This window comes from Saimiri boliviensis, chromosome 12, assembly GCF_048565385.1.
Source record: "Saimiri boliviensis isolate mSaiBol1 chromosome 12, mSaiBol1.pri, whole genome shotgun sequence".
Lineage (NCBI taxonomy): Eukaryota > Metazoa > Chordata > Mammalia > Primates > Cebidae > Saimiri > Saimiri boliviensis.
Genome location: NC_133460.1, coordinates 64,730,760 through 64,874,560, shown reverse-complemented (window position 1 = coordinate 64,874,560; position 143,801 = coordinate 64,730,760). Strand labels below are relative to the sequence as shown.

The 143,801-nt window shown below is 45.0% G+C and overlaps 2 protein-coding genes, 1 long non-coding RNA gene, 5 other non-coding genes and 3 pseudogenes across 8 annotated transcripts; 7 read left to right on the top strand and 4 right to left on the bottom strand.

Moving 5' to 3' along the window:
• Positions 1-39,218: 39,218 nt before the first annotated feature.
• Positions 39,219-39,989, bottom strand: LOC120366088 (uncharacterized; annotated as a pseudogene).
• An 11,129-nt stretch (positions 39,990-51,118) lies between these two features.
• Positions 51,119-52,076, top strand: LOC141580612 (ribonucleoside-diphosphate reductase subunit M2 pseudogene; annotated as a pseudogene).
• An 8,770-nt stretch (positions 52,077-60,846) lies between these two features.
• LOC141580609 (uncharacterized) lies at positions 60,847-65,574 on the bottom strand. The gene is made up of 3 exons (XM_074382499.1): positions 65,038-65,574; positions 64,322-64,372; positions 60,847-63,785 (listed from the first exon to the last, which is right to left on the bottom strand). The coding sequence occupies exon 3, from the start codon at positions 63,198-63,200 to the stop codon at positions 61,485-61,487; it is 1,716 nt and encodes a 571-aa protein (XP_074238600.1). The 5' UTR covers positions 63,201-63,785; positions 64,322-64,372; positions 65,038-65,574; the 3' UTR covers positions 60,847-61,484.
• Positions 65,575-66,435: 861 nt separating this feature from the next.
• LOC141580747 (U4 spliceosomal RNA) lies at positions 66,436-66,576 on the top strand. The gene has a single exon (XR_012513040.1). It is a non-coding gene; the product is annotated as a U4 spliceosomal RNA (small nuclear RNA).
• Positions 66,577-69,953: 3,377 nt separating this feature from the next.
• LOC141580726 (uncharacterized) lies at positions 69,954-72,513 on the bottom strand. The gene is made up of 3 exons (XR_012513016.1): positions 72,485-72,513; positions 71,810-72,033; positions 69,954-70,013 (listed from the first exon to the last, which is right to left on the bottom strand). It is a non-coding gene; the product is annotated as an uncharacterized LOC141580726 (long non-coding RNA).
• On the top strand, positions 70,443-70,583 carry LOC141580746 (U4 spliceosomal RNA). The gene has a single exon (XR_012513039.1). It is a non-coding gene; the product is annotated as a U4 spliceosomal RNA (small nuclear RNA).
• Positions 72,514-73,702: 1,189 nt separating the features above from the next.
• Positions 73,703-103,225, bottom strand: LOC141580608 (uncharacterized). Its single transcript, XM_074382498.1, has 9 exons — positions 103,020-103,225; positions 97,993-98,263; positions 86,345-86,455; positions 83,019-83,766; positions 81,298-81,367; positions 78,227-78,320; positions 75,991-76,095; positions 75,222-75,431; positions 73,703-74,040 (listed from the first exon to the last, which is right to left on the bottom strand). The coding sequence occupies exons 4-9, from the start codon at positions 83,027-83,029 to the stop codon at positions 73,877-73,879; spliced, it is 654 nt and encodes a 217-aa protein (XP_074238599.1). The 5' UTR covers positions 83,030-83,766; positions 86,345-86,455; positions 97,993-98,263; positions 103,020-103,225; the 3' UTR covers positions 73,703-73,876.
• A 1,030-nt stretch (positions 103,226-104,255) lies between these two features.
• LOC141580515 (uncharacterized) lies at positions 104,256-105,645 on the top strand (annotated as a pseudogene).
• A 15,412-nt stretch (positions 105,646-121,057) lies between these two features.
• Positions 121,058-121,129, top strand: TRNAQ-CUG (transfer RNA glutamine (anticodon CUG)). Its single transcript has one exon. It is a non-coding gene; the product is annotated as a tRNA-Gln (tRNA).
• Positions 121,130-128,155: 7,026 nt separating this feature from the next.
• Positions 128,156-128,325, top strand: LOC120363093 (U1 spliceosomal RNA). Its single transcript, XR_005578792.2, has one exon. It is a non-coding gene; the product is annotated as a U1 spliceosomal RNA (small nuclear RNA).
• Positions 128,326-129,019: 694 nt separating this feature from the next.
• LOC120363094 (small Cajal body-specific RNA 23) lies at positions 129,020-129,106 on the top strand. Its single transcript, XR_005578793.2, has one exon.
• Positions 129,107-143,801: the final 14,695 nt, after the last annotated feature.

The window sequence follows — 143,801 nt, the reverse complement described above, 5'->3', positions numbered from 1 at the left end:
TTGTGTCCCTGCAAAAGGACATGAACTATTCCCTTTTTATGTCTGCATAGCATTCCATGGTGTATATGTGCCACATTTTCCTTGTCCAGTCTATCATTGATGGGCATTTGGGTTGGTTCCAGATCTTTGCTATTGTAAACAGGGCTGCAATGAACATATGTGTCCATGTGTCTTTATAATAGAACAATTACTAATCCTTTGGGTATGTACCCAGTAATGGGATTGCTGGGTCAAATGGTGTTTCTATTTCTTGGTCCTTGAGGAATTGCCACACTGTCTTGCACAATGGATGAACTAATTTACACTCCCACCAGAAGTGTAAAAGTGTTCCTATTTCTCCACATCCTCTCCAACATCTGTTGTCTCCAGATTTTTTTAATGATCACCATTCGAACTGGGGTGTGATAGTATCTCAATGTAGTTTTGATTTCATTTCTCTAATGACCAGTGATGATGAGTATTTTTTCTTTTCTTTTCCTTTAATTTATTTTTTTTATTGCATTTTAGGTTTTGTGGTACATGTGAAGAACATGTAAGATTGTTGCATAGGTACACACATGGCAGTGTGATTTGCTGCCTTCCTCCCCATCACCTATATCTGGCATTTCTCATCATGCTATTTCTCCCCAACTCCCCACCCCTCACTGTCCCTCTTCCATTTCCCCCCGATAGATCCCAGTGTGTGGTGCTCCCCTCCCTGTGTCCATGTGTTCTCATTGTTCAACACCCGCCTATGAGTGAGAACATGTGCTGTTTGATTTTCTGCTCTAATGTCAGTTTGCTGAGAATGATAGTTTCCAGGTTCATTCATGTCCCTACAAAGGACACGAACTCATCATTTTTGATGGCTGCATAATATTTCATGATGTATATGTGCCACATTTTCCTTGTCCAGTCTATTATAGATGGGCATTTGGGTTGGTTCCAAGTCTTTGCTATTGTAAACAGTGCTGCAGTAAACATTCGTGTGCCTGTGTCCTTATAGTAGAATGATTTATAATCCTTTGGATATATACCCAGTAATGAGATTGCTGGGTCAAATGGAATTTCTATTTCTAGGTCCTTGAGGAATCACCACACTGTTTTCCACAATGGTTGAACTAATTTACACTCCCACCAATAATGTAAAAGTGTTCTTATTTCTCCACATCCTCTCTAGCATCTGTTGTCTTCAGATTATTTAATGATCACCATTCACAATGCAGTTTTGATTTGTATTTCTCTTATGACCAGTGATGATGAGCATTTTTTTATATGTTTGTTGGCCTCATGTATGTCTTCTTTTTAAAGTAGCTGTTCATATCTTTTGCCCACTTTTGAATGGGCTTGTTTTTTTCTTGTAAATCTGTTTTAGTTCTTTGTAAATTCTGGATATCAGCCCTTTGTCAGATGAGTAAACTACAAACATTTTTTCCCATTTTGTTGGTTGCCGATTCACTCTACTGACTGTTTCTTTTGCCGTGCAGAAGCTGTGGAGTTTGATTAGGTCCCATTTGTCTATTTTGGCTTTTGTTGCCAATGCTTTTGGTGTTTTGGTCATGAAGTCCTTGCCTACACCTATGTCCTGAATGGGCCTAGATTTTCTTCTACAGTTTTTATGCTGTTAGGTCTTATGTTTAAGTCTTTAAGCCATCTGGAGTTAATTTTAGTGTAAGATGTCAGGAACAGGCCCAGTTTCTGCTTTCTGCACACTGCTAGCCAGTTTTCCCAACACCATTTATTAAACAGGGAATCTCTATTTTGGTGCCAGTCCCATGCTGTTTTGATTACTGTAGCCTTGTAGTATAGTTTGCAGTCTGGTAGTGTGATGCCTCCCGCTTTATTCTTTTTGCTTAGAATTGACTTGGCTATGCGGGCTCTCTTTTGGTTCTATATGAAGTTTAAGGGTTTTTTTCCCAGTTCTCTGAAGAAGGTCATTGGTAGCTTGATGGGGATAGCGTTGAATCTGTAAATTACTTTGGGAAGTATGGCCGTTTTCACGATATTGATTCTTCCTAACCATGAACATGGAATGTTTCTCCATCTGTTTGTGTCCTCTCTTATTTTGTTGAGCAGAGGTTTGTAGTTCTCCTTGAAGAGGTCCTTTACGTTCCTTGTTAGTTGTGTTCCTAGGTATTTTATTCTCTTTGTGGCAATTGTGAATGGCAGTTCATTCTCGATTTGGCTCTCTTTAAGTCTGTTATTGGTGTATAGGAATGCTTGTGATTTTTGCACATTGATTTTATATCCTGAGACTTTGCTGAAGTTGCTTATCAGTTTAAAGAGATTTTAGGCTGAGACAATGGGGTCTTCTAGATATACAATTATGCTTTCTGCAAATAGAGACAATTTGACTTCTTCCTTTCCTATTTGAATACCCTTTATTTCTTTTTTTGCCTGATTGCTCTGGCTAGAACTTCCAGTACTATACTGAATAGGAATGGTGAGAGAGGGCATCCTTGTCTAGTGTCAGATTTCAAAGAAAATGCTTCCAGTTTTTGCCCATTCAGTATATTGGCTGTTGGTTTGTAGTAAATGGCTTTTATAATTTTGAGATATATTCCATCAATACCTAGTTTATTGAGGGTTTTTAGCATAAAAGGCTGTTGAATTTTTTCAAAGGCCTTCTCTGTATCAATTGAGATAATCATGTGGTTTTTGTCTTTGGTTCTGTTTATGTGGTGAATTACGATTATAGACTTGTGTATGTTGAACCAGCCTTGCATCCCTGGAATGAATCCTACTTGATCATGGTGGATAAGCTTTTTGATGTGCTGTTGCAATTGGCTTGCCAGTATTTTATTGAAGTTTTTTGCATCTATGTTCATCATGGATATTGGCCTGAAGTTTTCTTTTCTTGTTGAGTCTCTGCTGGGCTTTGGTATCAGGATGATGTTGGTCTCCTAAAATGATTTGGGAAGGATTCCCTCTTTTTGGGTTATTTGGAATAGTTTCAGAAGGAATGGTACCAGCTCCTCTTTGATGTCTGGAAGAATTTCGCTGTGAACCTGTCTGGACTTGGGCTTTTTTTGGGGATGGTAAGCTCTTAATTGATGCCTCAACTTCAGCACTTGTTATTGGTCTATTCATGGTTTTGACTTCTTCCTGGTTTAGGAAGAAGTTTAAGGATTTTTATCCATTTTTCTTCCAGGTTTACTAGTTTATGTGCATAGAGTTTTTTGTAATAATCTCTGATGATTGCTTGAATTTCTGTGGAATCTGTGGTGATACTCCTTTTATCATTTTTCATTGCATCAATTTGGTTGTTTTCTCTTTTCTTTTTTATTAATCTGACTAGTGGTCTGTGTATTTTGTTGATCTCTTTGAAAAACCAGCTCCTGGATTTCTTGATTTCTTGACGGTGTTTTTGTGTCTCTATCTCTTTTAGTTCTGCTCTGATCTTAGTTATTTCTTTTTTTTTTTCTTTTTCTTTTTTTTTTTTTTGAGATGGAGTTTCGCTCTTGTTACCCAGGCTGGAGTGCAATGGCGCGATCTCGGCTCACCGCAACCTCCGCCTCCTGGGTTCAAGCAATTCTCCTGCCTCAGCCTCCTGAGTAGCTGGGATTACAGGCAAGCGCCACCATGCCCAGCTACTTTTTTGTATCTTTAGTAGAGATGGGGTTTCACCATGTTGACCAGGATGGTCTCGATCTCTCGACCTCGTGATCCACCCGCCTCGGCCTCCCAAAGTGCTGGGATTACAGGCTTGAGCCACCGCACCCAGCGATCTTAGTTATTTCTTGTCTTCTCCTAGGTTTTGAGTTTTTTGATCTTGCTCCTTGAGCTCTTTCAATTTTGATGATAGGGTGTCAATTTTAGATCTCTCCTTGCTTCTTATGCGGGCACTTATTGCTATATATTTTTCTCTAGAGACTGTTTTAAATATGTCCCAGAGATTCTGGTATGTTGTGTCTTTGTCCTCGTTGGTTTCAAAGAACATCTTTATTTCTCCCTTCATTTCATTGTTTATCCAGTCAACATTCACGAGCAAGTTGTTCAGTTTCCATGAAGCTGTGCGGTTCTGAGTTAGTTTTTGAATTCGGAGTTCTATTTTGATTGCACTGTGGTCTGAGAGACTGTTTGTCATGATTTCCATTCTTTTGCATTTGCTGAGGAGTTATTTACTTCCAATTATGTGGTCAATTTTAGAGTAGGTGTGATGTGGTGCTGAGAAGAATGTATATTCTGTGGATTTGGGGTGGAGAGTTCTGTAAATGTCTATTAGGTTTGCTTGGTCCAGGTCTGAGTTCAAGTCTTGGATATCCTTGTTAATTTTCTGTCAGGTTGATCTGTCTAATATTGATAATGGGGTGTTAAAGTCTCTCACTATTATTGTGTGGGAGTCTAAATCACTTTGTAAGTCATTAAGAGCTTGCCGTATGTATCTTGGTGCTCTTGTATGGGTGCGTATATATTTCGGATTGTTAGCTCTTCTTGTTGCATTGATCCTTTTACCATTATGTAATGTCCTTCTTTGTCTCTTTTGATCTTTGTTGCTTTAAAGTCTATTTTATCAGAGATGAGAATTGCAACTCCTGCTTTTTTTTTTTTTTCTCTCCATTTTCTTGGTAAATCTTCCTCCATTCCTTTATTTTGAGCCTTTGTGTATCCTTGCATGTGAGATGGGTTTCCTGGATACAGCACACCAATGGGTTTTGGCTTTTTATCCATTTTGCCAGTCTGTGTCTTTTGATTGAGGTATTTAGTCCATTTACATGTAGGGTTAATATTGTCATTTGTGAATTTGATACTGCCATTTTAATGCCAGCTGGCTGGTTTGCCTGTTAGTTGACGCAGATTCTTCATTGTGTTGATGCTCTTTACCATTTGGTATGTTTTTGGAGTGGCTGGTACTGGTTGTTTCTTTCTATATTTAGAGCTGCTTTCAGGAGCTCTTGTAAAGCAGGCCTGGTGGTGACAAAATCTCTGAGTACTTGCTTGTTTGCAAAGGATTTTATTTTTCCTTCACTTATGAAGCTTAGTTTGGCTGGATAGGAAATTCTGGTTTGAAAGTTCTTTTCTTTAAGGATGTTGAATATTGGCCCCCACTCTCTTCTGGCTTGTAGGGTTTCTGCTGAGAGACCTGCTGTGAGTCTGATGGGCTTCCCTTTATGTGTAACTGGACCTTTTTCTCTGGCTGCCCTTAGCATTTTCTCCTTCATTTCAACCCTGGTGAATCTGACGATTATATGCCTTGGTGTTGCTCTTCTTGAGGAATAGCTTTGTGCTGTTCTCTGTATTTCCTGGACTTGAATATTGGCCTGCCTTGCTAGGTTGGGGAAGTTTTCCTGAATAATATCCTGAAGAGTATTTTCCAGCTTGGATTCATTCTCTTTGTCTCATTCAGGTACACCTGTCAAATGTAGATTCGGTCTTTTCAGATAATCCCACATTTCGTAGACACTTTGTTCATTTCTTTTTATCCATTTTTCTCTAATTATGCCTTCTCCTTTTATTTAATTGAATTGATCTTCGATCTCTGATATCCTTTCTTCTGCTTGGTCAATTCAGCTGTTGAAACTTGTGCATGCTTTGTGAAGTTCTCGTGTTGTGTTTTTCAGCTCCATCAATTCACTTATATTCCTTTCTAAGTTGTCCCTTCTCATTAGCATTTCTTCCAATCTTTTTTCAACGTTCTTAGTTTCTTTGCATTGGGTTAGAACATGCTCTTTTAGCTCATGGAAATTTCTTACTACCCACATTCTGAAGCCTGATTCTGTCATTTCATCACACTCATTCTCCATCTAGCCTTGTTCCCTTGCTGGTGAGAAGTTGTGATCCCTTGGAGGAGAGGTGTTCTGGTTTCGGGTGTTTTCATCCTTTTTGTGCTGGTTTCTTCCCATCTTTATGTATTTATCTACCTGTCGTCTTTGTAGTTGCTGACTTTCAGTTTGGGTCTCTGAGTTGATGTTCTGTTTGTTGATGATGAAATTATTTCTGTTTCTTAGTTTTCCTTCTAAGAGTCTGGCCCCTCTGCTGTAAGACTGCTGAGGTCCACTCCAGGCTCTGCTTGCCTGGGGATCACCTGCAACAGCTGCAGAACAGTAAGGGTTGCTACCAGTTTCTTCTGCTGCTATCTTTGTTCCAGAAGGATACTCACCAAATGTCAGTCTGATTTCTCCTTTATGAGGTGACTCTTTGGATATACAGAGGTCAGGGAGCTACTTGAGGGGATAGTCTGTCCTTTATAGGAGCTCAAGTTGCTGAGCTGTGAGCTCTGTTGTTCATTCAGAGCTGCTGGGCAGGTACGTTTAGGTCTGCTGCAGCAGAACTCAAAAACTGCTTTTTGTTCCCAGGTGCTCTGTCCCAGGGAGTTAGGGCTTTATTTATGAGTTTTTGTTGTGCTGCTGCCTTTTTTTTCAGGGCTGCCCTGCCCAGCAAGGAGGCAGCCTAGTCACTGTCCACCTGCAGAGGCTTTTCTGAGCTGCTGTGGTCTCTGCCCAGCTGCCGTGTGAACTTCTCTGCAGTCCTGTTTATATGGGTGTAGTTAGAACTGCCTCCACAATGGTGGCCCACCTCTGCATTGGTAGACTCTCTCTGTAATGGCACGTTGCCTTGGCAATGGCAGGCAGCCTCAGCAATGGTGGGTTGCCTTGGCAATGGCAGGCTGCCTCAGTAATGGCAGACTACCTTCGTAGTGGTGGAGTGCCTCGGTAATGGCGTACACCCCTCCCCCACAGATCTGGACCATCCCGGGTTCAGCTGTGCTTGCTGTGAAACTCTAAATCTGGAGAATTTTTAATTCCTGTTCTTTTGTCGGGGTGGGACCAGCCAAGCCTGATCACCTGGCTCCCTGCTTCAGAGTTTTTTTTTTTTTTTTTTTTGTAGTTGAACAGTCGACTTTCTCCCAGGTGTTCCAGTCGCCTGTTGCAAAGGCGCCGGGATCTGTGTGATTTGCCGTGCAGTGACTCACTGTGCCAGCTTAAACAGTGGCACTGAGATTCGTGGTGCTTTCTTTGCCCAGGAATCTCCTGGCCTGGCTCCCTGTTCAGTTCCCTTTTTAATCAGATGAATGGGCGATTTCCCTGGGCTCCAATCGCCAGCTAAAAGGGCACATGGACCTGTGTATTTTGTATGAAGAACCGCCACGCCGGGGCCCCGACAAAGCAGCTGTGCGGGGCAAAGCAGTCATGTGGGGCAAAGCAGCTGCACCGACCAAAACAGCCATGCTGGTGAGCTGTGGGGCTCCTCTGTCTGGGAATCTCCTGGCCTGTGGGCAATAAAAATGCAGTGTCCACTCACCACTCACCCTCTGTGCTTTCACTAGGAGCTGCAATCCTGAGCTGTTCCTAAATGGCCATTTTGAATCTTCCCCTGATGAGCATTTTTTCATATGTTTCTTGGCCACATAAATGTCTTCTTCTGAAAAGTGTCAGTTCATATTCTTTGCCCACTTTTTGATGGAGTTGTTTGTTTTTTGCTTGTAAATCTGTTTTAGTTACTTGTAGATTCTGGATATTTGCCCTTTGTCAAATGGGTAGCTTGAAAAAATTTTTTGCATTCTGTTGGTTGACAGTTCACTCTGATGATTGTTTCTTTTGCTGTGAAGAAGCTCTTAAGTTTAATTAAATCCCATTTGTCAGTTTTGACCTTTTTTTTTTTGCCATTGCTTTTGGTGTTTCGTTCATGAAACACCTAGGTCCTGAATGGTATTGCCTAGATTTTCCTCTAGGGTTTTTATGGTGTTAGGTTTTGTGTTAAAACTTTTAATTAATCTGGAGTTAATTTTTGTATAAGGTATAAGGAAGGGATCCAGTTTCAGATTTCTGTACATGGCTAGCCAGTTTTCTCAACACCATTTATTAAACAGGGAATTCTTTCCTCATTGCTTGTTTTTATCAGGTTTGTCAGAGATCAGTTGGTTGTAGATGTGTGGCATTACTTTTGAGGCATTTGTTCTGTTCCATTGGTCTATATCTCTGTTTTGGTACCAGTACCATGCTGTTTTGATTACTGTAGCCTTTTAGCATAGTTTGAAGTCAGGTAGCATGATGCCTTCAGCTTTGTTCTTTTTGCTTACAATTGCCTTGGCTACGTGGGCTCTTTTTTGGTTCCATATAAAGTATAGGGTGTTTTTTTTCCCCAGTTCTGTGAAGAAGGTCAATGGTAGCTTGATGGGGATAGCATTGAATCTATAAATTACTTTGGGCAGTTTGGCCATTTTCATAGTATTGATTCTTCCTAACCATGAGCATGGAATGTTTTCCCATCTGTTTGTGTCCTCTCTTATTTCCTTGAGCAGTAGTTTCTAGTTCTCCTTGAAGAGGTCCTTCATTACCTTCATTAATTCATGTCCTTCATGTATTCATGTGAATTCATTCCCATATTCATGTATTCACATCCTTCATGTATTTTATTCCTATGTAATTTTATTTCCTATGTATTTTATTCTCTTTGTAGTAATTGTGAATGGGAGTTATCTCATGATTTTTCTCTCTGTCTGTTATTGGCATATAGAAATTCTTGTGATTTTTGCACATTGGTTTTGTATCCTGAGACTTTGTGGAAGTTGCTTATCAGTTTCAGGAGATTTTGGGCTGAGATGATGAGGTCTTCTAAATATACAATCATATCACCTGCAAATAGAGACAATTTGACTTCTGCTTTTCCGAATTGAATACATTTTATTTCTTTTTCTTGCCTGATTGCTCTGGCTAGAACTTCCAGTACTATGTTGACTAGAAATGGTGAAAGAGGGCACCCTTGTCTAGTGCCAATTTTCAAAGGAATGCTTTCAGTTTTTGTCCATTTAGTATAATATTGGCTGTGGGTTTTTCATAAACGGCTTTTATTATTTTGAGATATGTTCCATCGATACCTAGTTAGTTGAGTTTTTAGCATAAAGGGCTGTTGAATTTTGTCAAAGATCTTCTCTGCATCTATTGAGATGATCATGTGGTTTTTGTCTTTGGTTCAGTTCATGTGATGGATTACATTTATATATTTGTGTATGTTGAACCAGACTTGTATCCCTGGGATGAGACCTACTTGATCATGATGGATAAACATTTGGTTTGCCAGTATTTTATTGAAGATTTTTGCATCAATGTTAATCATGGATATTGGCTTGAAATTTTCTTTTTTAGTTAACTCTCTGCCAGGTTTTGGTATCCAGATGATATTTATCTCATTAAATGACTTAGAAGGGGTTCCCTCTTTTTGTATTGTTTGGAATAGTTTCAGAAGGAATGGTACCAGCCTCTCTTTGTATGTCTGGTAGAATTTGGCTGTGAACCCATCTGGACCTGGACTTTTTTTGGCTGGTAGGTTATTAATTGCTGCTTCAACTTCAGACCTTGTTATTGGTCTGTCAGTGTTTCAACTTCTTGGTTTAGTATTGGAGGGGTGTAAGCATCCAGGAATTTAACGATTTCTTCTAGATTTACTGGTTTATGTGCATAGAGTTGTTTGTGGTAATCTCTGTTGGTAGTTTTTATTTCTGAAAAGTTGGTGGTGATATCCCCTTTATCATTTTTTATTGCATCTATTCTTTTCTTTTTTATGAATCTGACTAGTGGTCTATCTATTTTGTCGATCTTTTCAAAAACCACCTCCTGGATTTATTGATTTTTTGAAGGACGTTTTATGTGTCTATCTCCTTCAGTTCTTCACTGATCTTCGTTATTTCTTGTCTTCTTATAGCTTTTGAATTTTTTGATATCATTCCTCTAGCTCTTTTCATTGTGATGATAGGGTGTTGATTTTAGATCTTTTCTCACTTCTTACGTGGGTATTTAGTGCTATAAATTTCCCTGTAGACACTGCTTTAAATGTGTCCCAGAGATTCTGGTACATTGTGTCTTCATTCTCATTGGTTCAGAAGAACATCTTTATTTCTGCCTTTATTTCATGATTTATCCAGTAGTTACTCAGGAACAGATTGTTCAGTTTCCATGTAGTTGTGTGGTTTTGAGTGAGTTTATTAATCTTGAATTCTAATTTGATTGCACTGTAGTCTGAGAGACTGTTCATTATGATATCTGTGTTTTTGTATTTGTTGAGGTTGATTTACTTTCAATTATGTGGTCAATTTTAGAGTAAGTGTGATGTGGCACTGAGAAGAATACTCTGAAGAAGAATTCTGTGTATTCTGTAGATTTGGGGTGGAGAGTTCTGTGGACATCTATTAGGTCCACTTGGTCCAGATCTGAATTCAAGTCCTGGATATTCTCATTAATTTTCTGTCTTACTGATATGTCTAGTATTGACAGTGAAGTGTTAAAGTCTCCCATTATTATTGTGTGGGAGTCTAAGTCTCTTTTTAGGTTAGTTCTCTCCCATTATTATCGTGTGGGAGTCTAAGTCTCTTTTTAGGTTGTTAAGAACTTGCTTTATGTATCTGGGTTCTCCTATGTTAGATGCATATATATTTAGGATAGTTAATCTTCTTGTTGCATTGATCCTTTTACCATTATGTAATGCCCTTCTTTGTCTCTTTTGATTTTTGTTGGTTTAAAGTCCGTTTTATCAGAGACTAGGATTGCAAACCCTGCTTGTTTTTGCTCTACATTCGCTTGATAAATTTTCTTCTATCCGTTTATTTTGAGTCTGTGTGTCTTTTCAAATGAGATGGGTCTTCTGAATAGAACAGACTGATGGGTCTTGACTTTTTATTCAATTAGTCAGTCTATGTCTTTTGATTGGGGAATTTAGCCTATTTACATTTAAGGTTAATATTGTTATATGTGAACTTGATCCTGTCATTTTGATACTAGCTGGTGGTTTTAACCATTAGTTGACTCAATTTCTTCATTATGTCAATGATGTTTATGATTTGCTATATTTTTGTAGGGGCTAGTACTGGTTGTTCCTTTCCATGGTTAGTACTTCCTTCAGGAGCTCTTGTAAGGCAGGCCTGGTGGTGATGCAATTTCTCAACAATTGCTTGTCTGTAAAGGATTTTAGTTTTCATTCACTTATGAAGCTTAGTTTGGCTGGATATAAAATTCTGGGTTGCACATTCTTTTTTTTTAAAGATGTTGAATATTGACCCCACTCTCTTCTGGCTTGTAGAATTTCTGCTGAGAGATCCACTGTGAGTCTGATGGGCTTCCCTTTGTGGGTAACCCGACCTTTCTCTCTGGCTGCCTCTAGCATTTTTTTCTTCATTTCAACCCTGGTGAGTCTGGTGATTATTTGCCTTGGGGTTGCTCTTCCTGAGGAATATCTTTGTGGTGTTCTCTGTATTTCCTGGATTTAAATGTTGGCATGCTTTTTTAGGTTGGGGAAGTTTTCCTGGATAATATTCTGAAGAGTGTTTTCCAGCTTTGATTCATTCTCCCCATCACATTTAGGTAAACTAATCAAACATAGATTAGGTCTTTTCACATAATCCCAGATTTTTTGGAGGCTTTTTGAATTTCTTTTCATTCTTTTCTTCTTCAATCTTGCCTTCTAGTTTTATTTTATTGAATTAATCTTCAATCTCTGATATTCTTTCTTCTGCTTGTTCAATAGGCTATTGAAACTTGTGTATGCTTCATGAAGTTCTCGTGCTGTGTTTTTCAGCTTCATCAAGTTGCTTATGTTCTTCTCTAAGCTGGTTATTCTCGTCAGCATTTCAACTAATCTTTTTTGGGGTTTCTTAATTTCTTTACATTGGGTTAGAATATGTACCTTTAGCTCAGAGAAGTTTGTTGTTATCCACCTTCCAAAGCCTGCTTGTGTCAGTTTATTGAACTCGTTCTCCATTCAATTTTGTTTTCTCTCTGGGTGAGAAGTTGTAATCCCTTGGAGGAGGATACTTTTTTTTGTTTTTGGTGATTTCATCCTTTTTGGGCTGGTTTCTTCCCATCTTCCTGGATTTATCTACAATCTTTGACGTAGATGAGTTTCGGATGTGGTCTCTGAGTGGATGTACTCTCTGTTGATATTGAAATGATTTCCTTCTTTTTCTAATTTTCTTTCTAACACTCAGACTCCTCTGCTGCAGGACTACTGGAGGTCCACTCCAGACCCTGCTTACCTGGGAATCACATGGAGGGGGGGGTTCTGCAGAACAGGAAGAATTGCTGCTTGTTCCCTTCTCTGGTATCTTCATGCCAGAAGGGTACCCGCCAGATGTCAGCCAGAGCTCTCTTGTATGAGGTGTCTCTTTCGATATATGGAGTTCGGGGAGCTGCTTGAAGAGGCAGTGTGTCCCTTTTCACAGCTCAAGTGCTGTGCTGGGAGCTCTGTTGCTCCTTTCAGAGCTGCTGGGCAGGGATGTTTAAGTGTGCTGTAGCAGAACTCACAACTGCTGTTTTTCCTGCTGCACTCACAGGTGCTCTGTCTCAGGAAGGTAGGGCTTCATTTATAAGTCCCTGGTGCTGCTGCCTTTTTTCAGAGATGCTCCGCCCAGCAAGGAAGGAATCTAGTGACAGTCTGCCAGCAGAGGCATTGCTGAGCTTCTGTGGCCTCCACCCAGCTGCTGTGTAAACTGCCTTGCAATTTTGTTTACACAGGCAAAGTTAGAACTGCCTTGGTAGCGGGGAACTTCCTTGGTAATGGCAAACTGCCTTGGTAATGGCTGGACTGCCTCAGTGATCATGGATGCCCTTCCCCTCACTGAGCTCCACCATCCTGGGTGGAGCTCACACTGTTGTGCTGGCTGTGAAATGTGGGTTTCAGTTTGCTGGTCTTTGTAGGGTGAGACCCACAGAGCCGGATCACTTGGCTCCTTGTCTTCAGCCCTTTCTTTTTTCAGGGGAATGATTGGCTCTGACTCGCAAGCATTTCAGATGCCAGTTAAAACAGCCTCCCAGATTTGTACGGGAAACCCAAGGCACTGGCTGAAATGGTCATCCAGAGTTGTGCTGGAAACTCGCAATCCTTGTAGGCCCAGCAGGAATCTCCTGGTGTGTAGACTGTAAAGACCATAGAAGAAGTGCAATATCTGAACTGGAGTGCCAGAGTGGCCAGAAAAGTTCCCGATGGCCTCCATTGGGTAGGAGGGGGATCCTCCAGCCCATTGCACTTCCTGGGTGAGGCAGCACCCCATCCTGCCTCAGTTTGCCCTCCTTGGGCTACAAGAACTCTCCAACCAGTCCCATTGAGATGAACCTTGTACTTTGGTTGGAAATTAGGAGATCACTCACCTTCTGCATTGCTCTCACTGGGAACTGCACTCCAGAGCTGTTCCTATTCGGCCATCTTTGCAGAAGTCCCCTTTATCTTCTATAGTGACTTTTGAATCTTGAAATCTATTTTGTTTGGTATAAGTATAGTGACTTCTGCTCTTTGGTTTCTGTTGGCATGAAGTATCTTGCTCTGTATTTTTGTTTTTAGCCTATGTGTGTCTTAATAGATAAAGTGTGTTTCTTATAGGCAACAGATAAATGAATCTTGTTTTTGTATCCATTCTACTTACTTTCTGTCTTTTGATTGGAGGGTTTAGTCCATTTACATATAACGTTATTATTAATAAGTAAGGACTTACTCTTGCCATATTGTTATTTGTTTTCTGGTCTTTGTTTTCTTCTTGTCTTCTACTAGTGAAGATGATTTTCTCCAGTGATATAATTTAGTTTCTAGCTTTTTATCTTTTGTGTGTCTATTGTAGGTTTTCATGAGGTTATATGAGGTTGCCATGAGACTTGGGAATACTATTTTATAACCTAGTTTTTAACCTGGAAACAACTTAATACTATGTGCATGAATAAACGAATAAGAAGAAAACTTTTAATTAAAGACTCTAACTTAAAAACTGTAATTTCCCCACTTTTTGACATTTTGTTGTTTCTATTTATATCTTATTGTACTTATTATGTTTGAAAAGTTGTAGTTATTATTTTTGATTTGCTCATTTGTTTACGTCATCTACTTACGATAAGAGTAGTTTATACACCACAGTTACAGCACTATAAAATTCTGTGTTTTTTGTGTACTTACTAGTGACAGTGAGTTTTTTGGTTTGTTTGTTTGTTTGTTTGAGACGGAGTTTCGCTCTTGTTACCCAGGCTGGAGTGCAATGGTGCGATCTCAGCTCACCGCAACCTCCAACTCCTGGGTTCAAGCAATTCTCCTGCCTCAGCCTCCCGAGTAACTGGGACTACAGGCGTGTGCCACCATGCCAGCTAATTTTTGTATTTTTAGTAGAGACGGGATTTCACCTTGTTGACCAGGATGGTCTTGATCTCTTGGCCTTGTGATCCACCAGTCTCGGCCTCCCAAAGTGCTGGGATTACAGGCATGAGCCACCGTGCCCGGCCTGTAACAGTGAGTTTTATACTTTCAGGTGATTATGTATTGCTCATTAATGTCATTTTCTTTCTGATTGAAATTCAACATTTGATGTTTGACAGGTCTGGTATTGATGAAATCCCTCAGTTTTTGTTTGTCTGGAAAAGTCTTTATTTATCCTTCATGTTCGAAGAATATTTTCACTTTAATACTATTCTAGGGTAAAACATTATTTTTCTTTAGCACTTTAAATATATCATTTCATTATCTCCTGGCCTTTAATATTTCCACTGAAATTTCTGCTGCCAAAAATACTGGAGCATCTTTATATGTTGTTTCTTTTTTCTTGTTGCTTTTAGAATCTTTTCTTTATCTTTCATGTTTTGGAGTTTGATAATTCAATGCCTTGAGGTAGTCTTCTTTGAGTTAAATTTTCTACAATCTGTTCTATAACTTTCTTGGACTTGGATAATTTTTTTTCTAGTTTTGTCAAGCTCTCTGTTATTATCCATTTGAATAAAATTTCTACCACTATCATTTTCTCTACTTTCTTTTTAAGGCAAAAAAAAAAAAAAAAAAAAACTCTTAGATTGTCCTTTTCAGATTATTTGTAGAGTCTGTAGGCATGCTTTGTTGTTTTTTATTTTTGTGTGTGTCTGTTCTCTGACTGTGTATTTTTAAGCAGCCTGTCTGAAGGTCACAGCTTGTTTTTCTGTTTGATCAATTCTGCTATTAAAGAACTCTGATGCACTCTTTAGTGTCAATTAAATTTCTTAGCTCCAGGATTTCTGTTTGATTCTTCTTAATTATTTCAATCTGTTTGTTAAATTTATCTGACAGAATTACAAATTCCATCTCTGCTGTTATCTTGAATTTATTTGAGTTTTATCACCACAACTATTTTGCATTTTCCATATTAAATTTCATGTATCTCTGTTTCTCCAGGATTGGACTTTGGTGACTTATTTAGTTGATTTGGTCAGATAATGTTTTCCTGAATTGTATTGGTGCTAGTAAATATTCTTTGGTGTCTTAGAATTGAAGTGTTAGGCACTTATTGTAGTCTTTACTGTCTGTGCTTATTTGTAGTTGACCCTCTAAGGAAGGTTTTACAGATATTTGACAAGACTTGGGTGTTGTGGACTAAATCATATCTGCTTTAGCGAGCACCCAAAGTCCAGTAATTATGTGGTTCTTTCAGCCTGGTGAGGTATTGACTTGATGCTCTTATTATTTTGATGGTATTACCCCAACAATATCTGGGAGATATCTATGTATTACCCTCACAGGCTCTTGTAGTCTTCACTTAGATTTTTCCATACATACAAATTCCCTCTCTCTGTTCTGAGCCACACAGAGCTGGGGGTGCAGTGACAAAAACCCTTCCATGTCCATCACCACTGTAACTGCACTGGATCAGACCTGAAGCCAGCAGAGCACTGGGTCTTGCCCCAAACCTGTGTTAACCACTCTTTTGGCTACTGCCTAAGTTCGTTCAAAGACTTGGGGCTTTAGAATTAGCAGGTGGCCAAAACAACCAGACCTGTGATTTTCCCTTCAGATCAATGAGGTCCCCTGGGATCTGGGCACGTCCTGAAGTGCCATCAAGAAGTCATATTTCAGAGTTCAAGACTACCTGGTGTTCTATCGTACTGCAGCTGAAATGGCACTCACATTGCAAGATGCAGATCTTTTCACTCTTCCCTCCCCTTTCCAAAGGCAGTGGAGCCTGACCCCATAGCCACCACCACCCCTGACCATGATGAGCTTTGACAGACTACTGATGTTCCCTTAAAACTCATGGTCTTTTAAATCAGTTCTTGGTAAATGCTGCCTGGCCTGGGACTCGCCTTTCATGGCAATGACCTCCCCTCTGGCTTATGGCAAATACACAAATGCCATCCAAATGTCAAGTCCTGGAATTGTGGACTTCAAGAGCCTTTTTGATGCACTACCTAAAGCCACAAAGTCTCAAAGCCTTCCTGAAGGAGCTCAATGTAGTACCTGGGTAACTCTGCTGATTATTCTGGTCTCAAGGGTTCTTCAGTCAGTAGGTGATAGATGCTGCCAGGACTGGATTTTTTTCTTTAAGGCAATGGATTTGCTTCTGGCCCAGTATGTGTCTAGAGATTTTATCTGGGAGCTAGAGCCTGAAATGGGGGCCTCATGACTCTGACTGTTAGCCTATCATGCTGTGGCTGAGTTGGTATTCTGATTTTTGGTTCTTATAAAGGTGTTTTTTATTTGTGGACAGTTGTTAACTTGTTGGGGGTTTTTTGGAGGACAATTGATGGTTTTCTATGCCATAATCTTACTCCTATCCTGTCATAGGATTCCATCATCTTCTTCCTGTCCTGTGATAGAAACTTCATCAATTGTTTTCTCTTTGTCTTTTGGAACACCAAGAATTCCAATATCTATCTATCTATCTATCTATCTATCTATCTATCTATCTATCTTTTAGTCAGAGTCTCACTGTGTCTCCCAGGCCGGAGTACACTGGCGCTATCCCAGCTCACTGTAACCTCCACCTCTGGGTTCAAGCAACTCTTGTGCCTCAGCCTCCTAGGTATTGGGGATTAAAGGCATTCACCATCATGGCTGGCTAATTTGTGTGTTTCTAGTAGAGGCAGGGTTTCACCATTTTCTCCAGGCTGGACTTGAACTCCTAAGCTCAAGCAAACCACTCACATTGGCCTTCAAATGTGCTGGGATTACAGGCGTGAGCCACTACATCTGGCTTGTCTTTATATAAATTATTTAGCTGAAAGAGTATCAGTGGTGTCTGTAACTTCCTCAGTGGCTTGGGGTATTGTTAGCAGAGGTCGTGGTAAAGTTTTGCTGGGGTTAGGGACACCAGAGTTTCAGTCATTGGGCCCCAGTGATGGCAGTGGTGGGCTCAGCATGCCTGTTTTGGGGCTGGCAACAGTGTTAGCAGGTCCAGGCAGATTATTTGACCTGCTCAGGCACCAGCAGTGGGCAAGGTGGGTGGACAGCTTATTGAGCCCCTGGGTAGTGGTTATGGCAGTGGCAATGACAAGAGAAACCTTTGGTTCCCAAGCATTCCATGCTGGTGTCAGTGGTGTCTGTGATGGGCTGGGCAGGCCAGTCTCCAGGACCAGAGGTGGTGCATGTGTGTGGGTATCAGCTGTCCTAGTAGCTTCAAGTTGAGTGAGTTTATCCTCAGGTCTCAGAGAAGAGTATTCAGGTGCCAGTGGTGTTAGACTTGTCTGAACAAAAGTCCTCATTTTACGCACTTTCTGGCTCCACGCACTCACTGGCTTTTCTTATCATCACTCTGAGCCCATTAACCCTGTAGAAGAAAAACATCAGGAAAGTTTTAAATATTTCTTCTTTGGGGCAGTTTGCAAGCAAAGGAAGTGTTTTAAGAGATGATGTAAGTACTCTTATTAGAGAAAGAAACTCCTTGTGGCCAGAAGCTGACCAGTGCCCAAACCATGCAGAAGGGAGAAAATAATTACCAGGTCATGGGATAAAACTGTGGAGAGGGACTAAAGTTTCAAGATTATAAGCCAGACTTTACCTGCTCCTAATTTAATTTAATGGAATCCTCACTGTTTGTCATTGTTTTTGATGTATAAAGCCATGCGATCCCTTTATTGTATGTTCTCTGGTATAATTTGGAAATTAATCTGTCAGCTCTTTTTTCTCATCTCAGTTGGTGGCTTGTCACCTCCTCTGCACTGATTGTTGCTTGTTTCCTGACGGTCAAGCACTATGTTTTTATGAGCTGTGACCCTGGTATACAGGCTCCTTTCTGCCTGCTGTGGAAAACTGGCACGGTTTTCTGAGCTGGTCAAATATCTCTACCTTTTATGTACATTGTCTTTTAAAGCAATGTGAGGACATTTATATTCTTTCTTGCTGAGGTTTAAGAACCACAAGGAGCATTCAGATAACGGCGAGGTGTTGAACAACAGGGTGAGTCTCTGCCATAATTGGATTTATTGTATTTTAAAACCAACAGTTACATGCTAAATGTTTTACAAAGTGTTTTTTTATAATTTTTATTTTATTAAATATTGCAATTTAGAAAATTTAGAGGTTAAATATTTATTTAAAATTCAGCTCTTGTAATTTGCAAAAAAAAAAAAAAAAATGGAAAGCTTATGTGACTATCTGTTTTTAAGCCAAGTAATTAAAAATTCCCTAGGGTTAACTGGGCAGCAAAATATAAGAAAGTTATTTTTGTTTGTTTGTTTTGTTTTTTTTTAGATGGAGTTTCGCTCTTGTTACCCAGGCTGGAGGGCAATGGCGCGATCTCGGCTCACCGCAACCTCTGCCTCCTAGGTTCAGGCAATTCTCCTGCCTCAGCCTCCTGAGTAGCTGGGATTACAGGCACGTGCCACCATGCCCAGCTAATTTTTGTATTTTTAGTAGAGACGGGGTTTCACCATGTTGACCAGGATGGTCTCGATCTCTTGACCTCGTGATCCACCCACCTCGGCCTCCCAAAGTGCTGGGATTACAAGCTTGAGCCACTGCACCCAGCCTCAAGAAAGTTTTAGTTTAGCAAAAAAGTCTAAGTAATGACAAATTAAGAAAATAAAAAGGAAATTCTTCATTCATCCCCTTTTGTCCCCATTGCTCTATTTTTTTTTGTCAAGTTCTACAACTTTATTTTTGTCTTTGATAATTATACATTATTTTCATGTGACTAGATTTTGTATCACTCCAGGCTGGAGTATAGTGGCACAATTATAGCTCACTGTAATCTCAAGTTCCTTAAACTCATGTGATCCTCCTGCCTCAGTCTTCAAAGTAGTTGAGACTACGGGTACATGCCACAATGCCAAAATAATCTAAAAATTTTTTTTAGTGACAGGTGGCTTGCTCAGGCTGGTCTCAGGCTGCTCTCAAGCTTCTGGTCTCAATTAATCCTCTGGCCTCAGCCTCCCAAGTAGCTAGTATTATGAGTGAGAGCCACTGAGCCCAGGTCTATATTTTAAAAACAATTTATCTCTTTAGTTTTTTCTAAAGCATTCTCAATACCTTCATTTGAATGTTCAGGCTTTCAACTCACAGTTGATTTTATCCATTTTGCTATTTATCCTATTTATTCCATTGCTTATGTACTTTTGTAACATATTTAATATTTAGAGTTTTAAATTCTTGCTATTTATATGTATGTATATATTTTTAGTTATCTCTTTTGCAAGGTCTTGCCTCTGCCATGCTTTCCAGAGAAGAGAATTGACTCTGCTCTTTTGAGAAAAGAATTTTTTTTTTAGGGATTTTGGAACATTTTAATACCACTATACAGATTTTGCCTTTTCCCATAACCATTTTTTTAAAGAGGCAGAGTCTCGCTCCATCACCCAGACTGGAGTACAGAATATATGTAGCCTTGAAGTCCTTAGCTCAAGGGATCCTTTCACCTCAGCCTCCCAAGTAGCTAGAACTACATGCATGCCACCATGCTCGGCTTATTTATTTATTTATTTATTTATTTAGAGACAGGATCTTACTCTAACACTCAGGCTGGAGTGCAATTGTATGATCACAGCTCATTGCAACCTCCACCTTCCTGTCTCAAATGATCTTCTCACCTCAGCCTCCTGAGTAGCTGGAATTACAGACATGTGCCACCATGCTCAGCTAATTTTTGTAGTTTTTGTAGAAACGAGGTTTCATGTTACCTACGCTGGTCTCAAACTCCTGGGCTCACATGGTCTTGCCTTGGCCTCACAAAGTGCTGGGATTACAGGTGTGAGACACTGCATCTGGCCTAATTTTTTTTATCTTTATTTTTTGTAGAGATGGGTATTTTCCTACATTGCCCAGGCTGGTCTTGAACTTCTGGTCTCAAGTGATTCTCCCACCTCACTCTCTCAAAGTGCTGGGATTTCAGGCATGAGCCACCATGTCTGGCCCATGTTTCTCTTTTATACTACTTTATTTCTATGTGTTTTAAATCCTCCATAAGTCATTACTGTTGTTATTAATTTTATTTTCTCATTTAATGCTTATATAACTTCATTCATACAGTTACCATTTGCCTTGCCTACCCCGTTTTCTTTATCCCATTCTTGACTTTAGGGTGCAGTTTTTTTTCAAATGCATTCTTTTCTTTAGTAAATGTTTCTGTTATGATATGAGTCTTCACTTCCTCACGCTTTGTTTGAATATGACTATTTCCACATGCTCCTTGGGTCAAGTATTAGCAACACATAAAATATTAGGACAATGATCTATTTTCTCCTAGTCCTTTAAAGATAGTAATCTTTGTGTTCTGGCTTTTGTCACTGGTAAGAGTCTACTGTCAGTTTAAATATTGTTCTTGAAGATAACCTATTTTTTTTCTCAGATTCCTTTTGTGGTGTTTCTTTTTGGCTTTGATGTTCTAGGATTTTATTTTCTGTGCCTAGCGATAAGATTTTAAAAGTGTATCATTTTCGGAGCTCATTATTCTTCAACTCAGAATTCATATCTTTCATTAATTCTTATAGTGTCTCATCTATTCTCTTGTGGCATATTATTTGCTTCCCTCTTTCTTAAAAGTTCTATTTGACATTTTCCACCTCTGTTAATTATCTCATCTCTCTTCTTCAATTAACTTTTCAGTTATGTTCAATTTGTTACTTTGTGCAGTAAAATTTTAGTTGTAATGACTAATCAGAATCTTTTAATTTCTAGAAGTTCATTTGCCAATTCTTTTTTCATAGTTCTCTGTTCTTTCCTTAGGACTTGAATTCTTCTTTTATAGATATGTAATCATTTTGAAGATTATTATAGCCTGTTTATTCTGTACACTGGTTGTGTTACTGTGACTATGGTTTGTAATTTTGGATTTAGAGCTCATTTTCAGGTGAGCTTTTTCCTTTTCTTTTTTTTGCATTTTAGGTTTTGGGGTACATGTGAAGAACATGCAAGATTGTTGCCTAGGTACACACGTGGCAGCGTGATTTGCTGCCTTCCTCCCCTTCACCTATATCTGGCATTTCTCCCCATGCTATCTCTCCCCAACTCCCCAACCTCCGCTGGCCCTCCCCTATTTCCCCCCAACAGACCCCAGTGTGTGATGCTCTCCTCCCTGTGTCCATGTGTTCTCACTGTTCAACACCCACCTATGAGTGAGAACATGTGGTGTTTGATTTTCTGCTCTTGTGTCAGTTTGCTGAGAATGATGGTTTCCAGCTTCATCCATCGTGTCCTACAAAGGACACAAACTCATCGTTTTTGATGGCTGCATAGTATTCTATGGTGAATTCTTAAATCATAAGACTAAAACAAATCCTGTGGGAAATAACAAAATAAAAAGTATTTTATTCAAGGTTTTTTTAGAAATTGCAATCCAGGAGACACAAATCTAGCAAGAAGTTGTATCATGTTCCAGTCAGGTGAGGTTAGAGAGGGGCTTATAAAGTTTTACTTCAAGTTTACACAAGTGAAAGATTTTAGTGCAGTCTATGATGGACAATGGTTGGTTGACAGCTTAGAACAGGCATCCCCAAACTTTTTACACAGGGGGCCAGTTCACTGTCCCTCAGACCATTGGAGGGCCACCACATACTGTGCTCCTCTCACTGACCACCAGTGAAAGAGGTGCCCCTTCCTGAAGTGCGGCGAGGGGCCGGTTAAATGGCCTTGGGGGCCGTGTGCGGCCCACGGGCCGTAGTTTGGGGATGCCTGGCCTAGAGATTTGACGGATCATGTTCAGCACACGTTCATTTATGGGATCCAACTGGCTGATGATAGCAGGTTGTTAGCTTACTTCAACAACCAGGGCCTCCATGGCTGCCCAGAGACCAGTGATGCAGGCAGCAGCCTCATGAGATATTTGTAGTTTAATCCAGTCATCTACAAGCACAATCCGCCCATCAGATTAGATGGTCTTGGAGGCAAAGAGAAGCAACTGCAAGAGGATGACTAAAGTCATGCCTTTAGCAGAGATTGCTTGAGTTTTAATCTTTTCACCAAACACAAAGAAGGGAGATGGGTACTTCATGTCTTGGCTACAAAAGGACAATTAACCGATGATTTGTGGATGAGTGCATTATGCCCTTCAGTGGTGAGAATATTTTTTTTCCTTATGATAGCAAACATTGGAGTACACACCAAAGGCCAGGAGAGAAACAACAACATCCAAATTATTATCTGGCCCATCTTATGAGACCAACATCATCCTGATACCAAAACCTGGCAAAGACCCAACAAAAAAAGAAAACTTCAGGCCAATATCTATGATGAACATAGATACAAAAATCCTCAATAAAATACTGGTAAACTGATTGCCACAGCCCATCAAAAAGCTTATCCATCACGATCAAGTAGGATTCATCCCGGGGATGCAAGGTTGGTTCAACATACGCAAGTCTATAAACGTAATCCAGTGCATAAACAGAACCAAAGACAAAAACCACATGATTATCTCAATCCATGCAGAGAAGGCCTTTGAGGAAATTCAACAGCTCTTTATGATAAAAACTCTCAATAACTTGGTACTGATGGAACGTATCTCAAAAGAATAAAAGGCATTTATGACAGACCCACAGCCAATATTATACTGAATGGGCAGAAATGGGAATCATCCCTTTGAAAGCCAGCACTAGGCAGGGATGCCCTCTCTCCCCACTCCTATTCAATATAGTATTGGAAGTTCTAGCCACAGTAATCAGGCAGGAAGAAGAAATAAAATGTATTCAGTTAGAAAAGGAGGAAGTCAAATTGTTTCTATTTGCAAATGACATGATTGTATATTTAGAAGACCCCATGTCTGAACCCAAAATCTCCTGAAACTGATAAGCAACTTCAGCAAAGTCTCAGGATACAAAATTGATGTGCAGAAATCACAAGCATTCCTATACAGCAATAACAGACTAAAAGAGAACCAAATCAAGAGTGAACTCCCATTCACAATTGCTACAAAGAGAATAAAATACCTAGGAATCCAACTAACAAAGGTGGTAAAAGACCTCTTTAAAGAGAACTACAAACCACAGTTAAAGGAAATGAGAGAAGTACTTATTTTTAACTAAGCTTTGGTTGTGTTTCCTAAGGCCATTGCCTGGGATAAAGAAAATGAGGAGAAGGAGTAGAAAGAAGAATAAAAGCAAGAAATAGATGCAGCAGCATCAGAAAATAAAGAAGAACAAGAAGGTAATAATGAGAAGAAGAAAAAACAGATGAAGAAAAAAAAGCAGGTGAGGGAATACGAAGGCCTATTATGGTACCTTTTCCCCCTCCTTGATTCATTAAATTTGAAAAAGTCCAAGACTATTACAACAACAAAGAAAAGCAAAAAGATATAAAAAAAAGTCACTCCCTAAATTGTATTAAGAATGAGAAAATGCTGCCACTCCCTCCTGGCCCAGACAGGCACCAACAGGAGGAGGACACCCTTCAAAGACTGCAGGAGGAGGGGGAGGACTTCTCCTTGCCATGGCTGTGCCTCCACTGCTGCCACCAAAGTCTGCGGTAGGGCACCCACAGCTTCCTATGCATTCCAAGCTAGTTCAGCCCCTCACGGCCCCTACACCCCGCCCCTTACTGGCCCACAGATCTGCTGCTGCTGCCACGACTATTGCCTACACCGATACAATCACCACTGCTTTCTACCAACTGGCCACCATTGGGCATCATTCTATGGTTCTGGCTTCCTGCTTCTCTGGTTGAGATTCAATCTCCGTCATCGAGCTGCAATCTCCATCATCACCACCAGCCGCAGCGAGGCAAGCCACAGTGCTATGACATTTGTAGGCTCCAGCCTCCAGCAAGCAGCAGGTGGCTCCTGGTTCTCCTCCTCCTCAACCCAGGCACAAAGCAGCTGGGTGGGCAAAACCAGAAAAGCCTAGAATAGAATTCAGGGAGTGGTAGCATTAGAGCCTCATATCGCCTTGCTGGCCACTAGGTGGCTGGAGCCACTTTCCCAAAAGCACTCCAACCCACCCTCCAAAGTCCAGTCTCTCCTTTTGGCCCAAGACGGCCACAAACTGGATCCTGGGGTGGGGACTGGAGACACCACCATGTCCAACTTCCTACTGCACAGGAACTGCTGGGCCCTCTGGAGGGTGGGAAGCAGGAATAGCAAAAACTCAGACCCAGCCAACACCCCCCAACCAAGTGCAGATATCCATTTCGGATTACTCCACACACAGGGCCCTGTCCACCAGTGGTGCCTGCTACTTCGTGCCTGGGAGTCCCAGGAATCTATGCAACACAACAAGAGGGCACAGGCCGGGGAACCACAGCCAATTTGGGGGCCCTTCCATACTCAGGATTCCCATGAAAATGCCGTGCTCCAGGGCACTCAAGCCCCAACAGGAAGAGATCGCATTCTAGAGTTCAGAATCTGGGGAGAGGAGGACGGCCCCTTCCTTAGAGGCCACCACTTTCGCTGCCACCTCCACTGCCCACCACCAGCAGTGAAGCCACAGATAGCACCCACAACCCATCCCTGCTGCTTGCATTGCACTCCTTACGATGAGCAGTGCAGCCCTGGATGGTGCCCCCAACCAGACTCCCACCATGGGCAATAATGCCCTGGATAGTGTAACCCAAAGCACCCGCCTGCTGCAGGCATTGTAACTCCTGATCGTGCCCTTAACCAGAGCCCCACTGCCAGCATTGCAGCTCCACAGTGCCTCCAACTCCCTCTATTCATGGGTGGTTTCACCCCCAATACCACATCCAACTCGACTGCCAACTGTGGGCCTTTCAAACCCAGATAGCGCACCCAACCTGCCCCCACATCTGCAGGCAGTGTAGCTCTCCATAGCATATCCAATCCACCCCATGCTGTGGGCAGTGCAGGAGCTGATATCGCCCCTAACCTGCTGCCTGCCAGCACCAGTGAAGCCCTGAATAGGGCCACGTATCACACAGAGACAGGCAGCGTATCCCCATATCACACAGAGGCAGGCAGCATATCCCCATGTCACACAGAGGCAGGCAGCGTATCCCCATGTCACACAGAGGCAGGCAGCGTATCCCCATGTCACACAGAGGCAGGCAGCGTATCCCCATGTCACACAGAGGCAGGCAGCGTATCCCCATGTCACACAGAGGCAGGCAGCGTATCCCCATGTCACACAGAGGCAGGCAGCGTATCCCCATGTCACACAGAGGCAGGCAGCGTATCCCCATGTCACACAGAGGCAGGCAGCGTATCCCCATGTCACACAGAGGCAGGCAGCGTATCCCCATGTCACACAGAGGCAGGCAGCGTATCCCCATGTCACACAGAGGCAGGCAGCGTATCCCCATGTCACACAGAGGCAGGCAGCGTAACCCCATGTCACACAGAGGCAGGCAGCGTATCCCCATGTCACACAGAGACAGGCAGCGTATCCCCATGTCACACAGAGGCAGGCAGTGTATTCCCCATACCGTGCCGATGTGTCTCCCCAGCTGCCCCAGTGCAGCCCTGGATACCGCACCCACGCCATTGCCTTTCCACCACCCTGGTCATGCTGCAGGCTCCGTCATCACCACCACCACCAACAGCGAGATGAGCTGCAGTTCCACAGGCTCCAGCCTCCAGCTTGTGGCAGGTCGTCCCCCATTCTCCTCCTCCTCTAAGCTGGGCTCGAAGCAGAAGCTTGGCAAGGCGAAATGGAGCGTGGAATGGCCAGACTCCCGTCACCGTGCTTTATATATTGATTGGATGAGAGTAAGTCTTAAGATAACCAATCAGAACATGATAATAAAGTCCAATCAGAGTAGGCCTAGAGTAGGCCTGTTCTCTCCCATCCAATCCGAACATGCAATCCATCAACAACATTTTAATAATCTAATTCCATATATAAAGCACGCTGTTGGGGAGTCACGCCATTCCCAGCTGTTCTGTATCTGCCCACCCAGCAGCTCCATGTCCGGCTTGGAGGAGGAGCAGGAGAAGGGGGAGCCACCTGTGACACGCTGGGGGCTGGAAGCTGCGGAACCGTGGCTCACGTCACCTGCACTTGGTGGTGGTGATGGAGACTGCAGCAAGGCCAGAGGGGTCGGAGGGGAAAATGGTTGCGAGGTAGATGGATGGGGAAAAAGGGTGGTGAGCGAGCAGAAGAAAGCATTGCTGACTCTCAGAAGGCAGTTGGGAAAAGACCGTGGGAAAAAATGTTTTTCAATAGATTATGGGGGAAAAGAGGGGTGGTGAGCAGGAAGGAGAGATGGTTTGAGAAAAAAGATGGGGAAAAAATAGTGGATAAATTTTTTGGGTAGATGAAAGCAGTAAACAGGTTGGCCATGGTGGAGGAAACGGGACCAACAGGAGGGAGAGAAAGTTTGCAAAAACATGGTAGGGAGAAAACGTGGTGGGGAGAAAAACATGGTGGGTAAATAAAAGACAGTGGGGAAAAAGATTTTTGGTAGAGGGCGAAAAGAAGGTGGCTAGCGGGAAGATAAAACAGAGTTTGCAGGTGGGGAGTAGGAAGAGAAGGTGACAAGCAGGAAAGAGAAGATTTTGTGAAGAGACGGTTGGGAAAAAATTAGAGGAGCAGATGGAGCGGGAAAATATGGCGGCAAGGAGAAGTGGGGAGAAGGCTTTGTGAAAGGACGATGGGGAAATGTTCTTGGGTAGATGAAGGGAGAAAGGTGGTGAGCAGCAGGAGTGGGGAGAAGGCTTTGGGGAAAGACAATGGAACATGTGTTTGGAGAGGTGGAGGAGTAAAACGGTGATTAGAGTTGGAGGGGAAAATACTATGGCCAGGAGGAGGGGGAAAAAGAGGGTGGAGGAAAACGGTGAGAAAAGTTTTTGGGCAAATGGATGGATAAAATGGTGGTGAGTGGGAGAGCAGAGAAGACTTTGTGAAAATACGGTGGAGAAAAATGGTGGTGAAGATTTGGTGAAGATGAAAAAAACAAGGATGGCGAGAGGGAGAAAGCCGGAGGAGGTCGGCACAGGAAGGTGGGGAGATAACGGTGGGGACAAAGGTTTCGGGTAGATTATTTTTCTGCTTTTTAAATCAGATTAGTTGTATTTTTGCTTTTGACTAGTTTGAATTCTTCATGTATTTTGTGTATTAACCCCTTGTCTGATGCATGGTTGGCAAATACTTTCTTCCATTCTCTGGATTGTTTCCTCATTCTATTTATTGCTTTCTCTGTTTTGCAGAAGCTTTGAGGTTCATCCGTTTGTCTATTTCTGCTTTTGTTTCTTGTGTTTTTGATGTCTATTTGAAAATTCCTTATCGTAATCAATTTCAGGAACCATTTTTCCTGTATTTTCTTCTCTAGTAATTTCATAATTTCAGGTCATACATTTAAATTTTTATTTTGAGTTGATTTTTGTATGTGGTAAGATAACAGTCTAGACGTATTTTTTATCATGTGGGTGTTGGGCTTTCCCAGCACAGTTTATTCAAGTGATTGTCCTTACAGAATGTGTGTTCTTAGTACCTTTGGCAAAAAATGAGTTGACTGTTAACTTCATGAATTTATCTCTGAATTTTCTATCCTGTTTGATCTGTCATTTGTCTATGTCTGTCTGCTCTCCTCACACCCCTCCACATTTTTTACCACTTACATGTGGTTTGCGTTGCTATAGATTTGTGGCATATTTTGAAATCAGATAGTGTGATGTCTCCAGCTTTTTCCTTTTTGTTCAAGATTCTTTTATCTATCTGAGGTATTTTGCATTTCCATTAACAATTTTATGATTTTTATTTTTTTTCCATTTGTAATTTAATGTGGATTGCATTGATACTGTAGATCATGTTGGGTGATACAAATATTTCATTAATATTCTTTCTAGTACAAGGACATGGGATATCTTTCCATTTACTTGTGTCTGCTTTACTATCCTTCATCGAGGTTTTATAGTTTTCATTTCATGTATATTTATCTTTTGCCCTTTTGGTTAAGTTTATCCTTAGGTATTCTTTTTTTAGCTACTGTTTTGAAATAGGTTTCTTAATTTTTCTGAGGAGTTTCACTGTTGGCCTATGGATATGTTACTCATTTTTGTATATTGATATTATATCTTGCACTTTTACTAAATTTATTATTTCTAGTAAGTTTTTTGTGGAATCTTACAGTGTTCTCTCTCTAGATATACAAGATCATGGCTCCTGCAAACAGAGATATTTTAACTTCCTTTTTTCCAATTTGGATGCCTTTTATTGCATTCTCCTGCCTAATTGCTCTAGGTAGGACTTCCAGTAAATAAGGGTAGGAAAAATAGCCACACTTGTCCCAGATCATAGGGAAAGAAATTTTAGGTTTTCCCCACTGATAATGATGTTCACTGTGCGTGTGTCCCTGATTGAGCTGAGCTATGTTCCTTCTGTACTCATTGTGTTGAGGTTTCATCATGAAGGAATGTTGAGTATTGTTTTTTTCAGCATCTACTGATATGATTATACGGTTTTTGTTATTTATTTGCTGAAAATGATGTGTCACACTTACTTGTGTTTATTGATTCATCTTCACATTCTTTGGATGAATCCCATTTGATCATGGCAGATGATCTTTCTATTGTGTTGTCAAATGCAATTTTCAAGTGTTTTGTTGAGAATATTTTTGGATTTGTGTTCATCAGGGATTGTTGCTTGAGTTTGTTTGTTTGTTTGTTTGTGTGTTCGTTTTGTTATGTCCTGATCTGTGGGTTTTTTGTTGTTGTTGCTTTGTTTTGTTTTTCAAGGGTAATGGCGGCCTCATAGAACAAGTTTGAAAGTATTAATTTCTCTTCATTTTGGTGGGGGGAATATTTTGAGTAAAATTTATACTCTTTTAAAAATGATTGGTAGAGGCCGGGCGCAGTGGCTCAAGCCTGTAATCCCAGCCCTTTGGGAGGCTGAGGCGGGTGGATCACGAGGTCAAGAGATGGAGACCATCCTGGTCAACATGGTGAAACCCCGTCTCTACTAAAAATACAAAAAATTAGCTGGGCATGGTGGTGCGTGCCTGTAATCCCAGCTACTCAGGAGGCTGGGGCAGGACAATTGCCTGAACCCAGGAGGCGGAGGTTGCGGTGAGCCGAGATCGCGCCATTGCACTCCAGCCTGGGTAACAAGAGTGAAACTCCGTCTCAAAAAAAAAAAAAAAAAAAAAAAAAAAAAGATTGGTAGAATTCAACAGTAAAGCCATGATTCTTGTCTTTTTCATTGTTGGGAGACTTTGTATTACTGCTTTAATTGCATTACTCATTATTGGCCAGTTCAGGGGTATTTATTTATTTATTTATTTATCATTCTATGTTGGGAATTTGTTATGTGTCAAGAAGTTTATTCATTTGTCCTAGATTTTTCAATTTGTTTCTATATAAATGTTTTTTGTAATCTCTTACGATACTTGGTCTTTCTGTATTATCAACTGCAATGTCTCCTTTCTTATCTCCATTTTCTTTCTGTTTTTCTTAGTCTAGTTAAAGTTTGTCAATTTTGATTTTTATTTTAAAAAAATACCTTAGCTCCTTGGTCCACTGACTTTTTGTTTATATTTTTTTCATTTCTGTTTTTAAAATTTCTTCTCTAATCATCATACTTTATTTCTACTAATTTTAGCATTTGTTTTGTTTGTTTGTTTGTTTTTCTCATTATTTGAAGTGTATCATCATCATCAGGTTGGCTATTTGGGATCTTTCTACTTTTCTGATGTTAGGCATTTATGCTATACACTTTTTCTCTTGCAGCTGTTTTTGCTTCATCTCCCAGGCTTTCTTATGTTGTGTTTCTATTGTTGTTTCCATAAAATTTTAATTTCCTTTTTATTTTTTTATTTACTTATTTTTTGTTCATGAGCGTGTATTTTAACTTCCATTTATTTTTATAGTTTTCAAAGTTCTTCCTGTTAGTACTATTCCACTGTGGTCAGAAAAGATACTTGTTATGATTTCAGTTTTTAAAAATGTGTTGTTACTTGTTTCTTGGCTGAACACAGTCTATCCTGGAGAATCATCCATGTGCTACTTAGTAGAACGTGCATTGTGCAGCTGTTGGGTGGAAAGCTGTGTAAATGTCTGTTACGTTCATTCCATATAGAGTACAGTTTAACTGATTTTTTTTCTTTTTTTTTTTTTTTTTTGGTCTGGATGATCTGTCCACTGACGATAGTGGAGTGTTGATTATACTGTAGTGTTGAAGTACTTTATTATTGTATTGCTATCAGACTCTCCTTTAAGACCTGTTAATATTTGCTGCTATATTTAGGTGCTTGAGTATTGGTTGCATATGTCCTTATGATTGTTATACTGCAGTGTTGACTTTTCTCATTATATAATTATCTTTCTTTCTTTATTTGTTTGACTTAAGATCTATTTTATCTGATATAAGTATAGCTACTTCTGCTTTTTTGTTTCCACTTCTGTGGGTTATCTTATCATCCCTTCGTTTTCAGTCTATGCATGTTTTTACTGGTGAACTGAGTTTCTTAGGGAGTGTATAGTTAAGTCTTGTCTTTTAATCCATTCAGCCACTCTGCCTTAATTGAAGAATTTAATTCATTTATATTAAAAGTCAATACTAACAGCAAAAACATACTACTGTCATTTTTTCCCTGTCATATGACCGTTTTGTCACTCTTTTATCGTTCGGTCTCTCTCTCCTCCTCCCTCTCTTCGTCCTCGCTCTCTTTCTCCCTTTCTTTTCTCCTCTTTCAATTCCTTTCTGTCTTTATTTGTAGTTTGGCAATTTTCTCTGGTAAGGTGTTTTAATTCCTTGCTTTTTATTTTTAGGGTGTCTATTCTTGATGTTTGTTTTCTGGTTATCATGAAGCTAAACGACGTAATCGTAACTATTTTAAACTGAATAAAATTTAACTTTGACATCAAAGAACAAATAGAGAGAAATAAAAAAAAAGAAACTAAAAACATTTACCCCTGTAACTCTATCCCCATCACACACACACACACACACACACACACACACACACACACACACTTTGACATTTGGATATCTTTCGATATCTTTTTATATTGCCTATCTCTTTAAAAATTGTTGGATTATTATTATTTTAGTAATTTTGTATTTTACCCTTCTTATTAGAGATATAGGTTGCCCATTCCCCACAACTACAATACTATTTTAAATTTATTTATATACTTACTTTTATTAATAAAATTTATACATTCAGATGTTTTCTTATTATATGTTTGCATTATTTTCTTTCAGACTGATGAACTTCCTGTAGCATTTCTTGTAAAACAAGTTTGGTAGTGATACATTTCCTAAGCTTTTATTTCTCCTGGAAAGTACTTACCTCTCTTTTATTTTTTAAGGATCTACCTGTTGGGTGTGGTTTTTTTTTTTCATTGGTATTGTTTTTCTTAAGCATTCTGAATATGTCATTCCACTTTCCCCATGTGAGGGAGGCCCTCAGTGTGTTAAATTTTTGCTGAGAGTGCTGTTTCCTGATAGGTGGAAGGGCTTCTGTATGTTGTGTGATTCACTTATCCTGCTAATTTATGGTATCCTTTCTGTCCTTGACATTTGGAGTTGGATTATTTATGCCTTAGCCTAGTCTGATTTGGCTTGAGTCTACTTGATGATCTTTGGTCTTTGTGTACATGGATATTTATATATTTCTTTTGAATTGAAAAGCTTTCTGTTATGATCTATTTGCTTTTGACGATTTCTCTTCTTTCTCTTGAGGACCAACGACTCTTACCTTTGCTTTTCTGATGCAATCCCAGAGATCCTCTATGCTTTTTTTATTCTTTTATTCTTTTTTCTCCTATTATGTATTTCAAATGGCCTGTCAGCTCACTGATTATTTCCTCTGTTTGATCAGTTCTGCTGTTGAGATCTTCTCATGAATTTTTCCATTCATCCATTCTATTTTTCAGCTTTGAGGTTTCTGTGGTCTTTTCAGATTATTTCAATCTCCTTGATAAGTTTCTTTGATAAATTTCTGAATTACTTCTGTGTATATTTTTAGTTTTATTGAGTTTCCTCAAAACAGTTATTTTTACTTCCTGTGTGACAAGTTTTACATCTTTATCTCTCCTGAGTTAGTCACGGGTGACTTATTTATTGCTTGGTGCAGTCATATTTCCTTGAATGTTCTTAATGCTTTTAGGCCTGTGTTCATGCCTGGAAATTGAGTAAGTGGGTTTTTTTCCAGTCTTTGCAGGCTGGACTTGTTTATTCCTGTTATTCTTTAGACAGTCTTCCAGAAATGCTAATGTTATTGACTGGTTGAATTCCCTAAGCCTGTGGTCACTGCAGCTGTTTCAGCACCAGGGCATCCTAAGCTCAGATTCACTGTGACTCTTGGAGACTAAGGTTCAGGCTGGAAGGTTCCAGGTCCCACTGAGGGTCTGTGGGAGAACTGGTGGGTTATCATTAAAGGCTTTGAGCAGCTTCCTGGAGAGGCTGCTAGTGAGAAGCATTTTAATCAGAAGACAGAGACAGGGTCAGCAGACACCAGGCACAGAGTGACAATGGTGTAGTTAGCTCAATGTTAGAAGCACGGATAGACCTACATTTAAAGCACAGCTACCATTTGCGGCCTGCTGATTGTGAGCACATTGTAGAACATCCCTGTGCCTGTTTTCTATTCTGAAAAATGGGTCTAGTGAGAAAAGCTTCCCTTTTTAATCACATAAAATAAAGCATGCAGAGGAGTTAACTCAGGGCCACTGAGTACTCAGAAAACCAGAGAGAGATCAGCTTGCCCAAGTAGGTGGCAAAGAGTGGGGAGATCGGGTGAGGCTGGGGCAGGAAGTAGGTCAGCCTGCCAGAGCCCCAAAACAAGTACAGGGCAAGAGTGAGCTCCTCATTCTGAATTCTCAAGGCACACAGGCGTGCAGGGGCTGTGGGGCAACACATCAGGGCTGCTTCTGTTCCCCCGGTTCTCTCTATATTTGATGTGGTCCCGGGGCTCTCTCCCTGTGTTTCTTCTCTGTCCTGCTTTCATCCTGGCTGCCCTCCCAGGAACTACTCTGTGGCCGTGGTCCCGTAACTCTCTAGGTGACTGTAGGCCTATTAATAACTCCTCTGAAATCCAGTCCACCATTTGTGCAGAGCTCTGAGCTTAGAAACCTCATCCTCCTGGGGCTAGAGAGGGGGCTGAAGGGAGCTAACGGTGCAGTGGCGGCTTTCCCTGGGGCTGCAACTCCAGGGCCCACCCTGGTGGTATTTGCTGATCTTGTTCTTTCTTTTGAGTCTCTGGGGTTCGTGGGTGTGATTTGCCTCCACAGATGGGCTGAGCCACAGGTGAGTGCCCTAAACAGTCACAGAAATGGGTCCCCCTGAGGGTGGAGCTGTATTCTACCCTCAGTGTCCCAGGACACCGCACACCTGTTCCTGTCTGTTCTGGCTCGCGTATCCCATGGGAAAGGTATGTAGAAATTGCTGGATACAAAAGGGCTAAAAACAAGCCATAGGAAATGTATTTACACAGCACAGTAGTTTTCAGTCCTTACTCTACATTTGAATCAGTAATTGAGCTTTTCAAAAACGTCTATACCCTGTGTCACCTTGCAAAGATTTGGATTGATTTGATGGTGCGGGAGACAGGCGTGTCACTCACGTCAGGAGGGCCGGGGCACAGCTGCTTGCCGGACGGAGGTTGGGAAGTATTGGTTCACCAGCTGCCACCTCCACCAGTCACTGCCGAATCCAAGCGATCGTCACTTGGCTTCTGGGTCTCAGAAGGCTGTGGCAAATGGCCGTTTGGCTGCCTGAGCTGGCATTTTTGCAGCCTCTTTGGGGCTCCTGTACGGGAGGGCTTCCCTGAGTTGCTTTAGGAACGTTTTCCCCTCAGTCTGCCTCCTGCTTAAGAGCAGAGCCTTTCCGTGGAGATCTGGCTGGACTCCCTGGCATCCAGCTTGTCCTGTGATGTCTGGGTCTGAGGATGTGTAGAGGGGTCTTCTTTTCATAGAGGTCAGCCCAGCCGAGGGAGTTAGAGTAAAGCATGCCAATCCCTGGAGGTGATGAGAAGCTGCTTTTATCAGCCTCCAAGGGAGCCTGGGACAGGGTCAGGCAAGGTCACAGGGAGAGGCTGACTTGGGCCTTGTGGACTGCAGGCTCTGTCAAGTGAATGGGTGGAGGGAATGGCATGCCAGAAAGAGGGAACAGCACGAGCAAAGATGTGCAGCTGGGGCCTCTGCGGCCCTTTGGGAATGAAAGCCCCTTGGTTCAGTTCTGTTGGAACAGGAGGTGTGCATGGGGAGGGGCGATGGGGAATGTGGCTGGACTTGGAAGCAGAAGGTGTGGAATCGTCTTGTATTTGGGGTTGGCCTTAGGACTTTATCCTGGAGATACTGGGATTGGGCTGGGCAGGCTTCTTGCCAGGGACTGAGGCTTCTGATGATGAGGGTATGGTAAGCCCTGGAGTGAACCTCACCTCTCCAAACCAGAACTGGGGTGGGGTTTCCAGAAAGAGGGGACCCTTTCCCAGCTCCTCCTCCATATAGCCTGCCCTTGATTTTTGACATAGAGGACCCACTCTGACCTATGGTCATTGTTTTCTTCCATCCCTTGTCGGTCCAATAACGTGGACCATGGGTCCCTAAATGTGGCGCTGGGTCCATTGGGCTGTGCTTGCCACAGAGGAAGCTGGATTAAGAGATTGGGCCTGGCTAGGTGGGCTGAGGGCAGTTGGGCACCTAGGGTCCAGAGCTGAGATATAGAGTGGGGTAGGCCAGGTCTGAGTCCCTGCTGAGGCCTGGGGCATTCATTCAACGTCTCTGGACCATGGTGTCTCCATGGTAGAGTGAGGATCATAATAGGATCTTCCTCCAGTAGCTATTAGGCCTAGAGGACATTTAACCTCAGGGGGCTTATGGGAAGAAATGCAAAACTCATAGTTCTGAGAAGAGGCCACAGTAGACCCGGGTCAGGGAGGGACGGGTGAGGCTGGGAAGGTCCCTAGGAGTGGATCAGACTGGACTGGCCAGGACACAGAGAAAGGGAGGGGGCTGACGGGAAGGAGCGGTGTTCCGCTCCATTAGACCCCCTAGGGACAACCACGTCCTCGTCCTGGAAACTTTCCAGGTGCTGTGTTGTGTGGCCACAGATACTTTGTAGAAGTGACGGTGTTAAGGAGCCTGAGGTGGAAGATTATCCTGGGTTATCTGGATGGTCCAAGGTGGGATCTTTCTAAGATAAGGAGGGAGGCAGGAGGATCAGAGTGAAAAAAAGAAGTGGGGATGGAGGGAGAGAGAGTGGGAGATAGAGGAGGAGCAGGAGAGAGGTTTGATACGCAGTTGGCTTTGAAGTTGGAGGAAGGGGCCGTGAGCTAAGAAAGGTGAATGTTCTTGAGAAGATGGAGACGTCCTGGAAACAGACTGTCCCCAGAGCCTCCAGAAGGAGCCCAGCCCGGCTGGCACTGTGATTTTAGCCCCTCAGTCCTCAATGCACACATCTGCCCTCCAGACCTGTGAGAGAATCAATGTGTGTTGTTTGAATCCATAAAACTAGCACTAATTTCTTACAGCAGCCACAGGAGCTGAGGGAGAGATTCACCCAGGACACCCCACCACCCCTCCCCAGCCCCACCCACAGTGACAGAGACCTGACCTAAAAACAATGCTCCCCAAAGATGGCCAGTGACTGTGCCACACACTTGACAGAATGCCCCCATCTGGCTCCCATGTGGCAGAGTGCGGGCATGCGTGGGAAGCAGCCCAGGGGTCTGGGGATGCCCAAGGTAGGGGGGCATAAGGCAGGGGTGGGAGTGGCTTTGGGCATGTAGTGGGTGCAGGGGCTGTGGTTTTATGTCAAGATCCTACCCTGGATCTGGGGACAGAAACTGACCTGTTGGGCAACCCTGGGACAAATCAGGTTCTTATTGCTATGTCTTCTCCAAGGGTGAGTTCAGGCCTCTGTCACTGGGGGTGTGGCTGCGGACGGGCCATGGGATATCCTGGGTGAGTCTCTTCCTCAGCTCGCGTGTCTGCTGTAATAAATGACTCTCCAATCTTGTCCCTGTGGTTACAGGGACAGGCACTGGCATGCATTGACATGCCGCTTCCTGTAGGAGCGCTGATTAGCACTTCCCCTGAGCTGGGTTGTGTTCATTACCACGCCCTGAGGCTACTCAGCATCACCTGCTTGCCAGTGCTCAGCTGCCCTCAGTGCTGAGACCTTGGGTAAAACACGACCTCTCTTTTAACTATGTTGAGTCTCATAGTCTCAACATCGAGAACACAAGCTTCCCTCCAGCAAAGGGTTTGTTGCATCTTAGAGAATGACGAAGCAACGATTTCTCTCGTTGCACTGGTTAAGAAACTCACAGCTTATCTTTTGCAAGCGTCTTCAGCCTCCTGCAGGCTTTTTGTGTGCGTTTCCTTCCCGGCTTCCTCCATTCCTCTTTTATGCCTGATTCTGCCGTTGGGTGAAGCATCAAGGTGGGCCTCCCATTTTAGAGCTCCAGGACCACAAGAAAAGTCAGTGGTGCTGGAGCGTCCTGACGGTACAGCCCTCAGGTGGGGAGGGGTGAGGGTGGGCAGGAACTTCGGTGGAAAGAGAAGGAAGAGGGCAGCAAGGCCAGAAGCAGAAAGGCGCCAGACCCGGAACAGGGTTTCCAGGCTGAGGAAAGAGGGTGCAGCGCAGATCGGCAGAGAGTCCCAACCCGGGCAGAGAAAGAGGCATCACCTGGAGGCTCAGACAAGAACAGCTTCTTCCAGAAGGAGGCAGAGAATAGGGAGATGGTCTGGGAAGAGGAAGGGGAAAGGGAGAGGCAAGAACTGGTGTTCAGCAAGCAGACTCCTCCTGCCTTGGCCTGTTTTCCTGGGGAGATGCTCTAGGGAGGCTGTGAGCCTCTCTCTCGGGGTGACTTTGTCACTGGGTGCCAGAATTTCCTCCACCCCACACTGAGAAGCTGGGGGAAGTGTCAGCTTATAAGAGAGATAAGGAATAAAATGGTGCAGGATTTCTGGTTGACAAAGATGATATTTATTGACTGTTTATTGGGTGAAGGGAGAAGGGCTGGCTGACCCATGATTACAGGGGAGACCACTGCCCCGGGATCCTCAGCTCCAGGCCCTTGTGGATGGGGGAGAACCAGGGACCTACGAACATGCTTCAGAGGCCATGGGCTTCTCCAGGATGCTCCCTTCATGTGTGACCTGACAGCTGTAGCTGCTGTGGGACCTCCACTGTTCAGGCATCAGGCTCAGGGAGCTGCTGGCCATAGACTTGTTGTTGCTCCATTTGGAGGGCTCCGTGGTCTAAAGCCCTTGGGTCACAGGGGTGCCATCTACCTTCACAGGCCACCATCGTGTTGCCCAGGTGGCAGTCACTCATCAGACGCAGTGTGGGCTGGTTGGTTTTGAGCTTCTCAGAGGAAGGTGGGAAGACAGTGACCAAAGGGGCAGCCTTGGGCTGACAAGTGGGGACAGAGAAGGGGGTGAGAGGTGGCAGAGGAGAATCAGAGTGGTGTGTAGTCCCCCATCTAGTCTCTGTGACGGTTGACGATGTGGTTGTTTGGCTCACCCAGGGGACTTTCTCTCTTCTTTCTTCTTCTTTTGAGGGCAGACAGCCTTTCACTTTTCCAAGAGCACTTCCAAAGTCACCTCTCCCAAGTGACCTGGCCCAGGGCCCCCTTCTGTAGCCTCAGTTTTCTCATGTGTACACAGGGTAGCCAGTACCTGGAGCCTCCCGTGTGAACTGTGAGCCACCTACCCTGCAGGATGGTTCTGGCAGCGTGTTGACAGGCTCGGAGGCTGTGCCCAGGGCCTGATGTAGCCTGGAGCCTCCGATCCCCTCAGACACCATTCTCTATCCCCACCTAGGGGATCTACCACGGAGAAGGAGAAGCAGCTCCCAGCCCTAGCCAAACCGAGTCAAGGCTTCAGTACCTGGCTGTGTCCGTCTGTTGCAACCTGAAGGTGGCTATTCCTGCTATTAGTCCCTTCTCTGCCGGTTACCCCAAGACCAACCTGCCTCTGCCAGATCTCACAGAGAGAAGTAGAGGTCAGCGCTTAAGGTTGGGAGTGCAGAGGAGAAGAATCCCCAGGGGGAGAAAGCAAACTTTCTTGAGAGAGCAGAGGGTGGGGGAGGCTGGGGAACATTGTGAGAGCCGCATATCCAGGATGGTGGACTGGGTCCTGATGCTGGACACATGACTGAGGCTCGGATTGAATCCTGTGAGGTCAGCACCTGGGGCCAGCGTGGGGGCAGGGCTGGAGCAGCAAGATGCTGGGTGTTGACAGGCACATCTGCAGAGGATGAGGATGCAAACTAGGCGCAGGGCAGGGAGGGGACAGACCACTGCGGATGTCCCTGTGCCTGTCTCCTGTATGAGGCAGGTGACACTCACAGTCTTGGAGTCACCCCGGTGTGTTCACCCACTCTCTGAGGCTGTCTGTGCTGATGGCAAGGCTGGCCACAGTAGTTTCCAGCAACTCCTTGAGTGACGTGCCAGCTAAAACAGCTGTGCAGTGTGGCAGAGAAGTCCTCAGCAAGCTCGGACCTGCCTGACCTCACCTGGCCTTATTTTAAGGGCTTCTTAGTCTTTGTTCCACACAAGTGTCCCCAGTTAACTCAGGACCAAGATACTGGGTAATTCATGACTCAAGTAGAAACTCCTATGTTCTAATTTCCAACCATGGTGAGGCATCTCAATCTCACTTTGTTCATGAAGCCTTCTCTCTTCTCACAGTCCACTTTTTCTGTCTGTCCACCCATCCATCCATTTGTTCATTCATCCATCTATCCATCCATCCATACACACATACATCTATCCATCCATCCATCCATCCATCCATCCATCCATCCATCCCATTCATTCTGTCTGTGCATCCATTTGTCCATCAGTCTGTCTGTTCATCTGTCTGCCATCCATCATCCATCCATCCATCCATCATCCATCCATCCATAAGTCCATTCTCACTGTGCCAGACACTGTTTCTCATGGTGGGGACATGGCTGAGTCAAGGCCAGCAAGACCTCCTTATGGTCCAATCTGAGTTCCCTCTTGGGTTCCTGCAATACCTGGTGTCTCTGCAGGATGTGACGTGCAGGTACAGTTTATTCTTCACAACAGAGAAATACAAAGAGCAGAGGATTTGTAATTCCTTTGTTTCTTGCCCCCTTTAGTGTTTTCCCCCAACATTTGATTTTCATTTGCTCCCCACCCCCTTTTTTTAATAGAATGCAAACTTCCTTCCTGAAGTGTCTGAGGGGCACCTGCCCTCACCTCCCTGCCTCCGAGATGCAGACTGAGAAGCCAACAGATTGTTTTTTCTTTTTTAATAAGGTAACTAGTTCTAAATATGGTGGCCTGGAGGTCCCATAGAAAAAGCAAAGGGGTGTTAACAGTATGTATAACAGCGTATTTACAGGGAGTAACATGCGGACAAAAAGCTACAATACTGAGTATCAGACGACGCAAGTCAAACAAAGGGCTGGGGGTGGGGGCAGAGGATCCCATGGGAAAAGAAACCCCAGGAAACGTTAAACTGGTAAATCAATGGCGAGTTAAGGCTTAAAAAGTGTATAAAAATAACACAGTTAATATTCAAAACGGAACTCCGGATACAGAATATATAGATGAGTTTCTGTCTAGTTTTCTTTTTTTTCCCGGGGGGATGTGGGGGGCTTCTCCGGGCTCTGTACATGGTTCCTATATACACGGACACGCATGGCTTTCAGATTGGGGTGTGTCTGTGGGGGCTGGGGTTAGGGTCTGCTCCTGGGACTCACCTCCCCGAGGATCCCTTCCCTGCTGAGAGGCCTAGGGCCTGGGCTGGGGATTACTACTACACCGCAGGGAAGACAAATAACCCCTCCCTGGGCACTGCCCCCATCTGGAGGAAATTCTGGAGGGAGGTCCCAGCCCCAGGCCCACTCCCTCTCCATCCCCCTGCCCACAGTCTGGGATGGTGGGAGAGGTAGCCGAAAGGTTTCCTGGCCAGCACCGAGGTAGACTGGGATGGTCTTCAGGGCAGCAGGAGAGGGCCAGGTCTTACCCAGCCCATCCCCACCCCATTTCCCTGGGCCCGCCCACCACCCAGCCCATCACTGCACCCTTTGGTCCTGTGGATCTCCTACCCCTCTCATTTCTGCCTCCTGAAACTGCTGCACCCCTCTGCTCAGTGATGCCCAGGGCACAGCTCGAGAGGTGCGAGCCTGGTGCTCAGGGGCAAAGGGCTCACTCCGGCTGCTTCCTGCCCCTCCCACCTGGGGGTCCACTTTGCAGTCCAGAAACCCAGGCCTGAGCCTTCCCTCAAGACCTGAGGCCATGGCAAGAGAAGGTCCCACACTGCCCTCTGCTTCTCTGCGTCCATCTGTCCGATTCTTTAAATTTCTCGGTCTTAGCAGCACCAACTTCCTGGCCAATAAATATCTTTTCTGTTATTTCCAAAACAAACTTAAAAAACAAACAAACAAAAAAAAGAAAAACAGTGAAGCAAGTGAAGGGTGGGGAACAAAAAGAAAACTCAACAGAGAGGTTCAAAGTGCTCTGACCCTTCTTTACAGTATCTCTTTTCCCTTTGGTGTCTGAGACTTCCCTCTCCTTCTCCACTGGCATCCCTTTCTCCCTAGTCCGTGCTCATCTGCTGCCCCTCCGGACCCCCACCCAGATGTCTTTCTTGGCCATCTTCACACTCTGTGGACCCCCACTACTGCCCACATAGTTAAGCTGGACTCTATCTCAGCTTCAAGCCCTCTCAGCTCCACCTCCATTGCCTACTGACCATGTCCAGTGGGCTGCCCAAGGGGATTCTCAAACTAATCACATCCAGAAGAGACTGACCACCTTCCTCCAACCCAGCTCTTTTTCTGTCTTCACCTCATCTCAATGACCATGGTTGCTCTCAGCATCCCTGGCTAGAAACATGGAGTTATTCCAGACTCAGTCACCTCGCCTCCTTCGCTGAAAGGCTTCTGTGTCCTTAGATGTGGCATCTAAATCTCTCTTTTAAAGCTAAAACAAGGGTCAACATAATTAAGACACTACAAAACCACTTTCAAAGAGTCTGAAACCAGAAGAAGCTCAGAGTTTGCCTTTGTCGATTTTATTCTTAAATTCTCCTTGGTACAAGGATATTGCATTGAGTTGGGGCTTCCTGGGTGCAAGTATCTCTGCCAGAGGCTGGCCATAGCATTTCTACCTTAGAAGTGCTTCAAGAAGCCGGGCGCGGTGGCTCAAGCCTGTAATCCCAGCACTTTGGGAGGCCGAGGCGGGTGGATCACAAGGTCAAGAGATCGAGACCATCCTGGTCAACATGGTGAAACCCTGTCTCTACTAAAGATACAAAAAAGTAGCTGGGCATGGTGGCATATGCCTGTAATCCAAGCTACTCAGGAGGCTGAGGCAGGAGAATTGCCTGAACCCAGGAGGCGGAGGTTGCGGTGAGCCGAGATCGCGCCATTGCACTCCAGCCTGGGTAACAAGAGTGAAACTCCGTCTCAAAAAAAAAAAAAAAAAAAAGTGCTCCAAGAAACAGTGGTTGGCTGGTGATGCAAATATAAGGTTTTTGTTTACTTTCAAAAAACCTTTATTCTTTTAGAATTACGAGAATATAATGTATAAAAGTTAAGTACTATGTAAGTACACTTAAAAGTGCAGTATTTATTTCTCTGTCCCTCCCCTGCCGTGTAAAGCCCCATTACATTACGTTTATTTTGGTGAAATATACATAACTAACATAAAACTTGCCACTTTAAACATTTTTAAGTGTATGCTACAGTGCTGCTAAATACATTCACATTGTTTCCCAACCATCGACCACCATTCATCTCCAGAGATTTTTCAGCTTTCCAAACAGAAACTCTAGACCCATTAAGGAAAAGCTCCCTGTTCTCTCTCCCCTCTGCCTGGGAACTTTTACCGTAATTTTTGTCCGTGGTACTTCACATAAGTGGAATCATAGGATGTGTATTTGTTTTTCTTTTTGTATCTGGCTTATTTCACATAGAAAATTCATGTTGTAGAAGACTTTTGAAATTAATTTTTGATTAACAATTGCAACCTATTAAGACTTATTAAAAAGTAATACAGGCTAGGCATGGTGGCACATGCCTGTAGTTTGGTTACTTGGGAGGATAAGAAGGGAGGATCACTTGAACCCAGGATTTCAAGGCCAGCCTTGGCAACACAGTGAGACCCTGCCTCTCCAAGAATAAATAAACAAATAAAAACAAAACACCAAAAGTTATACCAAATCTTTCTCAAAAGCAAATAATAAAATGACTCTTAATAAGCTCTGAATAGAAGAATTATTTACATGATAGGTGATATTTACCAGATCTCTACAGGAATAATCAGTCTTCATAGTGAAACATTACATGCATTCTCATTACAGTCTGAAAACAAGGCCGGGCATTCTTTGAATTGTTATAATTAGTATTATTCTGGAAGTTCTAGTCAATGCATTAAGATAAGAATAAAACTAAGCATATCAAAATTATTATTAAAGTGAATGGTACGAGATGTTGTGGCTTGCTCATGTAATCCCAGAACATTTGAAGGCCAAGGTGGGAGGATCACTGGAGGCTGGGAGTTCAAAACCAGCCTGGACCGCAGAGTGAGATCCCGTCTCTAAAAAAGTAAAAATAAGCATTAGCCTGTCATGGACTTGTAGCTGTAGTCTCAGCTACTTTGGAGGCCAAGAGGACAGGATTGCTTTAGCCTGGAGTTTGATTCCAGTCTGGGCAACAGAGTGAAACATAATATCGAAAATAATTTTTTAAAACAGAAAAAAAAGACAAACAACCGCTTAGAAATGCAGGCCAAATACAGGAATAGACAGTCCGCAGAAGGAATACAGTCAATATAAATGTAAAAAACAAATCTCAGATTTACTAGTAAAGAAACACACATGCAACATGCACAAATCAGCTTCAGTTTTGCAGTATATGCCTTATCTTGTTTTGTATCTACCCATCACCATGGCATTATCCCCTTTGGGTTATTTCAGAAGAAATCCCAAACATTATTACTTCATTTTATCCATAATATTTCTCAGTTTTAAATGTTTTGAAGAGACCGGGTCTTGTTCTGTTGCCTAGACTGGAAGGCACCGGTGCAATCCCAGCTCACTGCAGCCTTGACCGCCTGGGTTCAGTCAATCCTCCCACCGCAGTCTCCCAAGTAGCTGGGACTGTGGGCACATGCCGCCACAGTGGGCAACATTTTAAAATTTTTCTTGTAGTGTTGGGGTGTTGCAATGTTGCCCAGGCTAGTCTTGAACTCCTGTGCTCAAATGATCCTTTCCCTTTCGCTACTCAAAGCGCTGGGATTACAAGTGTGAGCCGCTGTACCTGACCCAGAATAGTTCTATAAGGTTTATAAAGACTGTAACACAAAAACTCTTTTTTTTCTAGATAACACCATTTCTATCATCTATGTGATGGTAACCTGTGCCCATGTTCCAGCAATTCCATTTTAGGAATTAACCCTGAAGAAATCCTTCCATTAGTGTCTGAAGGTCAAGTTCAAGAATATTCAGTGCAGTATTAATTAAAATTTCAAAAATTAGACAAAAACCCTAAATGTCTCTAAATGGTACAGTAGTAAAATTTGTGACATATTTATATCATGCTATATTATATAGCCATACAAGGCATGAGGTTGGCATTCATATACTGACATAAAAAATGTCAATGGTATATTAAATTTAAAAGAAAAACATCAATATGTAATATGGAAGAATTTAAATAGTTTAGAAAAATTAAAAAATATATATATCTTTTAGGAAAATAAATGGAGTATACATATTAGAAATACTCTAGTAGGAAACATTCATCTGTCAACAATAGTTAAATCTGGTATGGGATAGTGGAAAGAAGGCTTTATTATTAAAGTCTATAAACTTCTATGTTTTAATTTTTCATTGAGTATATTTGTTTTGTAATTATAAATCATATTTAAAGACAAAAAGAAATATATTGTCTTATGGAAATAATGGGAAATTCAAAAATCATACAAAAAAGAAAATGTGGCACATATACACCATGGAATACTATGCAGCCATAAAAAATGTCATGAGTTCATGTCCTTTGTAGGGACATGGATGAATCTGGAAACCATCATTCTCAGCAAACTGACCAAAAACAGAAAATCAACCACCACATGTTCTCACTCTTAGGTGGGTGTTGAACAATGAGAACACATGGACCCAGGGAGAGGAGCATCACACACTGAAGTCTGTGGTGGGGGGACTATGGGAGGGACAGTGGGGGGTAGGCAGTTGGGGAGGGATAACATGGGAAGAAATGCCAGATATAGGTGATGGGGATGGAGGCAGCAAACCACACTGCCACGTATGTACCTATGCAGCAATCCTGGCATGTTCTGCACATGTACCCCAGAACCTAAAATGCAATTATATATATATATATGAAAAAATTATTTTTAAGTCTATTATGGAGGGAGAAACATTAATAAATCTTTTGTATATTTTCTTTCAGGCTTCTAAAGGGCAATACATATTTGCATTTTAAAACAAAATTTATTTAAGATTTTTTTTTCTTTTCCTATTCATTTCTGGATTTCTATTTAGTCTAGAAATGTCCCTGTAGTTATGCTTTAGCTGTGCCCTGAAAATTTTGATACTTTGCATTTTCTTTTTCATTCAAGTCAATGATATAAGCTTCTACCTTTAGGACATCAGAAAAATAATCAAACCCAAAGAAAGAAAATCATAAAGAGCAGAAATTAATTAAATTGAAAACAGAAAAGACAATGGAGAAAACAAATTAAACCAAAAGCTGGTTTTTAAAAAGATTTCAAAAAATAGTAAACCTCTGATCATCATTGCAATTATTCAGATGTTAATAGGGAATACTAGAAAAAAACTCTATGTTAAAAGTTTTCAACACTTCAATGAAATGAACGAATTATTTGAAATTATTTGAAAGCTGGAAACTGCTAGAGCTCATGAACTCTCCCCTCAAAATAGAAAAGAACACTACCTACCTCGAATGATACCATCATTACCGATACCAAAACCATAGTTCACTTACTTGAAATGTTCAGATATAAGCAAATCCATGGAGACAGAAAACTGATGGCCAGGATTGGCAGGAACAGGGAGATGAGGAAATAGAAGGTGATGGTTTTGGGTTTCCTTTTGGGGTGATAGAAATATCGTAGATACTGCCTGTGGGAATGTAAAAACGTTTACTTGGGAAAACCAGTTGGCACTTTCTTATAAACATATGCTTATGCAGATCAAACAAATACTACTCCTAGGTATTAATATTTATCCAAGTGGAATAAAATGATGTTCATGCAAAAATTTGTATGCAAATGTTTAAACCTGCTTTATTCACAGTTGCCTAGAAGTGGAAACAACCCACTTGTCACGCGGCTGGCGAATGGCTAAACAAACCATGATGCATTCTTAAATAGATTCCTACTCAGCAATAAGTGGGAAGACACTATTGATAAATAAAGCAGCTTAGACCAGGTGTGGTGGCTCATGCCTGTCAATAAAGCAACTTAGGGTGGACATGGTGGCTCATGCCTGTAATGCCAGCATTTTGGGAGGCTGAGGTGGGTGGATCACTTGAGGCTAGGAGTTCGCGACCAGCCTGGCCGACATGGTGAATCCCTTTCTCTGCTAAAAACCACCAAAAAACTTAGCTGGACATGGTGGTGTAGGCCTGTAATACAGCTACTGGGGAAGCTGAAGCAGGAGAACAGTTGGAAGCTAGAAGGCGGAGGCTGCAGTGAGCTGAGATCACATCACTGCTCTCCAGCCTGAGGGACAGAGTAGGACTTTGTATCAGTCAATCAATAACATAAAACAACTTGGATGAATTGCAGAGTGGTTATACTGAACTAAGGACCTCAGACTCAAAAGCTTACATACTTGGACTCCTACTCAGTAATAATAATAATAATAAAAAGAACTATGATGCAACCAGCCACCTGGATGAACATCTAGAAACCTATGCTCAGTGGAAAAAGCAAGTCTCCAGAGGTCACATACTATACGATTCCATCCACAGAACATTCTTGAAATGACAGAATTACAGAAGTGGAGACCAAGTTAGTACTAGGGTTTATGGAGAGATTTGGAAGTGTGGTAAGTGGGTGTTGCCATGAAAGTGCAAATGAGAGATCTTTGTGAGGGAAACTACTCTGTGTGTGTGTGCGTGTGCGTGTGTGCGTGTGTCTGTGCGTGTGCGTGTGTGTGTAAATGGCAAAATTTGGCTACTTAGCATCTCCATCATACAGGTATTATTTCTCTATGGTGCAAGCATGGAAAATCCTCCGTTCTAGCTTTTTTGGATTGAAAAATTGTTAACCAGTCACACAGCTGTGCAATACAACCCTAGGGTTTATTTCTCCTATTTAAGTTTAACCCTTTTCTATAACCATTATTCCCATCCTGACACCTTCTCAAAGCCTGTGATAACCAGTATTTTCCTTTCTACTTCTTTAAGATCAACTTTTTTAGATTGCACATGAGTGAGATCATGCCGTGTTTGCCTTTCTCTGTCTGGCTTTTTTTTTTTTTTTTCGTTCTTGCCACCGTGTCCTCCAGGTTCACCCACGTTGCTGCAAATGACATGATGTCATGAATTTATATATATATATATATATATATATACACTATATGGTAGAGTAGTATATATATATATACATCCATGTTGCTGCAAATGACATGATGTCATGAATTTTTATGAAGACTTTTTATGGATGAATTTTTATGGGTATATATATATATATATATGGTAGAGTAGTGTATACACACACACACACATACACACATACACACACACACACACAAGAGTCTCTTCCTTTTATGCATTGATGAACAGGTTGGTTGATGCTATATGTCTGCTCCTTTGAGAAGTATATTGGCAAACATGTTAAAGCAGATACCACACAAGTATACTAAGTTCACTTGCTTTAAATGTATGCTGAGTGGTAAGATTACTATAATACATGATAGATAAATTTCTAATTTTTGGAGGAACCACCAAAAATTTTTAATACTGCATACACTGATTAAGTTCCACCCAACAATGTATAAGAATATCCCTTCTACAGCTCCACAGCAGCTATTGCCTTTAGAACAAACATGTTTCAGATTTACAAGAAAAAAGCAACCAAATGCATTTATAAGTGTGCACAGGATATGAACAGACACTTGACAAAAGAAGACATACATGAGGCCAACAAACATAGGAAAAAATGCTCATCATCACTTGTCATTAGAGAAATGCAAATCAAAACCACATTGAGATATCATCTCACACCAGTTAGAATGGTGATCATTAAAAAATCTGGAGACAACAGATGCTGGAGGGGATGTGGAGAAATAGGAACACTTTTACACTGTTGGTGGGAGTGTAAATTAATTCAACCATTGTGGAAGACAGTGTGGCGATTCCTCAAGGAACTAGAAATAGAAATTCCATTTGACCCAGCAATCCCATTACTGGGTATATATCCAAAGGATTATAAATCATTCTACTATAAGGACACGTGCACACGAATGTTCACTGCAGCACAGTTTACAATAGCAAAGACCTGGAACCAACCCAAATGCGCATCGATGATAGACTGGACAGGGAAAATGTGGCACATATACACCATGGAATATTATGCCGCCATCAAAAACGATGAATTCATGTCCTTTGTAGGGACATGGATGAACCTGGAAACCATCATTCTCAGCAAACTGACACAAGAACAGAAAATCAGTCATAGGTGGGTGTTGAACAATGAGAACACATGGACACAGGGAGGGGAGCATCACACACTGGAGTCTGTTAGGGGGAAATAAGGGAGTGACAGCGGGGGGTGGGGAGTTGGGGAGAGAGAGCATGGGGAGAAATGCCAGATATAGGTGAAGGGGAGGAAGCAAATCACATTGCCACATGTGTACCTATGCAACAATCTTGCATGTTCTTCACATGTACCTCAAAACCTAAAATGCAATTAAAAAAAATTTTTTTAAGAAATGGTATTTCCTTGAAATTGCACAATTTCAATCTTCGCTAGATTCATGGCTCATGTAAGAGCACTGCTTTGTTTGCTAGCATTTCCCCCACCTTTATTTCATGCCTGTTTCACCTGCACTCTTTCCTCCATGGCACGCAATCCAGCTCAGCTGTGCTTTTCTAATCATAGAAATAGCAGTAACAGCAGCCTTGCTAACAAGTTATTTCTGGTCCCACCACCAGGCAAATATCACAGGATCTAATAGGTAAAGAATCTTAGGATCATCCCTATTGCTTGGTGTCATAGACTAAACTGTTTCCCTGTGAATTCATATGTTGAAATCTTAACCCCCAACTTGACTATTTGTAGATAAGCTCTAAGGAGGTAATTACGGTTAATCAGGTGATACCAGTGGGGCCCTGATCTTGTTGGAATGGTGTCAATATAAGGAGAGGAAGGGCATCAAAGAATCTCTCTCTTTCTCCATGCTGGCACAGAGGAAATATTATGGGAGGACACAGCAAGAAAGTAGTCTTCTGCAAGCCAGGAACAGAGGCCTCCCCTGAAACCAACCCTGACAGCACATCCAAACTCACAAAAGACTCAAGGAGAACTTCTGGCCTCCAGAACTTTGAGAAAATGTCTATTGTTAAGCCGTGCTACCTTTGGTATTTTTCTATGACAGCCTGAGCTGACCAATACCCTTGGCAGGTGGACAGTATTCTTCTAATTGGGCTACATGATGTGAAGTTTAAGTACCATTAGGAGCCCATTAGGAGCAGGTACCATTTTTTTTTTTTTTTTTTTTTTTGAGACGGAGTTTCGCTCTTGTTACCCAGGCTGGAGTGCAATGGCGCGATCTCGGCTCACTGCAACCTCCGCCTCCTGGGTTCAGGCAATTCTCCTGCCTCAGCCTCCTGAGTAGCTGGGATTACAGGCACGTGCCACCATGCCCAGCTAATTTTTTGTATTTTTAGTAGAGACGGGGTTTCACCATGTTGACCCGGATGGTCTCGATCTCTCGACCTCGTGATCCACCCGCCTCGGCCTCCCAGAGTGCTGGGATTACAGGCTTGAGCCACCGCGCCCGGCCGGAGCAGGTACCATTTAATTAAATTGTATAGATATTGCATCTTTTGCACTCAGACTGCCTCTCTTAGTTGTAGGTACATTAATATATGGGAATAGAATTACAAGACCACTCAAAATGAGAAGAAAAAGTGCGATGATATCAAAGTCCATAAAGGCATCCTCTACCCACATCCAGTTCATAGAGTCTTTCCCACTGTAGGCTGCACCTGTGTACCCTCGGATTCAATCTGAGCACACAATTATTTAGACAACCAAGGCACCATTTCCAATTTTCTCCATTACCTGCTTAGAGAAACAAGTACTTCAGTCACCAATTCAAATATTCTTTGAGATCACTTTCCTGAGTTTGATTTTTTAAAATGTGGTATATCCATGTATTGTTGCCTTCTCCTGGGCTAACAATGCCACAGTTACTCTGCTGATTCACACTTGACCGTGAACTGGAGTCCCCGCAAATCTTAGCCTCTTGGGAAGTCTATTTTAAGATAGTCCCTATCTCACACTTGTTCTCAGTCTAGTATGCCGATTGAGAAGAAAGTGTTGCATTACAAAAATTCAGCAAGAGCTGTGGGGGATCGCTGTGAGTTTCAGTACTGGTCTGGGCCCAGGTTTCCCTTGAGCACCAAATGAAATGGCTGCTTTGCAAGGATCTTCAAGGTGTTCATTAGCTTTACCTCATAGCTTCAAAAAGAAATAATCAGCTAAAGAAAATTTTGTATCATTCTGAAGGGAAATTAGTCCAGAAATAGAGGAGAAGATAAGGTATTTATAAACTAGATTCTACAGCTGCTTAAGATGTAGAAAGCTGCAAGAGACAGTTGTTCCCCCTCTACTGACAAGAGAAAGCTGTATGGTCTGCAAAATCGTATGTTTGATCCCACCAGAGAGCTGAAGTTGCAAGGCCACTGGATCAACTGAAGTCCGAAGTATGAGAAAACCCCCTAAAGAAGGCCAGACACATAAACCAATTTGTGTTTGGCAGGTAATGGAAGGAAAATATGGCAGCCATAAATGTTGCTTGAAGAAAATCACTGAGGTTTTCATCACTTCTTACAGACCAAGTGTCAACTATTGTGACAGCTTAGAAACTCTGCGAGTCCCAGATACGTAGCACGTTTTTGCCCATTTGCCAGGCCTTTTCCTCCCACATTCCCTGAGTTCTGACAAGAAACGTGTGGCAGGGAAGGAGGATGTCCTGAGCTTGCCTCAGTGGTGTAGGCTTTCAGGTCACGATTGGCAACCACCAGAGTACAGGCACGAAACCTGGTGGCTTCTCTCACATGAAACAGAAGGCACCTGCCACTGACGTTGGAGGAAGGAACCCTTCCTACCCTTGGTCCCAGCTATAGGCCAGCTGCTGAGGTGGGGTTAGACACACATGCTGTCTATACCGGACAAGCGGAAGAGACTTGCTCTTGCCCAAGATTTCCCGTCACTGAAAGGTAGCGTTCCACCTCCCCAAGGGGATGTCACAGGAACACCAGGACTCAGGCACCCATGGCCTGGGGTTCGGTACTCATTCAATGCAATCAGTAACTTGAGATGGTTTCGTTCCACCCCCACCCCCCACCCCACAGGTAAAAGAAAAGTTTCTTAAAAGCTCTAATCCTTACAAACTTGAGACGGTTTCAATCAATCACGTGAGTGGGTTGCGGATCCTTTCCTTTAATGAGGAAAACCCATGATGTGGGGACAAAGTTCTCATGTTCAGAAGAGATTGGCCTCGTCCTTAAGGAAATCGTGTTGATTGGGATTTCTCTTAACCTCCTTTAGTTGTGTTCACCATGATTAAAATCGAGAGCGGCACCCCTTCCCCGCCGCCCGCCCCGACTGCCGGCTCTTCTCCTTCCTCCGCCGCCACGTGCTCTCCGTCCGAGTCCCGCGCGCGCCCATCCCGGACCCGCGGCAGCTGCAGCTCTCGCCGCTGAAGGGGCTCAGCCTGGTCGGCGCGGAGAACACGCCCCCGGCCCCGCACGGGCCCCGCGTCCTGGCCCGCAGGACCGCGAGAAGGGGCTTCCAGGAGCCCGCGGGGCCGAAAACCAGAGCAGCCGCCCGCGGCGTGGAGGAGGAGCCGCTGCTGAGGGAGAACCCGCGCCGCCCTGTCCTGTTCCCCGTCGAGTACCAGGATACCTGGCAGATGGATGAGAAGGCGGAGGCCTCCCGGACCGCCGAGGAGATGGACCTGTCCCAGGACACTCGGCACTGGGAATCCCTGAAGCCCGAGGAGAGATACTTTATGTCCCACGTTCTGGCTTTCTTTGCAGCAAGTGATGGCATAGTAAATGAAAACCTGGTGGAGCGATTTAGCCAAGAAGGTCAGATGACAGACGCCGGCTGTTTCTATGGCTTCCAAATTGCCGTGGAAAACATACATTCTGAAATGTGTAGTCTCCTTATTGACATTTACATAAAAGATCCCAAAGGAATTTCTCTTCAATGCCATTGAAACGATGCTTGCGTCAAGAAGAAGGCAGATTGGGCCTTGCGCTGCACTGGGGACAAAGAGGCTACCTATGGTGAACGCATGTAGCCTTTGCTGCGGTGGAAGGCATCTCCTTTTCTGGTTCTTTTGCATCCATATTCTGGCTCAAGAAACGCGGACTGATGCCTGGCCTCACGTTTTCTAATGATCTTATTAGCAGAGATGAGGGTTTACACTGCGATTTTGCTTGTCTGATGTTCAAACACCTAGTACACAAACCATCAGAGGAGAGAGTAAGAGAAATAATTATCAATGCTGTTCGGATGGAACAAGAGTTCCTCACTGAGGCCTTGCCTGGGAAGCTCATTGGGATGAATTGCACTCTAATGAAGCAATACATTGAGTTTGTGGCAGACAGACTTATGCTGGCACTGGGTTTTAGCAAGGTTTTCAGAGTAGAGAATCCATTTGACTTTATGGAGAATATTTCACTGGAAGGAAAGACTAACTTCTTTGAGAAGAGAGTAGGCGAGTAGCAGACGACGGAAGTGATGTCAAGTCCAACAGATAATTCTTTTACCTTGGATGCTGACTTCTAAATGAACTGAAGATGTGCCTTTATTTTGCTGATTTTTTTGTCCATCTCATGAAAATGTCAGCTTAAGTGTTATCAACTAGCTACACCGTGCATTGTCCATAACACTCATTAACAGCATCTTTGAAAGTGTAGCTACCTCACAACCAGTCCTGTGCATTTATAATGCTGGTGCTATCACCTTTTGCTAGCAGGCTGGCTCGCTGTGATTTACCATAGCAGTGACAGTGGCAGTCTTCTTGGCTTTAAAGTGAGGGGTGACCTTCTAGTCAGCTTGACACAGCAGGATTAAACATTTCATTTAACCAGCAATGCCAGTTGAAAGATGCAGCCTCACTGCTTCAATGCAGATTTTAATGTTTACTTAAATAGAAAACCGGCACTTCACAAACGTTGTTTGTACTCCAAAGATGATAATAGCTTGATTGATTTGGTTTCTACACCAAATACAAAGCATTCTCCTGACCACTAACGGGAGCCAATTCACAATTCACTAAGGGGCTAAAGTCAGTTCAACTTGTATAGACTCAGCATGTAACTTCTACCTTTTAATTTCATGAATTAACATACTCATTAACCAACTTTAAAGTCAATACTGTATATAGCTAGATATTAGTCTGTTGATGCCAGATACAAGATGGGTTGTGTGTTTCTCCTATGGCTTGGATAGTGTTCTGGGATTCTCTGCCCCATCTGAGAGTGCTGTGGGATCAAAAAATCTCTCAGGGCAAGGAGCTTTTTAAGTTAAATCCCTAGAAATTTAGGCATGATCTGGGCCTTCGTATGGGTGAGAAGCCGTTTCATTTTATTTCTTGCTGTATTTTCCCCAACTTCTAGTTGATAAGATTCTTGAAGAGTTTTCATATGTGGGAGCTAAGGTAGTATTGTAAAATTTCAAGTCATCCTTAAACAAATGACCCACCTAAGATCTGGCTCCTGTTAAGCGGCAAAATAGTTGTTTATTCTAGTTTTGTTTGTATGTAAGTAGGCTGTGTGAGTTAATTCATTTATATTTACATATTTTTTTAAAATTAGAAATTTTTAAATTATGTACGTCTTTTAGATTTTGCCTGTCGTTCATACTTTGAAATAATTGCCAGTTTCTTATTCTAGCATTGTGTAAATCTGACCATCATCTAGGGGAATCTTAAATTTCAGTAGGAAACCATGAGTTATAAATATGGTTTCCATTCAAATATTCATTTCAGAAGGAAACAAATATTCTTAAATAGGGCTACTTTGAATTAATCTGCCTTTATGTTTGAGAGAAAAGAAAATCTGTCTTTATGTTTAGGAGAAGCCATGAGTTATTAATACAGTTTCCATTCAAATATTAATTTCAAAAGGAAACAAACAAATATTCTTAATAGGGCTACTTTGAATTAATCTGCCTTTAGGTTTGGGAGAAAAAAGCTGAGATATTGCTTGAAAGATGATGCCAGTTCAATGTTGACCTTTTGGCCCCATTTGTTAATCGTATTCACTATTTGAACATTGTTGTGTTCTGTTGTTAGTTTTCATCATTTATTGTATAGTCAATTTTTAAATCTCTGTATACCTTTTCGTGGCTTTTAAGTTATTGTTACCTAAAGTTAATGAATCCCGATTAAAATAAAATTCAAAAATTGAGAGATGTTCCCTTGGATTAAGTGGTAATAATAATAATATTAAAAAAGGGGTGTGAATTTCTATTGGTTTTTTATCCCTAGCCTGTATCACTGCTGGACCTTCATGTGTGTACTTGAAAACAAAACATGTACAAAGATCACACTGGTTTGAAGATTTTAGTGGTGACAGTGACCAAATCAGTTATTAGTACTGTATCCAGAAACCAATCTTGGAAATATGAAATTATGCTCTTTTCAAATAGCTTAAAAGAAGGCCCCATGTGGTGGCTGATGCCTGTAATCCCAGTATTTTGTGAGGCTACGGCGGGCAGATCACCTGAGGCCAGGAGTTTGATACCAGCCTGGCCAACACGGCCAAACCCTGTCTCTACTAAAAATACAAAAATTAGCTGGACGTATTAGCATGCCTGTAATCCCAGCTACTCAGGAGGCTGAGGCAGGAGAATCACTTGAACCTGGGAGGTGGGGGTAGAGGTTGCAGTGAGCTGAGATTCTGCCACTGCACTCCAACCTGGGCAACAGAGGGAGACGCTGTGTCAAAATGAAGAAATAAATAACATAGCTGAAAAAAACTACTGTGTGTTTATTCTCACCTTTCCTTATTTTCTTGGATGCTCTTTAAAGAAAAGAAAATTATCCTCATACTAAATTTCCAAAACGATTCTTTGCATTTATCATTTTGTTTAATGATGGAGAGAAAAGTTAATTGTCTTATTTGATAAGTTTGGCATAGGTCTTGCCACATTTTTGATGCTTTTGTTCACGGTTCTGTCATTAGAATGCTAGCAACTAGGTACGTGCAAGGAGTAACCTAACCACGTTCCTGCAATGGTGACCGCTTCCTGCCACCCAGGTTCCCACCGTGGCACCTTCCTGCAGGTGGTTTCCATCCCTTATTGACGGCCTGAGAACTTGGCTCTATGAAAGGCCCCACGCCATTTGTCTGGCATGAGTCATGGCAACGTTTCTTTTCATCATTTGGGGGATGGGACGGGGATACACAGGTTTGCAAGTGACTAGGACCCAAGTCAGGCCCCTGTGGAACCCCTCAGAGTTTAGTGACAAGTAGCCTCCTTCCCCGACTCCCCCTGCAGGACAGTTGTTTGCAAGACAAGGCCTGGAGAAGGCCAGGGTGCCCAAAGCCACAAAAATGTCCAGGGAGGAGTCCCGGCTGGAGATGCCTTGGCTCATCTGCCAGTGCCCTTCCAGGGCACACAGGGCAGGGACTCTGGGGATCTGGCCAAGAGACTGAGCAAGAGAACCAGGGAGGTTATGCAGCAGGCTTCTGCACAGCAAGCAGACAGTCCTCTTGGAGCCACAGCCCCAAGTCGGGTCCTCCACCTCCTCTTCCTGAGGACCCTTCACTGCAGCGATTCTTCTACTGGAACCACAAGGTGACAGCACATAGATGTCACTGTCCGCATCTGGCCAACCATGTGCAGCTGCCAGTGCCCAAGGCAGCCTCCCTCCCTACCGAGACCTGAACTCAGGACCTTACCTTAAGGAGAAGATGTCCTGTTCTTTCTTTCCCATCAGAACTGCCTAGCCCAGACCCTATCTCTGTCTGGTGACCAGGACAGTCCCATTCCCTGTCTCCCAGGTTGGGCAGTACAGATTCTCCTAAGCTCCCTGCCCCTGTGAGTCCCCAACAGTCTCATGTGGCTCCAGCTCACATAGGAATATCCGTGGCCCATATTTCCAGAAACTCTTTTCCTCCCATGCTGAGCCCATCCTCTGCTGCATGTTCCCCTCACAGGGCAGACACTGTTTTCGTCACATCCTCGGTTTGCCCGCCCACGCCCCAGACTGACCTTTCTTTTTCATAACTGCCTCTCCCTCTTTGGACAGTGTCTTTCCGGTACTGACCATGAAGACGACCCGCCCTCCCCTGCTCACGGAGTGTCTGACCTGAGCTGGGCTGTCATATCCAGTACTTACGTGGAATAGGAGAAGACAGGCAGGGGGGCCAAAGAGTACAGACACCTCTGAAGCTCATCCACTTGAGAGAGAGTCCCGGAAGATACTGGTCCTTCATTCCTGCTCTGTATATCCAATGTGACTGAACTCTGAATAAAATGTACAAGTTATAATAATGTAGTAATTGACTACATTACTTGGGGGTGGTGGCGATGAGCAAGTATGTGAAGGAGAGATGGGGCCTAAACTCAGAAAGCAAAGAGGAATAATAGCTACTTAGAGATAAGGCGCTAAATAATTCCTTATATATGATGAAACTCTGGGAGCACGCATGGGGACTGCTGTTTTACTAAACAAATTTTGAAGTATACATAACATTGATGAAGTATCCTAAATAAAAAAATTTTTTTGCCATATATTTTTGTGTATATATTTACATACACGTGTATTTCCTTTCATTGTATTTTGAATATAAATTTGTGTACAGTCATGTTAATCCCTCTTTTCATTTAAGGATTTGAGTTTGATGTCACGCATAAAATGTGTCCCCACTGTATGACTACAGAAATGTTGGCCAAAGGAGGTTCAGAGGAACTGGTGGGCAAGTACTACCGAGTTTGGGCCGGAAGATGGAGAAAAAGACTTCTGACTAAATATTAAAAATGACTTGTTCTATCGTCTTTCCACAGTAATTTGGGCAGAAATTAGCAAAATCGGAAATGTACAGATACCTTGATCTGGCAATTCCATTTCCAGGTGTCTGCGGAGAAGTAGACGGGGACGCACGACAGATCTATGTGTCGGTCTGATCCCTGCCGCTGTGTCTGTAATAATACACATTGGAGCACTTCCATGGCCATCAGGTAGAGAAGGTTTGAAGAATGATCCACTTGCATCAAGAAGGGTGTTTAAAAGATCAAAGCCTGATGGAAATGCTGGAGGCAACGGCGCTGATAGGGGCTCGTGTGTATTGAACAACGACTATGTGACAGGCATTGGGCTCGCGCTTTTCCTGCACAGCTCATTTAAACGTTGGGCAACCTGAGTATTCTGGTTTAGTGCATTTGACATATAGAAATGGAGGCACAGAAAATTAATGTGTTTCACTTCAAACCCTGGCAGATTAGGTTTCTCCCCCAGAGTCTGTGGCTTCACCAGAGGTGTGACTCGGGTTCCGTCATTCTCCATTTTAGGAATTTCCAGTGTTCCAAATATGAGCAGCTGAGAAAACAAACTGAAAACCCTAAACACCAGGATAAGTAAGGGAAGATGTTTGTTGTGGGGAGATTAAAAATGGACTTTTTTTGCCCCAAGCAACAAAGAGGCACATTGGAAAATAGACAAGAGACAAGAAGTTTTTGTTTGTTTGCTTGTTCATATAAGAAGGAGTTTCACCATAATGGCCAGGCTGGTCTTGAACTCCTGACCTCAGGTGATCCACCCACCTCAGCTTCCCAAAGTGCTAGGATTACAGGCGTGAGCCACTGCGCCTGGCCTGAAGAGAAGTTTTAAGATATATTTGGTCCAAGGAAGAGACTCTTCAGATGGAAGGTCATGTCAGCTAGAAACATTCATGTGACTGATGGGCTCGAACCACCGACGTTTCAGTCAACATCGGACAGCACTACCCTAGTGGTCCAGAGACACTGCTTGTGAAACAATGAAAGCTGCTTCTCAAGTGTGTCACTCATCATTGTCAGATATTGTCATTTAGTAGCACAGGGAAGTATTCTGTTGCCAGCCTCGAGTACCTGTAACTCTTCTGTTTTGTTGAAACTTCCTCCCCTCCCCACCACCAGCCTCTTTAGAAGACTGGGAGCTCTGCAAACATCCAGGCCAAGAGTCCTGTCCTTGTGCATGTTTGGACATTGATCCAGGCCTAATCTGTGGGAGACTCCTCCACGCACATTCCAGGTGCCCAGGTGACGGTGGCAGTCTCTAGGTCTGGGGTCATCCGCTTTCCCATTCCTAGCCCACCTCACCCACCATGAAGCCTGGTCAGGGTTGCCAGAGACTCCAGTGAGGAGGTTGCTGATATTTGTGTGTGTTTGCCAAAAACCAACAAGAAACCTGCTCTGTGCCCATCTGGCTGATCCCTCCCCCTTTCTAGCCAAGGGCTTCATGAGCCAGGGCTCTTGGGTTTGCTCACAAGGCAGCCCCTCACCTAGTAGACACTGGTTCATTATGTATATGTACATGTATATGTATATGTGTATGTATATGATCCTCAGGTTGTATTCCTTAAATATATATAAATATATAGAATTCCTTAAATATATTTTAATAAAAATTAGATAAAACAGTACTTTACCATAGCATTAGAAAATATAAACTATATAGCAAAGATGTGAAAGCCAGCCAGGCTCAGCTTCAAATCCCAGCAACTTGGAAGGCTGTGGCAGGAGGGTCACTTGAGCTCAGAAATTTAAAACTAGCCTGGGCAACATAGTGAGACTTCATCTCTACTGAAAACTATAAACCAGGCGTCCCCAAACTTTTTACACAGAGGGCCAGTTCACTGTCCCTCAGACCGTCGGAGGGCCACCACATACTGTGCTCCTCTCACTGACCACCAATGAAAGAGGTGTCCCTTCCTGAAGTGCAGCGGGGGACCAGATAAATGGCCTAGGGGGCTGCATGTGGCCTGCCGGCCGTGGTTTGGGGACACTTGCTATAAACATTATCCAGGTGTGGCAGTGTGGGCCTGCAGCCCCAGGTGCTCAGTGGATGAGGCCCTAGGATCTCATGGGCCTGAGAATTCCCTGCTGCAGTGAGCTGTGACTGTGCCCCTGTACTCCAGCCTGAGAGAGTGAGATTCTGTCTAAAATCGAATGGAAAAAAAAAAAAAAAGTGAAAGCCTGTATATGGAAGACTAGCAGGTATTGCTGAGAGCATTTAAAGATCTTTGGAATAAAGGATGTTCCTTCTTGCATTTCAAGATAGCTATTGTTCTGGGGGCACACTTGCTATTTCTTAGGAATATGAAGTTCTTCCAAACCATTCCTATAAAAAGGACCATTTTGAGAAAGTTGTATTGAATCTGTGGATTGCTTTGAGTTGTATTTTTCTTAACCATGTTACATCTTTTAACACATGGACACAAGATATCTTTCCACTTACTTAGGTCTTCTTTAATCTCCTTGAGCAATGTTCACAGAACTGGAAAAAAAACAACTTGAACTTCATATGGAACCAGAAAAGAGCATGTATAGCCATGACAATCCTAAGAAAAAAGAACAAAGCTGGAGGCATCACACTACCTGACTTCAAACTATACTACAGGGCTACAATAATCAAACAGCATGGTACTGGTACCAAAACAGAGATATAGACCAACAGAACCGAACAGAGGCCTCAGAAATAATGTCACACATCTACAACCATCTGATCTTTGACAAACCTGACAAAAACAAGCAATGGGGAAAGGATTCCCTGTTTCATAAATGGTGTTGGGGAAACTGGCTAGCCATGTGCAGAAAGCTGAAACTGGACTCCTTCCTTACACTTTAGACAAAAATTAAGTCCAGATAAATGAAAGATTTAAACGTAAGACCTAACACCATAAAAACCCATGAAGAAAACCTAGGAAATACCATGCAGGACATAGGCATAGGCAATGACTTCATGACTCAAACACCAAAAGCATTGGAAACAAAAGGCAAAATAGACAAAATAGATCTAATTAAACCTAAGAGCTTCTGCACAGCAAAAGAAACAATCATTAGAGTGAACCAGAACCCAACAAAATGCAAAAAACATTTTGCAAGTTACCCATCTCACAAAAAACTAATCATCAGAATCCATAAAGAACCAAAACAAATATACGAGAGAAAAAGCAACCCCATCAAAGAGTAGGCGAAGGCTATGAACAGACACTTTTCAAAAGATGACATTCAGGTGGACAAGAAACATAAGAAAAAATGCTCAGCATCACTGGTCATTAGAAAAATGCAAATCAAAATCACATTCAGATACCATCTCACGCCATTTAGAATGGTGATCATTAAAATATCAGGAGACAACAGATGCTGGAGAGGATGTGGAGAAATAGGAATTCTTTTACCCTGTTGATGGGAATATAAATTACTTCAATCATTGTGGAAGGCAGTGTGGCGATTCCTCAAGGATCTAGAAATGGAAATACCATTTGACCCAGCAATCCCATTACCGGGTATATACCCAAAGGATTATAAATGCTTCTATTATAAAGACACATGCACACGTATGATCATTGTGGCACTGTTTACAATAGCAAAGACTTACAACCAACCCAAATGCCCATCGATAACACAGTGGATAAAGAAAAAGTCGCACATATACACCAGGGAGTACTATGTAGCCATAAAAAAGGATGAGTTCATGTCCTTTGCAGGGACATGGATAAAGCTGGAAACCATCATTCTCAGCAAACTGAAACAAGAACAGAAAACCAAACACCACACGTTTTCACTCATAAGAGAATGTTGAACAATGAGAACACAAGGACACAGGAGGGGAACATCACGAACTGAGGTCTGTTGAGGGTTGGGGGCGAGGGAGGGATAGCAGGGCATGGGGAGATTGAGAAAAAATAGCATTAGGACAAATACCTAATGTAAGTGATGGAGGGATGGAGGCAGCCAACCACCATGGCGTGTGTAGACCTATGAAACAATCGTGCAAGATCTGCACGTGCACCCCAGGACTTAAAGTCAAATAAAGAAAAAATGAAAAGAAAAAGAAGATACACCCTGGGATGCGGTTTGTTCCCAGGAATTTGAAATATTTAAACAATGGTTCAACGATCACTTGACAGTTACACTATAAACAGGAATAAGATACACAGAGTTCAACATCATTACTTTGAGAAGATAAATTTTAATGTCATTTTCAATCTTTAAAATCTTTGGTTTTATTTTGAGAAAAAATCGTCAATCTTAAAAAGATCACTGCAAAAATAAAGGATTATAATCCATTTGCTTTTTCATATAAGAAACTTGGAAATATGCTCATATGAATGTCAACAGTCAACAGTCAATGTAGTGTGGCATATTAAGAACTGACGTTCATATAATAGGTAAGTTTAGAGAGATTACATTTCATGAGGAAATGTTTTATGAATTTTAATGGGGTATGTTTATTTAAATCTAATTTTTTATTCTGTTTTGGGAAATAGTCGTCTGTTTCTTTTAGTGTATTCTCCTTCCCATCCACATATGTGGAATCTACCTATATTCTGCTCTTTTGAAATAGTTTAAAAGACTCAAAGAGAATGGCCTGGGCTTTGCATATCCTTAGTCTGACAGACATTTCCCTGGCTGCTCATTTAAATAGATATTAGCAGCTAAATAAGTAAACTACGTATCTTGTCAGTCAGAAATTAACAAAGGCTTCAAAATCAGTGAATTCTCTGTTTTGCTATGGCCTTATGTGCTGACAGTCTTATCTTAAGAGAAAAACTTTTAATAGTATAGATTAACATTAACTTTGGCCAAAATGAAAATGCAGGCAGGGAATTTTTTTCCAACAACAGAAACTAGGAAAAGCAAAGATAGAGTAAAAATGGAAAATTTCCAGTATAGAGATATAAATATAGTAATTGACACCTCCAGGGATGATTAATGAATAAAATGGTTAGGGGATGATCATTTGAACACTGGATATTAATACTTTTAAAAATGATTTTTTCCAATTACTTCAGTATCAATAAGGTGTCTCTGAAAGGTACAGAACTGGTATCACAATCATGGTGATAGAAAAATGGTGGAACAGTCCTAGTACCACAATCATGGTGGTAGACAAATGGTGGAACAGTCCTGGTACCATGATCATGGTGGCAGACAAATGGTGGAACAGTCCTGGTACCACGATCATGGTGATAGACAAATGGTAGAACAGCCCTGGTATCACAATCATGGTGGTAGACAAATGGTGGAACAGTCCTGGTACCATGATCATGGTGCTAGACAAATGGTGGAACAGTCCTGGTACCATGATCATAGATAGACAAATGGTGGAACAGTCCTGGTATCACGATCATGGTGGTAGACAAATGGTGCAATAGGCCTGGTACCACGATCATGGTGATAGACAAATGGTGGAACAGTCCTGGTATCACAGTCATAGTGGCATACAAATGGTGGAACAGTCCTGGCATCACAGTAACGGTGACAGACAAATGGTGGAACAGTCCTGGTATCACGATAATGGTGATAGACAAATGGTGGAACAGTTCTGGTATCACAGTCATGGTGGTAGACAAATAGTGGAACAGTCCTGGTATCACAGTCATGGTGATAGACAAATGGTGGAACAGTCCTGGTATCACAGTCATGGTGATAGACAAATGGTGGAACAGTCCTGGTATCACAGTAATGGTGGTAGACAAATAGTGGAACAGTCCTGGTACCACAATCATGGTGATAGACAAATGGTGGAACAGTCCTGGCATCACGATCATTGTGGTAGACCGATGGTGGAAGAGTCCTGGTATCACGATCATGGTGATAGACAAATGGTGGAACAGTCCTCGTATAAAGATCATGCTGACAGACAAATGGTGGAACAGTACTGGTATCAGTATCATGGTGATAGACCAATAAAACAGTCCAGGTATCACGATCATGGTGATAGACAAATGGTAGAACAGTCCTGGTATCACAGTAATGGCAGTAGACAAATGGTGGAACAGTCCTGGTATCACAGTAATGGTGATAGACAAATGTTGGAACAGTCCTGGTGTCACGATCATGGTGATAGACAAATGGTGGAACAGTCCTGGTATCACGATCATGGTGATAGACAAATGGTGGAACAGTCCTGCTACCACGATCATGGTGGTAGACAAATGGTAAAACAGTCCTGGTACCATGATCATGGTGATAGACAAATGGTGAAAGAGTCCTGGTACCACGATCATGGTGATAGACAAATGGTGGAACAGTCCTGATATCACAATTATGGTGATAGACAAATGATGGAACAGTCCTGGTGTCACAGTAGTGGTGATAGACAAATGGTGAAAAGTCGTCGTATCACAGTCATGGTGGTAGACAAATGGTGGAACAGTCCTGGTACCACAATCATGGTGATAGACAAATGGTGGAACAGTCCTGGTACCATAATCATGGTGATAGACAAATGGTGGAACAGTCTTGGTATCACGATCATGGTGGTAGACAAATGGTGGAAGAGTTCTGGTATCACGATCATGGTGATAGGGATATGGTGGAACAGTCCTGGTACCATGATCATGGTGATAGACAAATGGTGGAACAGTCCTGGTCTCAGGATGATGGTGGTTTACAAATGGTGGAATAGTCCTGGAATCACAAGCATTGTGGTAGGCAAATGGTGGAACAGTCCTGGTATGACGATCATGGTGATAGACAAATGGTGGAACACTCCTGGTATCACAGTAATGGTGATAGACAAATGGTGGAACAGTCCTGGTATCACGATCATGGTGATAGACAAATGGTGGAACAATCCTGGTATCACGATCATGGTGATAGACAAATCGAACAGTCCAGGTATCACGATCATGGTGGGAGACACAAAGGACCTTCTCTGCCTGCAGATGGCTGAGGTAGCATTGACCCTGCAGTGTTCCCGCAAAAACACTTAGGCTGAAGTTAATCATGAGGACATTTTCAGACAACTTCAGAGTATAAACCATCGACGCAGACAGCTGACCTGTCTACAAACAAGCCCATGTCACCACCATCAATGACAACAACAAAAAGGTGAGGAGACACTTTGGGTTCAAAAGAACTAAAGAAATGGAGCTACATTATCTTTCGACTCTTTTTCAACCCCAAATGTCTCTTCTCTTTCAGTTGTGTGATCTGTGGTGACATGGGCTGTCTGAAGGAGACAGGTCAGTCGTGCTGCTCACTGGTCTACATTCTGAAGTTGTCTGGAGATTACTTCAGGCTATGAAACTCATGCTAAGTGTTTTCAGCAAGAACATGGCATTGTTCACAATCTGCACTGGCAGAGTCCCAGGTGACGTGTTGTCTTAGTGTGGGAATGTGACCCCTATCCGGGAGACCAGGTGGAGTCTTATCACCGTCATAGTAAGAAACCTACTGTCCATGTCCAAAGTCAAGCGAACATGCTCTTCTACAAATAAAAAAGAGCATATGTGTAAGCCTGGCAGGTGTAAAAAAACTCAGGATAGGCTGGATACATGGAATCCAATATATCCAGTGAGTACCGGAAGACTTCAGGCTCTTCTGCTTCCACCAGCTCCATGATGAGCCTAGAAAAGGGAAAAAACAAAACAAAACAAACAAACAAAGAATAAGTCAAGGAAAATAAGACACCACAGAGCCCCAACTAGATTTCATGGGGAGCACAAGAAAGTGGTTACTAAAAAAATAAAAATAGATCCCTTAATGACGTAACAAATTATTGCCCTATGTTGGGATGGGCAAGAGTAGGGTAAAAAAGAATGAAGAGAGAGAGAGAGAGAGAGAGAGAGAGAGAGAGAGAGAGAGAGAGAAAGCTCAGCTAACCGCCCAGGTGACACACTCATGAGGGAGGAAAAGGACACTCTGAGTGAGTACCCTCAGGACACACAGCGGACACTGACCATAAAAACAAGTATGGTCAAACTACGGCAGTTAGTACATGATAAGGGGAGGAAGAAATGGAAACCTGAATATCTACTGCAACGAAAACCAACAGCAATGTTAGTAGGAATAGTTCAGGCTTCGTTGAAACCATGGTATCGATATTGTCAGCCCACTCCCTTCTCCCTGGACCTGGCATCTCCAGGTGTCTGCTCAAAGTTACCTGGGGCATGGTGGGTCTTGGTCTTCTTCCTCTTCTTGCTTATTTTAATCTCTGCAATAAATTCAGACAGGGACAGACAAAATAAGCCAATTCCCCTACACCCATAACAGTCCACTGTCTAATCCCTACATACGGACCTCAGGCTCCTCAGCATGAGAACAGGATAATGTGAGAGACAGACTTCAGGAGGTCCCAAGGCCAATCATGATAGAGATTCCTTGGTTTGTGTCTCAGAACCAATGGTGAAGTGTCCCTATTCTGGTAGACCATTAACCTTTGATCCCAAGTGTGTACAAACAGTTACACCAAGTTTGTACAAACAGGGAAGAACCTCCCAGACATGCTTGGGGAACAAAACTCATGAGGAACTTGGTAGCTGGAAAGACACATTGAATTCAGATTGACAGACAACTTGTGGGCATGCACTGCATAGCTTGGTGTGAGTGTGCAAAACCTGCCTTGCGTTTCAATGTCCTGACAGTCGGTCCAGGGTGCGACGGGCATGGCCTGAGACTAGAGAGAGAGCAAAGCTCACTGACCCACCCCATGTACGTGCCTCAGACTGAATCCAGAGTGACTGAAATCTACACTGATGTACAGGGTCAGCCCACAGAGATGACAACTCTCAGCCCGGACAGGGGAGCAAAGCCCAAAGACTATGGGGTCTATCTGGGACACAAAATGGAGCTTTACCGCCTTCACAATGGAGTACTCACTGTCTATGTCACAAGCCAAGTCGACTTGCTGCTCCTCTAATGAGTGCAAGTTGCTCCTGTAAGGCTCATTGAAGGCAGATGTGCCAAGAGGAACTGAGAGAGTCGAATAACCTTCATCCCAGGACTCCTGGGGGGCTTCTTCCTCCACAGACTCCTGCAGATTCCTCATGAGCCAGGCAGGACAGGGTGACAGAAGATTAAACCAACAGAGATTAGACAACAGAGTCTCCCAGCTGATCTGATGGAAGTCAGAATGAAGTGGTCCCAGAAAGCAAAGGAATTTTTCCTTCAAGAGAAAAAAAAAAAACAACTATCCTTCTAAATGCAGGGCGGAGGGTGACTACCCTGGGGACAGATCACAAATGAGCAGCAGGTGCTCAGTGCATTTGCCACAGATGAGCCACTGCAGGACACCCAGACTAATAAGGGGCTTCAACTACCTCGCATCAGTTGTGTTCAATTTTACATGTGGCATTCAAGTGAACAGAGCTCTTGAGGCATTTCAGACACCCAGATTTTGGGTACTAAGGACCTCCATTTTCCACTACGTTGATATCACATGTATATTTCTTGAATTTCTTCTATTCACAAATCCTAGCAAACATGCCAAAAGAAATACACAGAGAGCATACATGTGTCTCTCAATGGATTCAAACACATGGGAGAGAACAGGTGTAACCAACAAATCCCTGTGGGCTGACGTCACCTGGCTCACGGATTGTAGACTCCTATCTTCGGAGGACAAAGAAATTAAAACTTATAAAAGTGCCAAAATTCACGCACAACATTGTCAATAAGGACAATTTGTAGCTGGGTGAACGGAAAAAAGACTTCCAGTCATCACTTCCTCGGTTTCCCTAAATCTGCAGTCTCCAGGTGTCACTACTGAACACACAGCTCAAAACCCCACAGCATTACCTGTGGTGTACGGGCCATTTTTCTTCCTCTTCCTCATCATCACTTTGACTTTCTGTAAACAAATTCAGAAAAGCAGGTCACGTGAAGAACATCACACTTCACGTGTGACCAAATCAGTGTTAAGTCACAGCACAAGCACAGAATTGTTCCCAGGGCAAGAATACAAATTCTGACAGGAAGATTCTAAGGTGGTCTAGATGAAGCCTGGTGAGTAGATGAGCCTGCTTTCCAGATGCCCGGGCTAAAATCTCCCTGTACAGGTACACCATAATGCCGTATTCTCTCTGCGAGTCTATGCAAAGTTAAACCAAATTTTTCCCAGAAAGTCTCCAAAAATTAGTCAAACTATTTTCGGGGAGTGTTGCTACAACACTGACGTATCTCACCAGGTAGCAAGGTCACTGAATGGTCACAGGCATCTAGACATGAAACCGGACAATATGTAAACTCTAACAACACCTGCTCGAAAAAGAATCTGCGAGCTTTGCGCAGTGGCAGTATCCTAGCCAATGAGTTTTATCTGAGATGAGATTATTGCTCATTGAAAACTTTCCCTGATACCCCGCCGTGAAGACAGGCAATAGAGTCGGCATTGACCCTTTCTGACAGACTCTAGGGAGAAGGAATAAAAAAAAGACAAAACAAAAACAAACAAAAAAGAATCTGCGGGCCGGGCACGGTGGCTCACGCCTGGAATCCCAGCACTCTGAAAGGCCGAGGTGAGCACTTCACGAGGTCAGGAGATCGGGACCATCCCGGCTGACACGGTGAAAGCCCGTCTCTACTAAAAATACAAAGAAATTAGCTGGGCACGGTGGCACGCGCCTACAGTCTCAGCAACTCGGGAGGCTGAGGCAGAACAATCGTCTGAACCCGGGAGGCAGAGGTTGCAATCACCTGAGATCGAGCAACTGAACTCCAGCCTGAATGACAGCGGGAAACTCCATCTCAAAAAAAAAAAAAAAAATCCTAGATTTGAAAGGACAAGGTGGGTCAAAAATTGGAGGTCTGGAGTTCAAAACCAGCCTGGCCAATATGGTGAAACCTCGTCTCCACTAAAAATACAAAAATTAGCCAGGTGTGGTGGTGGGCACCTGTGGTCCCAGCTACTCAGGAGGCAGAGGCAGGAGAATCACTGGAGTCCGTGAAGCCGAGATTGCAGTAAGCCAAGAGGGTGCCACTGCACTCCAGCCTGGGTGACAAAAAAAGACTCCAACTCAACAACAGCAAACAACACGTGATGCTACCAAGAAAAATCGCACCGGCCATTGCACTGATGGGGCGGACAGCCGGGGTGAGCCTTGCTTTACGGAAACATACCAGCAAGGTAAAGGGCAAATGTTTTCATCCTGGTTTCCAGGTGACTGTGCAGCTAAGCAAGCTGACTTAAAAGAGATCAAGACTGAAGCGCGGAGCAGTGAAACCTGGGGAACGATATCCCCCAATAAACAGGCAAGGCTCCCAGTTTCCTTAAAAAGAAATGGAAACTCCATGAACATCATTCAGGGACAGATGACATCATTACAGGTGATGAGAGATACCGACTCAAAGCTAGGACACCTGACAGACACCTACTGGACACCTCCTGCACTCAGGTGACCATGACTTTGTCACACTGGCCTGGGGTCTGGTAACTTGATACTTGGGCCTGGGAGACAAACGCACGGCACGAGCTGAGGAAGAGATAAAAATTCCCTGATCATCTGTGTTTACTATCCCATCACACATTTTTATTCAAACCCATCCGTGTGTATAGAGCCCGTCTTCCGATGTGATCTTCCCCAGCCTAGACAGAGGTACCAAAAACAAGGAATGTAGAGGTCACCTGAAAGAATGATCAGAGCATCCTCCACTCCATCATGACATGACGGACTCCCTGCCACCAGTGCAGAGTCCACGTTGTCTTCCTCAAACGTGATTTCATCGGTGTCTCCGTGAGGCTGGCTGGCGTCAGTCGGGCCGTAGCTACTTGAAAGAGTGATGGCACATTCCTCCAGTGAGTCTTCAGGGACTCTCTGGACATCAACCTTTGGCACCTCCCCGATGAGCCTGACGGTGTAGAGGTGACAAAACGTTAAACAAAGGGGGATTGGACCCCACGAAGTCCTGGCTGGTTTTCACAGGAGGAATAAGACGGGGGTCTCAGAAGGCAAATGGGAGGTTCCCTTTGAGAGGAAACAGGCAATCCTCCTCTCTGCCACCGAGCATGGCTGCCATGGGAACCGGAGAGAAAGGGAGCAGCTGGTATTCATCATACGCGGCAGAAAGGAGCTGAGGAGAACAGAGACTCAGTTATCCCTGCGGAATTCAGACACGGCACTCGGCACATACAAAGAACCACAACAGCTGCCACGCCCTGTGTCTCAGTTGGGTTCAACTGAACGTATTGTGGCCAAGGGAGCGGAGGCTTTCTGCCCACGGTAGACACCAGAGAGGGTGAGATTCTAGAACTTTCCCATACTTTACCACCCACTACTTGCCCCTGATTATTCAGCATTACCTGGGGGCACGTGACTCCTGTAGTATCTCAGCCTCTGCGACATCAACATCTTCATCCTCATCTGCGTCATTTTCTGCAAGTACAGATGTGTTCGTTCAGATTTTTCCCACTTCACACTCTGCAAGCACAGTCAGCCCAATGTGCACAGGGACAAGAACGTCCGTGTGTGGGTCCCTGATCTACTGAAAGCTCTCATGATTTCTCTTTCACAAGAGAACCCTGGCACGGTTTCCTGATCCACCGGGCAATGCATTTCTGATCCGGAGGCTCACCGTCAAGAGGAGGCCAAATGTTGAAAAGACCTTCTGCTCCCACATCACTGGAGGCTCGTGGGGCCTCTCTTTGGACTTTGGCAGCTGTCTCCCCCATCCTGACACAGATCTGATGCCCAGGGACACGCTCGCCTTCCTGTCACAGTTCACATTTACAACCCGTTTCTTTCCCTTAGGAGAGGACAAACAAACTTGTCCCACAATTCTCTGCACATCAGGTGACTTCACGGGCCCTCCCAGTGGCTTCTGCTATGTTATTCTGGGACGTTCTCTCCACAGGGAGTGCTCCGGTCTGAACCGCTTCCTAACACCCAATGCCCGCACATCAAGCGCTGTCTCCAACACCACACAGTGAGGGGCTTCATCTCATCTGGATAAGCGGTCCTAAGTGATCGCACATTTGAATGCTTCAGACGCTGCAAGGCATCTGCCTTTGCAGATGGAGAGAGAGAAATTTGCCTGACTTTGCAGATGAAGAGACAGAAAGTCAGGAAGGAGAAATCAATTGCTCACCGACAGTTACTAAAGACACTGCTGAAGATACAGCCTGGGAACCTTCATTCTTAATCCAGACCTCTTTCCACTCCAACAACCGCCCTCCTGTCGCAGTTTCCTTTCTGTCCTCTGCAACTGGACAGATACCGCCTCTTGTTCCAAAGACCACCTCCCATCACATTATGGACGGAGCAGAGTCCTCTTTAAGCTCCCACGGCGGCTACCGTGTACTATCACCGGAGTTCCCCCAGGCCCCCAGAACAGAGCCTTCCCTGCTGGACCTCAGCGGAAACGTCAACTGAATGGCAGTTCACGAGCCTCAGCCATTTAGACCCACAGCCTAGATGCTACGTGTCTGCAGGATCTTCTGTGCTACAGAGAGGATTCCTGTCAACATGATTTAGCCTCTTGCTGAGAAAAACAGGTGGTTCTGCGCCTGTGCCGGGAATCCATAGCTGAGATTTTACCCTGAGTCCCACACCCGCCATACTGCAGACGTGGAAAGGTGGCTACATACTCTGGCCTCTCTCTCATCCATTTTTAACAAAATGTTAAAATACAAAGTTATATTTGCCTAGAGGTATGGGGAAAATGAAATACATTCTCATGAAGAGAGCGTTCCGTTTCTCAGACAAAACACAGAACACTCTTCAGTACACTCGTGATGGTCAACCTATAGAACTTACCTTCCGTCTTTAGCCGGCAGCCCAGGTCGCAGGCCGCCTGGCTAATAAGAAGTTTATTTTGCTTGTCTTCGTATTTCTGGTCCTCCTCATGATCTTTTCCATCTTCTGTAAACAAATTCAGAGAAGCAGGTCACGTGAAGAACATCACACTTCACATGTGACCGAATCAGTGTTAAGTCACAGCACAAGCACAGAATTGTTCCCAGGGCAAGAATACAAATTCTGACAGGAAGATTCCAGGGTGCCCTAGATGAAGCCTGGTGAGTAGATGAGCCTGCTTTCCAGATGCCCGGGCTAAAATCTCCCTGTACAGGTACACCATAATGCCGTATTCTCTCTGCGAGTCTATGCAAAGTTAAACCAATTTTTTTCCCAGAAAGTCTCCAAAAATTAGTCAAACTATTTTCGGGGAGTGTTGCTACAACACTGACGTATCTCACCAGGTAGCAAGGTCACTGAATGGTCACAGGCATCTAGACATGAAACCGGACAATATGTAAACTCTAACAACACCTGCTCGAAAAAGAATCTGCGAGCTTTGCGCAGTGGCAGTATCCTAGCCAATGAGTTTTATCTGAGATGAGATTATTGCTCATTGAAAACTTTCCCTGATACCCCGCCGTGAAGACAGGCAATAGAGTCGGCATTGACCCTTTCTGACAGTCTCTAGGGAGAAGGAATAAAAAAAAGACAAAACAAAAACAAACAAAAAAGAATCTGCGGGCCGGGTACGGTGGCTCACGCCTGGAATCCCAGCACTCTGAAAGGCCGAGCTGAGCACTTCACGAGGTCAGGAGATCGGGACCATCCCGGCTGACACGGTGAAAGCCTGTCTCTACTAAAAATACAAAGAAATTAGCTGGGCACGGTGGTACGCGCCTACAGTCTCAGCAACTCGGGAGGCTGAGGCAGAACAATCGTCTGAACCCGGGAGGCAGAGGTTGCAGTCACCTGAGATCGTGCAACTGAACTCCAGCCTGAATGACAGCGGGAAACTCCATCTCAAAAAAAAAAAAAAAAAAAAAAAAAAAAAAAAAAAAAAATCCTTGATTTGAAAGGACAAGGTGGGTCAAAAACTGGAGGTCTGGAGTTCAAAACCAGCCTGGCCAATATGGTGAAACCTCGTCTCCACTAAAAATACAAAAATTAGCCAGGTGTGGTGGTGGGCACCTGTGGTCCTAGCTACTCAGGAGGCAGAGGCAGGAGAATCACTGGAGTCCGTGAAGCCGAGATTGCAGTAAGCCAAGAGGGTGCCACTGCACTCCAGCCTGGGTGACAAAAAAAGACTCCAACTCAACAACAGCAAACAACACGTGATGCTACCAAGAAAAATCGCACCGGCCATTGCACTGATGGGGCGGACAGCCGGGGTGAGCCTTGCTTTACGGAAACATACCAGCAAGGTAAAGGGCAAATGTTTTCATCCTGGTTTCCAGGTGACTGTGCAGCTAAGCAAGCTGACTTAAAAGAGATCAAGACTGAAGCGCGGAGCAGTGAAACCTGGGGAACGATATCCCCCAATAAACAGGCAAGGCTCCCAGTTTCCTTAAAAAGAAATGGAAACTCCATGAACATCGTTCAGGGACAGATGACATCATTACAGGTGATGAGAGATACCGACTCAAAGCTAGGACACCTGACAGACACCTACTGGACACCTCCTGCACTCAGGTGACCATGACTTTGTCACACTGGCCTGGGGTCTGGTAACTTGATACTTGGGCCTGGGAGACAAACGCACGGCACGAGCTGAGGAAGAGATAAAAATTCCCTGATCATCTGTGTTTACTATCCCATCACACATTTTTATTCAAACCCATCCGTGTGTATAGAGCCCGTCTTCCGAGGTGATCTTCCCCAGCCTAGACAGAGGTACCAAAAACAAGGAATGTAGAGGTCACCTGAAAGAATGATCAGAGCATCCTCCACTCCATCATGACATGACGGACTCCCTGCCACCAGTGCAGAGTCCACGTTGTCTTCCTCAAACGTGATTTCATCGGTGTCTCCGTGAGGCTGGCTGGAGTCAGTCGGGCCGTAGCTACTTGAAAGAGTGATGGCACATTCCTCCAGTGAGTCTTCAGGGACTCTCTGGACATCAACCTTTGGCACCTCCCCGATGAGCCTGACGGTGTAGAGGTGACAAAACGTTAAACAAAGGGGGATTGGACCCCACGAAGTCCTGGCTGGTTTTCACAGGAGGAATAAGACGGGGGTCTCAGAAGGCAAATGGGAGGTTCCCTTTGAGAGGAAACAGGCAATCCTCCTCTCTGCCACCGAGCATGGCTGCCATGGGAACCGGAGAGAAAGGGAGCAGCTGGTATTCATCATACGCGGCAGAAAGGAGCTGAGGAGAACAGAGACTCAGTTATCCCTGCAGAATTCAGACACGGCACTCGGCACATACAAAGAACCACAACAGCTGCCACGCCCTGTGTCTCAGTTGGGTTCAACTGAACGTATTGTGGCCAAGGGAGCGGAGGCTTTCTGCCCACGGTAGACACCAGAGAGGGTGAGATTCTAGAACTTTCCCATACTTTACCACCCACTACTTGCCCCTGATTATTCAGCATTACCTGGGGGCACGTGACTCCTGTAGTATCTCAGCCTCTGCGACATCAACATCTTCATCCTCATCTGCGTCATTTTCTGCAAGTACAGATGTGTTCGTTCAGATTTTTCCCACTTCACACTCTGCAAGCACAGTCAGCCCAATGTGCACAGGGACAAGAACGTCCGTGTGTGGGTCCCTGATCTACTGAAAGCTCTCATGATTTCTCTTTCACAAGAGAACCCTGGCACGGTTTCCTGATCCACCGGGCAATGCATTTCTGATCCGGAGGCTCACCGTCAAGAGGAGGCCAAATGTTGAAAAGACCTTCTGCTCCCACATCACTGGAGGCTCGTGGGGCCTCTCTTTGGACTTTGGCAGCTGTCTCCCCCATCCTGACACAGATCTGATGCCCAGGGACACGCTCGCCTTCCTGTCACAGTTCACATTTACAACCCTTTTCTTTCCCTTAGGAGAGGACAAACAAACTTGTCCCACAATTCTCTGCACATCAGGTGACTTCACGGGCCCTCCCAGTGGCTTCTGCTATGTTATTCTGGGACGTTCTCTCCACAGGGAGTGCTCCGGTCTGAACCGCTTCCTAACACCCAATGCCCGCACATCAAGCGCTGTCTCCAACACCACACAGCGAGGGGCTTCATCTCATCTGGATAAGCGGTCCTAAGTGATCGCACATTTGAATGCTTCAGACGCTGCAAGGCATCTGCTTTTGCAGATAGAGAGAGAGAAATTTGCCTGACTTTGCAGATGAAGAGACAGAAAGTCAGGAAGGAGAAATCAATTGCTCACCGACAGTTACTAAAGACACTGCTGAAGATACAGCCTGGGAACCCTCATTCTTAATCCAGACCTCTTTCCACTCCAACAACCGCCCTCCTGTCGCAGCTTCCTTTCTGTCCTCTGCAACTGGACAGATGCCGCCTCTTGTTCCAAAGACCACCTCCCATCACATTATGGACGGAGCAGAGTCCTCTTTAAGCTCCCACGGCGGCTACCGTGTACTATCACCGGAGTTCGCCCAGGCCCCCAGAACAGAGCCTTCCCTGCTGGACCTCAGCGGAAACGTCAACTGAATGGCAGTTCACGAGCCTCAGCCATTTAGACCCACAGCCTAGATGCTACGTGTCTGCAGGATCTTCTGTGCTACAGAGAGGATTCCTGTCAACATGATTTAGCCTCTTGCTGAGAAAAACAGGTGGTTCTGCGCCTGTGCCGGGAATCCATAGCTGAGATTTTACCCTGAGTCCCACACCCGCCATACTGCAGACGTGGAAAGGTGGCTACATACTCTGGCCTCTCTCTCATCCATTTTTAACAAAATGTTAAAATACAAAGTTATATTTGCCTAGAGGTATGGGGAAAATGAAATACATTGATGAAGAGAGCGTTCCGTTTCTCAGACAAAACACAGAACACTCTTCAGCACTTCCGTGATGGTCAACCTATAGAACCTACCTTCCGTCTTCAGCCGGCAGCCCAGGTCAGAGGCCACCTGGCTCATAAGAAGTTTATTTTGCTTGTCTTTATATTTCTGGTCCTCCTCATGATCTTTTTGATCTTCTGTAAACAAATTCAGAATAGCAGGTCTCGTTGAGCAAATCTCACTTAACGCAAGACCAAATCAATGTCTGGTCATAGCACAAGGGCGTAGAATATTCTCAGTGGAAGAGTGTGATATTATCATGACCATGTTGTAACGGTCCCTAGACTATGTCGCCCTAGAAGTAGATGAGTCTGCTTCTCAGATCCATGGGACAAACTCTCCTTCATCTTGTAGTTCTTAATCACCTATCCCCGACCTTAGTCAGTGCAAACAATTATAACATTTCCCCAAATTGTTCACGACTTGCCGTAACTACTTTCCAGAAGCTTTGCTGCAATACTGATCTACCTCATCATATATCAAGGTCAATCAGTGTTTAGAGAAATTTATATAGGAGACTGGACCAATGGATGAATTCTAACAACATTTACTAAAAAAGAATCTGTGGAGCCAGCACGGTGGTTGATACCTTGAATCCAAGCAACTTACGACGCCCAAGCTGGCAGACCACTTGACTTCAGGAGGTCAAGACCAGCCTGGCCAATGTGGTGAAACCTTGCCTCTACATAAAATACAAAAATCAGCCAGGCATGGTGGTGCCCACCGCTGATCCCAGCTAATTGGGAGGCTGAAGTACCAGGGTACATCAGTACCAGGGTACTCCCTGCTCTTGATCATGCCACATACACATACCACAGCTTCTATTAGGAGCAGGGTTCCCTTCAAGCTCCTCACAGGAGGCACTGTGTGCTATCATCATGTTTCCCCCAGTGTCTCTAGAGCACAGCTTTGCGTACTGGGCCTCAGCAGAAACCAAAACTGAATGGAAGTTCAGTAGCCTCAGACATTTAGACCAACAGACTAGATGGTTCTTGTCTGTAGGATCTTCTATGGTACTGAGAAGATTCCTGTAAACATGGATTTAGCCTCTTGATAAAAAAATCAGGTGGTTCTGTGTCAGAAATCAATAGCTGGGATTGTATCCCCAGTCCCACAACCCACCTTACTGCAGGTATGAAAAAGTTGCTAAACACTCTGGCCTCTGTCTTCCATCTTTACCAAAATGTTAAAATACCCATTTCTATTTTCTGCAAGTATGGGCAGAAAAAATTCATTTTGATGAAGAGAATGGTTAGTGATTCAAGACAACACAGGACATCATTGATCACTTTCGTGGTGGTCAGCCTATAGAACTCACCGTGTATCTTCAGCCGGTCGTTCAGGAAGTCCGCCACCTGGCTCCTAAGAAGTGTCTTTTTGTTGCCTCCGGCATTCAGTCGGTTTTCTTCCTGTTGGCAGCAGGATTTCTCATTGCCTTCTGGAATGTTCACCTCTGTGTTTTTTCTGGAAGGAGACTTGCCAGATGCCACCATGTTGACATTTGGGGCAGAACACAGAAAGCCAGTGACTGGGGAGAAAAAACCCAAACACATGATAGGTTACAAACTGGTGATGTCAAATTGGTTTAATCGGGACTGAGGGATGTCACTGACAGCCTTGCCTATTGATTTGAAGATGTCGTTTCCCTGCTTTTCCTCTTCTCATCTCCACTCCCAACCTCCTTAAAGCAACTTGGCTTAACTACTCAGTCACCCTGAAACCTGGAAATGAACACTTCTGCCTTTTGCTTGCTTATAAGTTCTGCAGGATCTTATATGGTAGACAGGATTCTTGTCAACATGATTTATCCTCTTGCTGAGAAAAACAGGTGGTTCTGCTCCTGTGTCAGGAATCAATAGTTGGGATATTAACACTAGTCCCACACCCGCCTACTGCAGACGTGGAAACGTTGCTAAATACTTTGGCCTCTGTCTTCCGTCTTTAACAAAATGTTAAAATACCCATTGCTACTTTCCTAGAAGTATGGGAAGGATTAAATTAACTTTGAAGAAGAGAGTGTATCATTTCTCTGAGACAAGACAGGACATTGTTCAGCACTTTCGTGATGGTGAACCTATAGAATTTACCTTTCGTCTTCAGCCGGCAGCTCAGATAGTTGGCCACTTGACTCATAAGAAGTTTATTTTTGCTGTATCTGTATTTCCGTTCTTCATCGTGATCTTTTCGATCTTCTGTCAACAAATCAGAAGAGCAGGTCACATTAAGCAAATCGCACTTCACACAAGACCAAATCAGTGTTCGGTCATAGCGCAAGGATGAAAAATATTCTCAGCGTAAGAATGTGATATTCTGACAGGAATATTCTAACGAGCCCTAGACTAAGTCGCCCTAGAAGTAAATGAGCCTGCTTTTCAGATCCATGGGACAAAATCTCCCTCATCCGGTAGATCTTGATCGCATATCCTGTGACCTAAGTCAGTGCAAATAATTAAAACTTTTTCCCAATTTTTGCAGTCTACCCATCTGACAAGGGGCTGATACCCAGAATTTACAAAGAACTAAAGCAGATCTACAAGAAAAAAACAAACAAGCCCTTTCAAAAATAGGCGAAGGATATGAACAGATACTTTACAAAAGAAGACATACAGGAGGCCAACAAACATAGGAAAAAATGCTCATCATCACTGGTCATCAGAGAAATGCAAATCAAAACCACATTGAGATACCATCTCACACCAGTTAGAATGGCGATCATTAAAAAATCTGGAAACAACAGATGCTGGAGAGGATGTGGAGAAATAGGAACACTTTTACACTGTTGGTGGGAATGTAAATTAATTCAACCATTGTGGAAGACAGTGTGGCGATTCCTCAAGGACCTAAAAATAGAAATCCCATTTGACCCACAAATCCCATTACTGGGTATATATCCAAAGGATTATAAATCATTCTACTACAAGGACACGTGCACACGAATGTTCATTGCAGCACTGTTTACAATAGCAAAGACCTGGAACCAACCCAAATGCCCAACGATGATAGACTGGATAGGGAAAATGTGGTACATATACACCGTGGAATATTACGCAGCCATCAAAAACCATGAGTTCACGTCCTTTGTAGGGACATGGATGAACCTGGAAACCATCATTCTCAGCAAACTGACACAAGAGCAGAAAATCAAACACCGTATATTCTCACTCATAGGCGGGTGTTGAACAATGAGAACACATGGACACGGGGAGGGGAGCACTGCACACTGGGGTCCGTTTGGGGGAAATGGGGGAGGGGCGGGGGGTGGGGAGGTGGGAAGAGATAGAATGGGGAGAAATGACAGATACAGGTGAGGGGACGGAAGGCAGCAAACCACACTGCCATGTGTGTACCCATGCAACAATCTTGCATGTTCTTCACATGTACGCCAAAACCTAAAATGCAATTAAAAAAAAAAAAACTTTTTCCCACAAATCTTGATAAATTGCCCTAAATGCTTTCCAGAAGCTTTGCTGCAATACTGATTTATCTCATCATATGTCATTGTCAATGAATGGTTAGAGAAATTTATACAGGAGACTAGACCGAGGGATGAATTCTAACAACTTTTACTGAAAAAAGAATCTGTGGAGCAGGCGAAGCGGCTCATGCCTGGAATTCCGGCACTTTAGGAGGCCCAAGCAGGCAGATCACTTGACCTCGGGGTTCAAGACCAGCCTGGCCAACATGGTGGAACTCCACCTCTACTAAATATACAAAAATTAGCCATTTGCAGTGGTGCTCCCCAGGGATCACAGCTAATCGGGAAGCTGAGGCACCGGTACCAGGCTACTCCCTGCTCTTGATGGCGCCACATACACATACCATAGCTTCTATTAGGAGCAGGGTCCCCTTCGAGCACTCACAGCGGGTACTGTGTGATATCACTGTGTTTCCCCCGTGTCCCCAGAACACAGCTTTGCCTACTGGACCTCAGCAGAAACCAGAACCTAATGGAAGTTCAGTAGCCTCAGACATTTAGACCAACAGACTGGATGCTACTTGACTGCAGGATCTTATACGGTACAGAGAGGATTCCTGGAAACATGGATTTAGCCTCTTGATGAGAAAAACAGGTGGTTGTGTGCCTGTGTCAGAAATCAATAGGCGGGATTGTAACCCCAGTCCCACCCCCACCTTACTGCAGACATGGAACAGTTGCTAAATACTTCGTCCTCTGTCTTCCATCTTTAACGTTAAAGTACCCATTTCTATTTTCTACAAGTATGGGAAGGATAAAATTAATTTTGATGTACAGAGTTGTTAGTTTCTCGAGACAAGACAGGACATCATTCATCAGTTTCATGGTGGTGAACCTGTAGAACTTACTGGATGTCTGCAGCTGATAGTTCTGGAAGTAGGCCACCTGGCTCAGAAGAAGTCTATTTTTGCTGGCTCCGAAATTCAGTTTGGTCTCTTCCTGCTGGGAGTAGGAATTCTCTATGGTATCTGGAAAGTTCACCTCTGTGGTTTTCGTGGAACAAGTCCTGCCAGATGTCGCCATGCTGACATCTGGCAGGACTTGAACTCACCCCAGGTAGAGCCAGAAACTGGGGAGAAGAAAACCAAACACATGATGGGTTAAAAACTGGAAATCAAATAGGTTTCATCAGGACTGGGGGATGTCAAGAAATCAAATTCTTAACTTACCGTTGAGAAAAACTTGATCCTCACAGCACTTTAGGGTCCTTAACTGCAAAAACAAGGTTCGCAATGCTTCAGCTGGGAGCTGAAGGTGCCACCTCTAGCTCAGACTCTGACAAGAGTGTGGGAGATAGTGGCCTGTGTACCAGGTAACCGTCTGCTGTTGCAATAACAGAATTAGAAGCTGGACGTGTCATGGAATCTTAGGAGCCCTTCATTCCAATTGCACAGGGTTTGCTAAAACACAGGCCTCCTGGTCTCACCTGAGGTCACAACCGATGGGGACCATTCCTCTATCAGTCACTCTCAGTATTTGTGTACCCTTGTTACAATGCCACAGTCCCACCTCATTCCCAATACATCTCAGCATGTGCCTCATTTTTTATCTCTTGTGTGTATAAAATTGTAAAGGCAGAAACAGTTTCCCAACATGTGATATTTACTTAATGCTAGTCAGGAAGTCAGTCACGCCTCCTTCTCATATGTGAAAACAGAATTGAAGGCTTTTCCACAAGTTTAACACATCATCCTATTACACTGCCGTGATAGCCTCTGACTCTTCTGCAGTTTTTTCTGTATCCACTAGAAAGTGAATGAGGAATTCATTTTTTAAAAATGTTTTCTTTCCTGGCTCAATATTCTTCTTGCTGCATCCCATGGTTATGCTGATTTATATTTTCTTACTGGCAGATATCACTATACTGATATTTGTGGCAGAAGAGACTTTTCATCTCACTTAAGACCAGTTTGATGCTCCTATATCCAAAGCTTCCTCTATATGGGATGATTTGTTTTTTAATGTGACTGAACACTACCTCTCATTCTTGTCACTTATGGATGTCAATTTAGTCCCAGAAGAGCTCTTTTCAAGGTGTCAAGTCATGAAAATCATTTTTATAGAGATGCCCTGAAGGCATATGTGACCATCTATCTTGGGAAGTCTGGTAAACCTGATATGGTTTTGTTGTTTTCATTTCGTCTTTCCATATATTGAAAATAACAGGGCCATGAGCGGTCCTTACGGAAGACTGTTTGAGAGATATTTTTCTGAGTTGGTCTAACGCCGTTGATGTGTGGTTGCATCCCACTAACCAAACACAGTAAGATCAAGGTGATGGTCAGGGGTGGTTGGTGGTCCTCCGTGTTGCTGTGCAATAGAAGGTGGATTGGAGATGACAGGAATGAGTAGGGAAGAGTCATCCCCTGAACCACCTCCTCACTTTCTCAGCTTTCATTGCCACCCAGGTTTTGTGAGCCTGGGACTTGGGAGACTGTTCTGGAGCCCAGGTCTCCTGTGTCTGGCTGCTTCCTGGGCTTGCCTGAGTTCAGGGTGCAATGGGTGTGACCCTGGGCTGCCCAACATTCATGTGGAAGTGAAGCAAGGAGGACTGGATCAATCATTGGAAAGCATGCCTCTCTACAGCCCCCATCATCCTCCAGCAACACTGTCAGCATACTGCTTTCAGAGACATCAAAGCCTTTATGTATATACATGTTCTGGTGTCTCAGAAGCCTGACATTCTGTGGCAGAAGGAAAATGTCAGGTTTATTATAAAAATGACGAAACTGCAGGTTCACCAAGTTATGTGGCTTACTTCAGGTCACACAGGGATGAGTTTCGAGCACTGCCAATAAAAGCAATCACTAGGATCCATGTCATTGAGTAAACATTCATACAATTATTCAGTAATTACTTGTTGACCAATCTGTACCAGGCATTTTGCTCAAAACTGTGCACATATTTGGACAGCATATCTTCCTCAGAATCCTCCACGTAACGCTGTTATCCTAAGAATCAGGTAAGAAACCTGAACAAGAGGGATAGCAAATCATGAATTTGGCCATATTTCCATTTTTTGGTTTCTGTGATGCTGGACAAATGACCAGAATGAGTCACAGGAAGAGTATTGATTCCTGTATCATCTTCCAGGACAGAGGTGTGCCCTACTAGCATATTGGGACCAAAATTCAGAAGTGTCTGCAACCTTGCTTTAGCAGCATGGAAAATCACCTCTATTTTCCATGGAATTAGACCTGGAATTTCCCTGGACCTTTGGAATATACAAGAGAAGTATGAGACTTGGGTCTTCCCTTGACTGTATTTAATTCTCTCTTCTATGGAATGCCAATGATTCTAAGACTTTTGCTTTTCTTTCTTTCTTTCTTTTTTATTTTGAGACAGAGTCTTGCTGTCACCAGGATGAAATGCAGTGATGCAATCTCGGTTCACTGCAACCTCTGTCTCTCGGGTTCAAGCGATTCTCCTGTCTCGTCTCCCAAGTAGCGGGGACTACAGGCATGTGCCACCACGCTCGGCTAATTTTTGTGTTTTTAGTAGAGATAGGGTTTCATCATGTTGGCCAGGATGGTCTCGATATCATGATCTCGTGATCCGCACACCTCGGCCTCCCAAAGTGCTGGGACTACAGGCGTGAGCCACCATACCCGGCCGACTTTTACCTTCTTATATGCACAATGCATGTTTTATGAACAAAATTTTACTAATAGCTCTATTTAGAAAGAATAAATATGAGCTATAGTTTAGGGTTTATGCCTGGGACTTACTATTTTTATGATTTCTGTTTTGAGATTAAATTCTCAGGTAAATAGGAAAATACTTATTGCTTATGAAAGCAAACTAGTTACTGGTTTGAGTTTTTGACACAGAAGCACACACTTTTGACTTCATCTTTGTCTCTCCCCATCAGTGCCGCTCACCGTCTCCCAATAGGACCTGGCCACGCCCCTGCACTTACCCTCGTCCTGCTCAACCATCTCCATGCACTGTCCAATTCCATCTGTGATTCAGGCTCCTCCCAAGGCTCCCTGAAATAGGTACAGGTCTTGGGACATCAGACACACTCCAGGCACAAAAGCAGCCCATACTGTAAAGCAGGCAGCTGTGTTCCTGCTTCCCTGAAGTTGGCAGTGATGTCCTAGGACAGGAAGAAACACTTTCCCTTGTTAGGGGGTCTCTTCTTCGTGTCTCAGGGCCTCTGATCTAGTGAACACAACTGTCCTGAATGTGAACAAACTCGCTAAATTCCTGGTTTCTGGCTAGGTGGCTAGAACACATTTATAAGACTTCCTTACATACTCATGTTTGCAGAAGTCTGAATTCTTACCAGTATGATTCCTTTTCTTGTAAGGGGCAGCTTAGGGAAGATTAGCCCTATTGCCATGCAAAGAGAGATAAAGTGAATTTCTACTCAAAGCAATCTTGAATTTGAAACTAGGTCTTCCATTGTTTCAAAGCTGGCCTGTAGGTCCAACTGTGGACATATGTGGACATCACATCTTCATCAGAATCCTCAGGCATGTGTCCTCAAGGGCTTGTGTGTCTGCTGTACTCAGCATAAAGTTCTCATTATGGTAAGTTATAATTAACTTACCAGAATATCATTCATTATCAAGATAAAGTTATTTCTCATTATGGTAAGTTATAATTAACTTACCAGGATATCATTCATTATCAAGATAAAGTTATTTACCATTATGGCAAGGACAAATTTAGAAGACTTATTAAATTTACTTCTTTATTTCCCCAGCTGGAAACAGTCTATAGCTCCTGATATCATCACTGTCCTCTGAATACCTTGGCTGCATTAACTGCTTTGACTCAACATGGAGCTGTGGTGTTGGTCTACTGTACCTCGAGATGCTGAAATATGGCTGAAGTCCAGGGTCACTGGCCCAGGACATCCACTGCAGTCATCTCATGTGGCATGGGCCACTCGTTCCAACAAACCCACCATCACTACACTTCTCATGAATCAGCAGTCACTAGATTGAGAATTCTGTGAAAGCTGGGATCCTATTTTACTCACCTCTGTGATCATGGTCCTTAGCTAAGGGCTCAGCACAGAGGGGCCTCTCAGCAGTGTTCATCTATGATTGAATAAAATGCATTACAAACCTCCAACCCTTTCACTACATTTCTGTCCCCAATGTCTTGTAAGGGATGCTCTTTCTCTCAGAGGCTGCAAATCCCCTTCCCTAGAGAGGCACATGCCTTACACCATCTCTGCCCCAGAATCCTCTCCTGTGGGAGCTTCAAGGAAGACTAGTCTGTTCTCAAAATGTTCTCTTATGCTTCCCCATCATTAGCAGCAATGTCCTTTGACATCCTCTCCCATCCTCTGAGTTCCCACAACACCTCAGTTGGGTAGAACTACCGTATCTTGTTCAAATGACCTGTTTGTGTTCTTCCACTCACTGGCTTGAGTTTCTTTAGAGAGACATTAAACACCTGAATCCCAAGTGCTTAGCACACTATAAAGAAAATTACATGCTCAATAAATATTTATGAGAAACTTCTCTCAACTGAACGTGCAAAGGAATATTATTAGTATCATTGCTTCATAATCAAGCAAGGGACACTTACTCTGGCACCTGACCTAGGGCAGAGCAGTTTAATGTGAGAACGGACATCTCCAACCCTTCTCCAACATGGTCATTGCCTCTAACCCACACTGACCTGAAGAGCATCCACTGCTACGGCAGCAGCGACGCTGAGGCTCCTGGGTCGGGAGAGTGTTCATCCAGGACTGAATAAAACTGACTACAAACCTCCGACCTTTTCTTGGAGTTGAAGCTGCCCCTCACTATAAACCAGCTCTGATCTAACCTGTGGTTCTCCCTGGCCAGAGGCAGGAGACTCCTGTCGAGTCAGTTTCTCTCAGTCCCCACTGCTCAGCTCGCGCTGCTCCTTGAGGGTTTAAATGATCATAGCATTGCCATTTCCCCTGAGGCTTCTGTCCTGGTTTGTCCTTATTCTCCCTTCTTTGGTTTTCATTTACCAGTGGCTCGTCCTTTGTGGATTATTCTCATCCCCTAAACCTGTTGATTTTCTTTCTTCCACCTGTTCCCACAGCTCTGGGATTCCAGCGTGTAGACTCAGCTCAGGCTCCTGCAGGAGACACACAGAGTCAGGTCTCAGATGAGGGTCCCAGGCAGTATTGAAAAGCATCTCAATTCCTCAGAGGCTCAGAGAAAACAGAGTGGGAAGGGAACTCAGAGAGGTACAATAAGCCTCTATCTTACTGATGAGGAAACACTGAAGCCCAGAAAGACTGAGACTCTCCCAGGCTCCCTCCTCACCACTTGGTGGCAGCAGATCCCACACAAGCCTTGGCCTCAGCCTCCCTGTGCAGAGCAGGTAACTCGCCCTCCCAAAGCTCGCTGCTGCCGTTCAGAAAACTTTAGATGAAAAATAGCAGTTTCCACTGTGAAAACAAAAACGGTAAAAGGTCCTATCCTTGGACAAACCCTTTATACCAGTTCCATAGTCCTGGCATTTATACTTGGTCAGCTGTCATTCACTGGCTGCTAGATTGGGGCAGGGATCATACAGGATTAAATAGTGTTTCACACAACCCTGCTTTCCCGGCCTGGGCTCTCAGCTCCTCCATTCTTCTTCAGAAACTTTCTTCTGCTGTAACTGCTGGAGAGTCCAGGCCCTCATGTGGGTCATTTCTCCAAGAAGATCCCTGTTATTTTCTTCCTCTCTGGGAGATAGACAGGGCAGAGATTGGTTCTGGGACTCCATAGTCTTAGGTTTTTCTCCTAAGCCAGCCAGGGCAGCTGAAAGCAATCATGACTGCCAGAGGTCAGCTCAGTGAAGAGGAGCACGGACTCACAAGGACAGCCCCTCGTAGAGACGGTCAGGACTGTGACACAGGCAATATCTGACCAATTCTGCTGGGATGATGCAACAAGGATTAAGTGCAGGATGCTGCTACGAGGAGAAAAGGGAAGAACCAAAAGAGTAGGGGAAGAAGGAAAATAAAATGTTTTCAATAATGATGGGAAAAAAATGCAGAGCCCGGAGCCAAAGCTCCCTGTCACAGAGGGTTAGTTCCAGGCTGTGGAGCCTAATCAGGAATGAACAAGAATCACTAGCAGTGTTATTCTGTGACTGTTCCACCACTGCACACTGAAGACAGATAAGCTGTTTGTTCAGTTTCACGGGTCAACAGGAGTAAGGGAATTATATCAAGGATCTGTACTTGGGCCGGGCTTGGTGGCTCATGCCTGAAATCCTAGCACCTTGGGAGGCTGAGGGAGATAACCCCTGAGGTCAGGAGTTTCAGACTAGCGGGGCCAACAGGGCAAAACCGCATCTCTACTAAAAACACAAAAAAATTAGCTGAATGCAGTGGTGCATGTCTGTATTCCCAGCTACTCAAGAGGCTGAGTCAGGAGAATCGCTTGAACCCAGGAGGCAGAAGTCGCAAAAAGCCAAGATCGCACCAATGCACTCCAGCATGGGTGACAGACCAAGACTCACTCTCAAATAAAAAGAATCTGTACTGAACGGACACCCTCAGAAGCCTCATTCACACTTGGTGTACATAATTTAAATGAGATTTTAAACTTTTGGCCAGATTAAAGCTACATGACATTTTTCACTTTGCACTAATGCATAATGACAGGAAACTTGGAAACCTTGGGTGAGAGGGTGAATGTCTTTTGCATCTGTGAGGAACGTGAATGTCTGGGGCCCAGAAGTTGAACTGTGATAGGTGGAATTTCTTTTTTTTTTTTTTTTTTTTTTGAGACGGAGTTTCGCTCTTATTACCCAGGCTGGAGTGCAATGGCGCGATCTCGGCTCACCGCAACCTCCACCTCCTGGGCTCAGGCAATTCTCCTGCCTCAGCCTCCTGAGTAGCTGGGATTACAGGCACGTGCCACCATGCCCAGCTAATTTTTTGTATCTTTAGTAGAGACGGGGTTTCACCATGTTGACCAGGATGGTCTCGATCTCTCGACCTCGTGATCCACCCGCCTCAGCCTCCCAAAGGTGGAATTTCTAAAATGGTCTCCAAACATGCTGTACCCTTATCTCTGGAACCTGTTAAGCTGATGAGACATTCCTGTGATTACGTTGTTACAGGGCAGTCATATGATTTTAGAGTGATATGGTTTGGCTCTGTGTCCCCACCCAAATCTCATGTTGAATTATAATCCTGAGTGGTAGAGCTGGGGCCTGGCAGGAGGTTATTGGATCATGGGGATGGGTTCTCATAGCTTAGAACCACCCCCAAAGTGCTGTCGCATGACAGACTTTCCATGAGATCTGCCTCTTTACAACCATGCAGCACTTCCCCTTTCTCTCTCTCTCTTTCTGTCTCTCTTGCTCTCTCTTTCTCCCTCCCTCCCTCTCTCCATCCATCCCTCCCCTGCCAGCCCACAGAACCATGACCTAATTAAATTTCTTCTCTTTATAAATCACCCAGCCTCAGGTCATTATAACATTGCAAGAACAGACTAATTCAAAGGCTAAGATTTCCTGAGTGGGCCGGATCTAATTACATCACTCCCTAAGTGTCACAGATTTCTCTAGTGGGTAGGAGATGAGAGCTGGAGAAGAATTCCATGAGCTGTTGTTGGTTGGAAGATGGGGAAAGTGAGAAAGAATGCAGATGGCCTCTGGAGTCGGGGGTCTCCTGGCTGAGAGCCAGGAGGACTGCAAAAGGATGTCAGTCTTCCGCCCACAAGAAGATGGATTCTGCCAATACATCTGTAGTGAACTTGGAAGAGTATCCTGAGCTCTAGATGAAAAACACAGGCAGCACATAACTGGATTTCAGCCTCCTAAGACCCTGATCAGAGAACCCAATCACTCCTGATTTCTGTGGTTTCAAACCACTAACTTGTTATAATGTGTTAAGAGGTAGCAACAGAAAACTAGTTACAGGTGCCTATCTGTGCTCTTTATATTTTCACATACATGTATGCTAATCCCTATAAGCACAATAAAGAAAAAAAAAGCGAAGAACTACAGTAAAATGTTATACTTACCTTTATGGGAGGACTGCAAGGGCTGTTCCAGAGCCCATGCAACTGGAAGAAGATAACGTAGGGCATTTCAGGCAGGTGAAAAGTGTCTCCTCAGTGTTACCAACTCAAATTCTGAAAGAAAAAAGATGGTAAAATACTTAACTCCCAGCCAGGTGTGGTGGCTCACGCATGTAACCCAAGCACTTTAGGAGGCTAAGGTGGGTGATTACCTGAGGTTGGGAGTTCAAGACCAGCCAGAGCAACATGGAGAAACCCCGTCTCTACTGAAAGTACAAAACTACCTTAGCGTGGTGGTGCATGCCTGTAATCCCAGCTACTCAGGAGGCTGAGCCAGGAGAATTGCTTGAACACAGGACGCAGAGGTTGCAGTGAGCCGAGTTTGTGCCATTGCACTCCAGCCTGAGCAACAAGAGCAAAACTCCAGCTCACGGAAAAAAAAAAAAAAAAAAAAAAAAAAAAAACTTAACTCAGCATAACATTATCTGCAAATTCATCTTCTGCATTTCTAATAGAAGATTTTCTTTTAGGTCTTTCACTCATGCTCACCAGACAAGGTTTGATAGCAACTGCCTGACACCGGCACAGATGAACCAATTCAAGGAGAGCAATAAACGGGACTACTACTAAGTTCCCCCAGAGAAAGTCCTTAGAATAAAATATCTCCTCTAGTTGCCACAAGAGTAAGACAACGGTCCATTGTATAAAATTCCAATCTAATAAAAGCTGAAATGTAATGTTGTCTGTTTTCCAAAAGTTTATTTTGTTCAGGCTCCGTCGTAGTGACCAGGGATTGGAAAATGACTGCAAAGAGGCTCTGGGGAATCTGGGGAGGGAAGAAATGTATTCTAAGAGGGGACTGAGGTGATGGCTGCAAAATTCTGTATATCTACTGAAATTACTCAATGGTACATTTGCAATTAGTGACTTTTATTACAAGTAACTTGTTAAATGAAATTCCTGGTTTCTACTCCAACTTGTAAGGGGCTAGGAGGTCACCACTTGTCCTCACAACAAGAAGAAAGGTGAACAAACTGAAAATTATCAACCCTGTTATCAGAGGGACTAGAGGAGAGGTCACAGGGCAAATTGCCATGCTGAAAACAAGACACACAGGCAAATACAGGGAACAGAAGCTGCTGAAGCCAGCAACTGGGAGGAGCACTTCAATGGTCCTCACAGATTACTAGAAGCTGAGGGTGGCCTGGCTTGAGCATTCAAAACTCCTTGGGTCTCAGATTTAGTGGGGATCTCACACTCTTCTAAGTGTTAACCACCAGGAGTCCAACCAGGTTCTCATTGTAAAGATCAGAAAAATCCCCAGAGAACTGACACTGCCCACTTCAGTACTAATTACAGAGCTACAGTAACCAAACAATGTGGAAATTGGTGAAGAAAGAAAAAACAGACAAATAGGTCACTAGAAAAGCATACAGAGCTCAGGAATACACCTACACAAATACTCAACAGATCTTTGAGAAAGGCACAAAGGCAATTTAACAGGGAAAGGACAGTCTTTTCAACAAATGGTGCTAGAATGACTAGATATCCACGTGTGGAAAATGAATAAATCTAGGCAAAGATTTTACACCTTTCACAAAATGGATCTTACACCTGAATGTGAGGTGCAAAACTGTAAGACTCCTGGATTATCACATAGAGGAAAATCTGGGTGACTTGGGATTGGTGATGACTTCTCAGATACAATGCCAAAAGCATAATCCAGGAAAGAAAAAATGGAGAAGTTGAACTTCATAAAAATTAAAAACTTCTGCTCTGTCAAAGACATTGTTAAGAAAATGAATAACCAAGTGATAGACTGGGAAAAAAATTGGCAAAATACAGATCTGATGAAAGACTGGTGTCCAATATATATAAAGGACTTTTAAAACTCAATAATAAAAAAGCAAAAAACTCAATTTAGAAATGGTCAGAAGACCTGGATACTTCACCAGAAAAGATATATGGATGGCAAATAAGCATATGAAAAAGATGCTCAAAACCATGCGTCACTGGGAAACTGCATATTAAACCAATGAGACGCCACTACACTATACTATACACCTAACAGGAAGGCTCAAATCCAGACAAGTGACAATACCACAGGCTGTCAAAGACGCAGAGCAATGGGGACTCTCACTCGCTGCTAGTGGAAATGCAAAATGCTAGTCACTTTGGAAAACAGTTTGGCAGGTACTTTTTAAAATAAAAATAAAAATAAAAAGCTAAACACAGCCTTGCCACATAATCCTGAAAACAGCAGTTGTAGATACTTACCAAAGTAATGTGAAAACATGTTCACTCAAAAACTTGCATCTAAGTATGTACAACAGTTTTACTCATACTTAACAAAAACTGAAAGTAACCAAAATGTCCCTCAGTAAGTGAGGGGCTGAACGAACTGTGGTATATCTGTACAAGAGAATAGGATTCAGTGATCAATGAAATGAGCTAGCAGGCCACGAGAAGACATGGAGGCACTTTAAAAACAGAATGCTAAGAAGAAACTAGTCTAAAGACTCTACACACTGTATGATTCCAACACTAGGACATTCCAGGACAGTCAAAATGGTAGAGATAGTGAAATGATCAGTGATTGCCAAGTGTGCAGGAGGGATGAATTGGTTGAACACAAGGAGGTTTTCAGCAGTAAAAATCTTCTGTGTGATACTGTACTGGGGATTCATGACATGGTAATTGTCAAGCCCCATAGAACTGTAAAACTCAAAGAATGCACCCTAACGCAAACTATAGAGTTTAGTTAATAATAATGTATCAGTACTGATTAATCAATTGTAAATATATATCCCAGCAGTGCATGATACTAATGATAGAGGAAACTCTGTGCTAGGAGATAAGAGAGAATAGGGGAATTCCCCGTACTATCAGCTCAATTTATCTGTAAACCTAGAATTCTTGTAAAAAATAATGTCCACTACATTTTATTAAAGTTAGGATGCAACACCCACAAATCAAAATTGTGGTGGCATCCTTTAATGTGTGGTTCATACTGGGTGTTGAGGTGCACCAAGCTGGAGTCAGAACAGTCGGAGACATCAACACCTGTGCCTTCAACCACTGGCTCTGTGGGTGTCCCTGGAATCCAGAGGGCAGATCAGTGAGCCTGAGACAGACTCAGTGCTCCAGATAGTGCAGGTTTCTGGTAAGGATAGGGAGAAATCATCTCAGGTCAGTAATATGGCCGATATATATGTTATTTTCGACGTGGGTGAATCTTGAAGTCTAAAAAGTATTTAACTTAGAAGACAGAAAATCTCTGCTCATTATGTGAAGAATAAATTTAGAGGCCGGGCGCGGTGGCTCAAGCCTGTAATCCCAGCACTTTGGGAGGCCGAGGCGGGTGGATCACGAGGTCAAGAGAGCGAGACCATCCTGGTCAACATGGTGAAACCCCGTCTCTACTAAAAATACAAAAAATTAGCTGGGCATGGTGGCACATGCCTGTAGTCCCAGCTACTCAGGAGGCTGAGGCAGGAGAATTGCCTGAACCCAGGAGGCAGAGGTTGCGGTGAGCCGAGATCGCGTCATTGCACTCCAGCCTGGGTAACAAGAGCGAAACTCCGTCTCAAAAAAAAAAAAAAAAAAAAAAAAAAGGAATAAATTTAGAATCATTGTTACACTTACATCTTTATTTCCCTAGCTGACCAGGACCTCATCAGTAGCTACTGATGTCACTAGTGTCCTTTGATCACCTTGGCAGTCTTCACTGTTTTGACCCAACAGGAACTGAGGTGTTGCTTGTACCTAAGATGCTGACACCTGATAGAAGTCCAGGGTCACTGTCCCAAAGCAAGTCATCTAGCTGTCGATAACAACCACAAGGGGGACCAGGCCATCCACTGAGGTCATCTCCATGCAGTATGAGCCACTTGCTCTAATGAAGTCACCATCACTACACTTCTCATAACTCGCTAGTCACTAGACTGAGAGTTCTGTGAAAGCCGAGATCGGATACTACTCATCTCTGTGTTCATGATTCCCAGCTTAGGGTCTGGTACTAAGGAAGTTCTCAGCAGTGTTCACCGAAGATAGAATAAAACTGACTACAGATATCCAATCCAATCACTGACATTCCTCTCCAAAATGTCCACCCAGGGATGTTATAATTTCTCCCAAGATGCAGCAAGTCCCCCTCCTACACCTGTAGACCCTGCTCTACACCAGTCATGCCCCAGGATCTTCTTCTGTGGGACACTGGAGGAAAAACAGTACTGTTCTGAAGAATCCCTCTTATGGTTCCCCTTGTCCTTAGGAGCAATGTCTTCACCTACACTCCCATCCTCTGGGCTGCCATGACACCCCACTTTCGGAGAACTACCCTATTTTCTTGAAATCATGTCTCTGTGTTCTTTCTCTCATGGGCTTCAGTTCCTTGGGGAAACTTCTATCTGACCCCCAAGTGCTTAACACGGTGTAGAGAAAATTAAACACCCAGTAAATACTCTTCACATAGAGACCTTCCTCAACTCAAAGTACAGAGGAATAGTGGAAGTATCACTGCCTCGTATACTGGCAAGAATCACTGACTCTGGCACCTGACCTAGGGCAGAGCTGTGTGATGTCAGAACGGACATCTCTCACCCTTCTCCAAGCACGGTGATTCCCTCTAATCCACGCCGACCTGCAGAGCATCCTCTGCTGCGGGGGCCCCGAGGTCGAGGCTCCGGGGTCTGGGGCGGGGGCCACGGTCGCATTCTCTCCGTCTTGGAGTGGTGCTGCCCCTCACTATAAACCAGCTCTGATCCACCCTTTGGCTCTCCCTGGCCAGGCTCAGGAGACTCCTGCGGAGTAGGTTTCTCTCTCTCGGTCCCCCCTGCTCAGCGTGCGCTGCTCCTGGCGTGGCTGAATGATCACAGGCCCGCTGCCCATCCCCCGAGGCTCCTGGCCCCGTCTGTCCTCACTCTCGCCGGCTTCAGTCCCCCCTGTTCCAGCGCTGACTCGTCCTCTGCAGGTTCTTCTCTTCTCCAAACACCTGCCGACTTTCTTTCTTCCGTCCGTCCCCTCGGTTCTGGGCTTCCAGGGTGTGGACTCAGCTCAGGCTCTGCAGGAGACACACAGGGGCCAGTCAGGAGTCAGAGCCAAAGAGGTCAGTGCGGGTTACAGGTCCAGGCAGTGTTAAAAACCATCTTAGCCCCTCAAGGGCTCAGAGAAAACAGAGCAGGAAGGGACCTCAGAAAGGTACACTAAGCCCCTACTTTACTGATGAGAAAACTGAAGCCCAGAAAGACTAAGACTCTCCCAGGCTCCCTGACCACCTGGTGGCAGCAGATACACCTCGCAAACCTTGGCCTCAGCCTCCCTGTGCCAAGCAGGGAGGAAACTCACTGCTGCCTTTCAGAAAACTTTGGATTAAATACAGCAATGTCACCTTGCAAAGAGAGTAAAGGGGCCTTTCCTTGGACAATTCTTCATCATGGTTCTATAGGCCTATTACTTATTCTCAGTCCGTTGTCTTTCACTGGCTTGTAGATTGGGGCAGGGAGCACATGAGAATTAAATAGTGCTCAACACAAACCTGCTTTCCCAGTCCGGGTGTTCAGCTCCTCCATTCTTCCTCAGGGAGTTTCCTCTGCTGTGACTGCTGGAGAGTCCAGGCCCTCACGTGGGTCATTTCTCCATGAAGATCCCTGTTATTTTCTTCCTCTCCTGGAGATAGAGAGGGCAGAGAATGGCTCTGGGTCTCCATAGTCTTAGGTTTTCTCCTAAGCCAGCCAGGGCAGCTGAAAGCAATCATGACTGAGGTCAGGTCAGTGAAGACGGTCCCAGAGGAGCACGGGCTCACAAGGACAGCCCCTCGTAGACACGGTCAGGACCGTGACACGGGCAATATCTGACCAATTCTGCCGGGGATGACGGACCAAGGATTAAGCGGAGGATGCTGCCATGGGGAGAAAGAAGAAGTAAAGGAGTGGGGGAAAATTAAGATAGATAATAATGGTTTCAAGAAATGCAGAGCAAAGATCCCAGAGGCAAAGTCCCACAGGATGGAGGGGCAGTCCCAGGCTGTGGATCCTACTTAAGAACCTCCTGCTGGATTTTGCCCAGCTCCATTTCCAAACGACTTTGGGTCGGTGACTTCTTTCTCCCTTCCATGGTCCTTCTTTTTGAACTAGAATCACCGTAGTTGTCATTCTGTGTCTGTCCCGCCATTCCACATTAGGAGCAGATAAGCAGTTTGTTCAGTTTGACAGGTCGACGGAGGTAAGGACATTATGTCCAGGATCTGTATTTAATGGACACCCTCAGAGGCCTCATCCACACCTGGTGTGGATGCTTTAGATGAGATTTCAAACTTTGGATCTGATGCGGTCTATGTGACATTTTTCATGTTGAACTAATGCTTTAATGTGAAATTTGGAAACTTTAGAGGAGAGGGTGAATGTATTTTGCAGATGGGGGAATGTGAGTGTCCAACTGTGGTAGACGGAATTTCCGAAATGGTCCCCAAACATGCCATACGCTTGTCTCTGAAGCCTCTTAAGGTGATGAGACAGCATTCCTGTGATTACATTGGAATATGACAGTTACATGACTTGAAGATGGTTAGGTTACCTGCATGAACTGGATCGAATCACATCACTCCACAGTGACAGAGCTTTCCACAGCTGGCTGGAGAAGATGAAGTCAGAGAAGGGAAGTCAGAACTTGTAAAGGACTCCATGAGTGGTTATTGGTTGAAAGATGGGAAAGACAGGTAAGGAGGAAAGCAGGTGGCCTCTGAAGTCAGAGTGACTCCTGGTTGACAGCCAGCACAGAAAAAGGGCCCTCAGTCCCCCACCAACAAGAATAGAAACTCCTTCAATACATGTAATGAACTCAGAAAAATAGCCTGAGCTCTAGAGAAAACCCATAGCCAGACCATTCCCAGATTGTAGCTTCACATGACCCTGATCAGAAAACCCAGCTGCTTCATTCCAGACTTCTGTGGCTTCAAACCACCGGTTTGTGGTAATGTGATCATAGGCAGCAGGAGGAAACTAACACAGGTGCTGTCTCTCCTCTTGAATTCTATTTCCGATACACAGATGCTAACCCCCCTCAGAGCAAAAATCAATCAATCGATCAAAGAACTACAATAAAATCTTGCCCTCACCTTTATCTGGCTGTTCCAGAGCACTTCCCACCTGAAGAAGACAATGTGGGGCATTTCAGGCACACAAGGAGTGCGGCGTTACTATTATCAACCGTATTTCTGAAAGAAGAAAGAGATGCTTCAGGCCTGCTGTGGTGACTCATGCCTGTAATCCTAGCACTTTACGAGGCCAGGGCAGGCGGATCACCTGAGGTCAAGAGTTAGAGACCAACCTGGCCAATATGGTAAAACCTTGTCTCTACTAAAAATACAAAAATTAGCTGGGTGTGGTGGTGGACACCTATAATCCCAGCTACTCAGGAGGCCGAGGCAGGAGAATCACTTGAACCCATGAGTTGGAGGTTGCAGTGAGCTGAGATCGTGCCATTGCACTCAGCCTGGGCACAAAGCAAAAACTCTGTGGGGAAAAAAAAAAAAGGCGGGGGAAAAAGAATAAAGATGGTTTAATATTTAACTCCACATATTACTATGTAAAAATGTATCATCTCTGTTTTAATGGCCAATTTTTGAAGATTCCTTTCCTTGTGCTCACCAGACAAGATTTTGTAGCAAGTACCACTCACCAGCACAGATGAACCAATTCAAGGAGAACCATAAACAGGACTACTATTATGTCTCCCCAAAAACATCCCTAGAATGCAACTTCTTCTCTATTTGTCAGAAAAGGAAGACGACGGTCCACTATATAAAGTCCCAAACACATGAAGATGTAAATATAATGAAGTCCGTTATCCAAATATTTATTCTATTCAGATCTAGGCATGGGGACTAGGGATTAGGAAAGGAAATGACTACAAAGAGGCTCAAGGGAGTTTGGGGAAGCGACAAAAATGCACTGAAATAGAACTCTGCTGATGGCGGCACAATTCTATAAATCCACCTAAAATCATCAAGCTGTACACTGACAATGGGTGACTTTTATTACAAGTAACTCTAAAATGAACTTTTGGGTTTCCACTCCAACATGGAAAGAGCTAGGGAGTCACCACTTATCCTCACAGCCACAGAAAAGCTGAACAAACTGAAAGTCAGCTCTTCTAGGCTGGACCAGAGAAGTGAGGTCACAGGGAAAACTGCCACCCTAAAACTGAGCGAGACAGGCTAACACACAAGGAGTCTCAGCTCACCAGGAAGAGAAGCTACTGGGCCAGCCACTGGGAGGAGCACTTCAATGATATTCACAGATTACTAGCAGCTGAGGGTGGCCTGCCTTGAGCATTAAAAACCCCTTGAAGACCAAACTAAGGGGGAATCTCACACATTTCCAAGTTTGACTACAACAATCTCAATCAGGTTGTCATGATGAAGTTAAGAAATAAAACCCTAAAGTTGGTACTACCGACTTCAGGACTTACTAGAAAGCTACAGAAACCAAAACAGCTTGAAGTTGGTGAAAAGAGGAAAAACACACAAATAAGATCTATGGAAAACAATACAGAGCCCAGAAACAGGCTTACATACAGTCCACTGATCTTTCATAAAGGTTTAAAGACAATTTAAAGCAGCAAGGATAGCCTTTCCAAATAATGGTGCTAGAACAGCTAGACAACCAAACACAAAATCAATCAATCAATCAATGAATCTAGGTGTGCATGTTATGCCCTTTAGCAAATGAATCTTACACCTAAAGGTAAGGTGCAAAACCATGAGAATCCCAGGAGATCACATAGGAACAGAGCTCGGGAATGTGGGTTCCATGATGACTTCTTAGATACACACCCAAAAGCGCAATCCATGAATGAAAAAAATCAAGTTGAGCCTCGTGAAAATGAAAAACTTCTGCTCTATGAAAGACACTTTGAAGATAATGAAAAAAGCAAGTCAAAGTCTGGCAGAAAATATATACAAAATAATCTGATAAAACACTGCTCTCCCAAATATATGAAGAATTCTGAGAACTAAGCAACACAAGGCAAAAAAATAACAATAGGTGAGAGATCTGAGCACATCACCGATAAAATATACAGATGGTGCATAAGCATATACAAAGTGCTCGAAATCGTTGGTCATTAGGGAATTGCACATTAAAACAACGAGCTATCACTGGAAACCTATTAGAATGGCTAAAATGCAAAAAGGTAAACACACCAAATGCTGTCAAAGATGAGGAGCAGCCAGAACTCTCCGTAGCTAGTGAAAATCACAATGGTACAATCACTTGGGAAAACTGAAGTTCACTCAAAATCCTGCACATAAGTACTTACAGCAATTCTATTCATCAGTGTCAAAACTTGGAAGAACCAAGATGTCTTTCACAACGTGAATGAATAAACAAACTGTGTTGTAGCCATACAATGAAATCTAATTCAGTGATTTTTTAAAATGAGCCATCAAGCCACAAAAAGACATGGAGGAAGTTTAAGCCCATCACTTAAGCAAGAAGCCAGTTGGGAAACCTATCTACTTTATGATTCCAACTGTAGGACATTCTTGAAAAGTCTAAAAGAGAGAAACAGTGAAATGACGAGTGGTTGTCAGGGGTGGAGGAGAGGAGGCAGGAAATGGTGAAGTGCAGGGAATCTTCAGCACTGAAACTATTTTATATGATGCTGTATTGGGGGTTTACAACATTATGTAATTGCCAAAACTCGATCTATGAAAACTGGAAGAATGAACCCTACTGTCAACTATGAACTTTAGTTACTAATGATGTATCAATATTGGTTGATCAATTGTTAACAGATGGACCACACTAATATAACGCACTAATAGGATATCGTGTGCTGGACGTCAGGGGAACCTAGGAGAACTCTCTGTACTATCTACTCAATTTATCTGTAAACCTAGAACTGCTCTAAAAAATAAATTAGGAGGCAGCAGACCCAAATCAGGTTTTGGTGGCATCAGATTCTTGTGTGCTTAGTACTTCGCATGGAAGTGCACCAACCTAGAGTCAGAGCAGCTGGAGATTTCAATGCCTGTGCCTTTTGCCTCTATTGCTGGGGTGCCCTCAGAATACAGACAGCAGATCAGTTAGGGGGAAGCAGCCTCAGTGATCTAGACAGTGCAGACTTCTGGTAGGGACAGGGGCAAATCATCCAGGTGGGCAGAACTTGATGAAGACTAGAAACCCCTGAGACTCAGCAGCTGCCCCAGGGGCACCCATAAATCAAAGGAGAAGGAGGCTGGGAGGGACTGAGGGATACAGGATGACATTCCTGCCTGAGAGACAGAAGCAGCTCCAGAGATTTTGGTAAATAACGTGGGTTTCAGTACAATGTGGTCTATTCAAAAAAGTTTAAAAGAAAGAAAGAAAGTGAGAGAGAGAGAGAAAGAAAAAGAAAAGAGAATGATGGAAGGCAGGGACGGAAGGAAGGAGGAAGGAAGGAGGGGAGGAAGGAAGGAGGGGAGGAAGGAAGGAGGGGAGGGAGGAAGGAGGGGAGGGAGGGGGAAACAAATGAACTTACACGATGATGAGAAGATCCAGGGGAACTTACAACCCCAATATTTTCCATTAACAGGAACACGCTAACTAGTTATTAGAGAGAGACGCACTACTGTAAACCCATATTCTGTTTCCACGATGTACAGTTCCTTCCTCCGTTTCTGAAACATCCTGTCTGTGGCCTGCTGTTTCCAGAGACACCGAGTCCTCCCTTTGGACAAACTCTGGCACCCACAGGAATGAGATGGGCCAGTGGACCCCAGAACACCAGGCCACGACCTTCCCTGCTGCTCCTTGTCCACTCCAGAAGCTGCCCGGCTGCAGGAGGGGGTCTCAGCCCCTGGGTCTGACATCGTGCCTTTACCTTGCTCACTGGGCTTCTCTCCTTGCACTGGCTCCCACTCCCCCAGGACCTGGCAGGTGACCACGTAAGAAGGACACAAACAGGCCACATCGCTTTCTTTCTCCCCCTCTCGATGCCCCTGCAGTGGTGGGTTCCATGGGGTGGTGACCTGATATTTACTCATTATGGTGCTCCTAGCCCAGAGCAGGGCCTGGCACCTAATAGCCACCCTGTGAATGCTCAGTGAAAGAAGGTGTCCACCACAAGGTCCTGAGGAACCAAGAATTCCACTGTGGCCCATCAGTTTTAAGTCCTACACGATTCTAGAATGGAAGCTGTGAAAGGCCTTCAAAAGTGGCCACCCTCTGAAACCATTATACTGGCAGCTGAGCCATGTTTCCCCATCCTGGACACATCTAGAGGGCACTGCCTAAATCCACACATGTCTCCCCACCCAGCACAGTGCAGGGGCCTTAGCCTGGGAAATGCAGGTGGAAGGGAGAACCATGAAAGCTGAAGAGGAGAAAGCAGGTGAAAGGGAACAGCAAGGTGGAAACAGACAAGAGAAATGGGGATGGACACTGGGGGTGAGAGGGGAAGAGAGAGGAGAGGGACGCACATCCAGCCACTGAGGAAAAGGCCCGAAGAGAACACTGTCCTCTCCTGAAGTCAAATAACTTCCACCTGACCACTCGCTGCAGGTCGTGGTGGCACACGCTGGTCATGCTGCGATGTTTAGGGTCCATGGCATCTTCCCTTCGCATCTGAGTCAAAATAGAGACAGGACTCCCTGACCTCAGGATTGTTACCTGTTGGATCTGGCAGCTCTTCATGTCAGCCCACACCGTGTGAGGCTGCTCTTGGTGCACCGAATGGGGAAGATTCTACATCAGTGCCTCGGAGAGTCCACTGGAAGCCCTGGACGGCGGGAGTCGGTGGTGCCCCAGCATGGAGGCCGAGAGCACACAGCACTGAAGCTCCAGACGCCCTCAGGAGCACAGTAAAGGACAACGTGCTGCTGAGAGCCTGGGTCAGCAGGAACCTCGGCCTGGGTCTGAACATGATTTGCCTTCATATGGGCTGTGACATAAAAGAGAGAAATCAAGGTTAGCATTGAGATTCAGCACTTGGGCAACTTGAAGGATGGAACCGCCACTTATTGAGACTGGGAAGACGGAGAAAGGAGCAGATTGAAAGGGGCGGGAACTAGAGTTGGTTGGTTTCTGTCACATGCAATCAAGTCCTGACCAGCCTGGAGAACACAGTAAGACCCTGTCTCTGAAAATAAAAAATAAACAATTAGCAGAGCATGGTGGCGCACACTTGTAGTCTCAGCTACTCTGGAGGCTGAGGCAGGAGGATTCCTTGAGCCTTGAGTTAGAGGTTACAGTGAGCTACGATGGCACCACCACACCCCAACCGGGGACGGGTGGGAGGGGGGTGTGGGAAAAAGAGTCCTGACTGATCACTTGAGTAGCCAGAGAAAGTGCTTACTTTTCACAAAGATACTGTTTGAGGCAGATCTCAGTGAACAGGAATTCCATTCTTTCTGTTAGGAGGAGAGTGTGGGTGTAGTTAGTTAATGCTGACTGAACTATCTTTGGAATCTCATCTACTGGTCTATCTGGTCTATTTATATGTGTATAGTCTATCTGCTGCCTCACTGAGCTTTGCTAGTTCGTGCTGCGGTAACAAAAGCCCCCAAATCTTAGCAGCTACACATACAAAGGTTGATTTTCATTGACACTTCCTTTTACGGCAGGTTGACTGTGGCTCTGCTCTATACGAGCTATTTTATTTGTTAGATGGTGAATGCTGTGATACTTGGAGAGTTGTTGAATGTGGTATCAGTATGTTCATTCACTCATTCATCTAACAAATATTTATTCAATATCCTGTTTCATACCAGGCAAGGTCAAGTACTGAGAATACAGTAGTGAATAAGGGATAAGATTTCTAATTTCCAAGAGCTTATACTGAAAATGAAATTAAACACATACAAAATAATCTTAGCAATAATGAATACCATATTCATAAATAATAGATTTTAGTAAATATTTTAAGCTAGAAATAGATATAAATTATTAAAACTAAAATGGCCAGGTGTGATGGCTCACAACTGAAACACCAACACTTTGGGATGCCAAGGTGGGAGGATCATTTGAGCCCAGGAGTTTGAAACCAGTGTAGGCACCATAGGAAGGAAGACCCTGTATACAAAAAATAAAAAATGAGCTGGGCATGGTGGTGCGTGCCTGTAGTCCCAGCTACTAAGGAGGCTGAGCTGAGAGGACTGCTTAAGCCTGAGAGCTCAAAGCTACAGTGAGCCATGATCACACCACTGCACCACTGCACTCCAGCCTGGGCAACACAGCGAGACCCTGTCACAAGAAAAAAAATTTTTTTAAAGGAAAAAGAAACAATTTAATCAATGTAGTCCTGAAACTATTATGTAGAATACTATTGTCTACATCACATCACATCAGCCCTTTAAACGGCTTAACTCTTATTTAGGTATAATCCCTAAAGTTTTCCTGGTAAATTAAGGACACTTAGAACAATTAAGTAGAAAATAGTTAGTGCCTTGACAGGAAGATTGTAAACATTTTGAAAAGACAAATAAATAAAAGTGTCAAAACTGTAGCTCTGTAAGGCCCAAATAACATCTAATTCAAGTCACAATGAACATCTAGCAATCATTCTGAACACCATATAATTCACTTAATACATTTTGCCTGAACGCCCAACAGATCTGACTTACCAACACCTGAATGTAGCCAAGAAATTGACAATCATTTATAAATTACACCTATGACTCCATCTGTTCTACCCACTTTTAAAAAATCATTTATTTTACTTTATTTTGTAGAGACGGGATCTCACTGTGTTGCCCAGATTGGTCCAGAAACAGACCCACAGTAATTTCATAAATCAGATGACCGTATAGCCATCCAATTTATGGAAAAAAAGTGCCCAACAGTACAGAAGGGCAAGGATGGTCTTGTCAATACATGGTGCTGGATCAAGCAGTCACTCCGTGTAGTAAAAAGTGAATCACGGCCAGGTGGGGTGGCTCACACCTGTAATCTCAGCACTCTGGGAGGCTGAAACAGGCACACTATTTGAGCCCAAGAGTTCGAGACCAACCTGGGAAACATGTTGAATCCTCGTCTCTACAGAAAATACAAAAATTAGCCAGACAATGGTGGCACATGCCTGTAGTCACAGCTACTCAGTAGGCTGAGGTGAGAGGATCACTTGAGCCAGGAGGTGGAGGCTGCAGTGAGCTGAGATCATGCCACCACACTCCAGGATGGGCAGTAGAGTGAGACCCTGTCTGAAAAATAAATGCATAAACTAAAATAAAATTGCTGTAAGTCTAACACAGAAAAATGTGTTCGTATTCTTAGGTTAGGCATTGATGTCTTAAACAGGACACAAAAAGCAGTCACCATAAAGGAAAAGATTGATCAAGTATAATTTTATTAAAATTAAGAAACTCAGCCTGGGTGCAGTGGCTCACGCCTATAATCCCAATACTTTGGGAAGCCAAGGCAGGTGTATCACTTAAGCTGAGGAATTCCAGACCAGCCTGTGCAACGTGGCAAAACCTCATCTCTACTAAAAACACAAAAAAAGAGCTGAGCATAATGGTGCTCCCCTGTAGATCCCAGCTACTTGGGGGCTCGGGCAGGAGGATCACCTGAGCCTTGGGAGGTCCAGGTTGCACTGAACTGTGATTCTGCCACTGCACTCAGCCTGGCCAACAGAGTGAGATCCTGTCTCAAAAAGAAAAAAAAAAAAAAAAAAAAAAAAACCATTAGAGAATCTCCATTCATGTAAAAACACCATTAAAAGAGTCAAAAGGCAAGCTACAGTTTGAAAAAAGAGAAACGCAATACATATATATTCTAGAAACCATACATACCCAGAATAAAGTATTACAAATCAACAGAAAAACAAGCATATCAATGAAAACAGGATACAAAGACTGAACAGACACTTCACAAAAGGGGACATATAAATGACAATAAAAAAATACTCAATCTCAATACCAGGAAAATGCAAATTGAAACCACACTGATATACTGCTGCACCTCTACTCGAATGGCAAAATAATTCTGAACTGACAAGCATCAGCAAGGATGTAGGGTAACCGGAATATTCCCTGCTAAATGGTCCAACCACTTTGGGAAAATGTTCAACAATATCTCATACTAAAGTTTTATCATTCATATACCTCTAAAAACAACAATGCCACCCCTACATATATACACCAATCTAGTAATGTTCTATTTCTCGGTCTGTGGTGGTTCACTTAGTAAAAATTCATTACCTGTACTTTTTTTTTTTTTTTTTTTTTTTTTTTCTAAGAGACAGGGTTTCACCATGTTGGCCAGGCTGTTCTCAAACTTCCGACCTCAGGTGATCCACCTGCCTGGGCCTCCCAAAATGCTGGGATTACAGGCATGAGCCACCATGCCCAGCCTCTGCCATCCAGGCCGGAGTGCAATGGCATGATCGCGGCTCACTGCAATCTCAACCTCTTGGGCTCTGGTGATCCTCCCACTCCAGCCTCCCGGGTAGCTAGGCCTACAGGCACACACCACCACACACAGTTAAGTTTTGTATTTTTAGTAGAGATGGGGTTTTGCCACATTGCCAGGCTGGTCTGGAACTGCTGGGCTCAAGTGGTCTGACCATCTTGACCTCCCGAAGTGCTGAGGTTACAGGTGTGATCCACTGCTCCCAGACCACCTACACTTTTACAATTGTGAACTTTTTGTGTATACTTCATAACTTTTCGAAGAATTCTTTGACACAAAGTTCTCAGATATCTTAAAGCTAGCATTTTAGAACACAAAATAAAAGAGCTTCAGGTTCACGGGTGAAATTTTACCAGTAAAATTTAAAAACAGAAAGAAAGCAACTAATGCTAACAGCTCAGATCAGAGATTTAAAAACTACCAGCAGATCACTTTAACTTCGTCAAGCCCTGGGAGTCATTTCTTCCGCAAGGAAAGGATGGACAGCACTGTAACCCCAAGAAAAGACGGCACCGCAGGAGAAGACTTCCTGTCGGAAGCAGCTTTACCAGCAAAAGACAGGAGGAAAGCGAGGAAACCATTCCAAATGTCCTGCTTAACTCTTGGGTGAGAGGATGCCAAATGAGATCATCTAAGAAGCCCCACAGAGACAGACAGAGAGAGAGAGAGAGAGAGAGAGAGAGAGAGACAGACAGACAGACAGACAGACAGACAGACAGACAGACAGACACACGGAAATCACAGCAAGTCTTTGGAGCGCACACAGCAGCACCGCAATCCAACCTGCTGGAAACCCTGCGGTGAATCTGAGGCTTGCCCCGCCAGTCCTGAGGGGATTCAGTGACGGCGGCAAACGCTCCTCTCGTGCGTCCTGGACCTGGCACACCTGGCTTGCCCGCCACCAGCCTGGAGACAGCGCCAGGCGCCGAATCCCGGACGCCAAGAAAGATCCAACTTCGCACGTCAGGGGCCAGAGCGCTCTCGCCCCGCAGGTCCCCAGAGGTAACCGATTTCCGGCCTGGAAGGTGGGGCGCAGGGTCCGCGTCCCCACAGCATTTACGAGGACCTGCCCCCGAGGCTGCTCCGTCCCTGCACCCCCTGGGAGGCCACGGGAAGACACCCCACGAGTTTCTTGCCCCGCGCCCACGAGAGGGCGGCGGGCGCCAGCGGCGGGCGAGGAATGGATCGCAGGGAAGGGGCCCCGGCGCCCGCCCCGCTCGCGCAGCAACACTTGCTGGGCCCCCGGACGCGCCGCGACCCTGCGGTGCCCCCACGCGGCCCGGACTCACCGGGGTCCGGCTTGGCGCCCTCAGCTGGAACCACCGGAGACGTCAACCTCCCGTGGAGACGGCCGCCGCCCGGCCGCGCCCCTGCTCCTGGCTCCGCAGGTCGCGCTTCTGGCGTTCACAAATGCCTGGCGCTCACTCAGAAGCTCCGGCGCCTGGGGACCGTGACCTCCGCCTCGCGGCACCGGCGTCTCAACCGCCGCCCAGCCCCGCCGGCAGCCCGCGGGCTCCTCCAGGACCCGCTGCCGGGAGCGCACGGCGCAGGCGCGGGCCTTAAAGGGCCCTCCACCTCCAGGGCGCAACCTGGTTAGGGCCGGCGGGGGACGGACCAGTGAGGCAAGAACCGGGAAATCCCTGTCTCCCCTCCGCCTCTCCTTCAAAGCACCAGCCCGGAATCCTGAAAAACGCTGATTTCCTGGCAACTGGAACTGCCCCTAGCAGGTTAAAGAGGCAGGAAACACACCCCCTGGGAGCCCGGGCGAACCCGCTCTTAGGACTGGAGGTGTTGCGCTGCCCCCAGGCAGGGCACCCGGTGCAGACGCGCAGGCTTCGCGAGACAGTCCCCAGATCCCCCCGAGGCGGCCTTAGGTCACTCTCAAAAACAATAATGAGCATGTCAAGGACACGTAGTTATTTTCTGATTTAAATTTAGAACAGATTTTGCAGATGGACTTCCACTGAAATAAGCCTCTCAGAGGAGAAAAACTTTTCTTTAACAACATTAAGAGATACCAAGAGATAGGAAGTCAAGCCATGCTGTCCACCCAGCTAAAAACTTTAAAAACTTGACATTTTATCCAAGGCAAATGTTTGCGTAACTTTAGGTCGTGCCATTATTTAAAGTCAATTTCAATTAACAATGTCATTGCAATTGAATCCATCTTGTATAAGAAAAGTAAGATATAGCCCTAATAATCTACCTCTCCCCTCCTGTATTCCATCCATCAGCAAATCCTACTGGTTTTCACCTTGCAAATTTTTCTTGAGTCTGTCCTCCTCTGTCTCCTCCATCACCACACTAGTCCAGCCAAACGCGCTAACCCATTGCGCCACAGAGACCGTGACTACCGATTCTACAGGATGCTGTAGGCAGGGCGCACTCACCAAACTGCCCCCAGCCCTTCTGTCCTCAGGATGACTGAGGAGGCCTTGGAAAACCGGAGACATTAGAGGGCGGTGAGTCGCTCTGGTCACGTTGAACACCGGCGCGTTGGGAGATTCTGAGGCCAGGACAGTCGAATGGCCTTCACCCACCCTGCCCCTGGCCTGCTTCAAAAGTCCCCGGAAACGCCCCCATCCGAAACCTGCCCGAGCCGCCTGGTGGCCCAGGCGAAGCTGAACGCGCGGCGGGCTCCCGGGATGGCTCTTCCCGTCCCTTGCTCCGCCTTCACCTAGTGAGGGAGCCTGTGCCCAGGCTGCTCAGTGGCTTTCGGGGCGCTGCGGAGCTGCCGCTGCCGTCTTCGGATCCTGTGCCCCGATCGCGGGCTCCACCAGGGCAGAGATGGGGTGAGGGTCGCTGGTGGGTCTTCTCGGGAGGAGCAGGGTCTGGCACTCACCAGGGCCCACGGCGAGGACTTGTCGAACGAATCCGTCGTCGCCTTTTGCTTTCAGCCCTTTGAAGAATCCTGAAAATAGAAATCACGCACTGTTTTTCCACGGGGAAGTTTTATTTTGTTTTGTTTGTTGACAGAGTCTCACTCGGTCGCCCAGGCTGGAGTGCAGTGGTGCAAACTCGGCTCACTGCAGCCTCCACCAGCCTCCACTTCCCGGGGCCAAGCCATCTCCTTGCCTCAGCCCCCAGATAGCTGGGACAACAGGCGCGCCACCATGCCGGCTAACTTTGTATTTTTTGTACAGACAGGATTTCGCCCAGACTGGTCGCGAAGGGGAAGTAAGTTCTTTTTGAAAAGCGTTGATTCCGATTGATTTCTCCGCACCCCCAGGAGAGGGCAAGGGGTGAGGTCCTCTAGGGGCCAGGCAAGAAAAGGGTCCTGCCCCTCTCTTACCACTTGGCGAGGTGGAGCTGAGGGGCTCAGCCGCGCTGATTTGGGGTGCGTGCCTGGGGCAGGAGGCTGGGAGCTGGGCAGGGGGTGGGTCCCACAGGGAATGGCCAGGAGGAGGGCCGGTAGTCGGTAGAGTCGGGACCCGGGAGTCAAAACTTCGCAGTCGCTTTGTGCAGCGGTGAGGACTGCACCAGGGAGAGATGACAAGTGTTTTGTTTTTTGTTTGTTTGTTTGTTTGCTTATCGTAGCAGAGTGGGGAAAAATGAAGAGACACCAAGAAAAAACGAAATCTATGCGGACCCTTTGATCTCCAAAACGGAAGCAGCCCTACATTCAGTTTAAAGAGAGTCGGTCCGCGTCCGATTCTGGGGCTCGCCCTGCTCGCATCGTGGTTGCTACTCGGTGCTGTGGCCGCAGCAAACTCGGCTCAAATCGGAGTCACTGCAGTGTCCCTTCTAGGGTGTAGGGCTCTTCTTTCCCGTTAGCCTCCAAGCTCAGCCTGGGCTGCGCGGTTTACCTGTGACCAGAGAGGTTACAACTTTCCTGTGGCTTCAGAGCTCTCTGTAGCGGCAGAAACAGAAGCAACCCGTAACCTGCATGCTGGGTCCGTCATCCTGAAAGGCTAGACTTTTGCCTCCTCTCTGATTAAGGGCAATATTCAAAAGCTGAGGAGCTCTCTCTCAGTCAGCCTTATTGGAATCTTTTACTGATGACATGATGTGGCCACGCCTGTTTCTTTAGCTCAGATATTTCAAACATCCTTAGGGTCTTTTTAGGCCAAAACAGAAATGAACAAGAGAAGACGAGAGTTCAATTCCAACCGGGTATTTTAAGTGAAACCTAAAGAATATAATAAAACTGAAACTTAATGACATTCCCCAACCCCAATTTTTAATTTTGTTTGTACTTCTTTATTTGCTATCAGTAAATGACTGAGGTATAATCCACACAGACCAAAGTGTGCTAATCCTAACTTCGAGGCCCAGTGTATTTTGACAAAAGAAACTATCACCTTAATCAAGTTATGGGACATTGTCACCAGCCCAAAAAGTCGTTAGAGCCCCTTCCAGTCAATCCTCACCCCATCCCCACTTAGGCAGTCACCCTTCTGATTTCTATCTCTGTGATTTACTTTTGCTTCTTTTTGAAATCATGTAATGGAGTATACTGATTTTGCCTGTTTGGTTTTTTTTTTTTTTTTAATGCAACAGTGGTTATGAGATGCTTCCATTATATGGCATGAATCTCAGGTTTTTGGTGTTATTGATGAGTGCATTCTAACCTGTGAATACACTACAGATGATGGACAATTGGACTATTTCTACTCTTGGCAATTGTGAAAAAGCTGTTTACAAATATTCCACAATGGGCCTTTTTATGGACCTGTGCCTTCATTTCTGTTGAGTATAAGCCTTGTAATGGAATGGCTGGGTCAGGAAGTAGGTGTGTTTTTCACTGTATTGGAAACTATCAGGCAGTATTTTAGAATGGTTACACCATTGTATTCTCTTTTTCTCTCTCTTTTGAGACAGAGTCTCACTCTGTCGGCCAGGCTGGAATGCAATGGCTCCATCTCGGCTCACCACAACCTCTGCCTCCCGGGTTCAAGCCATTCTCCTACCTCAGCGTCCCAAGTAGCTTCTTCCTCAGCAATACTCAGTGTCTCAATGATTGGCTTTCTGTGTGCTGAGCAGTGGGAAATGGAACGAGAGCCAGTAGCGCTAAGGATCCAGGTCTGTAACAGGGGCCTGTCAGGTGCAGGATTCTGTTGGCTCCAATGATGTTTCTCAGATGGGCTGATTTTTATGGACATAGGCTCTGAAAGAAATCAGTCAGGGAATAACTCAGAGAAACTTACCTGCGTGTTAATTCTTCATTAATATAGAAGAGAGAGCTGGCATTAGATTGCTTTCAGCAAATAAAAGTCAAATCAAAATTTAGAAAGAAAAGAGGAATCGAAAGGAGAAAAAAATATCTGAGACCATTGTGATTTTGCTCCTTTGCATAAATGACTTGGCGGAAGACTATCCAAGAGGTCACTGTGGCCCTGTCTTCTCTGGACCCATGTGACTTGGTCACCACAGGAAACAATTACAAGCTGGGCACAGTGACTCACAACTGTAATACCAGCACTTTGAGAGCCTGAGGCAGGTGGATTGCTTGAGCTCAGTTGGAGAGCAGCCCCGGCAACATGGTGAAACCCCGTCTCTACAAAAAGATACAAAAATTAGCCAGCCAGCATTGGTGTATGCTGGTAGTCCCAGCTACTCAAGAGGCTGAGGTGGGAGGATCTCCTGAGCCCGGGGAGGTTGAGGCTGCAGTGAACCGTGATCATGCTCCACTATGACTGTGCCACTGCACGGCTGCCTTGGCAACAGCGCAAGACCTTGTCTCAAAAATCAAATGAAATGTCTTAGAAGTTTACCTATCCATCCTGTGCCACAGAATATCTGTGTGTAATGTCCTCCATGTCCTTCTGTTGTATCATCCCAAATGAAGCCACCTAGCCCCTTATTAGAATATCCTGGGCACATGGCCAAGGGTGGTGGCTCACACCTGAAATCCCAGCAGTTTGGGAGACCAAGGCAGATGGATCTGTTGAGCCCAGGAGTTAGAGACCAACATGGGCAACAAAGCGAGACCCTATCTCTACCAAAAAAAAAAAAAAAAAAAAAGAAGGTGCTCGTGCATGCCAGTAGATCCAGCTACTGTGGAGGCTGAGGTGTGAGGATCGCTGGAGCCCAGGGGGTGGAGGTTGCAGTGAGCTGAGATCACACCACTGCACTCCACACTGGGTGACAGAGTGACACCTACTCTAAAAAAAAGATGGGGAGGGATAAGAAAGTTTGTTGTGCCAGCAAGTAAATGAAGAAAGGGACAGTATCAGAGTTGAGAAATAAATTGGAATATGATTTGGTACCCCTCCCGCAGAAGACAAATTTGTTAAATTTGCTGAAGTTACAGGCGTTATACAAGGCCCGATGCAGTGGCTCATGCCAGTAAATCCTGGCACTTTGTGAGGCCTCGGAGCTGCTTCAGCCCAGTATAACCCACACAGACGGAAGTGTGCTCGTATTAACTTCGATTAAGATTAGGAGACCAGCCTGTGCCACATGGTGAAATCTCTTCTCTACAAAACACACAAAAATCAGCAGACCATGATGGCCCACGACTGTAGTCCCAACTACTGGGAAGGCTGAGTGATGGAAGGATCGCTTGAGCCTGGGAAGTCGAGGCTGCAGTGTCATGTGATGGGGCCACTGCACTCCAGCCTGAGAGACAGAATGAGACCCTGCCACAAAAACTAAAAATTAAAATTAAAAAGCCTGTAATATGGCAGTGGCACATCCAGTCCTCTACACTATAGGAATATTAGTAGCCAAAGAGATGCGTGCTAGAATGATCACTGCAGGATTCTTGGAAATCCTAAAACCACGAGGCCAACCTCATTTCCAACACATTTTGAAAAGGGTTAAATAAATCATGCACAAACTGAGGGGGGAAATGCTGTTTTCAAAAATGATGGAGAGGATTATGGAGATGATAAATGATTCTACTGGTCACATTATGTAAATCCAGGCACATCCTGGGGATAGGACACCTCTCTAAGCTTCCTGTTAAAAATGAAAAACATTGAGGCTGGTCTATAACCCATCCAAGCCTATGAGGGGCAGCATGAGGATTTTATCGCACCAGAGGGACTCATTTGGTCTCTGTTTCTTGTACACAGGCACAAGACAACCTGACATTTCAGGTGATGCTCTGTCAGAATTGATCTATACATGAACGCTTTAAAAGGTAGAGGAGGCGTCCCTGGGTGGGCTCGAACCACCAGCCTTTCGGTTAACAGCCGGACGCGCTAACCGATTGCGCCACAGAGACAGGTGCTGCCGGTTCCCCCGAGTGCGATGGGTAGGGCCACTCACCAAAGGTCCCGCATCCCTTCCACACTAAGGGCTGCCTGGGCAGGACGGCTAGCGAGGCTCGGAGAGATCGGAGCAGCGAGTCCGCTGCTTCCTTAGGACACCCACGCGTTGGGAGATTCTGAAGTCAGAGGACAGCGGAATGGCCTTCGCTGGTCCTGCCCCGCCGCTGCTTCACAAGGCCCCGGAAACGCCCCGTCCGCGACCCGGGCGGAGGCACCTGGGGGTGGAAGGGACGCTGAGCGCCCGACCGGCTCCCGGGATGGCTCTTCCCGTTCTCTGCGCCGACTTCACCCAGTGAGGGACCCTCTGCCCACCCTGCGCAGTCGCTTCCGCTGCCGTCTCCCGATCCTGTGTTCCGCACGGGGCCCCGCCAGGGCAGGGATGGGGTGAGGGTCGCTCGTGGGTCCCCTGGCGGGGCGCAGGGTCCTGCACTCAGCAGGGCGCACGACTAGGACTTGCCCAATGACTCCATCGTCGCCTTTAGCTTTTAGCCCTTTGAAGAGCCTTGAGAATGGCAATCATGAGAGATTTTTCCATGGAAATTCCGTTTACAAAGCGTTTATTCAGGTTGATTTCTCGGCGCTCCGCGGGGTGAGCAAAGGGCAGGGCCTCCAGGGCACCTTCTGCGCGGTGGAGCCGAGGGCGCAGCTGGGCTGGGGTCGGGTCCGGGGACCGGACAAGCGAGGAAAGGGAAAAGCCGGGAAAGAAGCCGGGGAGCGGTGAACCAGACATCCAGACCGCCTAAAAGGCTCGTGCAGAGGCGCTGGCGGTGAGGTTTAATTTTTTAATTGCAGCAGAATGGGGAGGAATTGAGGGGAAAACGGAGACAGAACCTGGAAGAGCCCAAATGCGAGAACCTGTAGCTCCCCAAGAATAAGATCTTCCAGAAGAACTAGCCTGAAAAGTAGGCATCTGGAAACCCTGAAATCCATGCAGGAGTAGCATCTCCTGACCCTCTGCGTTCCTTTAGGCAAAAGGACTTCCTTCCACTGTTTGTTCGATCGTCCGTGTTTGTTAAATAAAGCGTTTTCCATTATGTTTGAAATTGCGTTGGTTCTATTACTTTAGGATTACAAACAATGCTGCCGTCATCAATCTTGTTCACTTGTCACTGGCCACCGGTGTGTTTCTATAGGGAGAGGCCCGGAGAGCAGTGGTTCCAGCAGAGTGAGCACATGGCTTTTATATCAGTCCATTGTCTTTCCTTTTTTGGCTTATTAGCTGTAATTCTTTCTTTTGTTGTGTCAGTGATGGCTTTCCGGTTTCTAGACTACATCTTCATCAGGCTGCCATCAGGTGACATTGTACCTCCCCTTCTGGCCTTTGTGCTAGTGTCATGCAATTTGATTTTAGACATGTTATAAACCCCGACATGGAAGTACCCACATAGTGATTTTCAGTCATCTGTATTTCTTTGTGGAGGTCCAGCTTTCTCTCTGGTATCCTTATCTGAGGCCTAGACGACTCCTTTAACATTTCTTGTAGTGTGGGTCAGTGAATGCTTTCATATATTTGTATGTCTTTATTTTTATTTGCGTTTTTGTTTTCCTTTAAGAGCAGAAATTTAACAGGTGAAAGAAAGAGAAACGCTCCCTCGTGAAGAAGAAGGGTCCCAAATGGGTTTCCCTATTTGTATTTTTTTTTAGATGGAGTTTTGCTCCATCGTCCAGGCTCAGGTGCAGTGGCATGACCTCAGCTCGCTGCAACCTCCATCTCCTGGGTTCAAGTGATTCTCATGCTTAAGCCTCCTGAGTAGCTGAGATTATAGGTACGTGCCACCACACCTGGCTAATTTTTGTATTTTTACTAGAGGCAAGGCTTTGCCATGTTGGCCAGCTGGTCTCTGACTCCCTGACCTCAAGTGATCCCCTTGCTTCCCAAAGTGCTGGGATTACAAGCCTGAGTCACCGCGCCTGGCCTCATTTTGTGCATGTCTTTGAATGTCCTTACTTCAGTCACAATTTTGAAAGAGTTTTCACTGTGGCATAGAATTCCACAATAACTTTCTTTCTCTTTCACTACTTTAGGATGTTGCCACTTTGACATCTTGTCATCGATGTGCCGTCATTTCTGTTTTTGTAAAACTGGCATAAAGGAGGCTTCCTAAACTTGTTATGTAATTTGTGGAATGTGTATTTAAATTTAAAACCTTTTTCTTTATTATACTTTGAGTTCTGGGATACACGTGCAGAACGTGCAGGTTTATTACATGAACCTATACATGTGCTATGGTGGTTTGCTGCACCCATCAACCCAACATCTACATTAGGTGTTTGTCCTAATGCTATCTCTCCCCTTGCCCCCCAGCTGCCAGCAGGCCCTGGTGTGTGATGTTCCCCTCCCTGTGTTTATGTGTCCTCATTTTTCAACTTGCACTTATGACTGAGAACATGCAGTGTTTGGTTTTCTGTTCCTGTGTTAATTTGCTGAGAATGATGGTTTCCACCTTCATCCATTCCCCACAAAGGACATGAACTCGTCCTTTTTTATGGCTACATAGTATTCCATGGTGTATGTGGGCCACGTTTTCATTATCCATTCTATCATTGATGGTCATTTGGGTTGGTTCGAAGTCTTTGGTATTGAAGAGTGCTGCAATAAACATATGTGCGCATGTGTCTTTATTGTAGAACGATATATGATCCTTTGGGCTTATACCCAGTTAATGGGATTGCTGGGTCAAATGGTATTTCTGGTTCTAGATCCTTGAGAAATTACCACACTGTCTTCCACAATTGTTGAACTAAATTTAAAATATTAAAATGGGCTGGGTGAGGTGGCTCACATTTATAATCTGGACACTTTGGGAGGGGGAGACCGGAGGATTCATTGAGGCCCAGAGTTGGAGAGCAGCCAGGACAAGACAGCAAGATACACTCTCTCTCTCTCTCTCTCTCTCTCTCTCTCTCTCTCTCTCTCTCTGTCTCTCCCTCTCCATATCTATATCTATATCTATCTATCTATATGTATATGTGTGTGTATATATATGTGTACACACACACACACACACACACACACAGATACAACCATCATGAATGTCCTAGATTCATCTTAAACTCCACCCAAAGTGCACTTAACATAAAATGTGCCCACCTTGAGGGTCAAATCTACCTGCTGATGTGTAATTTGTGTTTGTGAGATATTCTCAATAGTGTTTGCTTTCCCTAGCATAGCACTTTTCATGTTTTCCTCACACCTGAATGTCTCAGTGTAAAACCTGTCTGAATTCATTTCTTTTGTGGTTTTTCTTAGTGAACACGCCAGGGTTTTGTTTTATTTATTTATTTTATACCTTTAAAAAGCATAGAGACAAAGACTGTCAACTGGCATATATTACTATATTAGTCTGAGTTCTCCAGAGAAAGAAAATGAGCAGGACACACACACACACACACACACACAGACACACACACACACACACACAGAGAGAGAGAGAGAGCGAGAGAGAGAGAGAGAGAGAGAGAGAGAGAGATTTACATTGGCTCATGTGATCATGGAAGCAGAGAAGTCCAGGTCTACACTGAGTAAGCTGTAAACCCAGGACAGTCGAATATAGTTCACCACCAAGTCCAAGGCCCATGGCAGAAGACTGATGTCCCAGCTCAAAGACAGTGAAACGCAAAGACTTCTTTCTTAGCCTTTCATTCTACTGAAACCTTCTGTGGGTTGGATGAGGCCCACGCACAATGGGGAAGGCAATCTGCTTTACTCAGTTTACCGATTCAAATGTCAATTGCATCCAGAAACCCCCTCAGAGACATAGGGAGAAATCATGTCTAACCAAATACCTGGGCACCCCCTGGCCCAGTCAAATTATCCCAGAATTAACCTTCACAGACAGTCTCAGTAAAAGTGACAAATAAACATAGCATCATGTCCTGCCAAGAAAGACATTTTGGTCTTTTCTGTATTGTTGATTTTTCACACATCACCTGGTAATGACAAGATTACCAGGAGGAAAATGTGATCCCAATTGACAAACATTCCAGAAACTGGATTAATAAACACACATAGCTTCCAGGCAGATAAGGCCAAGGCTAGGAAATCGCACTGAACCCGGGCTGTGTTTTGGGAGGGAGGGGATTCTAAACAACAAGGAAAATCAACACTAAATGCACATATGAGAGAAAAGAATTGGGAAGACTAAACATGGGATATTTATGAAACTATCATACCGATATGCATATTGCATATATATACATTTTATTAAATGTACATGCCAAATATATATAATGTATATGACAAATGACATAAATGCTTATGTATTTTTTTTTTTTTTTTGAGACGGAGTTTCGCTCTTGTTACCCAGGCTGGAGTGCAATGGCGCGATCTCGGCTCACTGCAACCTCCGTCTCCTGGGTTCGGGCAATTCTCCTGCCTCAGCCTCCTGAGTAGCTGGGATTACAGGCACGTGCCACCATGCCCAGCTAATTTTTTTTTGTATTTTTAGTAGAGACGGGGTTTCACCATGTTGACCAGGATGGTCTCGATCGCCCGACCTTGTGATCCACCCGCCTCGGCCTCCCAAAGTGCTGGGATTACAAGCTTGAGCCACTGCGCCCGGCCAAAATGCTTATATTTATATATAAAAATATATTGAAAGAAAAAATCATGTAGGTATGTGGAAGAGATTGAATTAACTTTATTATTTATTTATTTATTTATTTATTTGTGTTTTGTTTTGTTTTGTTTTGTTTTTTTGAGACGGAGTTTCGCTCTCGTTACCCAGGCTGGAGTGCAATGGCACGATCTCGGCTTACCGCAACCTCCGCCTCCTGGGTTCAGGCAATTCTCCTGTCTCAGCCTCCTGAGTAGCTGGGATTACAGGCACGCGCCACCATGCCCAGCTAATTTTTTGTATTTTTAGTAGAGATGGGGTTTCACCATGTTGACCAGGATGGTCTTGATCTCTTGACCTTGTGATCCACCCGCCTCGGCCTCCCAAAGTGCTGGGATTACAGGCTTGAGCCACCGCGCCCGGCCTGAATTAACTTTATAATCACTAGTATTGTAATCTGGTCCATTGAAATTTTTAAAAATTGTAGAAAAATAGACGAATGAGAGAGAGAAGGCGTGGTAGGGAACAAATGCCCTATTAGACAGCAGGGAGAAGTCACCAGGTGAAGGAGAATGAAACAACAGGGGTGCCCTCTGTCCTGCTGCCTGGAGCCTGGTCTGTGCTCTGGATTCCTGGGAAAGCCAGCAGGTGAGAGTGTTGGAGCCAGAGGGGCTGAGTCCTGACTGGGGGTGTGGGAATCCATGGGAAAGCAAAGAGACGCAAGTGAAGAAATCAGTTTCAATACTCGAAGTTATCACGGCACGTGTCCGGGACTGTGCATCCCCCGACACTCACCGGGCGCCTCCCCTGTGTCCTCTCCACAGACCCAGGTGGTGCTCCTTATCTCACATGACCTCCCGCCTCCTGAGGACAGGGCTCCCCTCATTCCTCAGCTGAGGGCACCGCCTGACAGATGAGCACCGGGCAGCCCCAGGGCCTCCAGGAGGAGACACGGAGCAGGAAGGAGAGTAAGGACGAACATGACCAGGGTTTTAAGGAAATCCGAGCGGAAGTGGATCCCTGTGAGAAGGAAACTGAGGCCACGGCCGTGGACATGGGTGGAGATGATGGACTAAATGGAGTTTCGTAAAGAGACAGATTTGTACACTTTCCATGAGAAAAGTTACAAAATGAGGGGGGGAAACAGCAAGAAGCTGGATATGTCAGGAGACGGCCTTGTGGGCCCAGGATTTGCACTTTTACTGAATGTGCCTAATAGGTTGTTACTGAAGGTGCTTGATAGGGGAAAATGAACTTAAAAAGGGATGTTGACGGAGATGAAGAAAACTGGCAAAAGGGACTTTCTAAGAAAACAGGAAGAGGGTCTCTAGAAAGCAGAGATCCTAACAGTTGCTCTTTTTCACATGAAACAATGCATGTGACGTCACTTCCTAAGTGCTAATTTACCAGAAAGAGGACAGAATTAGGTAACATCTATTCATGTATTTATTGTGCAAGTTTTATTGAATTAGCCCTTTGGAAAGTATAATAATTAATGTTATCAACAAAGATTGAATGTGGATATGATTTTTCAGGTCTCCCAGATGATGGAACTGAGATGAAAAGACCAGCACCGCAAATGACTTGGCCAAGGTGAATAATGAGTGCGGGTTAAACCCAGGACCTGAGAACAGATTTGACCCGAAACCCCAGGCTCTTGCTCACCTCACTGGGCTGGAGCATCTGGATTTCTACTTGACCCAGACGGAGCATGAAGAGACCCCACTGCCTCCTCCCCTCTCAGCACCACGACCACCAACGCCCGGATTAGAGCTTCCTGGCTCCTATTACTTCCCTATCTTGGAAAGGCCATTGGTTCCCAGGATCAGCAGAAAATACTTGCAAAACACAGATCTGATAAAGTACCTGTGTCCAAAATAAACAAAGAACTCTTCAAACTCAGTAATAAGAAAGTGAACAACCCAATTTAAAAGTAGGAAAAAGATCTAAACACCTCGCCCAAAAGATATACAGATAGCCAAGAGGTATGTGAAAGGGCAACTCAAAGTCACTTGTCATTAGAAAATTGCTTGTGAAAACAATGAGATAACAGATTTCACCTATCAGAGTGGCTAAAATCTGTAGAAAGTGACAATCTCAAAAGCTGTCACACAAACAGCTACAGGAACTCTCATTGATTGTTGGTAGAAATGCAACATGGTACAATCACTTTGGAAAATGGTTTGGGAGGTTTTTTTTTTTGTATTTTGTTTGTTTGTTTGTTTTTAAAAGCTAAACATAGTCTTGCTACATAATCTCGCAATGGCAGTTTAATTAGCCAAATAGAGGAAAACTTATGTTCACTCAAATACCTGCACACAAATATTTACAGCAGTTTTATTTATTCTCATCAAAAACTAGAAGTAACCAAGATGTCCTTCTCCAAAAAAAAAAAAAAAAAAGAAAGAAAGAAAGAAAAGGAAGGAATAAAGGGAGAGAGGGAGGAAGGAGGGAAGGAGGGAACTTAGGTGAAGACTAGAATATCCGGGAATGGGCCTAAACCATCAATCCTTTCCGTTCATGGCCACATGCTGACTAATTATAGCACAGAGAAAGGATACTGTAACATCAAACACAGTTAGCACGGGGTGAGAAGCTGCTCCCCAACCTCTCCTTTCTCCGCTAAGGACACTGCGGGTGGGGCCCCAGCCCCAGCTCTGATGTTGTCCATTTGCCGTCTCACTGGGCCTCCCTCCTTGCACTGGCTCCTCCTTCCCCGGGACCCAGTGAGCGGCCACCTGGGAAGGACGCAGCCTGCCGTGCCCCTTTCTCTCTGACGCCTCTCGATGCCTGCAGAGGTGGGCTCCAGACCCACTCCACCAGTCGTGACTTGAGACTCGCTCACAACGATATCCCTATCCCAGAGCAGGGCCTGGCACTTCATAGCCACGCCATGACGGCTCAGTGAAAGGAGGAACCCCCCACACCGCCCTGGAGGACAGGAACTCCACTGTGGCCCAGAACTTTCTAGTCCCAACAGATCCTGGATGGAGAGACGTGAAAGGCTTTCGAAAGTGGCCATTCTTTCAGACCATCATACTGCCAGCTGCTCCATGTTTCCCCACGCTGGACATGTCTGGAGGGCACCAGCCACAACCACACGCATCTCCCCACCCAGGACAGTGCGGCAGCGTTAGTTTGGGGGTGCCAGTGGGAAGGCAAGGGAGGAACCACGAAAGCTGAAGAGGAGAAAGCAGGTGGCAGTGGGGCAGCAGAGCGGAAACAGAAAATAAATGTGGGTAGAGAATGAGGGGGCGCAGTAGGGAGAGAGAGGGAGAGACAGAGAGACAGAGACAGAGAGACAGAGAGACAGAGAGAGACAGAGACAGAGAGAGACAGAGAGAGACAGAGAGACAGAGACAGAGACAGAGAGAGGGAGAGAGACAGAAAGAGAGAGACAGAGAGAGAGAGAGAGAGAGGAAGACAGAGAGAGGCAGATCTAGCCACTGAGGAAACATCTAGAAGAGAACACTTGCCTGCTTAAGTAAAACAACCTACACCTAACCAGTGGTAAGGGCGCTGCAGGCCGTGGGTGCCATGCCCTGGTCACGCTGTGATGTTTAGGGACCATGACATCTTCCCTTGGAATCTAAATCACAATAGAGAGGAGACTCTGTCCCTATCTGGCTGGCAATGTCTTGTGATTGCGCCTTTTGTTGTTTGTTTTTTTTTTTGTTTTTTTTTTTTTTTTTTTTTTTGATACTCCACAGGTCTTACTTACCAAACCAAAGAAACACTTTTCCACTCAACACCGGTTTTTAAAAACCATTAGAACTTTTGGTTTTACAAGTTACAATTAGTAAGTATTCCTTTAAAAAGAGACTATTTTCAAAAGATGATGTATTTTACTTGTTATGTTAACTTGTAGTGCATTTTATTTCAAACAGAGATAATTTTTTTTTTTTTTTAATGCCCAGCTATTTGGTGAAGTTGCCAGGCCTACTGATTCCTAGTCTATGAAAATGGTGAAACTGTTTAGCGAATAGCCTTTGGCCGAGAAGAAGACTTATGACTGGTATCCAAATTACAATACTTATTTATTTTTTTTTTTTTAAGAAGAGGAAGAAAGAGAAAGAGAAAGAGGGAGAGAGGATGGGGGTATTGCTTTATTGCCCAGGCTAGAATGCAGTCTAAATATGGGTATGCCTATAATTGTCTTTAATAATGGAGACATGAAAGAAAATGTGGGAAGAGAATAACAAACAAGGAGCCAACCAAGATTTCATTTAAACTTCTAAATTGATATGATGTGGTACTGATAAGAGTGTATATTTTGTGTATTTAAAGTGGAGAGTTCTATAAATGTTAATTACATTTACTTGTTCCAGTTCTAAGTTCAAGACCTGAATATCATTGTTAATTTTCTGTCTCATTGATCTGTCTAATATTAATGTTGAAGTCTCCCACTATTATTATGTGGGAGTCTAAGTCTCTTTATAAGTCCTATATGTCTAGGTATTCCTGTATTGGGTGCGTATATATTTAGGATCTTTAGCTCTTCTTGTTGTTGCATTGATCCTTTTATCATTATATAATGTCCTTCTTTGCTTCTTTTGATCTTTGTTGCTTAATTGTAACTTCTGCTTTTTATTTATTTATTTTAGCTCTCTGTTTGGTTGGTAAATCTTTCTCCATCCCTTGTTTAGAGTCTTTGTGTATCCTTGAATGTGAGATGGATCTGGATGCAGCATACTGATGGGTTTTGGTTTTTTATTCAAATTGCCTGTCTTTGGATTGGGGGATTTAGTCAATTTAAATTTAGAATTAATAATAATATATGTGAGTTTAATACTGTCTTTAGCTGGCTATTTTGTCCATTAGTTGATGTAAATTCTTCATTATATTGATGCTCTTTTTGATAATTTTTTTAGAAAGGCTGATACTGTTTGTTCCTTTCATATGTGTAGTGGTTCTTTCAGAAGCTCTTGCAAAGCAGGCCTGGTGGTGATGAAATCTCTGAGTGCTTGCTTATTCACAAAAAACTTTATTTTTCCTTCACATGTGAAGCTTAGCTTGGCTGGATGTGAAATTCTGGGTTGAAAATTCTTTTCTTTAAGGATGTTGAATATTGGCCCCCACTCTCTTCTGGCTTGTAGGGTTTCTGCTGAGAGATCTGCTGTAAGTCTGATAGGCTTCCCTTTGTGGGTAACCTGACCTTTCTCTCTGGCTGCCCTTAGTATTTTCTCCTTCATTTCAACCCTGGTGAATCTAACAATTATGTGCCTTGGAGTTGCTCTTCTTGAGGAATATCTCTGTGGTGTTCTCTGTATTACCTGGAGTTGAATATTATCCTGCCTTACTAGGCAGGGAAAATTTTCCTGAATAATGTCCTGAAGCGTATTTTCCAGCTTGGATTCATTCTCTTCGTCACATTCAGGTACACCTATCAAGCGTAGATTAGGTCTTTTCACATAGTCCCATACTTCTTGGAGACTTTGCTCGTTCCTTTTTATCCTTTTTTCTCTCGTCTTGTCTTCTTGTTTTATTTCATTGAGTTGATCTTCGACCTCTGATATCCTTTCTTCTGCTTGATCAATTCGCCTGTTAAAACTTGTACATACTTCACGTAGTTCTCGTATTGTGTTTTTCAGCTCCATCAATTCACTTATTTTCCTCTCTAAATTTTGTATTCTTGTTGACATTTCGTCAAACCTTTTTTCAAAGTTCTTAGTTTCTTTAGATTGTGTTATAACAAGTTCTTTTAATTCAGAGAAGTTTCTTATTATCCACCTTTTGAAGCCTGCTTCTGTAATTGGAACCCACTCGTTCTCCATCAAGCCTTGTTTCATTGCTGATGAGGAACTGGGATCCTCAGCTGAGGAAGAGGCCTTCTGATCTTGGGTATTCTCAGCCTTTTTTGACGTTTTTCCTCCCTTCGTTGTAGATTTATCCATCTGTGGTCTTTATAATTACCGTCTTTGTAATTGGGTTTCTGAGTGGACGTCCAACTTACTGATTCTCAGCGCGGAAATCTGAGCAACCCACTGCGCCGACTAAATCAGCAGCGTTAAGATTGATGGTGCTTTTCCGACTCTGCACCGAGAACCGACGCTCCGAGGCGCCGGCAAAACCGCCTCGCCGGTCACAAGAGTCGCGCTGGCGACCCGTGGGGCTCCTCCGCTGGGAATCTCCTGGTGCGTGAGCAACAAGAATTCATGTGAAGGTGTGGCGTCCTCTCCTTCTTTGCGCTTTCAGTGGGAGCTACAATCCCGAGCTGCTAGTGATCAGCCATCTTGGATCTCTCTCCATGATTGCGCCTTTTGGATCTGGCGGCTCTTCACGTCTGCTCACTTTGTGGGAGGCGGCTCTTGGGGCACCAAATAGGACGATTCAAAACTCAGAGCCCTGGAGGCCTCACTGGAGCCCTGAACAGCCGGAGCTGGCGGCATCCCCGTGTGAAGGCCGAGAGGTGCAGTGCGGAGGCTCCACGCGGCCCCAGGACGATGGAAGGGGCCATCTCTCGGTGAGCGCCCACATCCCCAGGAGCCTCTGCCTAGGTGGACACGGGCCCACGCCGAGCTCTTCTCCGCACAGGCCCTAGCCAGGCGTCCAGGGCACTGGCTGAGTCGTGGGTGATGCAAATCCCTGTGTGTTGACCTCGCCGTGGCTGAAAGGACAAACCGTGATCCGTCCACTTGGAACTGACGTGCAAGAAAAGGGCTCCCGCTGCTGTCAGTTTCCTCGGACTTCGGCAACCGGATTCGGCCTTCTGGAATGGGGACAGGACCCCAGGTGTGGGGTGGCCTTGGATCTGCCGTCCGGCCCAGGCCTTGAGGACTGGCTGACGTTCATCGCCTCTGTTGGTGTCGCTGTACTCACACTCACCAGTGAAGATCCCCCAAATGTCCTGGCTAGAAACGTCCTCCTCCACTTCCTCTCTGACCGTGGTGGGCATTTTTCTGAGTGCAGGCTGCGTGGGAGGTCGGTGGTGGGTAGGGTGGGAGCCTCGAGAAGGAGGAGGCAGGGTGGCCAGAAGGAGCGGAGGAGGAGGAGGAGGCAGGAAGGATGGAGAGCTGGAGGGGGCTGGGGAAATGGGCGTGGGGGGCCGTGAGGGAGACAGGGAGCAGGAGGGGGGTTGGAAGTGGAATGACAGGAGGAGGAGAAGCGGGAGGAGAGAGAGGAGGAGGAGAAGGCGGAAGAAGAGCAGAAACCCCAGCACACTCCCAATCCCGTTCTGGAAATGGGCCGCAGTGCTCCATGCACAAAGGGAAGACGGCAGTTGCTAAGAAAAGAAACCCCAGCGGGGAGGGGGCTTGGCAGAATCTTTACCTCGGGGCAGGAAACTCTGGGACTGGGAGAACTGGCGGCTTTTGCGGAGGCCTAAGTATAGCTCTTCCGGGTTCCTAATCCCAAAAGGGGCTTAGTCACATTCTCCGAGATAGAAACCTAAAGGGAAGAGCAGAGACGCAAGTCTGGGGCGACCCCCCTATTGCAGTTGAAAGGTCCTCGGGTCCTGTGTGTCCAGAAGGAAACAGTCGCGAAGGACATTCTGGTGACGCTGGAGGCTGAGAATTCACTTGCAAAGGCCAGTCACCGATGTCGCTCCCGACGGGCGGTTCCATGGTGTAATGGTGAGCACCCTGGACTCTGAATCCAGCGATCCGAGTTCAAATCTCGGTGGGACCTTGTCGGGCGCTGTGCACAGAAGCAGTCTTTTACACGGGAGCAGGAAGGCGATCCAGGATGCAAACTCCCGCCTCAAGGATAAAGTGAAAGGGGTGTGGATTCCGTTTGCCCAAAGTTTGCCCTTTGTTCCAAGTCCTGGGTCAGAGGAGGGAAAGGTTTGGGTCTCAGGAGGGTTCCCCGCAGGGCGCGGGCTGCTGCAAGTCCCCGCAGTCCCTCCTGCTCCCGTCTCTAAATGCGTCCCCGGTGATGTCACTTGCGCTCTCCTATCCCCTCCTCAGGGGACCGGGTCCCCAAAACTGCGTTCTCACAGTGGCCTGGTCCACAGGGAAATTGCGAAACATCCAGTCGGAGTCACCAAGCCTGGAGGGTCCCCGTCCTGAGCGGGCCTCCTGGCCCCATGCAATGGGAGAGCCAGCGCCCCAGCAACCCGGGAAGCCCCACCCCGTGACCCTGGGTTTTGGGGTGAGAGGTCTCCGCCACTGAAATGGCTGCCTCGCCTCAATCCTACCCCGGGAGACGCCTTTCACCCAGAAAATCTCTAAGTGGCACCCATTGTCTCTTTGGTAAGGAATGGTGGCTTGAAATTGTGATGGGTTAGCTCAGTCAGTCACTGGTGATTGCGTCTGGGTGTAGGGTCCATGGCTGGAGACCTAACTTAGGAGTAACACTGTTTATTCAGATGGCCCATCCTATTCCGAATGATAATTTACTGTTCTTCATATTCTGATTTTATGCCGAATTTCTAGCTCCCACGTCTCTACTGCGGGCTCTTTGTCGCTGTTTCACTAAGCTTTGGAAACTGAGTCTGGAAATCTCATTCTTTGGTCCCAAGATCTCAGCCCGAAAGAGAAATCCGCGCAGCGGCCTCTTAAGCTCGCGGACTGGGAGCCCTGGTCCTGCTCCTCCGCAGCCTGGAAGGAACTCCCGCAGGGCCGCAGGGAAGAGGAGGCTGAGCAGCCCAGAGGGATGAGTGTCGGTCGGGGTGGGGGCTCCCCCTCCACCGGCCAGGACCCCGCTCCAAGGAGAAGACGACGCCTTAGGACCAGACAGATGCAAAAATGTTTTCTTCTGCGCGGCAGAACACTTGGGATGGGGCTCATGAGTGGGTGTCGAGAGGGAGCTAAGACGTCCCCAGGCGCTCAGGACCATCGCTCTGATTTTATTTTGAAAATATGAGAATTTTCAGCAGTTACAAAGGACTGAAAAACGCCACAGTCCTTGAGGGGTCAGTTTGGAGGGTGTGGGGAGGTGCGGTGGGCGGTGGGAGAGAGGGGCCTTGTTGGCTCCCTGGAGTGGACGCAGGAGCGAAAACACACGCTCCGTTTCCCCTTGCAGGCTGGACTGGAGGGCCTGGGATGGAAAATCGCACAGCCAAAGAGGAGCAGGCGCATTGAACGTTGTTATCCCAGAGAGAAGGGCGGGGGCCGGGACGCTGCCTCACTGCTGCTGCTCACCACCAGCTCTGCAGCACGTGAGGCTTTCACGACAGCGTGTAGTGCATGCAGATCACTCGTGTTTACAAGCAACTGATCACAGTTCGTTACAGATTTCTTTGTTCCTTCTCCATTCCCACTGCTTCACCTGTCTAAACTTAAAGGGATTTTTTTTTTTTTTGAGACGGAGTTTCCACCCAGGCTGGAGTGCAATGGCGCGATCTCGGCTCACCGCTACCTCCGCCTCCTGGGTTCAGGCAATTCTCCTGCCTCAGCCTCCTGAGTAGCTGGGATTACAGGCACACGCCACCATGCCCAGCTAATATCTTGTATTTTTAGTAGAGACGGGGTTTCACCATGTTGACCGGGATGGTCTCGATCTCTTGACATCGTGATCCACAAGCCTAGGCCTCCCAAAGTGCTAGGATTACAGGCTGAGCCACCGCGCCCGGCCCTAAAGGGAAATTTTTTTTTTATTTTACTTTCGATATTGTTTAAGTTGATCCTCAGCCCACCCTCCTCAAGTAGCTGGGATCACAGGTGTACCACACGGTGTACGGCTAATTTGTGTATCTTTTGTAGCGATGGGGGTTTTGCCAAGTTGGCCAGGCTGGCCTCGAACTCCTGGACTCAAATGATCTGCCTGCCTGGGCCTCCCAAAGTCTGGGATTAAGTGCTGGCCTGCGTGCCCAGCCATCGTTTGTATTTTGCATTGAAATATTTTATAGTCACATGTATCACTCCTCAAAGATTCTGGGTTGTGTAGCACGTGAGTGATGGGGTTCAGGACACACTACTCCAAAATATAACACCTTGGGCTCTTAAATATTTTATACTAAAGGAATTTGAGAAAACAGCAGAAGCAGGAAGGCCACTGTCACCCTCCCCCTGCCCTTCTTCCCTGAAGCCAATCATAAGGCTCTCATGTGAGAGGTGCCCTCTCTGTACCCAGAGGAAAGGTGCGTCGTTGTGTCTGAAGATACAGGGCCACAGAAAAGAGTCTGAACACATAGGCCTGCTATGTTTCCCCAGTTTATTACCATTAGATCATACTCCTTTCATTCCATCACACTTTTCTATGACTCTCCACTCTTCATCTAACCTACTGTTAAAGGGGAAAAAAAGGAAAAAAACCTGAGGTTTAGTTGTTTCCATGCGCCTTCGTTTCCTTTGGAAGGCGCTCCCGTCATGTGAAACTTACATTAAATAACTAGGTATGCTGTTCTCTTGTTGGTCTGACTTTTGCTGTAAAGGCCTCAGCAGTGACCCTTGTCTGGGTGAGGAAAAGTCCTATTTCCTCCCCTAAGTGTTCAAATGTCTTCCACTTTAAAGCTATAAAAATTTTATTGAGGCTGATTTGAAGCAAGAAACTGAATCACTAATCCCCTTTGGATGAGCTGAACAGATGACCTAATAAAGACCTAGTTCCTCACAGAGAGAAATAGAGTTTTGTTTTGTTTTTTTGAGGCTGAGTTTCACTCTTGTTGCCCAGGCTAAAGGGCAATGTGTGATCTCGGCTCACCGCAGCCTCCACCTCCCGGGTTCAAGTGATTCTCCTGCCTCAGCCTCCCAGGTAGCTGGGATTATAGGCATGCACCACCATGCCCAGCTAATTTTGTATTTCTAGTAGAGACGGGGTTTCTCCATGTTGGTCAGGCTGGTGTTGAACTCTGGACCTCAGGTGATGCTCCTTGAGGGTCAAACCTGCTGAAAATTGAGGGCCCTTCCTGGGACCTCCCACCCAGGAGATCACTGCTGGTGAGAGGACTGCCGAAGTCTCCCTGGGAGGGTGCGCAGCCACTGGAAAGTATCACTGCTGTGACTTCAACACAACCGGTTTTCATCACATCTGCTCTTTCTGTTTGTTGTTTTGGAGGTGGAGTCTCACTCTATCACCCAGGCTATAGTGATAGTGGTGCAATCACAGCTCACTGCAACCTCTGCCTCCTTGGTTCAAGTGATTCTTCTGCCTCAGCCTCTCGAGTAGCTGGGATTACAGATGTACCACAATGGGGGGCTAATTTTTGTATTTTTAGTGGAGACGGAGTTTGGCCATGATGGCCAGGCTAGTCTCGGATTCCTGACCTCAGGATCTCCACCCACCTTGGCCTCCCAAAGTGCTGGGATTACCGGCATGAGCTCCAGTAACTGACCACGTCTGTACTTTGCGCATTGCTGCAGGAAACTACAAGAGCTAACATGCAAATGAGTAACAGATCCACACTCGGTGACCGTTCCTGATATGCACAGTGCCACATGGCAGGCACAGCTGATGAGTGTGTGTGATTATTTAGTCCTTACAGGCCAAGGTCGCACCATCATCTTCATCTTCCACAGGAGAGGACTGGGATGCAGAGATGTTAAGTAACCTGCTCAGGGTCATTCAGCTCATATTTCTTTGACAGTCACACTTGTCCTGCGTCAGGTTTTTCTCACTGTCATAGTTTTTGCAAGGGCACTTTCGTCAGGAGCAGTATAAACGCAGTGGTTCTGAGAACGCCTTCTGGAGCCAGGCTGCCTTCAGTTCAAATTCCTACTTTCAAATCCTCCTTCCCCGGCTACGTGACCCTGAGCACTGCACTTGCTTCTAACCTCCAACCTGCCCTTGGCTATTCCTGGGCATAGGCCAGGCTAAATATGGGAGAAATTTACTTCCAAGTCTAAGTCTGAAACAAAGATGATAACGGACCCTTCCTGAGACAGGCTCCTTCCTTTCTTGAGCATCAGAGCTCCACAGCAAAGCTAACAAATTAGCCACAAGATTGAAAATTATGGCTCAGGAGCCATGCAGCCAGAAGCCACACGATTCCTAAGCTCCCCAGTTGTGCCTATAATAACATCATTCGTATAAAACCTAAGATTGGTGTTCAAGGTGTTTTTCAGAACCTGCCTTATGATGCACTGTGGGGAACATTCCCATGTGAGACCCCCCAAAAGGTATGGGTCTCACTATACGGTGACTTTGATCCCAAACACAGTTTCCTGTCGGAGGCAGTCGACCTATCGGAAAAAGAAACTGAACGATGGATGATCAGCGTCTAATATCAACCACGATATCATTTGGGCCTAAAACTATGCGGTGCTGCTAGACAGAGTGACTCCCTACCAGCAACCAGTTTCTGCTTTTAATCTTTATGACTCTTTAAGTATAGCTTTAAACTTTTCTTTACTTGCCTGACTGCCTTGTACCCTAGATAATGGTTTAACTGTGGGGATATTTGCAAAGCAAATGCCACCATACGGGATGGCTTTGATCCCTGACTCAGAGACTCCTGAATGGGGGAGTTGAGATAAATTGAGTCAGGAGCAGACAAAGGAGAATCTGGTTAAAAGATATTCTGCTGAGCAAAATCAGAAAACCTTTTCACATCTCAGTTCTAAAACAAGATCAAACCAGAAATACCTGCAGCCAGGAGGAATAATGTCTGGATGTAAACAAGCTTTGTGATCACAGGAAATTCTGTTACTTTTTACAACCACTGACTGTGTATCTGACTTCTCTATTGTATAGGCCATGTAAGGTGTAGATTTGCATTTCCTCTTGCAATGACGTAAACCAGAGCAAAGAAAGTGTATTTATTCCTGGCCTTTGAAAAATAAAATTCGCTGTTTAGGCACGGCCTGTCCAGCCCTCCAGACGCTTCGCTTTCTGTCTCCCTTTCTTCCGCGCACTCTCTCTTCCAGGTATTGGGACCCTCTTGCAGGTCGAGAGACCCCTGGCAGACGTGCCGTCCCGGACCAGTCCCCGACAATGAACTAGCTGGTGCCACCCAGACAGGTGAACTGGCTCATCTGGTCCTGTGGCCCCCACCCAGGGACTGACTCAGTGCAGGAAGACAAGCTTCAACTCCCTGTGATTTCATCCCCAACCCAACCAATCAGCTTTCCCCGCTCCCTAGCCCTCTGCCGGCCAAACTGTCCTTTAAAAACACCCTAATCTGAATTTGGGGGCAGACAGATTTGAGTAGTAATGAACCTCTGTCCTGTTGCTTAGCTGGCTCTGCATGCGTTAGATCCTGTCTCTATTGCAGGAAGCGGCTGTTCTCAGCTCCATTGACTTTTCTGGGCCAGCACCAAGATAAACCCACCGGTCACATTAATTAAAAAACAACAACAACAGCAACAACAACAACAACAACAACCACAACCATAAACAGCACATACGCTTGAAGAGAAATGTAAGTGTGTGTATTTCTTTTGAAGAAACACAAGAGGAGGAGGAACGGTATGACAGGGAGTACACCGTCTAAATATTTTCACGATTCTCCTGCCTCCCCCATATCCTTCTTCTCCCAACAAACGCCCCTCGGAAACCTTCAACTTAAAATCGATCCCGCCAGAGCGGGGTTTGTCCTCCCCTTCACATTTTCCTCTCACCCGCCCCACACCCCTTCCACAGCTAATCTGTTCTTTCACTTCCAGGTCACTGAGTTTCCCATTTAAAAATGTAAACGATACAGAAAGGAGAAGACAACCAGGCGCCCATATTTCCACCACCTGGAATTAAGTACTATTCACACACGTACATATTTTTCTTCCAAACCATTTTAAAGTTACTCTCTTTTTAAATCATACATGCTTATCCTAGACCATACCGCCAGTAGAGAAAAAGTACAGATATGTACGATTTCTGATCACCTTAAGTTCAAAATCACTTTTGTTAACATTGGGGCAACGCCGATGGAGTCGTGTTCTTCTGGTGTATCTGCAGAGAGAAGAATGTATGTTCCAGCCAGACTGTCCCCTGCCCGCCCCCGCAGAAGAAAAATCAATAAAGGCCATACATAAATATGTTTTTTGTAAAATTGAGCTTAGACTTATTTTACTAATACTTCATTTAATAGTGCATGAACTTAAGACAGTAAGACAGAAACAAAAATGGAATTCCTCAACTCCGATCACAGAGACACTGTTCTGAAGGTATGCTCTAAAGGTAAACACACATTAGATTAAGGCGAAGGCAGTAGGGTTTGCAGCGGTTTTCTTCTGTGCTCGTTGTTGGTTGGTTGCTTTTTGAAACGACACGGTTCTCTGTGATATTGGAGGACTTTCCATTTCAAGCGGAATGCTGCATCTCCAGCTTAACCGTATGTGAAAAGAACCGATTTACACTGCAATCCTTACACGTTCCAGTCTGCGAATCAAAAGCCATTATTTGAAGAAGGGCGCGCAGGCTCCGCTGGCCGCCGACAGCGCGCTCGGTCACGGACGGTGCGGCCCCGCCTCCCTGGGAGAGAACAGACGGGGCGGGGGGGAGGGAGAGGCCGACGTCACTTCCCCGCCGGCTCCGGCCGCGGGTCGCTCGGCTGAGTGGCGGAGGAGCAGGCGGGCCTGGGGAGGCGCTGGCGATGACGTCACGGAGGGGGCGGCCTCTATGCAGATGAGGCGGCGCAGGGGCTGCTGCTTGGCCACCTGCTGCTTCCCGACGAGGAGTTCCCCGCGTGGGAGCGAGTCCGGGACCGCGGGTCGGCCCCGAGGGTCCCAGCTGTGTGTCCGGGCTAGGAGGGCCGGGGGTGCGGCGCCCGCGGCAAGTGACCGTGCGTGTAAAGGGCGAGGCGCGTGAGGCCGCGTCGGGGCGGAGGCGCGTGTACTGATAATTACTTGGCAGGCGAGATACCATGATGAGGAAGGTGGTTTTCCCAGGGAGAGGCTGATCCATTGAATTCCGGATGTGCTGACTCCTGCGATTTCCCCGAATGTGGGAAACTCGACTGCATGATTTGTGGTAGTGAGGGACTGGGACTGCGTTCGCGCTTTCCCCTGGCCTTTCGTGGTTCGCAAAGGAAAGAATTGGTTTCGTGGCAAACGTTTTGTCCTTTTACTGCTTTCGCTTGAATATCTTGTGCCGAAATGAAGTAAGTCAAAGGCATTTTTTTTTTCATTGTTTTCCCCATATTTTGCTACATGACAGTATTTTAAGAAGCAGGTTCTCTCATTCGCTAGAGTGCAGCGTCTGCAGCTGTCTCATCTCTGTTCGGCTCTGGCAGAGCTGAGTTCTGGGCCGCGCTGTTTATGCAGAGATTGCTCTGCGGACCTGGAGGCCAGTCAGCCCTCTAGCCTAGATGACAGAGAATAACAAGACCCTGTGCCTTATTACTAGTATTATTTTACTACTTATGCTTTATTATTTATTTAGAGACAGTCTTGCTCTGTAGCACAGGCTGGAGTGCATGGCATGATCTCAGTTCACTGCAAGTTCAGCTCCGAGATTCAAGCTATTTTCCTGCCTCAGCCTCCCAGAGTAGCTGCGATCATAGGTGCATGCCACCATATCCAGCTAATTTTTCTATTTTTAGCAGAGAGGGGATTTCAGCATATTTGCCAGGCTGGTCTCAAACTCCTGAATTCGAATGCTATGCCTGTCTCAGCCTCCCAAAGGGCTGGGATTGCAGGCATGAGCCACCTCGCCCAGCATATTTATGCTTTAAATGGGACGTTTCATGAGGGAATAATTTTCTTGTTGAATTTCTAACATGAGAAACAGGACTGGTTTGGGGGTGTCCTGTCTGAGCAGACACAGGACACCACTGTTTTCAGTACGACAAGGGACACAACTTGTTCAGTGTGCCTTATGATGGTGAAAATTCCCTTTAAAAATAACACGTGAGTGATAACACTTGACCTCACATACCGCTTGAGAAAAAAAGAAAAAATAATAGATTTAGCTGTAAATCAAATTAATGATCTTGATAGTTTGCTACAATAAAAGAAATAAAGTTGATAGCAGAGAGGAATCTGATGCTTTTGAACAATTTTAATAATGTAAATATTTAATATTTAAAGACATCAGAAAGTTCATTACTTTTTTTTTTTTTTTTTTTTTTTTGAGACGGAGTTTCGCTCTCGTTACCCAGGCTGGAGTGCAATGGCGCGATCTCGGCTCACCGCAACCTCCGCCTCCTGGGTTGAGGCAATCCTCCTGCCTCAGCCTCCTGAGTAGCAGGGATTATAGGCACGCGCCACCATGCCCAGCTAATTTTTTGTATTTTTAGTAGAGACAGGGTTTCACCATGTTGACCAGGTTGGTTTCGATCTCTCGACCTTGTGATCCACCCGCCTTGGCCTCCCAAAGTGCTGGGATTACAGGCTTGAGCCACCGCACCCGGCCTAGTTCATTACATTTTTTAAAAATCAGTGTGACTCGGCTGGGTGTGGTGGCTCACGCCTGTAATCCAAGCACTTCGGAGGCCAAGGCGGGAGGATCACCTGAGGTTGGGAGATCAAGACCAGCCTGACTAACATGGTGAAACCCCATCTTAAAAAAAAAAAAAATCAGTGTGACTCTTGACAAATTAGAATGGTTTAATAATCTTGGTTATGCTGGGTGCGGTGGCTCACACCTGTAATCCCAGCACTTTTGGAGGTCGAGCCAGGGGGATCACGAGGTCAGCAGTTTGAGACCAGCCTGGCCAACATGGTGAAACTCCATCTCTACTAAAAATGCAAAATTAGCCGGCCATGGTGGCGTGCACCTGTAATCCCAGCTACTTGGGAGGCTGAGGCAGGAGCATTGCTTGAACTCAGGAGGCAGAGGTTGCAGTGAGTAAAAATGACATCACTGCACTCCAGCCTGGGTGACGGAGGGAGACTCCGTCTTGAAAAATCATCGTCATCATCATCATCATCTTGGCCTAAAAACTGTTACATACATATTTTATTTCAGATTTTATTATAAGGTAGAAAATAGTGGTAGTATAATATCCTAGTACATACAAGACTTAGGTTTATTTTGGCCTGAAAATCTTAAGGCTGGGTGTGGTGGCTAATCCCAGCACTTTGGGAGGCCAAGATGGGCAGATCATAGGAGGCCAGGAGTTTGAGACCCAGCCTGACCAACATGGTGAAACCACGACTCTACTAAAATACAAAAATCAGCGGGGCATGGTGGTGCGTACCTGTAGTCCCAGCTACTCCGGAGGCTGAGACACAAGAATTACTTGAACCCGGGAAGCAGGTTTGCAGTTAGCCAGGATCATGCCATTGCACTTCAGCCTGGGTGACAGAAGGAAACTCTGTTTCAAAAAAAAAAAAAAAAAGAAAGAAAGAAAGAAAAGAAAGTTTTAATTAAATAATTAAATTGAACTTCCTAAATTTCTTGTGCTGGTTTTACTGGTCAAAGAAGCAACCATTACCGCCAATATCTATTTAAATGCACAAACAATTAGTTAGACCTGGCTCCGTGGCTCACGCCTGTATCCGAGCATTTTGGGAGGCCGAGGCGGGTGGATCACTTGAGGTCAGGAGTTTTGAGACCAGCCCAGCAAATGTGGTGAAACCCTGTCTCTACTAAAAATACAAAAAATTACCCAGTCATGGTGGTGGGCGCCTGTAGTCCCAGCTACTCAGAAGGCTGAGGCAGGAGAATTGTTTGAACCAGGGAGGCAGAGGCTGCAGTGAGCCAGGATCACGACACTACACTCCAGCCTGAGCAAGAGCAAGACTCGGTCTCAAAACAAAAAAAAGTATAAAAAATTAAAATAATATGTTCAGAAAATTAAATATATAACAATGAAAAGGAGGCCTAGCATGCACGACAACTACATTTTGCTCCTAACCCTTCGTACCCTGTGGTGGTGTCTTTTAGACTAACTGCTTTCCCTTACTTCTGCACATAGGCCAAGCTATCTATCAGAGGGATTTCGTTTATAGTTTAACTTTAAGGCACAGACGATGATAATCCCTTCCCGGCTGGGCACGGTGGCTCACGCCCGTAATCCCAACACTTTGAGAGGCTGAGGTGGGTGGATCACGAGGTCAAGAGACCGAGACCATCCTGACCAACATGGTGAAACCCTGTCTCTACTAAAAATATAAAAATTAGCTGGACATGGTGGCGCACGCCTGTAGTCCCAGTTACTTGGGAGGCTGAGGCAGGAGAATTGCTTGAACCTGGGAGGTGGAGGTTGCAGTGAGTCAAGACTGAGCCATTGCACTCCAGCCTGGTGACAGAGTGAGACTCTGTTTAAAAAACAAACAAACAAACAAACAAACAAAAACCCTTCCTGAAACTAACTTCTGAGAAGATAAAGAGCTTGTATACACAAGAAACAGTGTTAGTTGAAGATTTATTAGAGCATTGTGACCTGGCAAAGGACAAAGAATTTTCACCACCCCCTTGGGCTCTCACTGCAGCCCATAAGCCTGTCATTATCCGACCCCTTCACCTCAACCTCCTTCTTCCTCCTTCCCTAACATACAAGGGGTCTGAAATCCATATTAACTTCAGTTGGTTCTTTAGGATATTAGTTCACCATCTGCTCAGTTTGGCGGCTCTCTGGAATACAGTCACCTTCCCTGTTCCCACACTTTGTCTCTCGACTTGCTGGCTGTAATGCAGCAAGAGATATGAGCTTTGGACTCACTTATAAATTAAGTAGGTAATATCTTTAGAAGGGAGTTAATTTTTATGATTCTATAAATCAGAAGACTCAATCACTCCACTTAAGGTACCTGGGTAAATATTTTTAGATATCATCCAATATATAACACTATCATTCTCTATTACTATATGTCAGCTCAATTTATAATTTCAAGATATATAGTTAATTTAAAAATTCATGACAAATATGAAATGGAGTTGATAATTTTGATTGCCTTTGGTTGTCTCTTACTTCATTAATTCACTTGGAGAATGCCGTTGCTTGCTGGGTTCAGATAGATTTCTGTATGCTGTAGGTATGCCACTGGGTGCTGTGGGTATTCTTATGTGTTCTTTGTTTTTCTGTTTTGTTTTGTTTTGTTTTGTTTTGTTTTTAAAGACGGGGTTTCACCATGTTGGCCAGGCTGGTCTTGAACTCCCGACCTCAGGTGATCCAACCGCCTTGGCCTCCAAAGTGCTTGGATTACAGGCGTGAGCCACCACGCCCGTCCATGTGTTCTCTTAACTCTTGGGAATTTTGTAAATGTTCACTCAAGTCATTTGTTGTTTTTAATATTTTGACATTTAAAAGTAATATGCCTTGGTATTCTGCACCTCCTAGCTTCTCAAACGCTCTCAAACAGCCACCTTCGTACTTTGTTACATACTGAAGTTTTTGTATGCTCCTAGCTTCTTAATCCGAGCTACCATCAAAAGCCAACTTTGCAAAGATAGGATGTCATGAAAACAATGTGCATAATGTAATGCTGGCGAATTTTAATTAGACCTCAATAAACTTGACTGTTTTTTGTTTTTTGTTTTGAGATGGAGTCTCACTCTGTCGCCCAGTCTGGAGTGCAGTGGCGCTATCTCGACTCACTACAACCTCCACCTCCTGGGTTCATGCGATACTCCTGCCTCAGCCTCCTGAGTAGCTGGGATTACAGGTGTGTGCCACCACGGCTGTCTAATTTCTTTTCTTTTTTTTTTTTTAATTTTTAGTAGAGACGGGGTTTCACCATGTTGGTCAGGCTGGTCTCAAACTCCTGACCTTGTGATCCACCCACCTGGACCTCCCAAAGTGCTGGGATTACAGGCATGAGCCACTGCACCCAGCTAAACTTGACTTTGAAAAAAGACCCACATTCCCAAACTTTGGCAGAATGAGGGCACTGGAATCTCCTACTTATTTCTGGCAGAAGTATAAATAATTCAAAAACTTTGGAAAGCTGGTTGGCAGTATCCTGCAATGACAAAGCACCAGGTAGGCACTGGTGGTTTCACTTTATGTAGCATGCCTTTTTGAACATTGAAACTTAGCTTTTCATTTGTGACGAACTCCTGTTAGTTCTTAACCCTGAAGAAAAGAAGTGATCTGCTCCCGCTGACCCATTCAGGTGCTCCAAGTGACCGGGGACTCTGCAGAGGTAACAGGGACACTACTCACCATGCAAAGGCAGCCTCACAGGGCACTCTCCATCAGGAGAACATCTTTATGAACCCCCTTTCCTGCTCTTCTGGGATGGTATATGTGGGACGGGTCCCCCGTGGCATATGCACTCTGTGGCCACCTAGTGGTTAGAAACAGTGGGAGCCACTGAGAGAGAGAGAAATGACTCCGGTGACATCTGTAGGATGACTTCATAAACAGCACACTGTGACCAAAACACATCTCGGGCCTTGGTCATCTTTGAAAAGCTCTGAATTATGGGAAATGAAGCTTCAAATTCTGAGCAGGCTGTGAAAAAACAACCGCCTTTAGAAACACCAGCTGGGTTTCTGTGTAACACTTATGAATCGTCCTCTTGTAAATATCCAAGAAACTGGATCCGCCTAACCAGAAAAAAGTCATGAGCAGAATGGAGAAAATGGGGATCTTTTTGAAATGCCTAAAATAATGTATTAGTGTGGACAATCAGAAATATTTGGTTTTAGGCCGGGCATGCTGGCCCACGCCTGTAATTCCAGCACTTCTGGAGGGCGAGGTGGGTGGATCATTTGAGGTCAGGAGTCCAGACCAGCCTGGACAACATGGTGAAACCCCATCTCTACTAAAAATACAAAAAGTAACCAGGCAGTGGTGGCGTGTGCCTGTAATCCCAGCTACCTGAGAGGCTGAGGCAGGACAATCGCTTGAGCCTCGAAGGCGGAGGCTGCAGTGAACCAAGATCACATCACTGCCCTCCAGGCTAGATGACACAGTGAGACACCGTCTCAAAAAAAAAAAAAGAAAAAAAAAAGTTTTTAGAACCAGACAAATTGAATGGGAGACTTACTTCCAATGATACCTAGAAATTTCTAAAAGAAATTCTGAGAAAATTGCCTCCATTGGGGAGTAAACCGAAGGCGGTCAGCAGACTTTTTCTGACCTGAAAAATACTGAGGAGGCTTTGCCTCTTTCGCCTCCGCCAGCTCTTTCTCCTCCGGCCCCTGCACTGCCTCAGCTGAGCCCTCCTGTCCTCTTGCCTCTTCTTCCATCACCGTCACCTGAGGAGAGTCCTCAGGGCCGTGGCCCATTCCCTGAAACTTCTGTTCTGACAGCCCCTTTCAAGGTAATTCACACAGGAAGAGGGGAGCCTACCACTGTGTATTCCGCTTCACCATAATGTGAATTAAGAATATTAGACAAGGGCTGGGCGCGGTGGCTCACGCCTGTAATCCCAGCACTTTGGGAGGCCGAGGCGGTGGATCACCAGGTCGAGAGATCGAGACCATCCTGGTCAACATGGTGAAACCCCGTCTCTACCAAAAATACAAAAAAAAAAAACAAAAAAAAAACTAGCTGGGCATGGTGGTGCATGCCTGTAATCCCAGCTACACGAGAGGCTGAGGCAGGAGAATTGCCTGAACCCAGGAGGCGGAGGTTGCGGTGAGCCGAGATCGCGCCATTGCACTCCAGCCTGGGTAACAAGAGTGAAACTCCACCAAAAAAAAAAAAAAAAAAAAGAATATTAGACAAGACTTCCCTGGTCTAAATGTAAATACATTTTCCCCTTCTGTTTCTAAAACAGGCTCAAGATCCTATAGGGTTTGGGAGAAAATTTGACTTAACTGTTGAAACCTTTGAGCCCAAATATTCTGACCTTCATCAATTAATTCACGTGCGGGTGTAAGAAGGCAAGACCACTAAACTGGATACAAAAGGCAAAATGGAAGGATTTTCAAAAACAGGCTGAAGAAGAACATGAAAGGGTCCGCATTTTGGCCAAATAACTCCGTGTTGCCGTTCCCCAGGTCCTTCCTAAACATGTAGATTGGGGGATAATTCAGCAATGTACTGAAAGCCAGACAAATCTGTCTTTCTTACTTAAAATGGTTTGAGAGCCAGGTGTGGTGGCTCATGCCTGTAATCTCAGCACTTTGGGAGGCCGAGTTGGGTGGATCACTTGAGGTCAGGAGTTCAAGACCAGCCTGGCCAACATGGTGAAACCCCATAGCTACTAAAAATACAAAAATTTGCCGGGTGGCTGAAGCAAAAGAATCGCTTGAACCCAGGAGGGAGAGGTTGCAGTTAGCCGAGATCCTGCTACTGCAATCCAGTCTGGGAGATGGAGTGAGACTCTGTCTCAAAAAAAAAAAAAAAGAAAGAAAGAAAGAAAAGCAAAAACCAAACAAAAACACCATTTCTAAACAGTTTGAGTGGTTTGAGAACCCGTGTCTTTACTGGGGCAGGGTCCCACTCTGCCTTCCAGGTTGGAATGCAATGGCAGGATCATGGCCCGGCCCAGCCTCGATCTCTCGAGCTCAAGTGATCCTCCCACCTCAGCCTTTGCAGTAGCTGCTGTGATCACAGGTGTGCGCCACCACGCCTGGCTACATTTTTGGTTTTTTTTGTAGAGACGAGGATTCTCTCCTCTCTCGTCTGTTACCCAGGCTTGTCTTGAACTCCTGGGCACAAGTGATTTTCTTCTCTGAGCCTCTCAAAATGCTGGGATGACAGACATGAGCCACCGCACTCGACAGAGAATTCCTTCTTTTTTTTTTTTTTTTCAATAAATACGACAGAGAATTCTTTCTTTTCTTTTCTTTTCTTTTTTTTTCAATAAATACGTGCTGATTTATTACAGGGATAAGATGGTCTCTTGGGGGATAAATTCAAGAAGAGTTGAGAATGTTTTATTCATTTATGATGTCCCTTTCCAGGAAGGAAGGACAGCAAGATTTAGGACAAGCTAAAATCATCCCCTATTAAAAAAAAAAAAAAAAAGTCACCACCAAGTAGTCCCAGACAAGGAGGAAGAATAAAAAATATGTATCTGCAATGATTCCTAATTGTTTTTGAATACAGAAGCTTGGGAAGGGTTTTCCAGCAGAGGCTCATCTTTGCAGGCAAGCAGCTGGAAGATGGCCGCACTCTTTCTGACTACAACATCCAGAAAGAGTCGACCCTGCACCTGGTCCTGCGTCTGAGAGGCGGTATGCAGATCTTCGTGAAGACCCTGACCGGCAAGACCATCACCCTGGAGGTGGAGCCCAGTGACACCATCGAAAATGTGAAGGCCAAGATCCAGGATAAGGAAGGCATCCCCCCCGACCAGCAGAGGCTCCTCTTTGCAGGCAAGCAGCTGGGAGATGGCTGTACTCTTTCTGATTACAACATCCAGAAAGAGTCGACCCTGCACCTGGTCCTGCGTCTGAGGGGTGGCTGTTAATTCTTCCGTCATGCATTCGAAGTGCCCAGTGATGGCAATACTCTGCATTATAGCCATGTGCCCCAACTTAAGTTTAGAAATTAACAAGTTTCAGTAATAGCTGAACCTGTTCAAAATGTTAATAAAGGTTTTGTTGCACGGTAAAAAAAAAAAAAAAAAAAAAGGTTTTTTTTTTTTTAATGATAACTTAGTGCATTTTATTAGTTTTCTTTCAGAGTCATTCTACAAAAGAGCAAAGTTAAAAACCAAGGCCCTGGCAAGAGGGTTTGAACCTTCCTCATGCTAGGAGCCTCCCCCGCAACTTCCCCATGTCCCCAGCTGTGTCACTGCTGCAGTTCATGGGGGTGGAGGGCTTGCTATTTTTGCCCCCCACCAAACCCAAAAAGGGAAAGATCTACCACCTAGAAACGCCTTTCCCTCACCCCAATCTCCCTCAAGTTGATCCTGGTTACAGAAGGTCATGGCAAGAACTGTTGGGGTCCTGCAGGGGTTCTGAACCCCAGAAGGTCACGGCCAGGGCACTGTTTGTGAAGAACGCATTATACTGTGGCTCAGCATCCCTTAGGAACGATGCTGGGCCTGGCACCTCACTCCCAGAGGCCAGTTGCACTCTCTTAGGCCAGGGAGAACTGGAGGTCAGGGCCTTAGCTGGGAGCTGGTACAGGTAGATACACTCAGATTTGAAGGGGCAGCGGCCATTCCCTTGAACGAAGAACCGGCATCGTATCTGACTGGTCCGAGCCTTGAAGTTCCTGATGAGTTGCTCCTTCTGAGCCCCCTTGCTCACCCAGAACTTATGTAGAAGCAGCGCTAGATGAAGTCAAACTGGACTGTCACGGCTGCCATCCTCCTCTTCCAGCTGCTTGCTGGCCACCTGGATCATCATGCAGTAGGCAAAGGAAGACTTAAGGCCATGCCGGTGACCTTGCTGAAAATCTTATTGACAGCCAGCTGGTCATTCTTACACACCAGGGCTGGTACAGGAGCCCTAGTATGTGGTGCTGGACCATGATGTTATCACTGGATGCCACCTCCGGAGCCTCATTCACCCAGCACTTGACCACGTCAAAGCTGCATTTCAGCAGGTGCAAGGAAGACACAGGGCAGAGCTGCAGACATGGGCACCTTGCCTACAATGGCCTGTTTCATGCAGCGCTCAGTAGCCGGCAGCATGGTGCTGTCGGTGATCTGGCAGAGGGCTCACACAGCTGGGCCCTGATAGTTGTCTCCTTTCCCAGTCACGTCTTTTATTAGCTGCTGGTGACAATGATGACATCCTCTGCGATGCCAGACATCTCCTTGATGGTCAAGTAGCACATCCGACAGAGTGTGAGATCATTGGACTGAAAGAGCTTGGTCATGGCAAAGAAGGCTTCGGTCACCTCCGTGGGTCTCCAGATGCTCCCCGTGGTTTATGAGATAAAGGATCTCGGTGAGGATGTGGGCACATTTCCGAGGGTTGATGGGAGTTTCATTAAATGCACGGGCCTCTTGGAGGATGGCTCTCTTCTCAAGGTGCTGGAGTGGGTTGGAGCCTCCACTTGAGTCCTCGTCCTTCTTGTGGCATTTCTTCAATGTGGTAGAGCCGGTGCGATGCAGCAGCAATGCAATGCTTGCAGGGTGCGGCACAGAGAGGCGGGCAACAGTGGTTCTGCAGGGACCCCCGATGGAGGATTCTTCAAACAGTATCTGAAATGGCCGACACTAGCCTTTAAGAGCACCAGAATGATTCCCTTATAAATTGTGCTTTTCTCAGTGGCTTAAATACTTAGTTGCCTTAGTGAAAGACACTAGCTCAGGCCAGGCACAGTCGTTTATACCTGTAATCCCAACACTGAGGGACACCGGACACTGAGGTGGGTGGGTCCCCGAAGCCTAGGAGTTTGACACTAACCTGGGCAACACGATGAAACCCTGTCTCTACAAAAAGAAAAAAGAAAAAGAAAAAGAAGAAAAACAAATTAGCGAGGTAGTAGAAATGTAATGCACGCAAGAATGATAATCATGAAGACAATCTGTATTCCAGAAGAGTAGGGAGCCTGTCCATTAGGAAGCCAACCGAAACCTCAAATCCCAGTTCACCAGTTCACACCCCAGGGTGCGGCGTCACACGCCGGTAGTCCCGGCTACTCGGGAGAATGAGTAACAGGATGGCTTGAGTTCGTGAGGTCAAGGCAGAAGTCAACCCTGGTCATGCCACTGCAGCCCAGCCTAGGTGACAGTGAGACCCCCTCTCAAAAACAAACACGCAAAATGCACAGAAACAAACAGCAACAACTTCAGGGTGTCACCTCAGTCTGACATGACTGTCAAACACCACTGTGCTATTGGGAAATTAAAAGGAACACACTCCCTCCTGCTGTCAACCTGCCCTCCTGCTCTAGCGTGTCTGACCCATGGGCTAAAATGCCCAAGAGCTGATGTACTCAAATGATAATACACTTTCCTGTTCTGCACCTGCATGTATGTTGTCTGGAGGAGATCACCATCCAGGTCCAATAAATGTCTGAGGGCATGGAGTGAAGAAGGGCGGTGTCTTTTAGGATATCTGAACACAGATATGGCTCTGAAGAAACCCAACACTGGGTGAGTTCCTCAAACTTTTCACTAGGCCTGACCACCACTCTATTTTAGATAGAGATTCTATTGGGGCAAAACCCGAGAATTATCTGCCTGGCCATCAGGAAGATAATTCCTTGCATTTTGTGGGGAGAACACTTCTGCTTGAAGGGAGTGTTTCTTCCCAGGATTGCAAATCTTTCTGTAACCTTAGGGAACATTGCTGATGAAAACCAGGCATGGTGGCTCTGGCCTGTTATCCCAGTGACTCGGGGGCTGAGGTGAGGGAATCACTTCAGCCCAGGAGTTCGAGGCTGCAGTGAGCTGTGATGGTGCCGTTGCACTCCAGCCTGGGCCACAGAGTCAGTTGCTGTCTCTGAAAGAAAAAGAAAAAGAAAGGAAAATATCGCTGATAAAACTGTGGCCTCTTTTGCAGCCCAGCAAAGAGCTATTCACTGGCTAAGTTGTACTAGATAATCGTGTCGCTTTAGTGATATATTCCGCTGAGCAGGGAGATGTATGTGGTGGCTGACACCTTCTGTTGCACATACGTCAGTACTTCCCATGAAGTAGAACGTTCTCTTGGAAAAATCAGAAAGAAGCCAGTTGGCTACAAGAACTCCCTGAAGAAGAACTGGGATTTGATGTTTTCCCTGCCGTTTTCAGCTGCTGCCATTTACTTCAGACGAGCCATTTACTTCCAACCCCAGCAGCAGACATTGCCTTGCTCAAATATAAAATTTAGGAACCAAAACCAAAAGCAACTTTCAGTGCTTTACTGATAAGCAAACAGGTTTTGAGAATGTTTAAGAAATGTCCCTTGTCCCGGGACCGTCATCACTAACGTATGCTTCGGATTCCTGATGGAGAAGCTTCTGAACAAAAAGCAGCCCACCAATCCCGCGGCTAAGAACTGCTTGGATATTGGTTTCCAGGTCCATGAAAACATACCGAGGTTCTGACAAAGACGTGGGCTTTCTGCCTTTGGGAAGGCTGATTCCTCAGATTAAAAACATTTTTTTAAATTTTTCTTCTTGAAAGCTTAGTCAGGGTGTCCCTCTCTGCCAGAAAGGCTCATTCCTGGATAGTCCTGTCCCACGTTGGGGACAGGGGAGGAAAGCAGCCACCTCTCTGAGGAATTTTTAAGAGTGCCTAAAAGTCCAATGGAAAGGTCGTTACAACCAGGTGTGGTGGCTCACACCTGTAATCCCAGCACCTCCCAAGGCCAAGGTGGGTGGATCGCCTGAGTCCAGGAGTTCCAGACCAGCCTGGGCAACGTGGCAAAATCCCATCTATACTAAAAATATACAAATGAACCATCCAGCTACTTAGGAGACTGAGGCATGAGAATCATTATAACCCGCGAGGTGGAGTTTGCAGTGAGCTGATTGTGCCACTGCACTCCAGCCTGGGTGACAAAGTGAGAGTGTCTCAAAAAAAAAAAAAAAAAAAAAAAAAAAAAGAAAAGAAAAAAAAAGGCCAGAGAGAGAGAGAGACCTCAGTCGTTTCCAGCTGCTGTGACTTATTGAATCATCTCTTGTCTTGAGAATACCATGAAATTAATTTTCTCACAAGTAAAGCGATGAGAAATAGGTAACAATAATGACATTGCACTTGATCATTCCATGCCCTTAGTTACAGGGCCATGGATGGCGATCTTTTCAGGAGAAAAATAAAGGCTGGTGCAGAACACGTAACGAAATGTAATTTGAGTACATCAGCTTTTAGGCATGTAAGTGTCACGGGTCAGGAATTTAGAGCAAGAAGGCAGGTTGGATTCTGATAGCCGGAAAGAGTGTTTTATTATTTTTAACTTTCAAAGAGCATGACGGTGTTTAATACCACAGTTACTTTATCTCGGAGGAAAGTAACATCCGTGGTGGATCACAAAGTTTTCAAGTAACGAAACAACAAACCACACCCGACACCGTAAATACACAAAATGGGCCTGGGTGATAGAGCGAGACTCCACCTCCAAAACAACAAACAGAAAGAGCAGATGTGATGAAAACCGGTTGTGTTGAAGTCACAGCAGTGATACTTTCCAGTGGCTGCGCACCCTCCCAGGGAGACTTCGGCAGTCCTCTCACCAGCAGTGATCTCCTGGGTGGGAGGTCCCAGGAAGGGCCCTCAATCTTCAGCAGGTTTGACCCTCAAGGAGCATCACCTGAGGTCCAGAGTTCAACACCAGCCTGACCAACATGGAGAAACCCCGTCTCTACTAGAAATACAAAATTAGCTGGGCATGGTGGTGCATGCCTATAATCCCAGCTACCTGGGAGGCTGAGGCAGGAGAATCACTTGAACCCGGGAGGTGGAGGCTGCGGTGAGCCGAGATCACACATTGCCCTTTAGCCTGGGCAACAAGAGTGAAACTCAGCCTCAAAAAAACAAAACAAAACCCTATTTCTCTCTGTGAAGAACTAGGTCTTTATTAGGTCATCTGTTCAGCTCATCCAAAGGGGATTAGTGATTCAGTTTCTTGCTTCAAATCAGCCTCAATAAAATTTTTATAGCTTTAAAGTGGAAGACATTTGAACACTTAGGGGAGGAAATAGGACTTTTCCTCACCCAGACAAGGGTCACTGCTGAGGCCTTTACAGCAAAAGTCAGACCAACAAGAGAACAGCATACCTAGTTATTTAATGTAAGTTTCACATGACGGGAGCGCCTTCCAAAGGAAACGAAGGCGCATGGAAACAACTAAACCTCAGGTTTTTTTCCTTTTTTTCCCCTTTAACAGTAGGTTAGATGAAGAGTGGAGAGTCATAGAAAAGTGTGATGGAATGAAAGGAGTATGATCTAATGGTAATAAACTGGGGAAACATAGCAGGCCTATGTGTTCAGACTCTTTTCTGTGGCCCTGTATCTTCAGACACAACGACGCACCTTTCCTCTGGGTACAGAGAGGGCACCTCTCACATGAGAGCCTTATGATTGGCTTCAGGGAAGAAGGGCAGGGGGAGGGTGACAGTGGCCTTCCTGCTTCTGCTGTTTTCTCAAATTCCTTTAGTATAAAATATTTAAGAGCCCAAGGTGTTATATTTTGGAGTAGTGTGTCCTGAACCCCATCACTCACGTGCTACACAACCCAGAATCTTTGAGGAGTGATACATGTGACTATAAAATATTTCAATGCAAAATACAAACGATGGCTGGGCACGCAGGCCAGCACTTAATCCCAGACTTTGGGAGGCCCAGGCAGGCAGATCATTTGAGTCCAGGAGTTCGAGGCCAGCCTGGCCAACTTGGCAAAACCCCCATCGCTACAAAAGATACACAAATTAGCCGTACACCGTGTCGTACACCTGTGATCCCAGCTACTTGAGGAGGGTGGGCTGAGGATCAACTTAAACAATATCGAAAGTAAAATAAAAAAATTTTTCCCTTTAGGGCCGGGCGCGGTGGCTCAGCCTGTAATCCTAGCACTTTGGGAAGGCCGAGGCGTGTGGATCACGAGGTCAAGAGATCGAGACCATCCCGGTCAACATGGTGAAACCCCGTCTCTACTAAAAATAGAAGATTAGCTGGGCATGGTGGCGTGTGCCTGTAATCCCAGCTACTCAGGAGGCTGAGGCAGGAGAATTGCCTGAACCCAGGAGGCGGAGGTAGCGGTGAGCCGAGATCGCGCCATTGCACTCCAGCCTGGGTAACAAGGGCGAAACTCCGTTTAAAAAAAAAAAAAAAAAAAAAAAAAAAAAAAATCCCTTTAAGTTTAGACAGGTGAAGCAGTGGGAATGGAGAAGGAACAAAGAAATCTGTAAGGAACTGTGATCAGTTGCTTGTAAACACGAGTGATCTGCATGCACTACACGCTGTCGTGAAAGCCTCACGTGCTGCAGAGCTGGTGGTGAGCAGCAGCAGTGAGGCAGCGTCCCGGCCCCCGCCCTTCTCTCTGGGATAACAACGTTCAATGCGCCTGTTCCTCTTTGGCTGTGCGATTTTCCATCCCAGGCCCTCCAGTCCAGCCTGCAAGGGGAAACGGAGCGTGTGTTTTCGCTCCTGCGTCCACTCCAGGGAGCCAACAAGGCCCCTCTCTCCCACCGCCCACCGCACCTCCCCACACCCTCCAAACTGACCCCTCAAGGACTGTGGCGTTTTTCAGCCCTTTGTAACTGCTGAAAATTCTCATATTTTCAAAATAAAATCAGAGCGATGGTCCTGAGCGCCTGGGGACGTCTTAGCTCCCTCTCGACACCCACTCATGAGCCCCATCCCAAGTGTTCTGCCGCGCAGAAGAAAACATTTTTGCATTTGTCTGGTCCTAAGGCGTCGTCTTCTCCTTGGAGCGGGGTCCTGGCCGGTGGAGGCGGAGCCCCCACCCCGACCGACACTCATCCCTCTGGGCTGCTCAGCCTCCTCTTCCCTGCGGCCCTGCGGGAGTTCCTTCCAGGCTGCGGAGGAGCAGGACCAGGGCTCCCAGTCCGCGAGCTTAAGAGACCGCTGCGCGGATTTCTCTTTCGGGCTGAGATCTTGGGACCAAAGAATGAGATTTCCAGACTCAGTTTCCAAAGCTTAGTGAAACAGCGACAAAGAGCCCGCAGTAGAGACGTGGGAGCTAGAAATTCGGCATAAAATCAGAATATGAAGAACAGTAAATTAACATTCGGAATAGGATGGGCCATCTGAATAAACAGTGTTACTCCTAAGTTAGGTCTCCAGCCATGGAC

Bases quoted from the DNA above. Each gene is read 5' to 3' on its own strand.
- LOC141580609 (XM_074382499.1), bottom strand. From the start codon at position 63,200: ATGGTTTATACTCTGAAGTTGTCTGAAAATGTCCTCATGATTAACTTC.
- LOC141580608 (XM_074382498.1), bottom strand. The intron at 76,096-78,226 runs GTAAGTTCTACA...ATTTGTTGACAG, and splicing joins CTATCAGCTGCAGACATCCA to AAGATCGAAAAGATCACGAT. The intron at 75,432-75,990 runs GTAAATTCTATA...TTTTCTCCCCAG, and splicing joins CTGCCGGCTGAAGACGAAAG to TCACTGGCTTTCTGTGTTCT.